Source organism: Procambarus clarkii, chromosome 11 (genome assembly GCF_040958095.1).
Source record: "Procambarus clarkii isolate CNS0578487 chromosome 11, FALCON_Pclarkii_2.0, whole genome shotgun sequence".
In the NCBI taxonomy this organism is placed as follows: domain Eukaryota; kingdom Metazoa; phylum Arthropoda; class Malacostraca; order Decapoda; family Cambaridae; genus Procambarus; species Procambarus clarkii.
Window position 1 is genome coordinate 36,319,736 of NC_091160.1, and position 118,219 is coordinate 36,437,954.

At 41.0% G+C, this 118,219-nt stretch overlaps 3 protein-coding genes across 5 annotated transcripts; 2 read left to right on the top strand and 1 right to left on the bottom strand.

Moving 5' to 3' along the window:
• Nucleotides 1-10,758: 10,758 nt before the first annotated feature.
• LOC123758300 (uncharacterized) lies at nucleotides 10,759-36,325 on the top strand. Its single transcript, XM_045742508.2, has 7 exons — nucleotides 10,759-10,783; nucleotides 23,343-23,436; nucleotides 27,758-27,968; nucleotides 28,367-28,538; nucleotides 29,103-29,224; nucleotides 33,740-33,845; nucleotides 34,053-36,325. Exons 3-7 carry the CDS (start codon nucleotides 27,780-27,782, stop codon nucleotides 34,214-34,216), a joined length of 753 nt encoding a protein of 250 aa, XP_045598464.2. The 5' UTR covers nucleotides 10,759-10,783; nucleotides 23,343-23,436; nucleotides 27,758-27,779; the 3' UTR covers nucleotides 34,217-36,325.
• A 13,196-nt stretch (nucleotides 36,326-49,521) lies between these two features.
• Nucleotides 49,522-89,665, top strand: LOC123758302 (frizzled-10). Its single transcript, XM_045742513.2, has 11 exons — nucleotides 49,522-49,936; nucleotides 72,243-72,377; nucleotides 73,452-73,649; nucleotides 75,336-75,458; nucleotides 75,884-76,038; nucleotides 76,972-77,083; nucleotides 80,167-80,340; nucleotides 81,195-81,387; nucleotides 82,316-82,579; nucleotides 84,158-84,267; nucleotides 86,842-89,665. Exons 1-11 carry the CDS (start codon nucleotides 49,742-49,744, stop codon nucleotides 87,088-87,090), a joined length of 1,908 nt encoding a protein of 635 aa, XP_045598469.1. The 5' UTR covers nucleotides 49,522-49,741; the 3' UTR covers nucleotides 87,091-89,665.
• Nucleotides 89,666-90,514: 849 nt separating this feature from the next.
• Pez (protein tyrosine phosphatase non-receptor pez) lies at nucleotides 90,515-117,516 on the bottom strand. Of its 3 annotated transcripts, none has more exons than XM_045742512.2 (21): nucleotides 117,342-117,516; nucleotides 112,312-112,492; nucleotides 111,653-111,832; nucleotides 110,584-110,759; nucleotides 109,604-109,701; nucleotides 108,794-108,864; nucleotides 108,239-108,394; nucleotides 107,932-108,020; nucleotides 107,208-107,343; nucleotides 106,482-106,616; nucleotides 104,832-104,942; nucleotides 103,721-103,855; nucleotides 103,070-103,212; nucleotides 101,077-101,237; nucleotides 100,177-100,318; nucleotides 98,957-99,125; nucleotides 97,024-98,793; nucleotides 96,076-96,294; nucleotides 95,324-95,524; nucleotides 93,418-93,577; nucleotides 90,515-91,554 (listed from the first exon to the last, which is right to left on the bottom strand). In XM_045742512.2, exons 2-21 carry the CDS (start codon nucleotides 112,315-112,317, stop codon nucleotides 91,259-91,261), a joined length of 4,554 nt encoding a protein of 1,517 aa, XP_045598468.1. In that variant the 5' UTR covers nucleotides 112,318-112,492; nucleotides 117,342-117,516; the 3' UTR covers nucleotides 90,515-91,258. The 3 variants fall into 3 exon arrangements, with proteins under 3 accessions (XP_045598468.1, XP_045598465.1, XP_045598467.1); XM_045742509.2 differs by having other exon boundaries at nucleotides 98,957-99,128; XM_045742511.2 differs by having other exon boundaries at nucleotides 98,957-99,128; nucleotides 117,223-117,346.
• Nucleotides 117,517-118,219: the final 703 nt, after the last annotated feature.

A 118,219-nucleotide genomic window follows, 5' to 3' on the forward strand; every position in this document is an offset into this window, starting at 1 on the left:
AAGTATAACTGCTTCATAGTGATACGCTATATTGAGGGGGCTGATCAGCAATGTGCTTTGGTTCCAATGTAGACAGCCTTACATTTAGCTATGTGGCTTCCATTAGCCTATCATGCTTCTCTCTGACAATTTATACCACTACAGTATACCAATGTATCTACATGACCTAATGTCCAAGTAGTTTTAATATGAAGGAAATATCTAACTTTTTCAGTTCATTTCTTAGCTACCTGGAGCAGTAACCAGTAAGTATTCACATATGGAAATGGAGCTGTTACCCAAAATGGCACCGTTCTTCATTTGTCACTGGATTTTTAAAGCATAATTGATTTTAATATTTAATCCAATTAAATTATTCTCCCACAGCAATTGGTTTCTGAAATTTGTTGTCAGTCAGCAAATGTGTGTGGTATGGAATGCTGGAAGCTGGAACACCAATACAGTAATATGGGTCTTTTTGGGGTGGAGCATGGAGCCCACACAGTATTATAATAGGGCAGTTTTTTCTGTGGGGAGCCCTGTCAGCTCCCTGAAGCTATGCTACTAATATAGTACTATCCTATTTGGGGTCATCAGTCACAGTTCTTGTTACCTACCGGGGACCAGAGCCAGAACCTGACCCCGTCAGAGGCGCTGGGAGCAATGGTCCATGAGCACTTTACATTTAAAGTATGTCATACTTGCCATCGACCAGGGAATGCACCCAGAAAGATCTGCAAAACAAAACAGACCACTGTCTAGTTGAAAATTGTGACCTATGTCTTCAAAAGAGAGAGAGAGAGAACTTTCCCAGAAAGAAAACAAATGAGTAACACTTCGCTGAACTAGGGACCTCCCCCCCCTTGTTAGTGCCCCCCTTCCCCTCCAGCAGGGAAAGCCGGGCTACCCACCTTTCAGTTCTTGACTGATGTGCTTGGCAGTCGAATGTTACCTCTAACCACGATTTCTTGTTGTGGGATTTTTGTCTTGTGAGGCTGTTCATACACTTGTGTGCGCTGGCCAGGAGTTCCTGGGTTCCAGAGCTGCATGGGTGCATTGGGGCTCCTGTCGCAGCCGTCTGTCTCTTCCTCGCATTGAGACCTTCGGTGCTGCCACCTCCCTGGTAAGTCACTGTTTTTCCTTCTCTGTGGGTAGTTAGCTTTCAGGGAGCCAACAGGGCTCCCCACAAAAAACCTGCGTTGAATGTAATGAAATGCATTTCTGGGTGAGCCCCGGAGGCTCCTTGAACCCCTCCCTTCTTCCGGGTGGAGGTTTTAATAATTCAAGAACTGGGGGGGTGGGTAGGCCGGCTCCCCCTGAGGGAGGGGGGGGGAAAGCAATAACAAGTGGGGGGCTAGTTGGACAAAGTGTTGCTTGTTTGTTTTCTTGCTGGGGAAGTTCCTTTGCTCCTAAGAGGATGTAGGTCGCAGTTTTCAACCAGACAGTGGTCTGTTTTGTTTCGCCTATCCTTCTGTGTGCCTTCCTTGGTCGATGGCAAGTATGACATACAGTACTTTAAATGTAAAGTGTTCGTAGGCCATTGTTCCCTGCGCCTCTGTGAGGGGGCCAGGTTCTGGTTCTGGTTCATAAAAACATAAGAATGAAGGTAACTGCAGAAGGCCTGTTGGCCCATATGAGACAGCTCCTATTTATATCTAACCAATCTCATTCATATATATATGTCTAACCTATGCTTGAAACAATCAAGGGATCCTACTTCTATTAGATTACACAGTAATTGGTTCCACAAATTTACCCAAGTCTTTCCTAAATCTAAACTTATCCAATTTATACCCATTGTTTCATGTTCTGTCTTGTGTTGATACTTTTAATATCCCCTTTGTTATGTCCATTCATCCACTTTTACATCTCTATCATGTCACCCCTAATTCTTCGCCTTTCTAGAGACTGTAATTTAAGCTTTGTTAATCTTTCTTCACATGACAGGGTTCTAATTTGTGGGATTTAATAATATTGCCGCTGCATTTTCCATCCCTGCAACATGTGTAGTGAATGCATGACTATTGTGTACTTATAGTGGTGAAAACAGTTTGCATACTTGTAACTTTCAGGTGCAAAAAGTAAGCATAAGATGATTTTTATAATTTTTAGAGCATCTAAATAGGAAAATATCATCTTGGCCATTATTTATTATTTCCATAATTGTTTGGCATTATTCTATATGTTAATAAGGTGTGTTTAGTCATATGAAAACTGCTAATTAGTGATTTAAAAACTGAATGCTTAGTTGCTCTACTACCATGTTGTTAAAGTGCAGTTATTCAGGCCTTGGTCACAAGAGCTTGAAATGCAATAAATTACACTTGGGGATATTAACAGTTACTACAAGGATTTGATTCATTCTTGAAACAAAAGTATGGTACTGTATCATCGTTGACTATGGTATTTGTAGCTGCTGCTGTTTACCAAGAGAGCCCAGCACCTTCTGGCATACAGATGTAAAAATAAAATTAAATGAAAGTGAAGGAAGCATTGGAAACTTGCTTTGAATTAGAAACCAACATGAAATAAGAATATTAAATTAGCCACAAAAATGCATTTTAATTATTTAAATTTAAAACAATATAATATATTAATGCATACCCCCAATGTTGTTCATAGACTGAGGCATTGGCAGTTTATAAAAGTTATCACTGAAGGTAAGTCGGCCATAATTTACGTGCTATTTCACAATGTGTCTTGTGCAATAATTGGATGTTGACAACAGCTAATGTTATTCCAGAAGTAAATTGTTAAAATTACTTAACAGTTCTTCACTGTAATTCAAGAAATGGCTTATCTCTTCAAGATGCCATTTAGAATGCTGAGTAAACTGTTTATGGAGGGGAAGGGAGTAATTGCAAGTCTTAAGACAATAAGTATTTGATAACTGTTCGTGAGCATTGCCTGTGCAGAAATGCAAGTATAATTTGTTGTTGGGCTAAAATGTATTGGGCTCGTTTAAGTGGAATAAATTTCCATAGTAGACTAGAGAGGGGAAGAAGGATCTGAAACAAGGATTTGTCCAATTATACATTACGTGGGGAATTGGGCTACATGTTGACCCACGGGCATCATCTCAGGACGTGCACGTGTGGACACTGACAATGGTAGATGGTGATGCAATAGTATTGTATGAGCATTGTTTTTTCATAAGCTGGTTTCATTTGCATCTCTTCTTATTACAACAAATACTAAATTTGAGGTGAGTAACACACTCCATTTTCCTTATTATACACATGTGCTTAAGCAAAGTTTTCTGTTGTAAACATTACAAAGGATATTTAGTAAAAACTATGCAGGTGGTAATAGTTAAACAGCTCTTATGTCTTTTACTGATTGAAATTGTATAAATCTAATTGTATTCATTCAAAAGATTTCTTTTTACTTAAGAGCATATCTGTGAATTCGGTATTGTTAAACATTAAATGCAGAAAGGAACATGGCAGAAATGTTTGATAAGTATTATTGTTGTTATTTGTATGATTAACTTGAACTATGAAAGTACAAATACAGTAGTAAAGCAATAGTGCTTTCACTGATTAAATGTGTGGAATTTGATTATGCCACTTTCAATAGATTGGAATGCTAATAAAGACATTAATGGGGGCAGTGTGAAATGATTAAGAAAGCTTTATGGGAAGGAGGGTGTTTGAGATGCTTAAGACAAAATAATGGAGGAAGCATGTGATGCTGGTGAAGACAATGGAGAAGACAGCATAATGAGGGCAGGTTAGGAAATGTTTGGAGCTTATTGACTGTACAGCTGTCTTTCATATTTAATTGCCTAATGCCAAAACAGGTAGAGCAAGTTATTGTGATGTCTGGTTTCACTGAGTGCATTTAAAATAATTCAAGCAAATAGTTATTTCTGCCTGATTTTGTCCTAGTATATGCTTCCCAGCTCTTAACTTAAACTCTTGTATTAAATAATACTTTTCAATAATCAGTTAAATGGGAGTGTGTCTTTTCATATGTACAGTACAGTACTTCCTTTGTGGTTGTTATACTGCATCTGCAGACAGCTCTTCTTGTTGGTTTCAAGAAGTCATGAGCAGAACTAAATTTTACTAACTGCCACTACCTCAGTGTTCATGAACATGTCATGGTACGTTTAACCATAAGTGCTTATAAATATTGCTAGCATCCAGAGGACTAGGCCTTTGTGCTCATCCTCCATGTCATTACTACCCACTTAACGAGAACATGCTGCATGTGGTGCAAGATATTTATTTGCATTTTCTTTAACTGAAGGATATCCCAAGTTAAAATCACTTTGTGGATTCTGGAAGGTTGCCTAAGGATCTTTTTCCTTTTTTCTGTACTGGCCTAGGTGCATTAATTCTGGTACCACAAAGACTACCATCTGCACTTTCATTGTAAGGCCTAGAGGATGTTTGAAAGTCTTTCTACAGGCTTTGAATGAAATGCCTGTCAGTCTGCCTCCTGTTGCGGGGCCTTCATTGGGCTTGGCTTGGGTTTGGACTTGGGCTTCCTTGCCAGGTGCCGCATATTCTGTCCCAGCAGTCTACTCTCCTCTGGACAGTCAGTCTCAACTTGGACAAGAGGGTCATTGCCATTACTTCATCCCTCAGGTGGTGTTCTAGCCATTTCCTATTAAAAAAAGAAGTACTCTGGTTGCAGGCGATGAGTCACAATAACGTGGCTAAAGTATGTTGACCAGACCACACACTGCAGAAGGGACAAAGGGAAGGTGAAGGGATGACGACGTTTCGGTCCGTCCTGGACCATTCTCAAGTCGATTGGGAGAATGATCCAGGACGGACCGAAACGTCGTCGTCCCTTCACCTTCTAGTGTGTGGTCTGGTCAAAGTACTCTGGTTCTTTTATTTATACTTTATTTGGATCTTGTCTAAAAACTCTCATTCCTTGCCTAACTTTCTGGGTTAACACTGTTTCCTAGGTATGCCAGGGTGCTTCAAGTCAGTTTTGGCTTGTTTTCCTGGGTTGGTGGTTGGCTCACTGGCATGTTCTGATATTTGCAGCTTAGGGATTGGCTGGAGTTTAAAGTGGCCCTCATCTGCCAAGTTTTCAAGCTCTTGCACATCATCTGTGAATGGTGAGCGAAGGTCCTTTAAGTTTTCCCTGTGCTATTTACATTTACTGTACAGTAATCAAAATAGCAAAACTTTTTTTGAGATGTTTTATTCTGTATTGTGTTATTTTACTGATGCTGAAGACTAGGTTTTGCATTGCTGATTCATCCTGACCCCTCCTTCCCATACTGCATTCATCATGTGCAGTTTTATGAAGCACTTACTGTAGTGTCTACCTGTATCACTCTACATGTCTTTCCCTCCATGGGGATTGTTCTCATCATCCTAGTCAGTTGATGTGATCAATATCACCAAGGATGAGTACTAGTAGTTTAGTTCTTGTCCTCCTTGTCATTGTTGCTGCCTTATATGACCTTCAGACAATTACTCTTGCCATTGCCATACTCTTTATTTGGCCGCCTCCTGTTTCTTGATAAGGAGTGTGGGCTAAGCATAAGAGCTAGGTCGAATACTAATCACTACTATAATGCTCAATTATATTTATTTTGTATAAATTTGTTAAAGTTATGAAACCTATAAACTGTACACATCTAATTTTGTTTATGATATGGAAGGGTTAGTTGAGTATATTTGTGCTCAGGTCTACAATAATCATGAGCATACATATACTGTAATTCACAGTTGAGATATATAAATGTTGTACAGTTGTTATAATGACCAAGTTGTGTGCAAGTTATATACTTCCATAGTTTTATAAGTGCCTTTTTTTTCCCCACCCGTATTCACGCACTTGGCCGTGTTGAAGGGAAGGACCCCTATGGCATGTTAAGGTAAGTTATTCTTATTACCATTTGTTTCTGCTTACTTTTATTAGATGCATAATTGTGCTGCATTGCCATTTCTACTGAAAAAAATAATATTGTTTATAGAAAAGTAATATTTATGCTTGTACAGTATATAATTTATTTACTTTAGTCAAATACGTGAAAAGAACTGTGGGTGCAAGATGAAAGACAATTTTTATTGTGCAGATAGACAATTTTACTTCACACAAATAACTAGGTATTTTTCAAAGGTATATGCAGTATTTTATACTGTAATTTTCATTAATGTTTTTATTTAAATATTAATATTTACATATGGTGGGGTACAGTGAATATCTACTGTTTATCATGAAGATTTTAACTGTGCAAGATACTTTCTCAGTGTCAGGATATGGTGGGTCTTGAGTCAGGCCACTAACATTATTTGTGAACATAGATTACTTTAGACATAATCCTGGTAAGACCATAAGTACAAATTATGTGTAAGTTTTTAACTCTGGGTTGTAAAAGTTATTACTGTTCAGTCTGGACAGCTTTTTAAAGCAGGAAGTGCTAAAGGTGTGTTAGTATTTCATTTACTTTTGAGTGGGTAGTAATACAGTATTTCATGCAGTATTTTCCCTTGGGAGGACACAGATCAAGAATGATGATTAGAACAGATAAAGGCGATGCCTCAAACACATTGCTTTTCATTTAAGCTACGTAATTAAGGAGAAATAAAGGATTATGTTAATAATCAGTGGTCTAAAGAATTTACATACAGCATGCATGTTATGTAAGGCCTCACTTAGCCACTAGCAATAATGCATTTCACTCGCTGTAATGCAGGGGGGGGGGGGAAAGGGGGTGCATGCATGCAACTACTTGCCTACGGGTGCCATCAATGAGATCAATATGGCATATAAAATACACTTGGCAACAGTGGGTTGCACACAGAAGTGGCAGCTCTTTCATCATCTGCAAAAAATGACGTGCGAGTGTGTGGGTTTAAAAAAAGTATTTTATGAAATGGTTTAATAATCTTTAATGTGATTCGTACTAGGAAACATATCCATCATCTACCCTTAACCCATTATGAAAGTAAACTTTTATATAAGGATGATTTTACATGACAGTTACCTGCAAACTTAAGTGTCCCACTTATTCATCAGGATTTTGGCACCTTAACTTATCGCCTTGACACTTATATTCTGGCTTTTGTCTATACTTGGCACTTCTTTGTAGAAATTTACAAGACCATCTCATTTTTTATTGCCTTTAGGACTTTGCATATACCCTTCAAAGTCCCTATTCATACTTGTAATCACACTTTGACCAATGCCCCTGTTTGATGTTTTTTGTGCATGCTTGCAGGAATGTCTGTGCATGTTGGAAATCTCTTCCCCTGTATTGTGCTAACCTTAACCCCAGGGGCAAGTCTCAATTTTGTGAAGCTCTAACCTCTAAAAGTGAAGGCGTGTAGCCTCTTCCTAAGCCCCACCCTCCCGACACCCCACCCCACTGTCGTGAAATGATTTCTCTCGAGAATATTTTCACTGCCATTCACATATTCCCTAAACCAGAACATATATTTAAAAACCCATGTTTCATTGTTATATTTCATTATTATAACCTCATTCACACTTGTACTGCACTTTGACCAATGCTCCTTTTGCTAACCCCTTTGTCTCTACCTTACAAATGTTTCCTTCATGGATGGTACTTGTAGGAGTGTCTGCATGGCTGCAAATACATGCCCATGTATTGTGCATGCATGGGGACGATTGTTACATTTTCTAATGGCCGAGCCTGTAGAGTGAATGTTTCTTCACCCCAAGAAGAATGTTAACCCCAATGTGCTGAAGCACCTTTACATTAAGTGTATTTCTATCAGCATTCATATTACTACCTGGCCTCGGGCCGGGCTTAGGGAGTAGAAGAACTCCCAGAACCCCATCAACCAGGTATCAACTGCTCTCTTTATGGACAAATAAAAATCTGGGAAGGGTGAGATTGGTAATGATTTATACTACTGTACCATTGTTTTGGCACTAGAGCTATTGAGCTAGAGGATGTGGATTTCTTACACCTCTTCTCTTGTCTTTGGTTGGAGCTTGCTCTCTCTCTCTTTGTCATTTCCCTCTGGAGAAATACTTCTTTGCCGTTCTTTGGGATAGTTGGTTAGTTATTTTAAATAAATAATGTATTATTATGGCCTTCCTTGTGCCAGTGAAACAAATTGGGGAAAAGTATTCTTGGTAGGCAAGGTATTGGCAACACGCGATTAACTCGTGTACACTTTATGGAACAGAGACGTGCACCTTATTATTTGAACTGCATTGTTCTGCTAACAGCCATGCAACTTCTCGTAGAATGTCAAGATTTTCATTATAATTTTTCCCAGCTGTTCTTAAATAGTCGTAATGGCTTGGCGCTTTCCCTGATAATTCCCTCCCTCGATTTATGCCTCTGTATAAAATCCTTGGTTAATGTGATTTCTCTGACATCACTCGTTTTATGTCTGATCCTGTATTGGCAATGTATGCTGAATGATAATGGAATATTCAATTACAAGTTGTTGTACAGCCTCCTGGGCTTGATGCTTTTTTGTGAGACTTATATTGCTAGTGACTGTGTGTGTGTGCTTGTTTATGTGCCATGAAGTGTGTTGGTGCTTGTTTATGTGCTATGAAGTGTGTTGGTGCTTGTTTATGTGCTATGAAGTGTGTTGGTGCTTGTTTATGTGCTATGAAGTGTGTTGGTGCTTGTTTATGTGCTATGAAGTGTGTTGGTGCTTGTTTATGTGCTATGAAGTGTACTCACCTAATTGTGCTTGCGGGGGTTGAGCTCTGGCTCTTTGGTCCCGCCTCTCAACTGTCAACTGATGTACAGATTCCTGAGCCTACTGGGCTCTATCATATCTGGTATCATATCATATATCTGTGTTGGTACTTATGTGCTACAAAGTGTGTGGTGCTTGTTTGTGTGCTATTCACTGGTCAGCCTGTCTTCTCAGTTGTCACAACAGCCAGAAAATGATGCACTAAATTGTCCGAACATGAGAAACGTGGTTGTTGGTGAGCAAAGAGGGAATTGATTACCAACTTGGACTGCCTTTGAGCAGCCTGAGGGCAGTAATATTCCGGAAACTTCAACTAAATTTCGGAGACTTAAGGCAAAGTGAAATTCACACCAATTCCTCCATCTATCATCATTCTATTATGCAGGAAGAACTGCACATCTATGGGTCATCCAATAAGGTTAGCAGACTTATAGATGTTACCACTGCTAGGCTTAGGCTCGGCTACAAGTACCTCTGGGAGTTTGTAAAATCTGCTGAGGTAGATTTGACTAAATGTAAACTCTGTCAGCGGAACTATTCGCATACTTTGCGTTACTATATAATGGAATGTGAAAAAATCGAGGAATTCAGAGATAACACCATCAATGGTGTCCAAGAAATGTGTTAAGTACTTCATTCATAATGATGTACTGCCCGAAATCTTAGCGAAGTATCCAAAATTTGCTTACTGTAGGTAATGCATGCACATGACTGTAAAGCTGCCGCCCAGTTGGGTGGGTGTGGAGCAAGACTAGTAACTGTGCGACTCACCATAGATGTAAAGTGCCTTGTATAGTGACTGTTGTGAGCCTCTTGTTGATCACTTGTGACACAAAACATTATTGATGTGTGTATTTGTGTGGGTGACTTGAATATGTATGTGTATGTATATATGAATACGTATATATATGTACATGTATGTATGAGTATGTGTACATGTATATATAACATTAATTATTGTGTAACTAGCGTCAAAAGTTGTTGTTTGCTTAGCTAAACGAACTAGAGGGTTCAGTTCCTGAACCGATTATGTGCCTCTGTGGTGAGCACTTATAATTTATAGTAGCACATCATATTTTGTCCGTTGGGGATTTTAACGTCAAAATCCGGTTTATTATTCGAAAGGACAGGTCGCACTGGCTCATCTGACCAGCGGGAAAGCCCCTGGTCTGAGCTGTGGGTAATTTGGAAAGAGACTTGAGGCAAAGTGAAATTTGCGTTCCGCGTTCCCATGACATAGTGTGTGTCATGTCACAATCAACTTGAGAATGGTTCAGGACGGACCGAAACGTCGTCATCCCTTCACCTTATAGTGTGCGGTCTGGTCAACTCAATTTGGGAAGATTCGGCTCCGACCCTTCATTTTGCCCTAGTACACCCTGCGGTAATTGGGGAACATGGATGTTAAACCTTTGGTGGTTCTTGGTAAAGGGAAAACACGATGTTGAATAATCTTAAGTGGTTTCAATACCTAACCTGAGATCTAAAACGCAACATAACATATAATTGACAAAACTAGTACACAATTCTGTGGCTTCCTGTTGTCCATTGGTCAGGTTCAACAATGCGCACGTTTTGCAGCATATTCAGTCATTTTAATTGACGTGAGACGTAAAACTGTGAAAATATTCTTTGCTTGACAATAAAACAACTAATGTAAGCCTATGCTGACCATTAAATGTGCGCTGCCTGTTTCTTTGCTATTTGTATTGCCCTCTTCCCCCCTCCCCCCCTCCAGACACACACACAGCATTTATTATATATTTTGACAATTTCGGTTAGTAAATAACAATTGGAGCGAGTCATCCCTGGGACCAGCCATCACTTGCTCGACCATTAGTGGGGGAAGATTTTCAACATGGTCTTGATCAGGTTTGAACATACGCACCTGCTATGAATGGTATTTGCTGGAAAGTGCAATTTTACTCAATACCAGGTAATTATGTAAACAAAATGTACATTGTTGTTTAAATGGCTCATTATACGTTTTCTTTGTGCGGAGGGACGGCTATTGTAGTGGTGTAATGAGCGGGAGAATATAAAGCAAGTCTGGAGCGGAGAGTGGCCAGTGTTTCCTTGATGGTGTAGAGGAGCTGGTTCACGCCTCACCTCTGGTCACCATCACTCCTCTCTCTCTCCTGGTAAGACTCCCTCGGGATCTATTTCATGCAGGTCATATTTACTTAAGGCGTAAATATTTTTAAAAAAGCTGTGTATGAAATTTACTCAAACTTCTAAGGGACTATTCCTGTTAAGAGCAATGAAACTGGTTTGCCATTTTTTTTTTTATAAAGTACGGGAACAAAATATTTGAGGGTCTCCACAAAAATTATTCCATGTATTTGGGATTTATAGATAAGTTTAAGTACAGTAACACTGGAATCGATGTTTACTCCGTATATATTTTGAAAAGTTATATAAATGTCAACAATGTTCCCTATACATGATACACAGAGCTGCTTCAGTCTTGAATGTTTTTTTTGGGGGTATTATCATTGTGAATGCGTATTTAATTGTACTGAAGGACGGTTGATAAAGTCCAAATAGTTTTTATTACCTTCGTTTCTAGTACACACGCTATGATTGACAAAATATTTTACGAAATTTGTGAATTTAAATTTTAATAGGTTATTGTTTTGCTGGTGAGAGACAATGGGTAGTTTTTGTGAGTTTGGATTAACATAATGTATGTAAAGTTGGCGCTCGTCTCATGCCAGTGGAAGGAGTGTATTCAAGGCGAAGTACAAGCACAGTTCTGGCGTTAAATGTGAAATACTAAATAGTTGACGTGATATGCGTTTGATAACCTAGTTAATACAGTTAGTTTTTATAATAATATGAGCTAAGCGGGAAACGGGGAATGAGCGGAAATACTGGGGCTGGACAAAGGGCTCTTTTTGATAACATCAAGAAATCTTTTTTTATCTTATTTTCAACTGTTATTGTTGGTTTTATGTTGAAACGTCAAATAGTGAAAATGCCACGTGATAGATATTGTACATCTAGCTATACAAGCGAGGTCTTGGAGAAACGGTATTAGTTGTGGGAGTGAGTGTGAGTGTGTGTGTGTGTACTCACCTAGTTGTGTCTGCAGGATCGAGCATTGACTCTTGTATCCCGCCTTTCGAGCATCGGTTGTTTACAGCAATGACTCCTGTCCCATTTCCCTATCATACCTGGTTTTAAAATTATGAATAGTATTTGCTTCCACAACCTGTTCCTGAAGTGCATTCCATTTTCTCACTACTCTCACGCTAAAAGAAAACTTCCTAACATCTCTGTGACTCGTCTGAGTTTCATGCTTCCATCCATGTCCCCTCGTTCTGTTACTATTCCGTGTGAACATTTCGTCTATGTCCACTCTGTCAATCCCTCTGAGTATTTTATACGTTCCTATCATGTCTCCCCTCTCCCTTCTTCTTCTAGTGTCGTAAGGCACAGGTCCCTCAGGCGCTCCTCATACCCCATCCCTCGTAGCTCTGGGACGAGTCTCGTTGCAAACCTCTGAACCTTTTCCAGTTTCATTATATGCTTCTTCAGATGGGGACTCCATGATGAGGCGGCATACTCTAAGACTGGCCTCACGTAGGCAGTGTAAAGCGCCCTAAATGCCTCCTTACTTAGGTTTCTGAATGATGTTCTAACTTTTGCCAGTGTAGAGTACGCTGCTGTCGTTATCCTATTTATATGTGCCTCAGGAGATAGATTAGGTGTTACGTCCACACCCAGGTCTCGTTCGCGCGTCGTCACAGGTAGGCTGTGTGTGTGTGTGTGTGTGTGTGTGTGTGTGTGTGTGTGTGTGTGTGTGTGTGTGTGTGTGTGTGTGTGTGTGGTCGCCAGTGGTCGGTGTTCAAGGCTGGCCTCCCTCGCACCCTCTTATTATATAAGGTTCCGGTCCCCCGTCCACCAGTTTCCGGGAACATTGCTGCGTTACTTGTTCATTAGTTGCCTCCCTCTCTCCCACCCCCGGAATATCCCCCACTTTAGAGTCTTTACTCCCACCCCCAGGGCTTACTTCCACCCCCAGGGATTACCCCCACCCCCAGGGCTTACTCCCATCCCCAGGGATTACCTCCACCCCCAAGGATTATTCCCATCCCCAGGGATTACCCCCACCCCCAGGGCTTACTCCCATCCCCAGGGATTACCTCCACCCCCAGGGATTATTCCCATCCCCAGGGATTACCCCCATCCCCAGGGATTACCCCCACCCCCCAGTGATTATTCCCATCCCCAGGGATTACCCCACCCCCAGGGATTATTCCCATCCCCAGGGATTACCCCCACCCCCAGGGATTATTCCCATCCCCAGGGATTATTCCCATCCCCAGGGATTACCCCCACCCCCAGGGATTATTCCCATCCCCAGGGATTATTCCCACCCCCAGGGTTTACTTCCCACCTCCGTGACTTACTCCCACCCTCACTTCCGTGGCTCTCTCCCACCTCGTAATATAACGATCCCCCCCCCCCCGGTATAATCTCCCGCCCCTCCCCCGAGCGCCATCTCCCTCCCGGGGGGGGGGGCTGGTTCCCCCCCCCCCTTTCGGACAAAGTTGCGTTACTGGGGTAAAATCCAGTACTGACCGTTTCTTATTCTTAACGAATTTTAGTGTATGTTGGGTGACCATATTAGTGTTACCTGTGGTGGACCTGCCAGTGTTGCTGCTGAGGCGGCCATCTGTACCTCTCCCACCTGTGTAAAGGAGAATGTAAGTGTTTACTATTTGTATCTGCAGAATTGAGCTATTAGCTCTTGGACCAATTTATTTTTCCTCTATTATGTCTATACACACGCGAGCACACATCCCCGGGAAGCAGCCTGTAGCAGCTAACTCTCAGGTACCTATTTACTGATAGGTGAACAGGAGCACTAGCGTGAAAGAAACCCTGAATTTGCTGGGGGATCAAATTCAGGCCCTTAATTAGGACTACAACAGGAGCGCTGTCCACTAACCGCGAGGCCCCTGTGGCTCCGAGGGTAGAGGTCAGACGCATGGGGCCTCGCCAAACTTTCACACGTGTGGGGTTCAGGTTCAAGTATGTTTATTGAGGCAAAAAAATACATCTCAAAGGGATAGAGTAGCTTAGGCTATTTCTACCCCCCCCCCCCTCTACTTCAAGTCCCTCAAGGGGCGCACAAAAGTCAGTGAGTACAAATCCATAAATCACAATACAGTAATCCCACTTAACATTGCAGGTTAATATAGTAAGCACAGCATATAAGTGTTACACTCTTGGGGCAAAATTCTTGTAGCTCCTAAGTATACTGTCTATCATAACATTATCACACATCCAAACTGTTTGATGTAGTACACTACTTATTTCTTTATTTCTGTAGTTATCAATAAGGTGTGGTGTATGGGGTGTCTTAGGCCGGTCGAGATGTGTTCATCTGTTACACTTTTACACGTATTGATATTTAACCCCCCCCCCCCTCCCCCCAACATGAAATTATCATCTATCTTGAGATGATTTCGGGGCTTGGTGTCCCCGTGGCCCGGTCCTCGACCAGGCCTCCTTTTTGTTAAATACCCTGCAGGAAGCAGCCTGTAGCAATTGTCTTAATTCCCACGTACGTATTTACTGCTAGGTGAATAGGGGCATCAGAGTGAAAGAAACTCTGCCCCCCACTTTCCGCCTTCACCGGGGATCGAACCCAGAATCTCAGGACTACGAATCCGAAGCGCTGTCCACGCAGCTGTCAGGCCACCCAAGGTCATAATAATGAGGTCAGAGGCCAGATTCACGAAGCAGTTACGCAAGTACTTACGAACCTGTACATCTCCCCTCAATTTTTGATGGCTTTGGTTATATTTATTAAACAGTTTACAAGCATGAAAACTTGCCAATCAACTGTTGTTATTGTTATAAACAGCCTCCTGGTACTTCGAAGCTCCTTAACTGTTTAATAATTGTAAAAAAAGCAGTCAAAGATTGAGAAAAGATGTACAGGTTCGTAAGTGTTTGCGTAACTTCTACGTGAATCTAGTAATATTTGTGTTGTTCTGTCAGTTTCAATGATCCTTTATAAACAAAATCTGAGAGATGGGGGGGGGGGAGATAGGTGGAGAGGGTTGATATGGAGAGATGGAGAAGAGTGGGAGAGACGGAGAGAGGAAAACAAGGGAATATGGAAAGAGATGAGGAGGAGAGAGACCCGAGTCCGCCCTCTATTCTCACATGAGGGAATTCTTTATTCATAGTTCTACCCGGTCATTCATATCTCAATCCTCCACTTCGTTCCTGTCCTCATTGTCCCTAATTCATCTTCTAACCCCCCCCCCCCCCCTCCTCATAAAACACTTCTCAAAAACATTAAAAAAAAAACTGAAAAACTCTATGGGAACAATGCGGATGCTGCCGCTAAGGAAGCTGTCCGCTCTTGTCCCATCTCTCGTAAAGGCATTCCGTTTTCCGACTTTTACCCGGTTATCCATTCCTCAGTCCTTACCCGTTGGCAGGCTTCTTGGTTGTCTGTTACTGGTAACAAGCTACGTACTCTTAAATGTTGTGTTTCCTCGTGGCCGTCCTCCTTCCACCGTAACCGGCGGTGGGAAACAGCTCTGGCGAGGTTGCGTATTGGCCATACTCGCTTAACCCATGGTCACTTGATGGAGCGCCGCCCTGCTCCTTATTGTCCTAGTTGCATTGTCCCTCTTACGGTCGTGCATGTCCTTCTTGAATGTCCTGACTTCCAGGACGAGCGTGTGTCTTGCTTTCCGACCGCCCCTCGCGGTCACCTGTCCCTCGATAGAATTCTTGGTGACTCGGATACTTTTGATATCGTTCGCCTTATGCGTTTTTGTTCTCGTATTGGCATCCTTGGTGATATTTAGCGCCCTCTGATTATTTTGCGTATTTGATGGTGCTACATAGCCTTCCCGGTTTGCTGCCTTCTTTTGATAATTACTTACTTACTCTATGGGAACAAACTAAATATTTTACTTGACTATGAAAATCGCATCAGAGGTGCTCTATAAATGCTAATATTCCTTAAACTATTTAACTTTGGTTGACCCCAAACCAGCATACGTCTGTCCCATACCAGAGCCCATACCTGTCCCATGCAAGCCTCGCCCCCTGCAAAATTGGGCGAGGCTTGCCCCAAGCATCTGGCCCCTAATCTTGGACAGACAGACAGTCTGCCATATATACACACTAGGGTGGGGGGATACCCGTGCGCTTCTGGACTCAATGAATACCAACATTATCCTCACTTTAATAAGACTATCAAAATCCTCAGATTAGGCAAAATTGTAATTAATTTTGTCAATAGAGATGTTAATAATAATAATAACTTATCCTGCTGCCCCAATCTCATCTCTTTCCTCTCTCACTTCCCATTTACTCCCTCCGCTCTAACTTTCTTCCCTGTCGCCCCTCTCCCATTCTCTCACCTCTTCCCCCCCCCCCCCCTCCCCTCCTCTCCCTCTTCTCCATTCGTTCTCTATGTCTGTCATCCTTTGTCTTTTTCCTCTTGTTTTTCATTTCGCCAGATGTAAGTGGTGGGAATCAGTAATGTGCAAAAAACTGGACACTTTTCTGTAAGATGTGCCGGACCAACTGGACTGTGGTGGGCCTGCGGGCCGCTCCAAGCAACAGCCTGGTGGACCAAGCTCTCATAAGTCAAGCAACAGTGTGAGATGTGTTCTGAGAGTTGTTCTTGACCGTTTGTTAATGGTTATATATGCAAGCATATAGAAAACACGTGTAATCTATTATATACGAGAAAATGAATCTGATTTCAACGCAATAGTTACAAATGTGTTGCTTACTGGTGTTGATGGTTGGGGTGAGGTGGAGATGTGGAGGCCAGCAGCCAGCCGCTGCTCGGGGTGTTACTGATAAGACAGCGTTTGTCAGGTAGTTACTGGCGCCTCAAGGAAACACATGATTGCATCCCTGCACGCTCTCCTTCTATTCCAGGAGTGTAGACTGTTGATCACATTATGTTGTAGGAACAACTGTGTGTGGTTGTGTGCACGTTGAGGCTTGGTTGCATGTGGTATGTTAGATTGTGTAGCTTTGTGGAAATAACATGTATGTGATAAGTGTGTGTAGCTGCTTGTCATGGTTGTATTTGACATATGTGGCCTATGTGTATATGACGCTTTGTACATGGTTGTATATGGCATATGTGACACGTCTATAGTTGTATGTGACCTGTGTACATGTCATGTGTGAATATATCATTCGTGTTTGCGTAGCTGTGACTGTGTATGACATGTATAGCTGCGTGTCACGTATACATTTACATGACGTGTGTTTGTATCTGAGTGGATTTGACATACATGATTTTACCTTTAATTAATCTCGAGGGTTCTCCAATTTCGTCAAGGGGTGGTTGGGGGGGGGGATTATACCTTTCCTGACGGTAACTTGAGCTACCAGACTGTTGCTTATAGCAATCCTTTGTTGGGTATAGTTGTATATTTGTGCACTTAGCTGTATATGTATATATGATACATGTTGTGGTATATAGTCGGCGAGTTTATATGTTGTGCGGTTGTGAAGAGAGGCAAGTGGGAGCCCGTACTTGATCTTTAATTAGTATAGCTGTCCTTTGACAAGCCACCGGCTTCCTGTCCTCATCGAGGCCACTAGTGTGTTAATCTGAAAATGTGTAACAATGCCCGGTTGTTGCAGTGTACCAGACGTTCCCAGTGGTTGTTGCAGTGTACCAAACGTTCCCTGTGGTTGTTGCAGTGTACCAAACGTTCCCAGTGGTTGTTGCAGTGTACCAAACGTTCCCAGTGGTTGTTGCAGTGTACCAAACGTTCCCATTGGTTGCTGCAGTGTACCAAACGTTCCCAGTGGTTGTTGCAGTGTACCAAACGTTCCCAGTGGTTGTTGCAGTGTACCAAACGTTCCCAGTGGTTGTTGCAGTGTACCAAACGTTCCCAGTGGTTGTTGCAGTGTACCAAACGTTCCCAGTGGTTGTTGCAGTGTACCAAACGTTCCCAGTGGTTGTTGCAGTGTACCAAACGTTCCCAATGGTTGTTGCAGTGTACCAACGTTCCCAGTAGTTGTTGCAGTGTACCAAACGTTCCCAATGGATGCTGCAGTGTACCAAACGTTCCCAGTAGTTGTTGCAGTGTACCAAACGTTCCCAATGGTTGCTGCAGTGTACCAGACGTTCCCAATGGTTGCTCCAGTGTACCAGACGTTCCCAATGGTTGCTGCAGTGTACCAGACGTTCCCAATGGTTGCTCCAGTGTACCAGACGTTCCCAATGGTTGCTGCAGTGTACCAGACGTTCCCAATGGTTGCTGCAGTGTACCAAACGTTCCCAGTAGTTGTTGCAGTGTACCAAACGTTCCCAATGGTTGCTGCAGTGTACCAGACGTTCCCAATGGTTGCTCCAGTGTACCAGACGTTCCCAATGGTTGCTGCAGTGTACCAGACGTTCCCAATGGTTGCTGCAGTGTACCAAACGTTCCCAATGGTTGCTGCAGTGTACCAGACGTTCCCAATGGTTGCTCCAGTGTACCAGACGTTCCCAATGGTTGCTGCAGTGTACCAGACGTTCCCAATGGTTGCTCCGGTGTACCAGACGTTCCCAATGGTTGCTGCAGTGTACCAGACGTTCCCAGTAGTTGTTGCAGTATACCAAACGTTCCCAATGGTTGCTCCAATGTACCAGACGTTCCCTGCGGTTGCTCCAGTGTACCAAACGTTTGCAAAGCCAGCTGCAATGTACCAAACTGTGTCCCGTGTTGCAATGCACCAAATTCAGTCCACCTTGAAACTAATATGATAAATTAATCACAAAAAATTATTAGTTGATTGAAGTAAAGTTGCCGCCAAGTTAAAAAGAGTGTGAATGTATTTTAATATATAAATCAAGAAATTTCTGTTCTTGCATTTGGACAAGGGAGGGCAGCACACCAGGGAAAAACGTCGTTGACTTTTTATTGAAATTATTGTGTTGTTTGAATTTGAATTTTGTGATGCGTGACTCCTTGGTGGTAGCGTGTGAGGGGCGCTGTTCCTGATTAATAAGTACCAACAAGGACTCCTTCGAGGAAATTTACAGAGGCCAATACTAGAATACGCGGCACCGGCATGGGACCCACCCTCGTGAATTACAAAACAAATCTCAAAGTGCAAAGGTTTTAAACAGGACTTAGTGTGTAAATTAAACGGATTATCTCTTGAGCCTTAGGCAATAATCTAAACTCCAGAGACGAAATAGAATATGATCACTAGGTAAAAGATACTCGCCCTACCACCACTCCCTTCACTCCTCGCACCCAACCGCTACTCCCTTCACCCCCCCCCCCCCTCTCCCCCTCTCTCTAATATTAGATCAGTTTCATCTAGAGGTTTAACCCTCAGAGTGCGGGTGTCGTCATGTGTGTAAGAATCCTCCGCCGTCAATACTCCCGCTGTCATACGACATTTTTTTCATTATAATAATATTACGAGAATTGAAGTCTATAAATTTATGTAATTACGAAGATTTTTGGTAATCTAAATATCTGAAGATATTTTTACATAATGAAATTATGAACTTGTTAATACTCACAAAAAGTAATTAACTGGAAGAATTTTAGAGCACGTGATACCATTGTGGTCAAAAACTGACATAGTTCATATAGGTAATAGTTGCCGCCTGAACGTGGAGAACTAACGTTGTAGAACATAAGAAGACCTTCCAGCCAGGCACGACCTGATTTCAATACAAAATGAATCAGAAGTATAATATGGAATTGTCCGTATGAGTGAATGAGCAGGTGCTGGTTAACCTGTTGAGTATGTGATGCCAGTAATTACCAGGTCTGGAGCACAATTTGTGGAAGTTCATGAAGAGGAACTTCATAACAAAACATGTAACAGAGACGCGAGGAAAGTGTGGGAGATGCACATAGTCTACTGGATCTGTTAACCGTTATTCATGCCTCAGTGCGTGCCCTTTAGTAGGGTCGTTGGTTTTCTGTTGCTGTTAACAAACTGTGCTCTTGAGGGTAGTGTGTCCCCATGGCCTGCCTCCTACCACCGTAACCGGCGGTGGGGAAACGGCTCTGGCGAGGTTACGTATTGGTCATACACGTTTAATTCATAGGGCACTTAATGAAGCGCTGCTCTGCTCCTTATTGTCCAAACTGCATTGTCCCTCTTACTGCTGCTGCATATCCTTGATGAATGTCCTGGACTTCCAGGACGTGCGTGTGTCTTGCTTCCCGACCGTCCCTCGCGGTCACTTGTCCCTCGATAGAATTCTTGGTGAATCTGATACCTTTGATAATTACTTATGCACTTTTGTTCTCGTATTGACATCCTTGGTGATATTTAGCGCCTTTTGAACACCTGTAACCTTGATGGTGCTACATTGTTCCCCTAGCTTGGCGCCTTTTGATAATTACGTATTGGATCTACTCTTCACCCAAAATGAGTAAGATATAAACAGTAACATACCACTGTGAGCCAGCTGACCATTTTGCCTTGATCTTTGACTATAGGGCTGAATTAAAAATAATGGATATAAGTCAAGAGATCAAAGAAAGGATAATAGACTCCTGGAAAAGAAACACACATTAGGGTAAGAGAACACCTGGGAAATGTGCAATGGAAGATGGAACTTGGAAGGAAGATAGTCCAGGGAATGATGGATCAAATCAGAGCTGCAAAGAGGTTAAAAAAAAGTTATACCAACAATGAGGGTAAAAAGTGTGGGAATACAGCAGCCCATGATTGAATGGACAATGACAAGAAGCTAAAATGAAAAGCAGGAAGGAAGTGGACATAATACGCAGAAGAAAACCCGGTATGAAAAGCAATGAAAGCTCCCGCACAAGCAACAGCTGGGAACGAATACATTAACATAAGAGAATCGGAAAAAAGTTATGAAAATTACATTGCCTACAGGACAAAGAAGCAAGTTGCTACGTAGTCGTATGCAAAAATGAAACTTAAAAAACGGTAAATGACCAAGTGACTAGATTATACAAGAGGGGAAGAAGAGAGAAAATGAGATGTGTGATGTCTGCTAGTGTGCGCGGTGCTTACACTACCCAGCCACAACAGGTTGCCGCTGCCTAGTACTAGGAGGAGGCAACCCTGGACGAGAGACCAACTGATATAACCAAAACGATTTGGCAGGTTGTATGCCAGGGAAAATTAGGATTAATTCCCTACCTGAAACGATGTGCTTGCTAGTGGCATTACACAGCCCGTCCTCCAACAACCCGTCCTCGACTTAGACCGTTTGTCTAAGTTTGTTTTTGTTTGGACCGTCCTCCAAACAAAAACCCAAAGTCAGTTCCATGCACCCGCCAAACCCCATATTTGTGAATGAAAAACGGTTTACACATGACTCAACTGATGACGTCCGAACACTTCCAAGTGCTTTGCTGACTACTATTGTTCAAGCTACAATGCTGTAAATGCTTCACCCAGGTACTATAAATACAAATAATCGCCAACAAAACCTAAATACTTAACCAGTGCCTAAATATTCACAATATGCTAATATATAATAATATTAATTTATTTTTGAGGAAAGTTCAGTTTTGAATGAACAGAAAGTTAAAATTAATGAATGCGTTATGGGGTCGACCGCTGGATAGAATGGACTTGGTCCGAGGACAGGTTGCTTTACAACAATGTAAGAACTCTTGTAAGAACAAAAAAAGACGAAGAATGCAATATACTCCAAGACGGCCTAGACAAATTAGAGTTAGTTCGATAAATGTTTATGAAGAGTTCAAGACAAGTAAGTGTAAGGAAATGGGAACAGGTGCCAGGAACCTAAATATGGAGGCATTTAGATCACCGTACACCGACTATGTGAGACCAGTGTTGACCAGTCGAGGCAGCATACCTCGAGTACGCCGCCTCGTCGTAGGGCTCTCATCTTAAACAAAAAATTACATAAAACTACCAAAGAAATTTAAGAGATTTTCAACAAGGCTCATCCTGGAATTGCGAAGGATGGGGATATGAAGAAAGACTGAAAGAATTAGACTTGATATCGCTAGAGAAAAGGAATAAGACAATGATACACTTATAAAATACTTAAGGGATTGCCAAAGTGGACAAAGCTATTCAGAGTGAATACCAATAACACAAGAGGGAATGGAAGGAAGCTTGAGGATCAGGCGAGTCATAGAGATAAGAAAATTATATTTAAGCGTAAAAGTAGTGAAAAAATTGAAAGAACTAAATGCTCACCTTTATACTCGAGCAGGTTGTTAGCTATACTCGAGCAGGTTGTTAGCTATACTCGAGCAGGTTGTTAGCTATACTCGAGCAGGTTGTTAGCGATCTCCATTCATAATGTCAAAAGTATATTTGATAGAAGAATAAAGCAGAGGTCATTGCAATATACAACCAACAGTTAAAAAGGCAGTGTCCAAGAGCTAAAAGCTTAATCCTACCTGCAATGATTGAGTATAGAGGGGGTACCCCGATGGTTCCTGGGCCTCGCTACACCCTCTCCCCTTTTCACTTCCCTCTCCATTCCTCTCTTCTCATATCTTCCTCTCCCATCTCTCTTCCACTCCCCCAACATCCCCCCCCCCCTTTCGCCTTCCCCGCTCTCCCCTCCTTCCTGCTTTCGCCCCCCCCCCCCCCACTCTATCCCTCATCTCTCTCCCTTTTCCGCTCTTTATCTGTCTCAGAAAAGTAATGAAAAGGTGACAAGTTTAAGGTGACATTCTAAGTTTACCTTTACGAAAAGATGTAAAGGTGTTAAAAACTGCAGGAAACAAGTCCTCGATTCCAGACTTCATCAAAATCGCAGGGAAGTAGGAACCGATATTTTGAAAAGTAGGTAATGGCCACCCCATTACCCTATGAGGCCTCGTAGCCTGGTGGATAGCGCGCAGGACTCATAATTCTGTGGCGCGGGTTCGATTCCCGCACGAGGCAGAAACAAATGGGCAAAGTTTCTTTCACCCTGAATGCCCCTGTTACCTAGCAGTAAATAGGTACCTGGGTGTTAGTCAGCTGTCACGGGCTGCTTCCTGGGGGTGGAGGCCTGGTCGAGGACCGGGCCGCGGGGACACTAAAGCCCCGAAATCATCTCAAGATAACCAAGATAACCCCTGACCAGCCCATGACACTCGCATATCCCCAATGTGTTATCTTGAAAAGTTGGGTGAAGCTAGCCCTAGGCATCTTGTTGTTATAGATTCAGCTACTCGGAACAAGTTCCAAGTAGCACGGGCTATGGTGAGCCCGTAACTTACCTGGCACAGGAGCGGGACAATTAGCACGGGCTAAGGTGAGCCCGTAGTGGACTTACCTGGCACAGGAGCGGTGCCCTCGGGGAACCCTAGGCATCTGGCCTCCAACCTTGATTAATTGATTGAATTAAGATTAAGCCACCCAAGAGGTGGCACGGGCATGAATAGCCCGTAAGTCGTCCAACCTTGGGCAGACATTCTCGCATATCTGTCAAGAATGTATAGAACGATTGTACAGTATATATACAAAACAAGTATGAGTGTATAAAAGTGGGGTACCCGGCGTTGGCCGGGCCTGTCTGCCTTCCCTCTCTTTATAAATCTCTACATTGTATCTTTTTGCTATCTATTTCTATTTATTTCTATAGTTGTTCTCTAGAGTGAACGTTTTAACAGCAATGTAGAGTTATAACCCCAACAATAACTGAGAAACCATAAAATAAAATATGTAAATATGTAATATATGTAGTGAGTAAATGTTGTAATTTGTAATGTTATTTTTTGGCAGAAAAATCAGTGAGCCGTGAAAACGTGACACTTGTGGAGGGTTGGTGCGGGCCCTGACCTCCATGATGCTGCCCCTGCCACCTCCTGCTGCTACAGTAAGTGGCACTCTTAAACAATAATAATAATAATAATATTTTATTCAGGAAAACATGCATAGATGCAGAGTTATAAACATAATGTTGGATTAATAGATAGAGCTAGTACATACAATACCTAAAGTCACTAATACGCATAGCGTTTCGGGCAAGATGTGGGGGAAAAAACACTTTAGACGAAAACTTAATAGTAATTGGGAGTAGTGTAAAAAATTGTGTTAGAAAAAAGGAATAGAAAAAGAAAAGTGGAAAACATGGTAAAAATCAGCAATTGTACAAGTTGGTCAACAAACAACATTATTTAGAAGCAAGACATGGGTTGACATTTAGGAGGTAAGGTAGGTTACATGGAGTTAATTAGGTAGTACTTAGTTCTACTCTTAAACTGGTTGAGAGAGGTACAGCCTTTGACATAATTAGGGAGGTCATTCCACATTCTGGGTACAGTACCTTGATTTGTAGAGCATTTCTAGTTTGGTTAAGTCGCACTCTTGGAATATCAAATGGGTATTTGTTTCTGGTGTGGTGCTCATTGGTTTTGTTACAAGCCTTCTAGGAAACTTTTAAGGTCAGGATTGACGTTGCAGTTCTGAGTTTTAAATATATAGAGTACACATGAGAGGATGTGCAGTGGCTTAATATCTAACATATTCAAAGATTTGAGTAAGGGTACCGAGTGATGTCTGGGGCCAGAGTTAGATATTGTCCTAATAGCAGCTTTGTGTTGAATAATTAGAGGACGTAAATGATTTTGGGTGGTAGAACCCCAAGCACAAATACTATAGTTGAGATAAGGATAGATGAGAGAGTAATAGAGCGTCACCAGGGCAGGGCTAAGGTACATAATATCTGATCTTAGAAAGAATGGCAACAGTTTTAGAAACTTTGTTTGATATATTTAGAATGTGTCCCTGGAAATTCAGCTTGTTATCGATGAGAGTGCCATCCACTTTATTACTAATTTGGATATTGTTTATTTTTAGATTAATTTGATTTGAGGATTTATTACCAAACAAAATATAGAAAGTTTTGTCAATGTTAAGGGTGAGTTTGTTAGCAGTTAGCCAAAGATGGACTTTATTTAGTTCAGCATTCACTGTGACATTTAGAGCAAGAGGGTCAGGACAGGAGAAAATGAAGGTTGTGTCATCAGCAAATAGAATTGGTTTGAGGTGTTGAGAGGCATTTGGAAGGTCATCAATGTAGATGAGAAAGAGGAGAGGGCCACGTATGCTGCCCTGTGGAACACCAATGTTGATGGGTAAGGTGGGAGAAATGGAATTATTCACAGAAACATACTGAAGCCTGTCAGTAAGGTAGGACTGAAGATATTGGAGGGAGTGACCTCTGACTCCATAATGATGTAATTTAAGAAGGTTTTGGTGGTTAATAGTGTCAAAAGCCTTACGTAGGTCAACAAATAACCCAACAGGGAACTAATTTTTATAAAGAGCTGCATGTATCAAGTTAATCATACTAACAAGTGCATCGTTAGTGCTTTTTGGGGGTCTGAAGCCATATTGACAAGAGCTAAGTATATTGTGTATGGCTAGATAAGAGTAAAGCTGCTTGTAGATTAGTTTGTCAAAATGTTTTGACAAGTTTGACTGATATAGGTCTGAAGTTGTTGACATTCAAGTTCAAGATGTTTATTGAGACAAGAAAAAATGCATCTCAAAGGGATAGAGTAGCTTAGGCATAGTTGTTGACATCAGTGAGATCACCACATTTATGGACTGGGGTTACTCTCGCTTTTGTTTAGAATACCTGGAAAGGTATGGAGTTCAAGTGACTTGTTGTAGAACAATGCAATGGCAAGAGCTAAAAATCTGGAGGCTTTTTTGTAAATTAGTGTTGGTATCTCAGTAAGGGCACTAGACTTCGTTTTAAGGGAAAGGATTTTCTCATTAACATCAGGAATTAGCAGGCGTTAGGTACAAAGACTCTGGATAGTTACCTGTAAGGTGGTCCTTTGACATTAATATGGGAGGATGGAATATCATTAGCAAGGGAAGTCCCAATGGATGAGAAGAACCTATTGAATTCAGGAGCAGTATCAGAGGCTGAAAGCAAACCGTCGTTATTGGATAGGAGTATTGGTTTTTTATTTAAAATCTTTTTTAATCCCAATATTTGGGAAATAGTGTTCCATGTTTTGTTGCCCTTAATTTGGGTGAATTTATTTTCGTAGTATTTTATTTTGGCTCTCCTAATTATTTTAGATAGCACTGATGAGTAAATCTTTGAAAATTCTTTGGAGACGACTCCTAACCTATCCTTCTTCTCAAGGTCATGTTATTTTATTAATAGACTACCTTGAAAACTATCAACTCTCTCTACCTTGGTATTCCTCAGCATCCAACAGTGTTATCTGACACTACTAAGTATTGTTTGCTTGTAGGAGACTCCTGCCTTGTAGACTGTTATTTTGGACCAAAGGATGACACTGGCTGTGCATGACACTCCAATGAGCGTGTCACACTGTGGTCCAAGATATCACTGCCCGTCTCCCACGAGCGTGTCACACTGTGGTCCAAGATATCACTGCCCGTCTCCCACGAGCGTGTCACACTGTGGTCCAAGATATCACTGCCCGTCTCCCACGAGCGTGTCACACTGGTCCAAGATAACACTGCCTGTCTCCCACGAGCGTGTCACACTGTGGTCCAAGATATCACTGCCCGTCTCCCACGAGCGTGTCACACTGGTCCAAGATAACACTGCCCGTCTCCCACGAGCGTGTCACACTGTGGTCCAAGATATCACTGCCCGTCTCCCACGAGCGTGTCACACTGTGGTCCAAGATATCACTGCCCGTCTCCCACGAGCGTGTCACACTGTGGTCCAAGATATCACTGCCCGTCTCCCACGAGCGTGTCACACTGTGGTCCAAGATATCACTGCCCGTCTCCCACGAGCGTGTCACACTGGTCCAAGATAACACTGCCTGTCTCCCACGAGCGTGTCACACTGGTCCAAGATATCATTGCCCGTCTCCCACGAGCGTGTCACACTTTGTGGTCCAAGATAACACTGCCCGTCTCCCACAAGCGTGTCACACTGGTCCAAGATAACACTGCCCGTCTCCCACGAGCGTGCCACACTGTGGTCCAAGATATCACTGCCCGTCTCCCACGAGCGTGTCACACTGGTCCAAGATAACACTGCCCGTCTCCCACGAGCGTGTCACACTGTGGTCCAAGATATCACTGCCCGTCTTCTAAGAGCGTCACACTGGTCCAAGATATCACTGCCCGTCTTCTAAGAGCGTGTCACACAGGTCCAAGATATCAATGCCCGTCTTCTATGAGCGTGTCACACAGGTCCAAGATATCAATGCCCGTCTTCTATGAGCGTGTCACACTGTGGTCCAAGATATCACTGCCCGTCTCCTAAGAGCGTGTCAAAACAGACACTTTTTTACCCATGTGGTTATAATCCCATGGAACTGCTTATACAGTATTCGCCAAAGCCTTAAATGCCAAAATCCAGATAGAAAATAATCCTCGGGCCCCAAATGGTGACTTTCGAAAAGCCTCCAGCGGGGTCCAATTCCATGGTGGCCTTCAGGAATTTAGGTTAATACTGTATACAAAAAAAATGTCAAACATCATTTGAATAACCAAAATTCATAGAATATAAGCAGGAGAGCTTCCGAGCCTGGCAGAGACCAAGCCACGTGGTACAGTAACTCCCTGAACCAGCAAAAGGTAGGCTGTAATCTTAAATTTTAGTCCATATTTGCACTGAAAGCATGTTTACCATTTATGATAGGTTCAAGTTGACCCAAGTTGTTGATGTGTCTGTTAAGCCATGAGCATGTACTTTTTTTCAATAGTAAATATTTGTAACTATCCACTATTAATATTATCATATTTTATGTTTACACCAAAGTTGTAACTAAGTATCATGTATTCTTTGAAGAAAAGATTGATATTAAGTACAATTATGAAAACATGCAAAATAAAAAATCCTGTACTGTAGGGGGTACTATACTGTAGGATAACTAAAATCAATATAATATGACTATAGAAGATGGTGATAGGTTTTCTTATGTAAATAAAAGTGCTGTTTACTGTTTGGCCTTCTGTGTTGATATTGTGCACTATTTTGACATGTAATTATAAGCCATGTTGACAAAATTGGAAGCTGTATTACTTAATACAATACAATACAGTTACTGGTGTATTCTTTTCAGATTCATCTTTTGTTTCATATGTAGAGCAGATACTGTCATATAACAGCTAGGTTTTGGTAATAGCTAGGTTTACTCTTAAGCCAGATAAAATGTCAGTACATGAGGACAATGGTCTTGTTCTAGAGTGCTAAGAGTGGTGGTAGTGATGGTGTCAGGTGGGGTAGTGGGAAGCAAGGCAAGTCCCACCTCCACCTTCTTGATGGTGGCACAGGATGTGGAGGTGCCCAACCTGCACACCACCATCATGACACCTACAGCCTGTGCCCTCGCCTGTTATGCTGCTGGCACCCACCACTGTCTAGGGTTTCTCTGGCGGCCATTCCTCGCCTCCACGGTCAGTAGTGCTCTTATGCTAGATATCTCCCACTAAATGTCTGTCATTTGGTGTAAGCTTGTATAAGTAATTTATTTGTAAGTCTACACATTACATTGCATATGTTTTGGTAGTAATAGAAAATAATTCAAAATGATGGAAAATAATTTGAGTTCGTGATATCAAGGACTTGTTGAATTGTTGTAATTTTTGTGCAGTATTAAAATTTTAATTGTCATCATTAATTGTCTAGGTGCTTGGAAATTTACTGTGATTCAATATTAATATTTTAGTTTGTTAATAGACTGAAAATATGAATATCAAATAAATGGTAGTGATAAAGTGCTGGTTAATTGTTTATAAGTTTTGCTAGTCCATACTCCATCAGTGATAGTCCTGATATATTTTATTTCACACAGGGGACCCATAAGGATGAGTGTGACAAAGAAAGGGAGTCATGTGGTAGGTCCATGGACGGTCGGTGTGGTCTTCTGCAGTGCATCCCTAACCCCTCTAGCCTCAGGTTCTTTCCTGGAGCCCAGATCTTTCTTCTAAGAGGACAAAACTCCCCTGCCTTTGGCTCCATCAAAGGTTTGTATTGTACGGCACTTGTTCTTGCTAAAAAGTGTAGTCTTACTGGAAAACGTTGCTTGCTTGGTCTTGCTGAAAAGTGTAGTCTTGCTAGAAAAAGTTACTTGCTTGGTCTTGCTCAATGTTAGTGCATTGTAGATCAACAATATTGAGTACTTGGGCCCTCAGAATTAATTTAGACTGCAACAAATGCATTTGTTCAAAAACACTGCTTCTCCCCAACTTACCACTTGCCCCATCACTAACACAATTGGCAGCAACATGTGAGTCGGTCCCCCACAACCAACTCGCAGCATCCAACTCCTGTAGCCTTATTACAAGGCAATTTTGCAGTTTGTGCACCTATCTTTTCTCCCATCCTCGTCACTGGTAAGGCCACTATCCTTACCAACAGTCTCATCCCCTCTTTCTCATTGCTAGTGTATGACTTGTCCTCATTATTCACTGTTCTCTGATTGTTATTCCTTTTTGCTGTATTTACCACTCTCTTAATTTGCATAATTTTCAGGTTGACTTCTATCATCATTACGTGCACTACTAAATGCTTTGCTGCCCTGTTTTCAGCTCCTGGTAGTTATACAATGGCATGCACTTTTGCATATAGAGTGTACAGCAAGATTCTACTTGGCTATGATGAAGCAGAGCGTCGCTGTGCTCAGGACGGTGCACAACTCATTGCTATCAAGGTATGTACGGGCAACCCGTCTTCTCACCTAATATGTTACATATTTAACAGACTCTACCAATCTGCTGAAAATGCAATTTATTAGTAAAAATTCAAGCATTTATTGATATTTTTTTACACATTGGCTTCGATAGGTTAGGTAGTTTGCTTGGGTTCATTAATTTCTGGTTGGCAAAACAGTTGCATTTTTATGAGTAGCAAATTGAGAGAATGGACTTGTGTATGGCCTCTTACCTATTCATGTTTATTTATTTTCTAAAATCAGATATTATGTATGTCACTCTGCCCTGGTAATGCTTTATTACTCTCTCATCTCTTCTTATCTCACATATGGTATTTGTGCCTGAGGTTCTACTATCCAAAATTATCGATGATATCTAATTACTCAACACAAATCAGCAATTAGAACAATAACGAACTCAAGTCCCAGACAGCACTTGGCCCTTACTTAAATCTTTGAATATGTTAGATATTAAGTTGCTACACATCCTCTCAAGTGTACTAACTATATATATACACTGTGTATACAGTATATATATATAGATAGAGTAGTCTGATACATCAACCAGCCTTTTAATGACTTGTCATCTATTTTTAGAATTGTGTATGGAATTTACCTTCAACATTCCCCACTATTGTTCATCCTTCTTGTTTAGTACTTCTACAGTAAATATAACATTCCTTATATTCCTCTAGCTAATCTTCATTTGTAATTTCCACCTTTGTCTTCTCAGTAGCAACAAAAAGTCTTTGTCCAGTCCGTCTAATTACCCGAAGCTACCCAAATCTACTCAAAGCTACCCAACGCTTCCTAGCATTATGTAAATAATGAAGAACTATGTTATATTTACTCACTATAATGTTGGTGCTGAATGAAGAACATGAAAAAAGCATATTTTTACTCTGAAAAATATAATTTTATAACGAAATTAGAAGCAACTAAGTGGCAGGTGACGCCACAGGAAGTCAACGATACAGGCAATAATGTTGTGGCTTTGAGTAATTAGATGGATGCAATTTCGTTATAAAATTATATTATTTCAGAGTAAAATTATGTTTTTTCATGTTCTACATCCAGCACCAACATTATACTGAGTAAATATATCATACCTCTTCATTACTTACGTAATGCAAGGAAGCTTTGGGGTAGCTTTGAGTTGATTTTTGGTAATTAGATGGACCCTCTTTGTTTATGCTTCATAAAATGTCTCTTGTCTATGCCTACCTCTTCAAGTAGGTAGGTTAAATCTTGTCAGCCTATATTGTAATCATGTATCCTTTAGTTCTTCCTCTTCCAACGATATTAGTCTCAACTTTCACGGATTGCCCTCTTATCAAAATTTTCTAGGTCCTGTTTATCATCCTTGTGGCAAATATTTTTATCTCCTCAAATTTCTTTTTATGTTGTAAAAATAGTGGGTTCCATGCAGAAACTGCATTATCTATGGCTGGTCTCACAAAGGCTGTGTACATTTTTTTGAATGATTCATTATCTAGGTTCCCAAATGTCATTGTTAAGTACAGTATAGCAATCTAGGAATTATTTCCCTATCCCCCTCTCTATCCTTTCTCTCCATCTCCTCCTCTTCCCCCCTCAATCATTTTCCATTTTCTCTCTTCTTCTCACTCCTTATTCTTCCTTCTCCAACTCCTTTCACCTTTAAAGCCAATATAGTACTGTAAAAGCAAATAATATTAAGAAAACTATTAAGTTAAAAGAAAAATCATTCAGATAAATTATGTAATTAAAATATAAACTGCAGGGAATTAACTTTCAAAAGAACTTACAAAATTAAATACAGTATTAATTCAAAAATCTAAATATAGGGGATAAATAAAATTGGGTAAATTAAATAACTGTAAATTCTAACAATATCATTACTGTACAGTACAGTTATTTAACATAATAGAAATCCTCAATATTACCTGAGCCTGCTCCTATACACTCCTTGCAGTTATTGGCTACTGTATCTCTGTAAGAATGCTTTATTATTTTCAATGAATTACAGTTCTGTATTATTATCATTATTGATTTTTTCACATAATTTGTACTATCCATGGAGATAGTACAAATAGGCCTGGAGAACAGTTTAACACATTGACTTTAAGCTCTCAAGACTTATGTATGGTGCTACAATGAAATCCCAATTTGTATTAGGTTATGCAGTATAACCCTTTGTTGGCATGTTTTAGAGTAGTTTTAATAATCATTACTTAAGAGACCTTGAGTGATATCTTGAAAACAAATAAGCACACAATAGCACCAAAAAAAATTCTCGCATTCTTAGATTCCAGGCGTGGGAAATTTCTAACCACAAGACCCAGTGGGCAAAAATATATTAGCTCAAAATTACCCTTATTGGTTGCATGCCTTATTCAAAGCCAGTAATTGCATAAATATGAAATCCACATCATGGAGAAGCTATGGCAATGAAATTAGTTAATTTAAAGTATCAAGGAGGCAAGATGTAACAAGAAAGAATAAATTTCTTAAATGAATTTGAACATTTGCATTTCTTGTCATTTTACATATACACCAAGTTAAACTAGATGTTTGTTTAGACCAGAGGTTTCCAAATTGTGCTCCATAGAACCATATAGGGTTTCACAGAAGTTTGAGTTCTATAATGTGTTTTTTGTAAGAGATTGAGAGTGCAAGAAAGGTGGGATAAAAGAATCTGAAATAGATATATTTAAATATCTGATTCTGCATGTTTTTCTCCATAAAAACTGTCCCAAAATTCAAAGACCCCAACAATTTTCTGACACACACTAAAGTTAAGAAATATTTTATGCCTGCAACAGAAATATTAGATTGGATTGTGTTCAAAATCCTCTTGTTACATCTGGAATAAACATTGAAAGAGAAGGACCAACATGCTAACATTAAAAACTAAGTTTCTTAAATATTAAATTGAAATAATACATTTCTGGTTTACTTTTCCAAAGAATAGCAGGCAGTTGCAAATTGTGCTTTAATACAGCATGTGTTTTACAAAGATATCTCTATGAAGTTCATTCTTTCAATACAGCAGCAATCTGCTCTTCCAGTAAAGAGCAATTGCTCTACATATTTTATATGGAAGGAAAACCAATTTTACCCAACCCAATTAACTTTTTTAATACATTATATATATATATATATATATATATATATATATATATATATATATATATATATATATATATACACAGTATATACACAGTATATACTATATATACTTTATTTTTTAAGTTTTGCCTATTGCAAATATTTTCAACAATTCTTATAACTTTACAATTATTTTAACAAAAATTATTTATTTAATTTTTGTTATTTTTGAGACTTTCCAATAACAATACTGGAAAAAGTATTTATAATTTATAACAATTTATAAAAATTATTAATAATTTTATAAACTTTATAATTTAGAAATTTTATTTTATTTTATAAACTGTGTAAATAAAGCATACAAAATTTATAACTGTGTAAATAAAGCATACAATTAGCATACTGTATACAGTATAATGTTTTATTACCACCTTTCTGACATCCTTATGATGCTGCGGCTTTGATTTCTGGATATTATTGTTTATATAATGGAATCTGTGGTTCACATTGAGAGCCCCTGGTCTAGGCAAACGTGAAACTAAATATGAACCGTTTCAATACCAGATACTAAAATTTGAGTTAATTGAATCATGCTAGATGTTTCAATAATTTTTTATGTGAATCTTATAATGATCGAGGATGAAGGACCAAGTGATATTGCCGAGTTGTTCCGATCAGCTTTTTGAACATACAGTATTCATTCATAATAAACCATCACACATTAGCAGTGTGATAAATACATTCATGATAAATTCTTTAGGATTATGGCAGCCTATATTGCATTAAATAATCTGATAAGGTGATGGTAAGACAATTTGACCACTACTGTTTAGTGCAGGAATGATATCTGCCTGCCTGGGGCATCATTGGAGCTTAGTCACTGTGATATACATGTGCTAAAAGGACATTAAAATATCACTCAGTATAGTTTTGGCTTTCCAAGCACCTACAACATCTTTCATTACTGTACTTAACAATGTCTCAGTGTTTACTACAATTTTAAAGTAAGAGTTAGGTTACATTTCATTTTAACTGTTAAGTGGTTTTATTCCTGATTGTTAGAAAATGGAACACTTCCAGGATGATGTTTATTCATCAGGTTTAACTAAAGAGAGTTTTAAACTCTCTTTAGTTTCAGCTACATAACACCTTACGTAGTATGCTTTTGCAATCTTTGTAACTTGTTATTGGGTGTTTGCATTAAAAAATCATAAGATATTGGCAGACATCATGATGAGTATCAGTACCAAATCAAGAAGAATTTAAGTGAAAGCTCATTTTGGTAACTAGCATATTTATACTCAAATAGTAATCAAATAGTACTTGCATATAAGGTGCAGAAGAGACCTTTTGGTACAAATCTATATGTACTTTCATTCAGCAACCACCACCCATGTCCCACTATTAACACTGGTACGGTCACAGAGTGTGGAGCAGCAAGAGGTGGTGCAGAGGAGCATACAGCAGAGGGAGGCTCACTGGATTGGCCTGAGTGACCGACACAAGGAGGGTGATTGGCTACTTTCAGATGGTGAGTCCCATTTTCCTCCCTGCCTTCCTATTTTCCTTCTGTCTCTTATATTTTTCAAGTGCTGCTTATACTGTACATGTAATTTTTTTGTGATCCAAAATTCCTTGTGAGAGTGTCCCAAAAACTGTGTGGGAATATGAGAATATCTTGGAATGTTTGAGGGTGTAAGAGTACATGTATAAATAAAGCACATGATGGTATTCTCAGGAAGCAAGCCTACCTACATGAACTGGGACTTGGGGCAGCCTAACAACTACGAGAAGTATGGCCAGGACCAGGATTGTGTTATGCTCTTCCAAGGTGCTTGGAATGACAACCAATGTGACCAGAAACTTCGCTTCATATGTCAGATTACCTTCCTTGAGCTCTGAAGCTATTGCAGTATATTACTAGTTAATGTTACAATGACAGGTTAAAGGAACCCCTAGCTAAGATCCCTAGAGTAGAGAGAACAAAAGGAAATGTAATCATTACATTCAAAGTATTGGGGTGAATAGACAAAGTGGACAAGGACAGCCTTTTCAGATTGAGGATAAATAGAGGATATAGATGGAACTGGAAATGCAAATGGGCTAGAAAGAAGTGGGAAAACGCTTGACACGGTCAAGGTGTTCAACAAGTGGAATGCTTTGAAAGAAGTGAAAATCGCCTCCATCTACAGATTCAAGAACATATATGATACGAATATAATGACAAGATATTTAAACACACCAGTTCCAAATAACTAGATGGGGCCCAGAGAATACTAGGTTTCTCTTTTGGTAGGCACTATAGGGCAGCGTATACATATGTGCAAAAACACGCACACACATAACACACATTTCTTTTGCAAACATATTGGTAGACAGTTGGAACAAGTTAAGTGAGAAGGTGGTGGAGGCCAAAACCGTCAGTAGTTTCAAAGCATTGTATGACTAGAGTGCTGGGATGACAGGACACCACTAGCATAGCTCTCATCCTATAACTACACATGGGTAATTATTCACAAACACTAACCTCCTCTATTATCCAAAGCAACCACCATACATGAACATAATGGTCAGATAAGTGGCTACTAGAATTCAGTTCAACAAATGCAAGACAATGAAAATAAAAGAACCATTTAACAGTACATCCTAAGATGAGAGGCAGCTTGTAAATTTAGAAAGATAAAATAATTAAAAATAATAATAGGAATAATTCATTGTATCGGGGACAGGCAGCCAGTGTGTATATACATGTTAGGCTTTTATTGCAGATCTTTTCCCAGGTGGAACTACTGATCACCCAAACGATGCAACCACAACAAGCTAACTCCTGGGTACCTATTTACTGCTAGGTGAATGGGGGTATTAGGTGACAGGAAACACACCAAACTATTTCTGCTCCACCCAGGATTCGAACCCGGAATTCTCGATTGTGAGTCGAAAACGAACCCGACTGCACTACCGTGACCCATATATGTGGCCATGACAGTATGTCACCACACATGCACACAAATATGATAACAGCAGCAGCATATGAGAGCTTATTTATTATTATTAACATCTTTATTGGCAAAATTAATTACAATTTTGCCTAATCTGAAGATTTTGATAAAGTCTTATTAAAGTGAGGATAATGGTGGTATTCACTGTCACGCAGGACAGAGGGTCATACACAAGACAATAGGTCTAAACTGTAGGCGGAAGTATATATATATATCATGGTTACAATCAATGTTTTAATGTATGGATATGTAAAAACAACTTTCTATTGTGCACTGCCACACAAGGGCAGGGATGGGTTCATAAGTGATATATGAGAGCTAACATATGTGTGGCTTTCACGAAAAAAAAGGATTCAGCTTTCAGGACATAATACACCACTTAAGTGATGTCACCATCATAATACCTGTACTAATAACCCGTGAAGCACAACACTCAACCACTTGGGCTGGACGGTAGAGCAACGGTCTCGCTTCATGCAGGTCGGCGTTCAATACCCGACCGTCCAAGTGGTTGGGCACCATTCCTTCCTCCCCGTCCCATCCCAAATCCTTATCCTGACCCCTTTCAAGTGCTATATAGTCGGAATGGCCTGGCGCTTTCCCCATGATAGTTCCTTTCCCTTCATGAAGCACAAAAAAAAATCCAAAGATTCACCACAAAGTTACTACCAGAACTACAAGAATTGGGACATCATAAGCTGAAAGAACACTAGAGAAAATCAAAGATCTAATTGCATTATATAAAATATTTCTCGCTAATGTACAAGTAAATTTGTTCAAAACAAATTTAAGGTTATATAGAAATATATTATTAATAATTAGTATTATATTACACTATCAAAGTACATTTTTTATTTTTTTTTATTCTACTAAATAGAACAAAATCCGTATCTATGGGATTTTCAGTTGTTTTTAATGTCACCTTTCCTCGGGACATTGTAAATTTCCACTAAACTATTTTCGCGATTGTAAGAAGTTGATTTTACTAAAATAAATGTTGTTTTATACTCGACTAGTACTTTACTGGTAATTCAATCTTTAACACACTCACTCTCTTAGATACAAAAATCCAATATTATCTGTTCCTTATTTTGTTAAGAACACAGACAAGAGGAGTTGTGCTGCCACCAAGTCAAATTGGTACAGTATTTCCTTCAATGAACTGTCTGATAAAACTGCAAAATCTTCAATTTGGATGTGTAGCCTGATGTCCTTTCACAGATTACTACTCGGTAATTTACTCGACAGTTTTTACAAAATGAAACCATAAGTGCTTTGTTCACTAGCAAACTGTGCATCATAACATTTGATAGTCCCCATTATCCTTCACGTTAGTGGAGCAGGAAATGTGAAGCTTCCTCATCCTGCTTGTGTATTGGTCTCACTAAGTTAATGGGTGATCTTTTGATAGAAAATAAAGCTTAAATAAAATGTTCCATCGCTCCCCTTGAAACAGTTGCCCTTAGGAATGTGTGGGATGCACAAACTGCCGTTCACAGGATAAGTATTGGGTGCACAAACTACCGCTCACAGGATAAGTATTGGGTGCACAAACTACCGTTCACAGGATAAGTATTGGGTGCACAAACTACCGTTCACAGGATAAGTATTGGGTGCACAAACTACCGCTCACAGGATAAGTATTGGGTGCACAAACTACCGCTCACAGGATAAGTATTGGGTGCACAAACTACCGTTCACAGCTAGGCAACAGCCCATCCATGTGTTCTGGAAGTACTTATAGTAACGATGAGTACCATTATACGTAAATGGTCACAGGATTGACGTAAAAGCCAATTAGAAAGTAGACATTGGTACTATTGAATTTGGAGAAACTGGAAAAGGTTATATATTTATAATGCAAAGACAGCCTAAACTAACCTAACCTTCCTAGGTCTAATACTCGCTATCTGGCCTAATATAGTACATATATGCTATACTAGGCCTATCTTGAGATGATTTCGGGGCTTTTTAGTGTCCCCGCGGCCCGGTCCTCGACCAGGCCTCCACCCCCAGGAAGCAGGATGTGACAGCTGACTAACACCCAGGTACCTACTTGACTGCTAGGTAACAGGGGCATAGGGTGAAAGAAACTCTGCCCATTGTTTCTCGCCGGCGCCCGGGATCGAACCTGGGACCACAGGATCACAAGTCCAGCGTGCTGTCCGCTCTGCCGACCGGCTCCCTGGGAATGTTTAAGTTTTTTTTTTTTTAGCACACTTAAGTTGATTTTGGGAGACTAAAATTAACAGTACTAAATTCCATCTAATTGCCTGTTATGTCATTATATGTACGACGGTCCACATAGTTACAAAAAGTACTATCTAAACAGGAGGATAGGCAGGATTATTGGATGGAAAAACTTCCCTTCACAGGACAAGTATTGGGTGCACAAACTCTATCTAATCTGTGACTGTTGGTAGGGTCGTTTGGTCGTTACTGGTAACAACCTCAGTGCTCTTAAGGACAGCCTGTGCCCTTGGCCTTCCTCCGGGCGGAAACGGCTCTGGCGAGGTCCGACCTCATATGTCAGGCAGCGAGCAGCCGCGTCCAACAGCCTGGTTGATCAGTCCAGCAACCAGGAGGCCTTGGTCGACGACCAGGCCGCTGGGACGCTGAGCCCCGGAAGCACCTCAAGGTAACCTCAAGGAGGTTACATATTGGCCGAGCAATAATCGAACGCCACCCTGCAGCTCTTTATTGTCCGAACTGCATTGGTGAGTACAGTTCGAACAATCTTATAGTCGTTACTTCCTTGTGGAAAGTTGCATCTTGCCGACCGTCCCTCGCGGTCACTTGTCCAGTGATAGAATTCTTGGTGAATCCGATATCTTTGATATCGTTCGCTTTATGCGCTGTTCTTGTATTGTCATCCTTAGTGATATTTAGCGCATTTGAATATTCTGTGTCGCTGGTGGTGCTGCACTGTCTCCCCGGCTTGATGCCTTCTTTTGTGTAATTACTTATAGACTCACAGGACGAGTATGGGGTGCACAATATACTTCTCACAGGACGAGTATGGGGTGCACAATATACTTCTCACAGGACGAGTATGGGGTGCACAATATACTTCTCACAGGACGAGTATGGGGTGCACAATATACTTCTCACAGGACGAGTATGGGGTGCACAATATACTTCTCACAGGACGAGTATGGGGTGCACAATATACTTCTCACAGGACGAGTATGGGGTGCACAATATACTTCTCACAGGACGAGTATGAAGCACAAAATATAAATAAGGTTAATAATGCCTTGGTTAACACTAATACGGGCAAGAGTAGAGTATTGTAGGCTGTTACAGACCGTAAACAAAGTGCAAGAGTGGACGGAGAAATGGTTGCTAAATTTAGACCCAGCAAGTGTAAGATAATGAAGATAGGGAGAGGGGGAGGCTATGAAGACACTACCGAGAAGCTGGCAAGTATAACTACTTTTGTAAACTTACTTTTATGAAGGTCCGTGGATCAAAGTTCTCGCGGCCCGGTCTCTGACGTGCTCACCGTGGGGGATGGCAGTTCGAGTTTCCTAGTGCCTAAGTGAATGAAATGTTTAGTTCCACGATAGTGTGGTTGAAAATTTACACGACAGGCGTGGATCACTAATTCCTAAATATATATATATATATATATATATATATATATATATATATATATATATATATATATATATATATATATATATATATATATATATATATATATATTTGTTAAAATCCTGAACCTAGAACATAAACCACAATACCTCCAATAAAATTATATTACAAAGCACCAATGCACAGTGAACATAAAAAAAGCAGAAAGAATAATGAAAGACATAATCCGTAAAGGAGTAAAAAGCACTACTCCTAACCAAAACACAGACCTGATCATATTCTACAAAACCAAGAAGACTTCCGACCTCCTTATCAAAAACAGCCCGAAGCCGACGGAGAACCCTCTACAGCAGTCAAGCGTTGTATACATGTACACTTGCCCCCACGAAGGATGTAACCTTCAATCTAAGTTCATAGGTATGACGTCGACCAAGCTGACGAGGCGTTTGACCTGTCATCTTCAATCCAGTGCCTCCAGAAATCACAAATGGGCGGCTAAAATCTCTACCATTGTCATGAACAAATCCATTTGCAAATGTCATTGCAAATCCATAAACAAAGCCATTGCGTACCATTGTCATGTTAGCACAAATCTCTCAACACTTCTATCCACCCTACTCCGCGCCCCCCACCAACCCACTCTCCCTACCCACAAATTTATCCAAACTCCCATTGCCTATCCTCCCACTCATGTCTCTCCCTCACTACCTGCCCCTCTCCCTCCCCCTGGCCGGAGCCTCCCACCGCCACTTCAGAAGCTGTGTGTGTGACCCTCACCACAGTGGTCGCTCAAGGACTGTTACACACCTGCTGCTACCCTCCAGACGAGGCCCGGCTCATCATCATCATGATGAATCAACGTGGCTGCAACACCTGCAACACTACCAGCACGCACTCTTCACAACTCGAGGTCAACCAACATCACAAAAAAGGAGAACAAAACACTGACAAACGAACACTTTCCTACACATTCAACACACAAACATACACTTTGTTACAAATAATATCACACACAAGGTGATTTATAACCAGCGCTTGTAGGCACTTTGGGTGCAGGAACACGACTCCCACAAAGGCGGGCTGGAACTTAGAATTCTAATGTGGGCTGCGGACAAGTACATTTTGCGTGTATAATTCGGCGGCGTCAAAGGCGGGTTAGGAAGCAGTCTCGAATTCTCCGGGGTTTAAAAGACGCGCCGCTGAGGGTCTTGTGGCGCCGTCTCCAGCGTCCACCTCCCGCCTCTCTCACCACCAGCCCCAGCCAGTCCTCCGCCCTAACCTATACTCTCACCAAAATTTAACTACTTATGCAATTTACGCAAATTCGTGAAATTATATACCAGCGGGCGTGCCTACATGGAATTAAAATGTGTGTGCGGCATTGTACAAGCGGGATGGGCATGAAAGTGAGCGAAGATGAGCGAAACGCTGTAGGAGTGCCTCGCCTGACAGGCCCAGGACAAAGGTGACGCCGACAGCTGTCATTGGCAACTCTTTCGTAATGCTTCGCTCGGCCTCGTCTCCAGTATCTCTAACACGCTCAACCCTGTCGTATCTTCCGTATTACTGGCTATATACTCCATTAAACTAAACAACATATATACAACTAATAAACCATTGAATATATATCACCCCCAGAAACAAAATTTGTGTTAACAAATAGCCGAGAACTATGACGAAAGTATAATAAAACCGAGCGATGGCGGCCGACACGTCGTTTTAACTTCCAGTCCCGCCATGACCGTCAGCCGACACCTGCCAGGTCAAGAGGGACATAAGTCAGTAATCCATTTTAGCCCTTATTCTCTAATAAAAGAGTAGCGAGGACTAGCTGTTGGATGTCTCGCCCTGGCGATTTGTGACTATTTGCCATAGGAGAGCACAAGAGAGAGGATACAAGGAGGAACGGAAAGAAAACAGACACTGGAAGAATGTTGACGTCTGTCGAGAAAATAAAAGTAACAGTGTTACTCGGGTCTTTTGGTAACATCTGTGACATAATGTTTATAATGCAGCTGTGGGCAATAATCGTCATAATGAACTACAGTTCTGAGTAATGATGGCAATATTGCAGCTCTGGATAATGTTAATGATATTGTAGTGTGGTGTTTTGTGTTATGTTGGCACCTTTGTATTTCTGGCTACTGTTGGTATCCTTGCACTTAAGGTTAATGTTTGCACCCTTGCACCTCTCGGTAACGTTACCTACCCTGCGCACATCTGGGTAATGTTGATATCTCTGCTAATTACATTATTGTTAGCAACACTGCACCTCTTAGTAATATTGCAATCCTGCGCCTCTGGGAAATATTGGCAACCCTGCACCTCTGGGTAATATTGGCAACCCTGCACCTCTGGGTAATATTGGCAACCCTGCACCTCTGGATAATGTTGGCAATCCTGCACCTCTAGGTTATGTTGGTAACCCTGCACCTCTAGGTTATGTTGGCAACCCTGCACCCCTGGGTAATGTTGGCAACCCTGCATCTCTAGGTTATGTTGGCAACCCTGCTCCCCTAGGTAATGTTGGTAACCCTGCACCTCTAGGTTATGTTGGCAACCCTGCACCCCTGGGTAATGTTGGCAACCCTGCACCTCTGGGTTATGTTGGCAACCCTGCACCTCTGGGTTATGTTGGCAACCCTGCACCCCTGGGTAATATTGGCAACCCTGCACCTCTAGGTTATGTTGGCAACCCTGCACCTCAGCCTAATGTTGGCAAGCTTGCACCTCTGGGTAATGCTGGCATCCCTGCACCTCTAGGTAACGTTAGCAACTTTACACCTCTGGCTAAAGCTGGCAATACTACATCTTTGGGTAATGTTGCAGATTTTCCAATATTACTATATCTGCTGTAATGCCACTCTAAACAAAGTTGGTAATTACACATGTCTGGGCGGTGTTGGTAATATCGCATCCCTGGATAATGTTGGTATTGTTTGAAATTTGTAAAAAATTTGGAAATAATGAAGATCTGTAAACTGTTGGTAATACTTTACCAACTACCTTTTTGAAAAATGTTGCAGGTCGGAACTGCAACGCTGACTAATGTTGGTAATGCTTAATATTTGTGCATTGTTGGTAGTAGTGAAACGTCCTGCAGTGTAATTGTACATGTATAAATTTAAAGGTGGAGGAGACAGGGACTCTATATGTAAATGTGGACTGTGTCTCTCCTTTGCACTATATAGGTAACGGTTTTAAAAATTTAATGTTGATAAGAGTGTTTGAAAGATGGTAACACTTGTGGGATTGTCAGCAATAATTCTAATCGTACAGGTTAGGATTAATTCTGGCAACACTGCGTGAGGCAACATTTCACGCGCTGTTAGTTACATGGAACACCAAGTATTGGTATAACAGATTTAAAGAAACGAATTCCTGTTACACTTGAAGAACACTAATTGTTTAGTGGGTAACTTTTCAGTAGGTTTGTTTGATCGTGTTGTTGAAGCAGCCACCACAAAACAACCTCACTGTAAACACTGGCAACACTAATCTGCCATGAAAGATTATGCGTAATTCTGACCGACATACATTTGCATATGACAACAAGTGTAGTTACCATATTAGGAAAAACTTTATTGCTTCTAAGGACATAATGATGATACACAACACCCACACGCTCTCAGACCCTTCCTGATCCCCCCTCCCCACAGCACACACACACACACACACACACACACACACACACACACACACACACACACACACACACACACACACACACACACACACACACACACACACACACACACGCACGCACACGCGCACACGCACACACGCACACACACACACACACACACACACACACACACACACACACACGCACGCTCGCACACCCAACCTGAAAGACAAGAAAAAGAGGCAATATGATAGCTATAAGCATGTTTGTAAAGGGTTAAGAAGATTGTCGGGGAAGAGTTTTTGAAACTCGAGATAAACAGAACGAGAGGTTACAGTTGCTAACTCCAGAAACAAACGAAGAAACACTAACACGAAATAGGATTTTCAGATTAAGTTTAAACTTATTATTAATAAACATACATTAAGCTGGAACACTAAATCCTGTAAACTAAAGATAGGTAAACACACCAATTTAGTGTACCTTGTGGCTTAGTGAATCTTGTGGCTTAGTGTACCTTGTGGCTTAGTGGACCTTGTGGTTTAGTGTACTTCGTGGCTTAGTGGACCATGTGACTTAGTGGACCTTGCGACTTAGTGGACCTCGTGGCTTAGTGGACCTTGTGGCTTATTGAACCTTGTGGACCTTGTGACTTAGTGGTCCTTGTAGCTTAGTGGACCTTGTAGCTTAGTGGACCCTGTGGCTTAGTTGACCTCGTGGCTTAGTGGACCTCGTGGCTTAGTGGACCGCGTGGCTTAGTGGACCTCGTGGCTTAGTGTACCTTGTGACTTAGTGGACCGTGTGGCTTAGTGGACCTTGTGGCTTATTGTACCTTCTAGCTTAGTGGACCTTGTGGCTTAGTGTACCTCGTGGCTTAGTGAACCTCGTGGCTTAGTGTACCTTGTGGCTTAGTGGACCTCAGCTTAGTGTACCTCGTGGCTTAGTAGACCTTGTGGCTTAGTGTACCTTGTGGCTTTGTGGACCTCGGCTTAGTGTACCTCGTGGCTTAGTAGACCTTGTGGCTTAGTGTACCTTGTGGCTTAGTGTACCTTGTGGCTTAGTGGACTTCGGCTTAGTGTACCTCGTGGCTTAGCGTACCCTGTGGCTTAGTGTACCTTGTGACTTAGTGGGCCTTGTGGCTTAGTGTACCTCGTGGCTTAGTGCACATTGTGGCTTAGTGTACTTTGTGGCTTAGTGCACATTGTGGCTTAGTGTACCTTGTGGCTTAGTGGACCTCGTGGCTTAGTGTACCTCGTGGCTAACTGGGTCTCGTGGCTTAGTGTACCTTGTGGCTTAGTGGACCTTGTGGCTTAGTGGACCTCGTGGCTTAGTGGACCTCGTGGCTTAGTGCACATTGTGGCTTAGTGGACCTCGTGGCTTAGTGGACCTCGTGGCTTAGTGGACCTCGTGGCTTAGTGGACCTTGTGGCTTAGTGGACCTAGTGGCTTAGTGTACCTCGTAGCTTAGTGGGCCTCGTGGCTTAGTGAACCTTGTGGCTTAGTGTACCTTGTGGCTTAGTGGACCTCGTGGCTTAGTGTACCTTGTGGCTTAGTGGACCTTGTGGCTTGGTGGACCTTGTGGCTTAGCGTACTTTGTAGCTTAGTGTACCTTGTGGCTTAGTGGACCTTGTGGCTGAGTGGACCTCGTGGCTGAGTGGACCTTGTGGCTTAGTGGACCTCGTGGCTTAGTGGACCTTGTGACTGAGTGGACCTCGTGGCTGAGTGGACCTTGTGGCTTAGTGCACCTTGCGGCTTAGTGGACCTCGTGGCTTAGTGGACCTTGTGGCTTAGTGGACCTTGTGGCTTAGCGTACTTTGTGGCTTAGTGGACCTCAAGATAACCTAACCTCGTGGCTTAGTGGACCTTGTGGCTTAGTGTACCTTGTGGCTTAGTGGACCTTGTGGCTTAGTGGACCTCGTGGCTTAGTGTACCTTGTGGCTTAGTGGACCTTGTGGCTTAGTGGACCTCGTGGCTTAGTGGACCTTGTGGCTTAGTGTACCTTGTGGCTTAGTGGACCTTGTGGCTTAGTGGACCTCGTGGCTTAGTGGACCTTGTGGCTTAGTGGACCTCGTGGCTTAGTGGACCTTGTGGCTTAGCGTACTTTGTAGCTTAGCGGACCTCGTGGCTTAGTGGACCTTGTGGCTTAGTGGACCTCGTGGCTTAGCGTACTTTGTGGCTTAGTGGACCTCGTGGCTTAGTGGACCTTGTGGCTTAGTGGACCTCGTGGCTTAGTGTACCTCTCACTCACTGTAGGTGCCAGGAGCCAGTAAACTCGTTGCACACCTTACTCCATCTTCTACTTTATTTACTGCACCTGCTTCCATATTTACCACAGACGGCGGCTAACCTACACCACATTCTGAGCCAGTGTCTCCCTGTTGCCGAGGGGGAGCAGTTTGGCTCACCCAGGCCGGGGCTTATTTACCAAACACCGATGCCAGAACCCCGCTTGATGACCCCTACCAAGAAAAGGGTCGGACTTGTGGCCACATTAACAGCCAGTAAACTCCCCCATCACTCTCCTTCACGTATTCCCTCTCCACTCTCCCTTATACCTCCCCCTTCTCCCTTCCTTCATTCTTCTTCATTCCTTCATTCTCTCTCTCTCTCTCTCTCTCTCTCTCTCTCTCTCTCTCTCTCTCTCTCTCTCTCTCTCTCTCTCTCTCTCTCTCTCTCTCTCTCTCTCTCTCTCTCTAGTTGTGTCGTCTCTCACCTTTCCTCCGTGCCCCTGGTCCCTCGCCAGCTGGGTGTCAATGCGGGTCTGGGTAAGTCTGACAAGTGTCATAAACACACATAGAAGTATTTGCGCCTTATGGCTGGCCGGACCCTGACGCCTGCAGTGGACAACGGTTGGTAGTTGTGGGTGGTGGTGGTGGGTGACGGTTGGTAGTTGTGGGTGGTGGTGGTGGGTGACGGTTGGTAGTTGTGGGTGACGGTTGGTAGTTGTGGGTGGTGGTGGTGGGTGGCGGTTGGTAGTTGTGGGTGGTGGTGGTGGTGGTGGGTGACGGTTGGTAGTTGTGGGTGGTGGTGGTGGTGGTGGGTGACGGTCGGTAGTGGGTGGTGGTAGTTTATCTGTTAGAAAGTACAGTTATGAACCACTTATAATGTTGAAAAGTATTGTAAGATCAAAAGAACAGAGGTACACATGCACACAGCACTAGGCTCAGGCACCACCAGGTGCGTGCTAAACAGGCTTATAGACTCCAATACAAAGAGAGCAAACGTCAGCAGTTTAGATAAATACTTTACAGACCACTACAACATTAACATAATACATCTACGAATCAGAACACACACGCAACGATTAATTATCAAAAGAAGACACTAATCCTGGAAGACTAAGTAGCACCAAATGCGATTTAACAACCCAGAAGAAGTTGTAAAACAGGCTGGATATAATCTTACGGTCTCTTAGAGTGTGATGTAAGAATCAAACTCATCCACCACCTCAATAAAGTCCACAGGAGTAAGAGAGCGGGTTGTTATTGTTATAGATTCAGCTACTCGGAACGAAGTGTCCATGTACAACCCGTTCTCGCAAATTTAATAAGTCAATATTGACTTATTAAATATGTGCATAGGTGACATACTTAACATAATAGTTTCCCTTTAAAAGCTTCATAGAAAACACCGACCTTACCTAACCTACTTAGTATGTTAAGATAACCATCTTATTGCTTCGTAATTACAATTATTACCTAACCTATACCTATAATAGGTTAAGTAACAATTGTAGTTATGAAGCTATAAGATGCTTATTTTAACATACTAAGTAGGTTAGGTAAGGTCGGTGTTTTCTATGAAGCTTTTCAAGGGAAACTATTATGTTTAGTATGTCACCTATGCACGCAACTAATAAGTCAATATTGACTTATTAAATTTGCGAGAACGGGTTGCCATGTAGCACGGGCTATGGTAAGCCCGTAAAAGAGAGCGGGCCGGCCCCAGGCTTATATAGGGCTCGCGCAGGAAAAGCCCTAGAGGGAGGGAGGGAGGAAGGGAATTATCAGGGAGGAAAGCGCCAAGGCATTACGACTATATAGCACTTGGAAGGAGTCAGGATAAGGATTTGGGATGGGTCGGGGGAAAAGAATGGTGCCCAACCACTTGGACGGTCGGGGATTGAACGCCGACCTGCATGACTTTTTTCCTAGAGGGGAAAAAATGTAAACTCCTCTGTGAATTGGATAATAGTAGTAGCAATCATATTTTACAAATTTACTCTGGTTCTTTTCAATCATATTTTAAGCAGGTAAGATTATCGTATAATATAGTCATATCAGTAAGGCTTTTGATATGGTGCGACACGAGTGATAAGGAGAGTAGAGGCGCACGGTACTGGAGGAGGACTCTTCAACTGGCGCAGGTCAGGGTTATCACAGGGAAGATGGGCTTACCCTATATATATATATATATATATATATATATATATATATATATATATATATATATATATATATATATATATATATATATATATATATATATATATATATATAATGTCATTATGAGGAACAGTCGCAAGTGAAGTGCCCCGGGGCTAGCTTGGGAAGGGAAGATATTATTATTATTAACATCTTTATTGACAAAATTAATTACAATTTTGCCTAATCTGCGGATTTCGATTAAGTCTTATTAAAGTGAGGATAATGTTGGTATTCACTGTCACGCAAGACAGAGGGTCATACACAAGACAATAGGTCTAAACTGTAGGCAGAAGCACATATATATCATGGTTACAATCAATGTTTTAATGTATGGGTATGTGAAAACAACTTTCTGTTGTACACTGCCACACAAGGACAGGGATGTGTTGTACACTGCCACACAAGGACAGGGATGTGTTGTACACTGCCACACAAGGACAGGGATGTGTTGTACACTGCCACACAAGGACAGGGATGTGTTGTACACTGCCACACAAGGACAGGGATGTGTTGTACACTGCCACACAAGGACAGGGATGTGTTGTACACTGCCACACAAGGACAGGGATGGGTTGATAACTGATGCAGCTTAGAAGTATTATAAATAAAAATTGTTCTTCATTCTTTAAAATGGACAAGGAAATTTTGGATAAATTGTTAGGATGTCGTCCAGAACACCTGAGTCAATAAAATAGTTACACAGTTGGTGGTACAAGAGGCCAGGAGATCTAAAGTCCTTTACGGTTTCACATTCAACAATATAGTGTTCTAATGAATACATTAAAGGTTTATCACAGAGTTTACAATCTGAGTATTCTGGTAGTGACTCAGCCTCACTAACCCTGTTTTACCTAGGGAAGAGATGAAAGAGACTGGAGGAGGAAGAGAAGAGAAGAGAGAGAGAGAGAGACAGCGGGAGAAGAATAAAGGGCGCGAGCTCTGGAGGAGGCGAGAGGTAGAGGGAGGGAGATGAAGAGGATAGGAGATCGAGTAAAGGAGAGGAGGTGGAAGATAAGGAGAGGCGTGAGAGGAAGGGACTCATGGCACCAGAAGAGGTCCGCTATAACAAGATGAGGGGAAGAGTGAGGGGACTTGTAAGATTTCTGGCCCCAATGTGTGGCTTCAACTCAGAGGTGTTAGCCTCTATGGTGAGGGGAAACCGTTGTATAGTGAGGGTAGTGGAAGGGGTTATATGGTAAGGGGAAGGGTATGATGATGGGAGAGGGGAGGTTGTATGATGTGGAGAGGTAGTATGAAAGGGGATGGGCTGTATGGTTAGGGGGAGGGATTTAATGATCAGGGGAGGGGTTGTATGATTGGACGGGATGTAGTTTGAGAGGAGAGGGTTGTGTGATATGAGGGAGTGTGAGGGGGAGAGAGGTCTGTTTGGTGAGGGGAGAGAGGTGGAGGTGTATACTGAAGGGGCAGCTAGAGAGGTCTGCTTGGTGATAGGAGTGGGTGTATTTATGGTGTGGGAAAGGCCACCGTGGGAAAGGTGATACAATATACCGCGGCCGGCCTGGAATAGGGTTTTGTCACTCGAGAGGTGGAAAGGATCAACTCGCAAACACCTGTGTCACTCTGAACTCCTCCGAGTGTACGTGTGTGCACGCAGGTATTCACGGACGTGTCCTTCCTCGTGTGTGTATACACGCGCGTGTGCTTGTTGACAGTGTTTAACTCACTCAGACGTAGTTTTATTTTGTGTTCGTATGTGAGCTTAAAAACATTTTATATACACATTCACATATTTTAGCATGTTTATCCTCGTCTAGAAATCAAATTATGTAATTATCCTAATACAAATATGCATTCAATATAAATATTTACCCAGTCAAGTGACCAAAGATTGCGTAGAAAGCTGTTCAAGGACCCATAATAAAAAAAAATTGATTTAGGCTGTTAATATTCTCCAGAGATCCCTCTTAACAAAATATTCACAGAAACGTAATGGAGTGTTATTATAGCAGCAGTCGCTTAATTTTGTTACATTGTAAACCAGTCTGCCACTTTCCTGCCATGTTTAACTTAACCATTACTCCGTGATGACCAACACTGCAAGCAGCGCCGCCCCATCACTATCTCTTACTATTTCATTTACACAGCTACACCTACACATATCACTTATGAAGTGATGTGGTGGAGGCTGACTCCATATGTAGATATGATAGAGCCTAATAGGCTCAGGAATCTATAATTGATTGTGTCAACTTGGGCCGAAGCTCAAGCCCTGCAAGCCCAACTAGGCGAGCACACCTACCACAACACAACACAACAACACCCACAACTAGATTGACTATATATCCTCCAAGAACTCTAGAGGATATATAGAACTTATACCCGAAAAAAAGAGTTACTGAATGTGAACGATCAACGTAGGTTATACAGCCAAGAGCTTGAAGAGCCGGCCAGTATAGTTATCAGGTGGAAGCCTGAAGATGCAGAGATGCATGGAAACCTTGGTGTGGTAATGGCCAGTATGAGCCAGGAACTGGCAATGGTGGCTCTGGTGGGCCTGAATGAGGGAGGGAGGGAGAGGGCTGGCGGCAGGGTGGGAGAGGTAGGTGAGGGCAGGAGAGGAAGACAAGCTCCAGTTGAAGTCTAACCTGAGGAGTGAGAGCTCGCGCACCTCCTCTCTCCTTCCTCGTCCATGCTAGTCTCCTTCCTCTGGAAACCAGCACTTCCCTAAGTGCCGTGTGCCGATGGCGTGCCCTTGACACACCCGCGAGCACCCATCTGGCCTCTGTCCGCATCAGGACCTGGAATTTAAATAAAGAATAATGCTGAAAATGAGGGTGAATTTGGTGATTTTGAGTGTGGTGGGCGGCTGGGCACTGGACCTGGAGCCCGGGCTGGGCACAGCGCCTCGCAAGTGTGAAAGGATTACTATACCCATGTGTAAAGAGATGCTCTACAACACCACCAGGATGCCCAACCTCTTGGGACACTTCAGTCAAGCAGAGGCCGCTATTCAGGTGAGTGCGTATCAGTCTGGTGTGGGTACCTTCCTGCGGGCAGCCCAAATGGGTATGTGAGGGTCAGTGGTGTGTAGGAAACCCTGGCTGGTATGTGTGTGTGTGGGGGGGGGGGGGGGGAGGGGCAGGCTGGTGTGGATATCTTCATGTGGGCACCCGGGTCCATGGGGTATATGTGGGCACCCAGGTCCATGGGGTATATGTGGGCACCCAGGTCCATGGGTATATGTGGGCACCCGGGTCCATGGGGTATATGTGGGCACCCAGGTCCATGGGGTATATGTGGGCACCCGGGTCCATGGGTATATGTGGGCACCTGAGTCCATGGGGTATATGTGGGCACCCGGGTCCATGGGTATATGTGGGCACCTGGGTCCATGGGGTATATGTGGGCACCCGGGTCCATGGGTATATGGGGGCACCCAGGTCCATGGGTATATGTGGGCACCCGGGTCCATGGGGGTATATGTAGGCACCCAGGTCCATGGGGTATATGGGGGCACCCGGGTCCATGGGTATATGTGGGCACCCGGGTCCATGGGGTATATGTGTGGGTATATGTGGGCACCCGGGTCCATGGGGTATATGTGGGCACCCGGGTCCATGGGGTATATGTGGGCACCCGGGTCCATGGGGTATATGTGGGCACCCGAGTCCATGGGTATATGTGGGCACCCGAGTCCATGGTTATATGTGTGGGCACCCGGGTCCATGGTTATATGTGTGGGCACCCGGGTCCATGGGGTATATGGGGGCACCCGGGTCCATGGGTATATGTGGGCACCCGAGTCCATGGGTATATGTGGGCACCCGAGTCCATGGGTATATGTGGGCACCCGAGTCCATGGGTATATGTGGGCACCCGAGTCCATGGGTATATGTGGGCACCCGAGTCCATGGGTATATGTGGGCACCCGAGTCCATGGGTATATGTGGGCACCCGAGTCCATGGTTATGTGTGGGCACCCGGGTCCATGGGGGTATATGGGGGCACCCGGGTCCATGGGGGTATATGGGGGCACCCGGGTCCATGGGTATATGTGGGCACCCGAGTCCATGGGTATATGTGGGCACCCGGGTCCATGGGTATATGTGGGCACCCGAGTCCATGGGTATATGTTGGCACCCGGAGGGGGAGCCGGTCGGCCGAGCGGACAGCACGCTGGACTTGTGATCCTGTGGTCCCGGGTTCGATCCCAGGCGCCGGCGAGAAACAATGGGCAGAAGTTTCTTTCACCCTATGCCCCTGTTACCTAGCAGTAAAATTAGGTACCTGGGTGTTAGCTGTCACGGGCTGCTTCCTGGGGGTGGAGGCCTGGTCGAGGACCGGGCCGCGGGGACACTAAAAAGCCCCGAAATCATCTCAAGATAACCTCAAGATAACCCGAGTCCATGGGTATATGTGGGCACCCGAGTCCATGGGATATATGGGGGCACCCGGGTCCATGGGTATATGTGTGGGCACCCGGGTCCATGGGTATATGTGTGGGCACCCGGGTCCATGGGTATATGTGGGACAGTCTTGTGTAGGTGAGGGTATATTCCTGTTAGAATTAATCGAGTATATGTGTCTGTGGGTCAGTCTTGTGTGAATACCTCCCTATAGGAAAACCTTGGCTGGTATATATGTGTGGGTACCAACCTTTCGTCGGTTCCGGGAATCAATGTCCCCGCGGCCCGGTCTCTGGCAATGCCTCCAGGTGGGTGTTCTGGTCAAAACAAGGCTGTTACACACCACTGCTTGCAGTCTGACGTATGAATAATACTTCAGAGGTGTTTATCATGCTCTATTTTCAACATTGTAAGAGGTCCTCTTCATGTTTAGAGGAAGTGTTGAAAAGTCTTGGTCCGTTAATGTTGAGAGAATTGTCTCTCATTGCAACTATTAAACCTATTGCACATCTGCTTTTCAATGGGGCTATTTTGCACTTCCTGTCATGCATCCTAGTTTCTCGAATTATTTCCACGTGCACATTTGGAACCAGGTACTTTAATATTTTCCGAGTGTAAATCATTATCTCTCGCTTTTGTCGTGAAGAATATGGATTTATACATTTTTAACATTCCCAATCATTTAGATGCTTTATTGAATGGATTCGGACAATAAACTATCTTTTGCACGTTCCCGGTCGGCAACTTCTCCGGCTTTGTCATTGCTTTGACATCTCTTGTTTGAAAGGTTTGTTATCCTGCCTGTCATTTTTCTTGTGGCAGCAACTTTATTGTGTTATTAAAAGTAATCTTCTTGTGGGAACCTCAGGCTGGGTGAGCATACGTATCAGTTAGGATAGGGATTGTTTAGCTGGCATATTTGACTGGTAAGCGTCTGAGGTAGCCTAGCTAGTGTTTTTTTTTATAGAAATTATCACGGGATAGCGCCAAAACTTTACGACTATATAGCATTTTGAAGGGGTCAGGATAAGCATTTGGGATGGGACGAGGGGGGGGGGGTAAGGATAGTCTATCGTTACCGAGACAAGAACAGGTCCACGTGGATACCCATCATTATATATACCGTAGTAGTCTCTCTAATGTAAGTTGTGTGAATATAATAATAATTCTTTGTGTCGTGTGACAGGCAGCCAGTGTATAATTTATAAATTTATATATTTATATATATTATATATATACACACACACTTGCTTAGACCACAAGTGAGAGAGGTAAACATATCTTAGACGCCCACCCTGCAAGGTGACTCGAACTCAGAAAGCACAGGTGTTTGCGCACCTGGCATAACTGCTACGGTAAGTTACACCACCCAGACCCTTCAAAGGGAATGGAGACTTCAGAGTATATCTGCAACATTTCCATCCCCCGAGGGCACCAGGGTAGTACACGATGACATTACGTTTTTCATTAAGCACTTGCATTATCAGGGAGAAATACGTGATTTTTTTCATCACGTATTAAATTTCGTGATTTACACGCATACATTATATACATATATATTATATATATTATATAACGAATATATATATTATATATTATATTTATTATACCGTTAGGCTTAAGTCGAGGTTCCCCCTCCCAGGGGAGGGGGGTGGTTACTGACCCTCCCCGGGATGCAACACCTCAACAAGCTGACAACTGAGTACCTACTAACTGTGAACAGTGGCACTAGGTGAAAGGAAATGTGCCCAACCATTTCTGTCCCGCCCGGGATTCGAACTCGCAATTCTCGATTGTGCGATGAGAACGAAGCCAACTGTGCTACCTGGACCCTATGATAGACTTCTCTCTCCTCCCAACCTCTTCTATCAAATAATACATTATAATTTGACGCAAAGTCCACAGCGGACAATCTACGGCTTATTTTGGATTCATAAACTCTAGCTTTTCCTATGCGTGATCGGTTAGTTTAGGCTTGAGGGTTTTATTCGACTACTTTTGTCCTTAATTGAAGAGAACGGAGCCGCTCCTCCAGCTGTTCTAGTTATTTTTGACTAAGAAGTGTTTTATAGTACAATCGTACAACTGCTGTGAAAAGGCACAGAAGTTGTCTACTACCACCGATTTTGGTACTTTTGTCTACTCCACCGAACTACTGGAGTTCGTACTCCAGTACGAACTAATAATTTCATTATTACTCCATCTGTATTAGTGGGTGGTATATACTCTCAGAGATACAACCGAACGGTTATAATACGAATACGTTGGTTCACTAGTTTAAATTTTAAACCTTAGATATGGGGGGGGGGATCTTGCACGATAGCGAGTGATATTAGGTTACCAAAGCATGCCTGGCTAAGGTACAGGCTGGCAATGTAAGTTTCGTTATTTTGTGTCTTCGTAGTTTACCTGAAGCTCTCAACGAATCAATGCCCTCAGCTAGTAGGTCATTGCTAAGTATTATCATCAGTAATATTTGTATTATAATTATGGAGTGAGGCGTCAATAACGAGCAGACATTGATGTTCGGTATAAATTTGGGGGAATTTCTAAATGTTTATTCTAGTTCCCTTAAACAAGTTGCTTAACTGGGTAAAAATAGCAGGCAACAATAACAAACGCAAATCGCTAAATGTCTCCGTGTATGTTATGATAACTCTTAGAAGGCGCACTCTAAAATATACTCTTTAATCCTCCTTCGTGCATGTTGATAAACAAGAGGCAACAGCTGGGCACGCTTCTATGGACATTAATACACTGCCCGCCACCATACACCGTGTCCCAGTGGCTGCACTCGTGCCATTACAACCGGAAACAGGAAACGTCATGTGGTCACTTACGTACTGCCCACCAAGCTGACTCCAGGGGCCAGATTCACGAAGCAGTTACGCAAGCACTTACGAACCTGTACGTCTTTCCTCAGTCTTTGACGGCTTTGGTTACATTTATTAAACAATTTACAAGCATGAAAACTTGCCAATCAACTGTTGTTATTGTTATAAGCAGCCTCCTGGTGCTTCGGAGCTGATTATCTGTTTAATAATTGTAAACAAAGCCGCCAAAGATTGAGAAAAGATGTACAGGTTTTTAAGTGCTTGCGTAACTGCTTCGTGAATCTGCTTCGTGAATCTGGCCCTGGTCATTTTGATGGAATGGAAGCATGTCCCCTTATTAAATAAACAAATCCACAAGGGCCGTGGATTTGTTCATTTGATGGATCACGTTATTGTGATTTGTGTGTGTGTGTAATGTCCCTTATTGCTCAAACTGTGCAGTTCTCCTGGTTCCACTCGCAGTAACACACACCTCAATGTCCACACTTCTATGTCCATTATTTATTGCTTTCCTCTGATTCCCTTAAATCACATGTCGCTGGGTACACTCCTTAATAAATCAGACTCGAGAACGATAAGCTTATATACTTTTCACTTCTTGTATTGGCATCTTTAATATTATACAAGTATCTGCCTTCACCAAGAATTTTATATAAGTGTTATATTTACCCAAACTGGCTTAGAAATTATTAGAAGAAAGCGTTATATTCATTAACGGTTAGACAAACACACGAGTTTGTATGGTTATAAATAGTTGTTTCATATGGATCAATGCACCTACAGTTTCCCTAATATCATTTTTGTCATTTGTTTTTACCTGAATTCCGAAGCTGCGATAATTGAAAACCACATTTGCACCATTCACGTAATTAGTATAATTGTGTAAAACAAAATATACGAACCAGGGATTTTAGAGAACGTTAATAGCAAACTTTGAACTCTTTAGTTGTTAACTATAGGAGGCATGATGTCATGAACCTTTCATTTAAGGGAAAATAAAGTGGGCATTCAGCTTATAAATCCCTCGTGTGCCCCTATCTGAACACCAGACACACGCACAGACAAAGTGACCAGTGTTCCGCAAGGGTCATAATAAGAGCAGTGAAACGCTGGTAGCCTCAGTGAAGTGCAGGCAACCTCGGTGATGCTGGCAGCCTTGGTGAAGTGATGGCAGCCGCGGTGAAGTGATGGCAGCCGCGGTGAAGTGATGGCAGCCTCGGTGAAGTGATGGCAGCCTCGGTGAAGTGCTGGCAGCCTCGGTGAAGTGATGGCAGCCTCGGTGAAGTGCTGGCAGCCTCGGTGAAGTGATGGCAGCCTCGGTGAAGTGCTGGCAGCCTCGGTGAAGTGCTGGCAGCCTCGGTGAAGTGATGGCAGCCTCGGTGAAGTGCTGGCAGCCTCGGTGAAGTGCTGGCAGCCTCGGTGAAGTGATGGCAGCCTCGGTGAAGTGCTGGCAGCCTCGGTGAAGTGATGGCAGCCTCGGTGAAGTGCTGGCAGCCTCGGTGAAGTGATGGCAAGTTCAATGAAACGCAGGCAGCATCAGTGAAGCGCAGGCTTAATGCCAAAAATGAAGCGTCATGCATTGTGAGTGGATGAAATGTGTCGTTCTTCAAGAGCCGAGGTTGCTCTAGTAACAAAAGGTGATCAGTTTCCTTAGCCAGCATGTGGCCCCAGAGGTGGACATCACCAGCTTCACCACAAAGGATATTGAGCAGTGGAAAACCGTCAAAAATAACAGCCTGGCGTTTGCCGTGAAGAAATCTGTTACTTCTTGTTAGGATTTCAAATGCCTACAGCACGCCAATTCTCCAAGGAGGCCAACGTGACGATTAGGCTGCAAGCCTCGTCTTAATCTAGCTAATTTCTAGTGATTATTGTTGCTAATTCTTTCAATAGGATTAGATATGCTAGTTTTATCTCGAGTATGTTTAGTTGTGGTTGTAATTCCATAAGCATAGCGAGATGTATGCAAATTGTTCAGTAGGTGGTAATTAGTGACTAAAGGGGAAGATAGCGACTAGTTACTCTGATTTATTTACTTGTACTTTGAATAACATACGCAAGTCAGATTAAAAGCGTATTTATTGATGTATTAAGAAGTTGGGCTATGATTTAATTTATATACCTCCTTTTGCAAGTGTATTTTTCTTTTGATTACCATAACTATTCGTAAGAGTACTGTAAGCAACCTGTACACACAATCGGCCAGCTTTAAACTATTTGGACCAATTTGTCCTAATTTGGCACTTTGGCCAAGTGGACCCGCGCTAGGATAACCAACACTGAGTATGGGGTGCACAATAAACTAGCCGCCTTCGGCGGCAACAATCAATCAAGTCAAGCAAGACTACCTTCTAACAGTCATAAACCACCACTAGGGGCCAGGGGGCCTGGTAGCCTGGTGGATAGCGCTCAGGGCTCATAATTCTGTGGCGCGGGTTCGATTCCCGCACCAGGCAGAAACAAATGGGCAAAGTTTCTTTCACCCTACTGCTGTTACTTAGCAATAAATAGATACCTGGGAGTTGACGCAACCTGTCCTCTTAAAATTAACGTCGCTTTTGGCCGTTTGCCCGTATGGCCGAAATTGGACGTAATTTGAAAATGAAAAAAAAAAATAAAATATATTTGGGATTTTTTTTCAACATCAGTAAGTTAAGGGTCCTCTCATAGGTTAGGTGGGCAGGAAATTCTCAAAGTTTCAAAACGGTATGAAAAACGTGAATTGAAAGTTTCTTCTCCTAGCGTGTCCGAGTAGGCCGGAGGACTCAAACAGAAAACGGGACAGTACGTCACTTTTGTGAGTCGATTTTATTTCAAATTACGTCCAAATTTGGCCATAGCGCGCATACCAGCCCAAAGTGTCGTTATTTTTAAGAGGACGGGTTGTTAGTCAGCTGTCACGGGCCGCTTCCTGGTGTGTGTGTGTGTTTACTAGTTGTGTTTTTACGGGGATTGAGCTTTGCTCTTTCGGCCCGCCTCTCAACTGTCAATCAACTGTTTACTAACTACTTTTTTTTTCCCACACACACACACACACACACACACACACACACACACACACACACACACACACACCAGGAAGCAGCCCGTGACAGCTGACTAACTCCCAGGTACCTATTTACTGCTAGGTAACAGGGGCATTCAGGGTGAAAGAAACTTTGCCCATTTGTTTCTACCTCGTGCGGGAATCGAACCCGCGCCACAGTAATTACGAATCCTGCGCGCTATCCACCAGGCTACGAGGCCCCCTACCAGGCTACGAGGCCCCCTACCAGGCTACGAGGCCCCCTTGTGTGTGTGTGAAAAAAAGTTAATAAACAGTTGATTGACAGTTGAGAGGTGGGCCGAAAGAGCAAAGCTCAACCCCCGCAAACACAACTAGGTGAATACTAGTCAAGCAAGACTGCCTTCTAACAGTCATAAACCAACAAACTAACAGCCTAATACTCACAGTGAAGTGCAGTACCAAACTAATGTTTATGTGTGTTGATTTCTTTATGGCAGAGTGCAGATACTAGTCAAACATTAAGTAGTGATGAATGCCACTTTTAATGTTTATTTTTGTCAAGATCTGAGATATGAGGAAGAAAGACTTAATGGACAATGGGAGAAAATATTTCAGCGCAAAATTATCAGGCGTTTAAACTTTGACAAAACTAAAAGACTTTGCAGAGAAAGAAGACTTCACAATTATTGTCAATTTTTATAATTAACAAAAATCATTTGTTTCCAAAAATGTTGTTCATTTGTACACTTTGAGGAACTTGTCCTAGAAAACAATGAAGTCACGAACAATATCAACATGTATAACACAACATGTATAACACAACATGTATAACACAACATGTATAACACAACATGTATAACACAACATGTATAACACAACATGTATAACACAACATGTATAACACAACATGTATAACACAACATGTATAACACAACATGTATAACACAACATGTATAACACCCTGAAACCAGAAAACTAAAGTATCATCATAAACAACTCCCCAGCAAGCAAACACAAACCAAGACAATAATACCATCAGGACAACAAGAAGACAATAATACCATCAGGACAACAACAAGACAATAATACCATCAGGACAACAAGAAGACAATAATACCATCAGGACAACAACAAGACAATAATACCATCAGGACAACAAGAAGACAATAATACCATCAGGACAACAACAAGACAATAATACCATCAGGACAACAACAAGACAATAATACCATCAGGACAACAACAAGACAATAATACCATCAGGACAACAAGAAGACAATAATACCATCAGGACAACAACAAGACAATAATACCATCAGGACAACAACAAGACAATAATACCATCAGGACAACAACAAGACAATAATACCATCAGGACAACAACAAGACAATAATACCATCAGGACAACAACAAGACAATAATACCATCAGGACAACAACAAGACAATAATACCATCAGGACAACAACAAGACAATAATACCATCAGGACAACAACAAGACAATAATACCATCAGGACAACAACAAGACAATAATAATCATAATCCAACGCGTGTGTCAGATGTAGCCAAAATTAACCCGTTAGAATATGAGCAAAGATGCAATTTCATGGCCAATTTCAAGAACCCGGAAATTGAATTGTAAGGTGATAGAAACAAAGAGGCCTGAAATACTAAACACTTTAGGTCATTTGAAGAATCTTTCAGATACAACACGTCAGAGAGACAACTAGATTCGAAGGAGATAATATCTGCTTAAGGTTAGACCTCATCTTTAGCCAAAATTAAGAAGATACAGATATTAGACTACGAAATATCAGTTGAAGTCGGTGACAACCGCATGCTAACATCAGATTATAATGTAGAGCTAACAAGCAATATGAAAAAAAACAGACCAGGATAACAAGCTGCTTTATCAAAAAACGGAGTCAGAAAATAAGGGGGAACTTAGGTAGAATCCATCGAGTATAATAACCGAGGGACAAATCTGTGCAAGAGAAATGTTTAGAGGCAGGAGGGAGGTACTACATTCCCTAACAAAAAGTTAGGGTACCATGGTACCCTAACTTTAGTAGGGCAATTCTATTGTTTAATAAACAATAGAAATACCACAACCTTAAGCATGGAAAAGTGGACTTAAGGCACTTCATAAACCAGAAAATAGAGAGAGGAGCAGAATAACTAAAGTCCACTACAGACTCACTACGGCCTGTGCTGCTTGCCACTTTTGTTGCCACTTGTTGAATATAAACACAACAAAAGAACAAGTATACACGCAAGAGAAACGATAGCAGTCTCCGTGGTGTAGTGGTAAGACACTCGCCTGGCGTTCCGCGAGCGCTATGTCATGGGTTCGTATCCTGGCCGGGGAGGATTTACTGGGCGCAATTCCTTAACTGTAGCCTCTGTTTAACGCAACAGTAAAATGTGTACTTGGATGAAAAAACGATTCTTCGCGGCAGGGGATCGTATTCCAGGGACCATAGGATTAAGGACTTGCCCGAAACGCTACGCGTACTAGTGGCTGTACAAGAATGTAACAACTCTTGTATATATCTCAAAAAAAAAAAAATAAGAACGCCAACCTCCAAAGTTAAGTACCAACCGAAAGTGTTGTACAGCTATACAAGGAGGTGAGAAGGTGAGAGTTAACGTCAAATGTCAGGGAAATGGGAAGTGTTACTTGAACCTTTCCAAGTGGATCTGGAGCAACTGCCTGACACGAGAGAGAGAGAGCTTCTCCAGAGACTGAAACGAGTTCCAATATTAGTGACAGAAGGAAAGATAAGGAACCAATTTCAAGGACTTGAACCAAAGACTGTGGGATCTGAGAGAGTGTTGGAGTGGGCCGCTCCAAGCAACAACCTGTTGGACCAAACTCTCAAGTCAATTGGGGACTTGAGGAGTAGAAGAACTCCCTCAACCCCATCAAGCAGGTATCAAGCGGGGTCTCGCCATCGATCCTAAAAGACACCGATAAAATCATGTGCAAGCAAAATCATGTGCAGATCATGTGCAAAATCATGTGCAAGTTAGACGCGGCTGCGAGCAGCCGCGTCTAACAGACTGGTTGATCAGTCCAGCAACCAGGAGGCCTGGTCGACGACCGGGCCGCGGGGACACTAAGCCCCGGAAGCACCTCAAGGTAACCTCAAGGTAATCCACTCTTAAGGATCTTTAATGCAACACTGAAGACAAAGGTGGTGCTACTTGAGAGAGGCACATGCCATGCCAATATACCAATGGAGTGGACAGTAACCACTCAACTTGAGACACTTGTACATAAATGTACCATGCAAAGGGCTAGAGAGTATAATAAGGGTGATGATAATGGAACATAGAGAAGTAATGTCACTATGAAGCAGCAACACGAAGCCAAAGAAGGAAAGTTATGTAGCAAATCTATTTGGGATCAAATACAAGTCTAGATTCCAGAATGACACTAGGTAGTTCATCCACCCTTTAATCTATTAAGAGAGTGTCAGGAATGAGTGTAGCGTTGCCAAACAAATGGTCATTGAACTTCATCCTAAATAAGTAGAATGTTATGGGAATGAGAACAGGAGTAAGATGGCTAGAGGAACAACACAATGGTCGGGAGGAACTTATAATTAGTGAGAAGAGGATCCGAGTTGTCATAACATGAACACTTCTTCAGTGTAAGGATAATGGACTATGGAGGATTGGAATCAGGATTGTATTAGACGACCGACTGTTGGAAGGGCTGGGGCCCAGGCGCTACAGCTCGGTACTGCAAACTCAAGGTAAAAGCTGTCGAGTAAAAAACAGCCCTTATCTTCCCTCCCTTTTATTCTTATCTGGGTATCACTTCAACACTCATTTGTTCTAAAGTTTTGCTTTATTGTCATTTCGGCAAGATAAGGCGGTGGCAGTGTGACAGGAACCAGAGGTGAGTGTGTAGAGGGCATTGTGCAGATAACACCACTCCACCAAAGAGCAAATATAGCAGAGGCAAAAAATTTTAGACAGCATTAACAATACATGATAAAAATGTGTTCGTGTACATAACCCTGGACAACATAGGTTCAACCTGTCTCATGCAATTGCTCGTTCACCATGACACGACCGTAGCTGCCACGGAAGACAAGCAACAAGCTGATGTAATTAATACACAGATTTTATAAAAGCTTTCAACAAGGGTGACCACAAAAGGCACCCAAAAGGTATTACTGGCAAAGTAGGGAGATGGATATTTAATGTCCTAACGAAAAGGACATTAATAGTCAACAAAAATAAAATCATGATCATCCAGCATGAAAAGCTCAGTCCCCGAGGGTACTGTGCTTGCTCCAGTACTGTCTCGTCCTCATATCAGACATACAAGGACAAAGTAATGCAATTTTAGATCTTTTTTTTCCAAATATGGGTGAGAGAAGTGTCAATAGGCATACGAGTGCCAATTCTTGCAGCATTCTCCTTCCAAAACCGAATAAAAGTAATACATTTGCCGGCGCCCACCTTATCAAACCTCCACTAGAAAAAAAGGGGAGTTAAAAAACTGACAATAGTATGGGGAAAGGATCACCTATGGAGTAAAGGCCCCTGCCATGTTGAGTCTGTATGTGGAGGGAAGAGAAGCAGAGAGATATCAATACTACAACGTTTTCTTAGCCGAATTCAGGATAGCGAGGATAAAAGGCTTCAACAGTCAGCGACAGGTATTAGCAAGAACATTGCATCTCATAGCATGTCTACAGTTAAGAATCATCCAGATTCAGCATAGGCACAATCAGAGTACAGAATGAGCAAGAGGCCGACGGTCCTAGCACGTAAAAGAAATTCCAAGTATCAATGTCCGGAACAAAAGTGGCAGTTTTCAAGGAAAAAAGTTTTCTGCAACCGGGCTGTAGTGGATATGTGGGTCTGCGAGCCGCTCCTAGCAACAACCTATTGGGCCAGGCTCTCAAGTCAAGCTTAGTCCCGGCTTGGGGAGCAGAATTCCCTAAATCCAGGAACAATTAACTGAAATTGGCACAAAATCCACACATGTTCTATTGAAGGATAGTCATTGTAAAGAACAATTACAACAAAATATATAGGCACAATACCAGGGGAGATGAGGATGCAGAGCAGAAAAAACCAGGGTTAGGGTGCGGAAGGAAAGGCAGCAGAGGTGGTATGGGAAGAGTAGCGGTGGGGAGCAGAGGTGACCCGATAAGGTTCGTCGAGGAAGGGGAGGTGTTGTTGAAGTGGCCAAGTGAAGGGGCCCCGAGTAAGGACAATCTGCGACGTCTTCTGTATCCTTTCCAGACGACATTAGGACATTTTACGCGAGTAGACAATATAGAGCTCCATATATAATATATTAGAGTCCAATCTGATAATAATCAAGTCTTTCAATAAGTCACAACACATGTTGAGTGAGGATAAGTTACAGTTACTGCGCTATGTACAAAAACAACATACCACACAGTCAAACTACACTACGGAAAGAGCAATGTAAAAGACTTGGGCTTAATGTTGGAAGACCTTACTTTTAAAGAACAGAACTTGTCACAAGAAATTGACATGTTGGATAACAAGAACCTCTCGAACAAGATAAGTCACACTAATAACACTGGTGCTCTCTAGAGTGGTTTATAGTTGCACATTAACAACCCATTCAAAGCTAGAGAAATTGTTGACCTGGAGAGAAAGCAAAGATTTTACTGCTAGAAGCTAATCAATAAAACTTTAAATTGGGACCGTTTAAAATATTGAAAGAAATTTCCTGGCGTGAAGGCAGGAGATGCATTAATTTATACTTATATAATACCATGGGGACTGGTTCCAAATCTGCACACACAAATACCACCATACGAGGCATGACAGGATGTCCAAAATAGCCCCCTTGAAAAGGAGAAGTGTAATAGGAATGTCGAGAGAACTGTAGATACCAAAGTTCTGATGTGGACTTCAAATAATAAGACAACTCTACAGGCAAATAATAAGACAAAGACTACAAATAAGGTGAATAACTGGCCGATCTCTTTTAGTTCAAAAAGATAACTTGATAAACTCCTTCAAATGATACTGGATCAACCAGGCTGTGTGCTAGGGCATACTTTTAGTGCAAGTGTTTCCAAGAGCTGTGGGAAGGGAAAACTCTGCGGACTAACCTGTCTTCTAAATTAAAGTAATTTTATTGAGACAATAAAATACATGTTAAAGGGATAGAGTAGCTTAGTCCATTTATACCCTGTATAAATGTTTTATTTTATACCAAAGGATACCTGATCAACCAGGCTGTGACTCATACGTCAGGCTGCAAGCAGCCTGGTTGACCAGTCCAGCAACGAGGAGGCCTGGTCGACGACCGGGCCGCGGGGTCGCTGAGCCTCGAAATCACTTCAAGGTAACCTCAAGGTAAGGTAGGAACTACATTCATGAGCTGCATAAACAATTACTTTTCAGTAACAGTGCGTGTAAGGGGGGGGCGGTGTATGCGTGTTGATAAGAGATTCAGTTCAGGGTCTCTGCTTGGAATGCATTCAGGAACAATAGCAGTGTATGTGTGCGTGAACAGCCTATCCTCCTACAATTAAAGAAGGGTAGAAATAGCCTAAACTACTCTATCCCTTTGAGATGTATGCTTTTCGTCTCAATAAACATACTTAAACTTGAACTAGAATTAAAGCACAGTACTTAGAGTAACGATGTGGACTAAAGTACTAATATGTCGTGATGGACCACTAGAAAGTCGACTTTGTAGTATTAAATATGGACAAACCGGCAAAGTTTTTATATTTATGTTGCCAATAAAACCTAACCTAATCTAATAAACCTAGGCCTTATACACGCTATCTGAGGCCTAATATAATAATAATTATAATAATTCATTATGTCGGGGGACATGAAGCCAGAGTGTATTCATACCAACCCGTCCTCGACTCAAGTCCATTACATCCAGCGGTCGACCCCACAGACGCATTCATAAATTTTAACATGCTGTTCATTCAAACCGGGAATTTTCTCAAGTATAAATTAATATTATAATATATTGGCATATTGTGTATATATAGGCATAGGATAGGTTAGGTTAGGTGTTTAGGTTCTGTTGGCGATTATTTGTATTTGTAGTACGTGGGTGAAGCATTTATAGCGTTGTGATTCGAACAGAATTCGTCAGTGAAGCACTTGTTCCGGATATGTTCGAACGTCAGCAGTTGTGAGTCGTGTGTAAACCGCTTTTCATTCATAAACAGGGGGTTTGGCTGGTGGATGGAATCACTTTTGGATCTTTGTTTGGAAGACGGGCTGCAGTGAAACACTTGTTCCGGATATGTTTGAACGTCAGCAGTTGTGAGTCGTGTGTAAACCGCTTTTCATTCATAAACAGGGGGTTTGGCGGGTGCATGGAATCACTTTTGGATCTTTGTTTGGAGGACGGGCTGGGGGTCGACCGCTGGATGTAATGGACTTGAGTCGCAGACGGGTTGTATACAAATATTCGCGAACTGAACCTCAACACCTAACCTACAGCCCATCCTCCAAACAAAGATCCAAAAGTGATTCCATGCACCCGCTAAACCCCCTGTTTATGAATGAAAAGCGGTTTACACACGACTCACAACTGCTGACGTTCGAACATATCCGGAACAAGTGCTTCACTGACTAATTTTGTTCGAATCACAACGCTATAAATGCTTCACCTACGTACTACAATTACAAATAATCGCCAACAGAACCTAAACACCTGACCTAACCTATGCCTATATATGCACAATATGCTAATATATTATAATATTAATTTATACTTGAGAAAATTCCCGTTTTGAATGAACAGCATGTTAAAATATATGAATGCGTCTGTGGGGTTGACCGCTGAATGTAATGGACTTGAGTCGAGGACGGGTTGTAACGTAACCTCCGCCTAACTATACATAGAATTTTTATGTATAATAATATTCATTTATATATGAGAACAAACCAAATTTTAATACACAATATTTTAAAATTTATGAATGCGTCTGGGGAAGAGGGCCGCTGCTTTAAACAGCCTAGTGTGAGGACGGGTTGGACTGTACTACCCAGGACCCTTAATATAGTACATATATGTGCTATACTAGTCCTAGCAATATTTAAGTTTGGTTTTTACCTTTATCTAAAAATGTGGCGGGAGAGGGGGGGGGGAATGATGGGTGGTTGGGGCGGGTCGTTTACAGTACAGTATCTCCACTTATCTTTATGGTAGTGCTAAGAGACCTGGTGATAGAGGTGGTGATAGTCACGGTGGGTTGGTGTTTGGCGATGGTGTTAGTGGTGGTGTTAAGCGCTCTCATATGTTCACTTGAAGCCCTGTATGGAATCTTCCACCACCGCTGAACTTTTTAGTGCATGTCATTTGTTTATTATTGTTACACTGAAAAAAATGATTTAGAATGGCTCATTTGCAGTACCACCTGTCCCCACTTTTGTGTTCTTCCGGTATCAAATAATCAGTCCTAGTCTGCTATATCAATTCCCCTAAAAACGGTGTGTTGAAATCTTATCACCCAAATTCTTCCGTCTCCCAGTGACGTAACTTTTGTTTATTTGGTGCAAGTTTAGTGATGTACTTCTGGTTGACTTCCTCTAGCTTCGTTTTGTGCTTAAACATATATACTCCAAGCTGATGTTGCATATTCCAAAACTGGTTTGACATATGTGGTCTACGGAGCCTTAGATGACTCCGTATTCAGGTCTCTAAACACAGTTCTTATGTTGGCTAAAATTGCATGTGGCGTAATGATACCCGTTCGTTGTGGGCCTCGGGAGACCAGCTCCCTGTGAAAAAACCCTCAGATGTGTTCCGCCATCTGATGCCAGGAAGGTCTCACCGATGAGTCCTGCTTCTTGTTGCCAGCGCCATTACCTACCACTTGCTTGAGGTCAACTCTGGTAGGTGAGTCCCTAGTTGGACAATTGTTGACCAAGCCACACATTAGAAAATGAAGGGATGACGACGTTTCGGTTCGTCCTGGACCATTCTCAAGTCGATTGTGGTCCAGGGCGGACCGAAACGTCGTCGTCCCTTCATTTTCTAGTGTGTGGATTGGTCAACATACCTCAGCCACGTTATTGTGACTCATCGCCTGCGTTTGACAGTTCTCTAAGGTTGTCCAGGCCATCGGGAAGTTTCTTGCAGTCTTCCAGGGTATATATCCTACTGACAGTTATCTCGTCATCAGTAGACATTGAGAGTCCGGAGTCTCCATTCTGCGCGGTCATTCACAGTCGTACAAAGACCACATGCAATTAATTTCTAGTTAGTGTATTTCAACATGTTGACCAGAATGATAATTGTTGGGTGTTGAAATTTATTGAACGATTCATTTATTATGACTGAGCGATCGCCGGCCTGTCCCTCTCATCTAATAGGTCACATTTTATACGTTTTGGTAACCAAAGTTATAAATACAACCCGCTATTAAAAGTAACGTCACGCAAATATCTACGTTTTCTATGCATCGGACTCGATAGATTAGGCGGGTCGCTTGGGTTTGTACGTTTCTTGTTAGGCTAGAAGGTTGGATATTTGATATTTGAGTGGCAAATGAAGAGAACGGGCTGGTGTTACAGAGGGGTATAGCCACCACCCAGCCTGTCGGTGGTGGCTGTGGGCATGGCTTACCAAGATGATAGTGGTTGTTGACCAGGCCACACACTAGAAGGTGAAGGGACGACGACGTTTCGGCCCGTCCTGAAAGTGGTTGGCAATACAAGATGATAGTGGTTGGTTATAAGAGTACCCAAGTTAGACTTAGGAATAGAGTAATTATTAAAGCCAGAGTAGCCCAGCGCGTAGTTGATAAGGAGTTGGGGTGGGAGTTTTAAGGAGAGTAGTGAGAGCAGGCATGCTAATTTAGCGGCGCCTTGTTAAACCAGACACCCGAATTATGAGCTAAACTGCCGCGATACACACTAATTGGCATCTGTGGACAGTTGCCATGAGCCCCTTGTCAAGTTTTTTTTTTTAGAGGCTGTCACGTGGTGGTTAGTGTGTAAAGTATTGATCGTTAATGTCATGAGGTAATGGTAGTTAAGTCCGCATACCTGATAAATATCATTTAATATATTGGAAATAACAAGGGATAAGTACTTGCTTCCCAATTGCCTTAATATATGGACTATTGTTTCATCCGCTGTAAGTCTGGACGTTTTTTACGGGGCGCTTATATTCGCGTTATGGCGCTAACTGGAGTAGCGCGGTTACGCTGTCGCCTGATAAGTCTAGCCGACGTATTTGTCAGTGAGGCGAGATAAGCTGAGAGGTACAAGCATCGATAATTCCAGCTGAAAGCGTTATCGCACACATCAAAGCGATGCGCGGGAAACGACTCACTTTTGATGGGTAATTAGGAAGTGTCCGATGTCCTGCACCACTAGTCTCTTCTCTCCTAACATTTGCCTTAACATTGCATTGTAATCAAAACATACTAATTTCTGTCTTCGCCGTAAATGTATACGGAAATTTTGCTGCAGATAGCGAAGGTTTTCTAGCTACATCGATGGAAGTTTGGTCGAATTGAGTGAAGTCTAAGCCAGGGTGAGTTCGGGTGAGGGTGGGCTGGTGGGGGTGGTTGCTGGCATGGGTCTGGCTGGGGGCCTTTACTCTTATAAAACTCTCGCCACACACATTGATCTCTCTTGACTGTAGCGTCTAAGTAACTCTTACACTCAGGCCAGGTGTCTGCTTCTAATAATGCTTGTATTTTGAGTTGTTATATACACGTGTGTCTGCCCTCTAATAACCAATTAAATACAGCCTACGGAACGTTAAAACCAAGTTTGCTTCTCAGATTATAATTAGAAGATATTTTATGATCAGTGGTTGACAAAGTTACTTAATAGACCTTGGGGCCTGAGTTGAAATGAGATAACTTATTAACTCATAGGCTTGCTGTACGGAATGTAAATTTAAGTGAAAAAATATGACATTTAATGAAATTTAATTGGGGTCTCTGGGAAGTATTGTCCATGGAATTATTTCTTTTTTTGTGTGTAAAAAAGATAAGAGAGGTGTAGGTGAAAGAAAACGTTTTGGAAATGTGGAATAAAGAGTGACTTACGATAGGAAGCTGGCTGTCCGCCTCGCTGACATGACGTGACGTGTGTCGACTTACTTACCTAATTGTGCTTGCGGGGGTTGAGCTCTAGCTCTTTAGTCCCGCCTCTCAACTGTGTGTGTGATTACCCAAGTGTAGTTACAGGTTGAGAGGTACGCTCGTGGTGTCCCGTCTTCCCAGTACTCTTTGAAACTATTGACGGTTTTGGCCTCACCATCTTCTCACTTAACTTGCTCCAACCGTCCCACTGCACAAGAAAACTTTCGAATATGTTTTCGGCACCTTTGTTTCCTTAGCTTGAATCTGTGTCCTCTTGTTCTTGAAGTTGCTGGTTTCAGGAATTCCTCTTTGTCATTTTGGTACATTTGTTATTATTTTGTAAGTGATGATAATATCGCCTCTTTTTTCTTCTATTTTCTTATTTTCTACGTTGGCATATTTAACGCCTCTAGCTTCACCTCGTAACTCTTGTTTTGTAGTGTTTGTTTACCTAACTGTAGTTACAGGATGAGAGCTACGCTCGTGGTGTCCCGTCTTCCCAGCACTCTTTGTCATATAACGCTTTGAAACTACTGACGGTCTTGGCCTCCACCACCTTCTCACCTAACTTGTTCCAACCGTCTACCACGCTGTTTGCGAAAGTGAATTTTCTTATATTTCTCCGGCAGCTTTGTTTCGTTAGTTTAAATCTATGACCTCTTGTTCTTGAAGTTCCAGGTCTCAGGAATTCTTCCCTGTCGATTTTATCAATCCCTGTTACTATTTTGTACGTAGTGATCATATCACCTCTGTTTCTTCTGTCTTCTAGTTTTGGCATATTTAATGCCTCTAAACTCTCCTCGTAGCTCTTGCCCTTCAGTTCTGGGAGCCACTTAGTGGCATGTCGTTGCACCTTTTCCAGTTTGTTGATGTGCTTCTTAAGATATGGGCACCATACAACCGCTGCATATTCTAGCTTTGGCCTAACAAAAGTCGTAAACAATTTCTTGAGGTTATCTTGAGATGATTTCGGGGCTTTTTAGTGTCCCCGCGGCCCGGTCCTCGACCACGCCTCCACCCTCAGGAAGCAGCCCGTGACAGCTGACTAACACTCAGGTACCTATTTTACTGCTAGGTAACAGGGGCATAGGGTGAAACAAACTCTGCCCATTGTTTCTCGCCGGCGCCTGGGATCGAACCCAGGACTACAGAATCACAAGTACAGCGTGCTGTCTGCTCGGCCGACCGGCTCCCTTTCTCCATCCATGTATTTAAAAGCAATTCTAAAGTTAGAAAGCGTGGCATAGGTTCCTCGCACAACGTTTGTAATGTGGTTCTCAAGTGACAGTTTTCTATCTAGAACCACCCCTAGATCTCTTTCTTTATCAGAATTCTTTAAAGATTTCTCACATAATTTATAGGTTGTGTGGGGGGTCTATGTTCTCCTATTCCACATTCCATAACATGGCATTTATTAACATTAAATTCCATTTGCCAAGTGTTGCTCCATATACTTATTTTGTCCAGGTCTTCTTGAAGAGCATGACAATCATCTAGGTTTCTTATCTTCTCTATTATCTTAGCATCATCAGCAAACATGTTCATATAATTCTATATTCCCACTGGTAGATCGTTTATGAAGACAATGAACATCACTGGTGCAAGAACTGAACCCTGTGGTACTCCACTTGTGACATTTCTCCAGTCCGATACCTTGCCTCTGATCACTGCCCTCATTTTTCTGTCAGTTAGGAAATTTTTCATCCATGTTAGAAGCTTACCTGTCACCCCTCCAATATGTTCCAGTTTCCAGAACAACCTCTTAGGGGAACTCTGTCGAAAGCCTTTTTTAGGTCCAGATAGATGCAGTCAACCCAACCATCTCTTTCCTGTAAAATCTATGTGTCTCGATCATAAAAACTGAGTAAGTTCGTTACACAGGATCTTCCAGATCGAAAACCATACTGTCTGTCTGATATTATATCGTTTTTCTCCAGGTGTTCTACCCATATAGTTTTAATTATTTTTTCCAATATTTTGACTATTACACTTGTCAATGATACAGGTCTATAATTAAGGAGGTCTTCCCTGCTTCCACTGTTGTAGATTGGAACTATGTTAGCCTTTTTCCACACATCAGCTACAACTCCTGTAAACAGGGATGCCTGAAAAATCAGTTGAAATGGAATGCCGAGCTCAGGTGCACATTCTCTCAGAACCCATGGTGAAACTCCATCTGGACCAACGGCTTTGTTCTTACTTAGCTCCTTGCATTTTTTCCACTTCGTCTCTAGACACCTCTATGTGCTTCATGTTGTTGTATGTAACAAAAAGGAGGCCCTGGTCGAGGACCGGGCCGCGGGGATGCTAAGCCCCGAAATAATCTCAAGATAACCTCAAGATAACCACCGTAAGGAGAGTAGACCCTGAATGACATATTGGCAACAATTTGGGACCATGTTAGTGGGTGGATTATAGCTCCATTTTTTTGTTTCTTTACACATTTTTAATAATACAGTGAGCACGTTTTATGTGCAAGATGAGTACGTATCGCTGACAGCTGCGGTAACATCAAATTTAATTTAACTTTTCCTGTGCATAGGATTGTTGTAGTGTTGAACTTGTGAAAAGATTACATATGGTAAAAGGCCCGGTAACTTGCTTGTCAGGTGACCCAGCCACTTGGGCTGGACGGTAGAACGACGGCCTCCTTTTGTGCAGGTGTGCGTTCAATCCCCGACCGTCCAAGTGGTTGGGCACGATCCCCCAAACTCTCACAAGTCAAGCCTGGCCTCGGGCCGGGCTTGGGGAGTAGAACAACTCCCAGAACCCCATCAACCAGGTAACCCCCCCCCCCCCCCCCGCTGTCCCATCCCAAAATCCTTATCTAAACCCCTTCCAAGCGCTATATAGTCTAATTGGTGCTTTCCCCTGATAGTTCTCTCTCTTTGTTTGTGAGGTATGTTAAAGGTGGCTATGACTGGAAGGTGTCCGGTTAGGTTGTACCAACATTTGTCACTTAAAGTCTTGTATTTTTTTTTTTTTTTTTTTTTTTTTTTTTTTTGAGATATATACAAGAGTTGTTACATTCTTGTACAGCCACTAGTACGCGTAGCGTTTCGGGCAAGTCCTTGATCCTATGGTCCCTGGAATACGATCCCCTGCCGCGAAGAATCGTTTTTTCATCCAAGTACACATTTTACTGTTGCGTTAAACAGAGGCTACAGTTAAGGAATTGCGCCCAGTAAATCCTCCCCGGCCAGGATACGAACCCATAACATAGCGCTCGCGGAACGCCAGGCGAGTGTCTTACCACTACACCACGGAGACTACAAATCATCTAACATGTCCAGGTATATAGCCTAATGTGTGAGTGAATCTTAAGAGAATATCCCTTCCCATTCCACGATAGGCAGCTTGTTCCATTATTATCAACAATGATGGCAAGATTATCAAAGTTTCGCACAATGAACGCATTCCGTGAATTCCACTATGAATCCTGAGGTGGAAACTCCATACATCTGTGTACAGATGCTGCCGGTAATGCCACAAGGTAGAGTAATCCTTAGCACCGTTTGAACTGTCCGTTCTCATGATTTGCCACAACGTAGAAAATAAAGAGGTACCAAAACGCACGAACCCAAGCCACCCACCAACCCAAACCAACCTTCGCATAGAAAACGTGGATATTCAACCCCGCCCATCTAACAGAACGTCGCATTTTAATAACGTATACTTTACCCAAGGCCAAAAACTGTCGTACTAGAAAAATGGCAGCGGCTCGCGAAATTGACATAATATCCCGTTTTCTGCCCGTGGGTCCTCTGGCAGGGTAAGTAAGCAATTATCAAAAGAAGATACCAAACTGCCTCTGGTAGGGTAGGATAAGGCACTTTAGTACCACAGGTCACAACTGTCTCATAATACGTCTAGTAGTCCAATTCCTGAACCGATTATGTTCCTCTGTAACCCTTTACACCACCGCCCACCCACCGGGATGGGAATGGGGTGCATAATACAGAAACTGAATTGAATTGTTGCATTTCAGGTCCACGAGTACATGCCACTGGTGGACATCGGGTGTAGTCGACACCTGCGGTTCTTCCTGTGTTCGCTGTACGCCCCCATGTGTTCCCCTGTGGTGGGCACCCCCGTCCCCTCCTGCAGGTCCATCTGTCTCCAGGTGGGTCCACACGCACGCCCGCCTAAAATTGAAATTGAAATAAGTTTATTGAGGTAAAATACACACAAAGGGATGAGGTAGCTCAAGCTATTCTCACCCCGTTTTACATAGACACACATCACAAGCAATAAACATATTACCGAACATTCTGAAATAAGTTTATTGAGGTAAAATACACACAAAGGGATGAGGTAGCGCAAGCTATTCTCACCCCGTTCAGTACATCGTGTTAATACATACATAGACACACATCACAAACAATAAACGTATTACCAAACATTCTGAGATACCACGCCGGCCTGCTCCACTATTGGTCCAGTGTGTACACAGGGCAGGCTAATGTCCTTGTAAGTTATTTATGTGGTAGAATAATGACATTTCCTTGTAAGTTATTTATGTGGCAGAATAATGTCATTGTACATGGATTATATGACAAGGGTAATATTATACTTAAGATTGCAAGAGAGGGTAATGGTATTGTGCATAGGATTATGTGAGAGGGTAATGGTATTGTGCATAGGATTATAAGAGAGGGTATTGGTATTCTGCACAGGATTATGTGAGAGGGTAATGGTATTGTGCATAGGATTATAAGAGAGGGTAATGGTATTCTGCACAGGATTATGTGAGAGGGTAATGGTATTGTGCACAAGATTATGTGAGAGGGTAATGATATTGTATGAAACTAGGATTAAATGGAAGATGATGCCATTATACATAGATTACACATCAGGGTAATGCCATTATTCATAGATTACATGGAAGTTGATGCCATTATACATAGACTACATGTTTCTGCTCATATGTATGAGCTGTGTGAGCAGGCACACACAGCTCTTGACAATAATACATTAACCCTTAATGTGCTACTTGCCTACAGCACTATGTCAACGCATTAAGTTAGTAATATTTGTAATTTGCGATGGCCATGAGTCATACAAACTGTTGTACCATATTCTGCAGCTCTGTGAATATTCACTTAATACAGCTGATATTGATTTTCTACTTTAAAGGATTGCATGGGTTTAGAGTAAGGAAAAAAGAACCTCATTATCTTCACTGTTTACCATACAGGTAAAGCAGAACTGTCTACCAGTGCTGCAAAAATTCAATTTTTCATGGCCAGCTGTTCTGGACTGCTCTCGACTACCCACTCCTGAAGATAATGGCCTCTGTATGGAACCACCTAACGTAACAGCTTCCTCCCTACCTCGGGACCATATGGGACCCTCCCGAACACTCCCCACTATGAGCATGCCTCCTACACCACATGTAAGTTTTGTTTCTCAAGTTCTTCTTGGTTGACAATTTACATTTTGTTTTTATATTGATTTTAAATACTTTTGAAAACTTTAAATACACACAAAAAACTAAAAACTTTATAATGTACTTAATATTTGTTATATGCGTAATTGCATTTGTATTCTTATTGATAAGCAAAGAGGTCACCTTAAATTTGGAACACTAATAAGATATTATCAGCTACATCTTTCATTATTTGCCAGTACAGTATTAATTCAGTACTTGTTGGGAAGTCAGCCACTAACCAACAAGAAGACATAATTGAGGGGGAATTTTATCTACCAGGGTAATGGTATTGTGCACAGGATTATGTGAGAAAGTAATGGTATTGTGTATAAGATTATGCGAGATAGTAATGGTATTGTGCACAGGATTATGCAAGAGGGTAATGGTATTGTATGTAGCTAGGATTATGTGGAAGATGATGCCATTATACACAGTTTAGTAGTTTAGGCATCCATCAGTCTCAGGAGACTATGGAGTTGTGCTCTGGTTGTCAGTCTGGAGTGACCTCTCCAGGGTGCAAAGCCAGGGTAGGTTGATATGGAGAAGCTGTTACCCATGCAGCAGGTCCCCCCCCTCTCCACAGTGCCAAAAGTCTCCAATGGAAAGGCAAACGCCAATACGATTGGTTCCAGCGCCGTCGCAGGAACTGAGAGCTCTGGGGTTGATCTCGAAGTTGGTGAAGAAAGGCACAGGGACTCCAAACTCAGAGACCACCGTGTTCGGGGCCAGAGAAGAACCACCCCAGAAAGGCAGAGCCTGGGTCTCACGAGCCCCACGAGGTGGACGTCCCAGTTCCGCACCTACGAGTTCCAGACAGAGATCGTCACAGTCCCCTTTCACCCGAGGCCGGCCTCCTTCAAGACCAAGCAGAAGGCAGAGTGATAATTATTAAATATAACAATTATTGTTATACCAATTATTATAATAATAATATAATTAATTATCACAGATTACACATCAGGGAAATAATATTATTCATAGGTTACATGAAAGCTAATGCCATTATACATGGACTACATCCACCTTTCAGAAAGGACAGAATGAAGATTCTGGTTGACCTAGGCTGTGCCCAGGTCAACCATAAAACTCAAATCATCTCGGGTGCCTCATCTAGTATCATTATGATGATGATGATTATAATAATTTTATTCATAAGAATGTGCATACAAAGAACAGAAAATGATGGGACAACTGTAGGTACAGGGGTTACACACAAAAAAATGAAGCCACAACTATGCAAAGCATTTTGGGAAAAACTTAAAAATTTTGTATCTAAATTATTATTATATAAGTATAATGGGGTAAACACTTAATGTTAGCTTACTTCTCATTTAGTATATGTGACAATGTTTAAGGATTACAACAAATATACAATATATAAGTGATGCTTAATGATGGGCAAAGACTATTTAATCACTTTAATATTCACCATTAGTTTACCACTTGATGTTATAGATCACCACACATTGTCTGAATCCTTTGCAGCTTATTTTGTCATTCATTGATACAAAAGCACCTATTATACCTCATTGTAGTCACACCTTTGAATTAAATGTATTTTCTGGGGGAGCCCCAATAGCTTTAGGAAGCCGCTGGAAGTCTCCCAGGAATCGGTATTTCATTACATTCAATGCAGTTTTTTTGTTGCAGGACCCTCCTAAGGTGGCTTGTCCCCCTCGGCAGATTTGGGTGGATAGCAAGGGCGGTGGAATGTGTGCACCCAAATGTGGCCAAGATGTTCTCTTCCGCAGAGCTGATAAACATTTTGCAGAGGTATGTACTCGCCTAGTTGTGCTTTATGTATTGTACAGTATATGCACATAGTGTACACACCAACACATACTCTCACTCCAGGGTTCAGCAGAACCTGGATGAAAATTCAAGCACTAGAAACCTTAAACAAAGTACAGAAGTTTGAGAACTTAAGATACAGTAGTAAGTAAATTATCAAGATTGCAAGGACTAAGTACAGTAGTGTATATTCAAATTATGAGAAGTAAAGGAACAATTTAAAAATGTCATACTGTACCTGTAAAATCAGCTACTGGGATTCTCTTCACAATCTATTGCAATTGCAGTACTGTATAGTTATATACATGTTGGTGGTGCCATTTAGCGGCAACAAAAGTTTTTATGTACAGTACTATTTATAATTATTTCTGTTACTATATCTACTACTGTAACTACCACTTCTGCAGGTGTGGATGCTGGTGTGGGCAGGACTGTGCTTTGTCTCGACACTCTTTACTGTCTTGACCTTTTGGCTGGAACCGGCCAGGTTTCGCTACCCAGAGAGACCCATCATATGCTTGTCACTCTGCTATCTCCTGTACTGCCTTGCCTACCTATCCAGGTGAGTCTTCACATTGTCTAGCCTTTTTCACTTGAATTCCATCAAATGGACCCTATCCTGCTCAGCAGATGATTAAATTGTTTTTTATATTCCCAGAACTTAGGTGAATAATAGTGAAGGTATCAGTTTATATACCAAGTTGACATAACTCATTATAATAAACAAAATTTATTCTATATTAAAAAAAAAATATGTTTATTCAGGTAAAAATGTATACATTCAAGATGAGTTACAAACAGAATGTTGGATTTCTAGAAAGAGCTAGTACATACTATGCCCAAAGCCACTAATACACACAGTGTTTTGGGCAAGATGTGGGAAAAACACTTAGACTAAAGCTTAAAGCTTAAAACTAATTGTGATTATGTTCTTTCAAATGCATATTTTAAAGGAAGTTGGGTAACTGGTGCTGTGAATTTCCAGCTGAAATTCCAAATTTTTTTGCCAATCCTACACAAGGGTATTCACTATTAGCTTCATTTAGCCGTCAGTAAGTTGTAAACTGTGGCATGGCATAGGATTTGTGCAAATTAATTTTTAATAGGTCTAAATTTCCAGTGGCAAATTTAGATTGGCAAGTAATTTTTATTGGCAAGTTATAAAATATTGTACAGTACGTCTCTCGTGAAGTTCATTTCATTAGTGTTGTTTAACCACTGCACTGCGCAAAGCGCCTTTAGGCGCTCAGAGAGTTGTGCTTTTTGTTTTTTAATTTGGCTATATTTTAATGTTTTTTAATGTTTTGATTACTATTTGTGTTTTGAAATGGAAATAGTTGACTTTGGAAACATTTTGACATTAAATTTACCTGAACATTTGTAAAAATAACAAAAATATGTCCTTGACAATTGCACCAAGACGTTTTTGCCGAAAATAGGTGAGCAGTGCAAGGGTTAAATGATCAACGAACCTTTAAGACTTTCCATGCCTCAGGTTGGTGGTGCCAGTTGAGGTGCTTTCGTGCGAGGTGTCACAGAATGGGGTGTCGCACCTCGCTGTGGAGGGTCTACAGTCATCAGGATGCATCATCACCTTTATTCTGCAGGTCAGCTCCTAATAGCTTGTGCATTACTTTACGAATTGTTCCAAGGTAAAAGTGGCTCCCTACTGATGATGCATAGTCACAAACACATGGATTTCTGCAATATCTAGGCTTAGCTTCTTATGTAATGAACAAATCCACAAGGGCCGTGACGAGAATTCGTGACGTTCGTGACGAGGATTCGAACCTGCGTCTGTGTAATGAAGTAAGGGCGAAGAGGGAGAACGGCCTATTGACATAGCTCGAGTGCATGGGGGGGAGTTGTGTAAAACCATGGTTTGTGCCTCGGAGAGGCTGCAGGATCCAGTAAGTTCAGTAGAACTTCGTTTCAACTCCTTTTGACCATGTCGTAGCTCAGTCGATTAAGGCAGTGTCTGGGATGCTCTCGGACGCAGATTTGAATCCTCGTCACGGCCCTTGTGGATTTGTTCATTTGATGCATTACGCAATTGTGATTTCTGTGTGTAGTGTAGTGTTCTTATGTAATCTCTCATTTCCTGATGTAAATCTTGTACATGTGCTAATTTCTTTATATATTATTGATGTACATTGATGTACAGAAAGAGAAAGAGAAAGATAGTAAACTTTATTTATAGACATCACCTGCGAGAGTTTTGACTCTACTAAATACTGTACAAATAATAATTCATTTAGCAATCATCAAAATAAAGAGGTAGGTCACTATAAATGAATAGTGCTAACATATTCCATGTATATGGTTCTGAAGAACTCCTTTGTTAGGTTCATGAAAACCATCGTTATTTACTAGTCTTGCACAAGTAGCTGATGTTATTTTGTTAATGTGTGTGCTAACCATATGTTAACTGCAGAATTAAACTAGCCATTGACTAAAACTAGAGATAAAAATCATGGAGTATTAAAATGTATTGTATGGACATTGAAGTATGATAAACATACCCTATAGTGATAACAAATTAAACTACTGTAGGTACAAATGTAGTCTCTTTGTTCCGAGTCCTGCAACTGCTCGGTAAGCATCTGTTAGGCTTTTACCTGCTTGTCAAAACTCTTATCTAAAGATTTAGCTCTTCCTTCTATCCCCATCTTACTCATCTTACTGTCATTTGAAGAAGAGCCACACATCTGTGGATCATCCAAAAAAAAAAAAATCACTAGACTCCTAGATTTTACTACTGCTTGGTTTAGACACAGTTATAAGTATCTTTAAGAATTTGCATTACCTGTTGGTATTGTCCTTTTCCAAATATAAACTGTCAACAAAACTATTCACACACCCTCTGCCAGTATATGATGGGGTGTGAAAAGATACACAAATTTAGAGACAGCTTTATAACAAATGTTCAAGAAATATGTAAATATTTTATCCAAAATTATCGACTACCAGAAATTTGAGCCAAATATGCCCAGTTTGCTAACTGTAGGTAGCAAATGCGGGTGACTGTAACCTACCTACCACCACCCACTGGTTGATGGTAGCGGGTGGTGTGCACGATAAGTAAGCCAAATTATAAATGAAACTAGCTCACCTCATACACAAGTTGCAAAGTTCAGAGACTGTTCTTATGCTTGTTCTCAAACCCATTGTTGATATAATAATTCTTTAAACTGTTTAACTCCTTTATCAAGACTGTAACTTGCTTAGGTAAATGAATTTTGGGATCGAGTTTCTGAGTCCATTATGTGCCTCTAATCATTTCCACTACTGCCAGTAAGATAGGTATGGGGGTAGATAATAAATGAACTAAACTAACTAACCTTCTGTCAGCTGTGGACATCGATCTCTGTGAGTTTATACACAGGTAGGTGGTGATCACCAATTTACAGCTGCAGCATGGGAAGTTTAGTAAAGAGATAAATCGTATACAACATTCAGGTTTGGAATCACTTTTAAGAGTCAAGAATAAACCACTTCACCTGACAGCTGATGGGTCATTGTGGGTGCCTCTGGATGTAATATGACAGCTGAGTTATTGTCACAGGGATGTCCAGTAAGAGAGTAAAGAGTATATGTATATGAAAACTCTTATGTGCTCTGAATAAATTAGCTGCTTTATAATGAGAATAAGTTTTTTTAATGAACTATACAATTCTCATTTGGTTCTCGTATTGGGTGGTGTTCGGGCACAATTTGATGGTGTTCTTCGTTAATACATCTGGGAAAGATGAAAGGCTGAAAATTTAACAGCTTTAATTTGCAAGTGGTCCAAAGCTTTAGTAACACTAAATGTTCATTGTTCAATTGTATTGGCCAAAACAGGACGAGAGTTCAAAATTTGGTTGGAAAAAATCCTCAGGAGTAATGGTGGGGGAGAGGGGGGGGGGGGCAACCTTTGACAAGCTGCATCTGGCTACTTATTCCCATCAAGGCCACAAAAACATGGTGGCTCCTCAGGTAAATTCATGTAAATTTCTTTCCATTTACTAGTTCCATATGCATCCCATAAATACAATTAGATAGTTAATCTTAATAACCAGAAATTTGTATTTAGTTTCATTTTGTGGTTGCTTGACTGCCAGAGATGGTTAGGAAGGGGTATCTATCTGCTGGTGAGTCTGTCGCAGCGGTAGCTGCAGCTTGGTCTCTTTACACACGCTACTCGTCCATGGTAAACATTTTCCCTTTCATAGTCATTCCAAGGAGCCAGTCACCGTTTACATTCTATTATTAATTTTTTTTTTCTTCTTTCATTGTTTACACAGCTACCAGATCTGTTTGTTTACCTCTTCTAATACTTATTTCTGCTTATTCTACAAGGCAAGGGAAGCATCACCACTGTATTCTTTTACCTCTCGAATCATCAAGTTTCACTTGCCACCCATTACCTCATCCCTTTGTTTTTATTGTACAGTAATTCCCTCGTTCTTCCATTAACAGTGAAGCATTTGGTTAAGGGTTAGTTAAAAAGAACTTCAGCTTAGCTTTCACAGCTTGAAACTTCAGCGTGGCTTCCACTCATTTCTCTAACTGCTACATTAGTACTAATGAGTCCACCATGAGGTCTAGCATTAGATCATTTAATCACATCCTCCTATATTAATTACTCATTAATAGAAGTGCATTTTCACTATGATTATTTATATTTTAATTAAATTTTTCCTTTCAGTATTATTTTGGGATGGCATCGGGTATCTGGTGGATGGTACTGACATTGACCTGGTTCCTGTCAGCAGGAAAGAAGTGGTCATCTGAGGCACTACAAGCTTATGCTTCATATTTCCACACTGCTGCTTGGGGCCTGCCTGCTGTGTTCACAATTCTCATCCTTGCCTTTAAACAGGTGAGTGATGAACATTAAGCAATCTCTTTAACAAGTGTGTGTGACTTCTTGCCTGAGAGTTTGTAGAGCTAAAGCCGCTAGGCCTGGCCTTTCCAACTGTCGTTCATGTAATTCACCGACCTCTGACCTCTTTGTTTCTTGTCATATTTGGTTTTAAAATTTAGGTGACGTTAGTTTCTACTATTACCCTTTCTAGTTCATTCCACTTGTTTACTGTCATCATCATCACTGTGGCTCATCTGCATATCTAGCTTCATCATGTTCCATCTATTTTCTTAATGTCAATTAGGTTCTGGAAATTTGTCATATTTTGGCTGTTTATTACCAAATATTCTTTTATTTTCATGTAAACCTCAAAATTAACCATATAATTTAGTTTTAAATATGCTCTAGGACTTTCCCAGGTACCAACTGTTCCTCCCAGTGTTGCATTTATCTATGATAAATGTTAAAAACATGTGTGTGTCTTTAATAAAATATATTGTAATACAGCATGTTGTATAGTAAAATATTAAATGAAGCATAGTTACTAGAGGCAGTTTGGTTATGGTCACAGCCATTGATAATATCCAGGGGACTGAAGCATTAGTGATAAAGATACCATACACTGGTTTATCTGTTCAGTAGATTATGAGGATATTCACTAATTTATGTTGAGTTATTTATGTTATTAGAATACTTGTGGGAGTATCAGTGGCATAATATGTACACCTTCAACATGTACAGCACAAAGAATAGGAGGAAGTAAATAAAATTGAGAGCTGAAATCTTACAAAAATAGTTTGCCATTATAAATGAAATTTATATGTTTAAAACAAGTGTTAAGTAAATGTTCAATAGCTAATTATTTCCAGGTGGATGGAAATGAGCTAGTGGGTTTGTGTTATGTTGGCAATGTACACCAGTGGGCCCACATGAGCTTTGTATTGGCTCCATTGTCTTCCCTTCTGGCCATCGGTACTCTTTTCATTGCATTTGGCTTTGTGGCACTCTTTCGCATCCGCCGTGCAATCAAGAACGAGGTGGATAATACACAAATTAGTGGAGGTAATTAAGCATGTCTAAAGTTTTTTGGCAGTAAACATTCATATCTCCAACTGATTCATTACAAATGCAGTCACACAGGGTAGTAGTTTTAATTTACCCTGCTAGTTCTTATAACATAATAAATTAGCAGCATTATCATGATTCACTACCTTAATGTTTATCCATATTGTACAATCATAGTAGAATACCATTCTCTTGCCCAAGAGAATGTTATTACTTTAGTGATAATACTCACAATTTTCACAATTTGTTTATTTGCAACTTCAGTTCATTATTTTTCCTACATCCTCCACTTCATGTACAGGTGCTATATTCAGGTCCTTTGTTGGATGAAGATGTTTGCCCTTCAGACCTACACATGTATCAAATGTTCTCTCACTAATATTATCTCCATGCTTTCTTGCCTCTCAGTTCTAACTTATCATCCATCATAATCACTCACATTTGGCTCTTATATTATAAACCCCAAAATATGTCTTCCATCTCTTCATCCTTTTGCTCTGTGGAACATGCATGTCCATTACTGACATCTTTATTCAATCTTGTTTGAAATAAATCCGTTACTTTAGAACTCGCACAAATTTACCCAGTTCATTCATCTTGGGTACTGCATCTTTGGTATACCCAACTATACTCTCTGGTTGACCACATCTCTTGCCATTGCACATATGCCAGTAACTCAAGTCAATCATTCAAATTAAAAGCATATGTCATTTCTGCAAAGATTATGTCTGTATGTTTTATTTACATTAATTTTCACATTGTATACAAGACTCAATATTTTAATTTCTTACCAGTGCTGTAGGACATGCTATGCTTTTTTTCATAATCGTCTCTTTTCCTTTTCAACAAAAGTATTTTATCTTTTTAATACTGTACTGTGTAATATTGTATCCACCTCAAACGTTAACTAATAATTTCTCCGCAGGAACTAGTTTACCGTTAGCTGCCAACTCCTACCACGTAGCAACTAACGTAAATAAGTTAGAGAAACTCATGATACGCATTGGAGTCTTCTCTGTCCTCTACACTGTCCCTGCTGTGTGCGTTATTGCCTGTAATGTATATGAATACCTCTGCCATCAGCAGTGGCACGCAATGGCATCAGCTGCAGCTTTGCAGTGTGGTGTGGGAATGCACAGAAGTGGATTCTCTCACAAGCAATATCACCGTGGTATAGGTGGAAGTGCAGGTATGTGATCCTCTTGACTTTTCCCAGGAATCTGTCTATGAAGAACCAGTTAAAATAAGGACTAGGGTATTTTGCTGTAAATGTTTATTTGTGAACATTTGTTCACGTCTTATTTGTAGTAGGAAACCAGGTAATAGTGTTATAAAGATAAATGTTCATATTCTCACTGCATAGACTTGGTTACCACTGACACTTGACTAAAAGCTAAAACTGTTAATTACAGAATCTTCCATGCTACAGTTTAGTGACAAACCTCAGGCAAGGAGGATCAGTTAGCCTGAGACCCTAAACATTGTAACATAACCAATATAATTGCAATGATGCTGTGTTCTTGTGCTTGCTGAGCTCCATGGTTATTTTCATGTTACATTAAATGCAAATTGAGAAATGCAGGATATTGTTTGAATGAATGAGTCTTGTCACCTCAGCATGTACTAACTATTTATTAGGTCTTGGATAATTTATTACCATTACTCATATTCCCCATTTTCATCAGGTTTGGGTCTGTGAACATTTGTATGATCTAGTACATGGCAGGTGAAGGCATAAGGAAGAGTGGCATGGGGGAAGGATAGGTTCTTTCATTGTTAGTCTAGCTACAACCAGCCTGCTTGGTACACTAGTTAGCCAGCCAGTTTGTTTGTTAGGTATCCAACCAGCCAGCATATCTGGTAGTTAGCAAGCCTGCCTGCCTGCCCACAAGGTAGCAAGCTTGCCTGCCTGCCCACAAGTTAGCAAGCTTGCCTGCCTGCCCACAAGTTAGCAAGCTTGCCTGCCTGCCCACAAGTTAGCAAGCTTGCCTGCCTGCCCACAAGTTAGCAAGCTTGCCTGCCTGCCCACAAGTTAGCAAGCTTGCCTGCCTGCCCACAAGTTAGCAAGCTTGCCTGCCTGCCCACAAGTTAGCAAGCTTGCCTGCCTGCCCACAAGTTAGCAAGCTTGCCTGCCTGCCCACAAGTTAGCAAGCTTGCCTGCCTGCCCACAAGTTAGCAAGCTTGCCTGCCTGCCCACAAGTTAGCAAGCTTGCCTGCCTGCCCACAAGTTAGCAAGCTTGCTTGCCTGCCCACAAGTTAGCAAGCTTGCCTGCCTGCCCACAAGTTAGCAAGCCTGCCTGCCTGCCTGCCCACAAGTTAGCAAGCTTGCCTGCCTGCCCACAAGTTAGCAAGCTTGCCTGCCTGCCCACAAGTTAGCAAGCTTGCCTGCCTGATTGCCTGGGAGTTAGCCAATGTTAAAGATACTTTCTCATTTTCATAAGATATGTAGGATGCAGTATCTACAATCGAATTACAAAAAAAAAAAAATTAACACAAATAAAACAAAGCAGTATTTTAACTACAGTAATAGAAACACTTACATTAATAACAACAGCAGCTAAACTTTATATACCAGTCATTACAGCAGTGTGAATGTTGTTCGGACCCTATGGACTATAACTATGAGTAGTTATAGTAAAGTAGAGCAAAGTAATTGCTCGAAAAAGTGTTTCATATACTCATCTTTGTTTTGTGGTAAATACAATAGTGTTATTTTAAATCTCTCATCACTTCATGAATAATTTTTTGGGGTTTCTTCTTTTGGCAGAGTGTACATTGGAGCAGAGCATACCATCTGTGGAGATCTTCATGTTAAAAATCTTCATGTCATTAGTCGTAGGCATCACATCAGGCATGTGGATTTGGTCATCAAAAACGGTAATATATATATACAGTATATATATATATATATATATATATATTTGCTTCTTTTTTGGCTTTAAATTTTTATCAAGATTTTTTTTTACTATGGAGAGCCCCTCTGGCTCCCTGGAGCTATACTGGTCTAATATGTATCTATTAGATAATGGCATCAGTCAATTCAAAAAGAGTTCTTAGCCTACCAGGGACCACAAGCCAAAACCTGGCTCCCTCAGAGAGGCACGAGGAGCAATGGGGTATATAAACCTCCATGTGGTTGGAAGCATTCTATGTCTGCCATCTACCGAGTTAGGCACCCAGAAAAGTAGGCGTCCCAAAACAGACCCCAACTGGTAAGACAATAATATCTAAAGCCAAACTGCTAAGGAAAATTCCCTAAACTGAAAACAAGCAAACAAGCATGACATCACCATTGCCATTGTGCCGCTCTCTGCGCAGCTCTTCCCTGCCCGGGAGAGGAAGGGGGAGCTCCAGAGTGTTGAGTGGCAGTCATTCGACTCTGGCTCCAATTTTTGAGCAGTGCTGTACCTTGTGGTGGTGTGCTGCAGTGTGGTGGTGTGCGAGCCAGGTGTAATTCAAGACGTACTGGGGCTGCATGCACCTAGGGTCACATTCTCTAGGTGCCCTGTTAGTACTGCCCTTGCAGTTTGGGGTTACCTTCCACAAACTGTTCGGGAACTACCTCCACAGGGTTCTTTTGTTGCTCGGTTATTGCCCACCCTTGGGGTCAGCCGAGGGCTTTTTTGCCATTGTTTGACCTTGGATAGGAGGTAGTATTATCGCTGGCAGGGGGCATGAGGTACTGTGCAGCTGTCGTATAATATGCATGGCAGCCGGTTTTGTTCCTCCTGAAGATGTACTTTTGCAGGGTTTTTCTTTTTCTTTTGGTTTGTTTGCCTGGTGAAGGTTTTTCTTGATGTGGCTACAAGACCACTTGTATTATTTTGGTAGCCCTCTGCTAGGCACCCGTGATTGTACACATGGCAGGGATTCAGCTTTTGTTTGTTTGTAACCAGTTAGCAGTACCTTGCCTGGGCTTCCCTCAGGAGTCAGCCTAAGGGCCCTGGAAAAAACCCCATAGGGGCTCATTGGTCCAATGGATGCGTCCTCCGAGTCCCATCTCGCTTCGAACGAGTTTGAAGGTTGCTCTGTCCCCTTGTCTCGGGATGACACTCATCGTTTTCTGTGAGTGGTGTGATAACCAAGCTGTCCTGCTTGGGTTATAGGGACACGGACATGGGGGCGTTAGTCGCCTCTTCTTTGGTTTTGTCTGCGCCCCCTTGTTCCCTTCTGTTGTACGTCCCCTTCCCCCCTGTTCCCGGCTCCCAAACGTCTGAGGGTTTCAGAGTTGAAGTTCTAGTTCAACAATACTTGTACCATTTTCATGTTTACGAATGATCTCTTGTTTTTTCCTCCATGGTCATTCTTACATGTGTTTTCTTGCCTTGAACCTTACCACTGGCTTTCTTGGGACCCATGGCGAGATATATAATAACAACTTTTATGCTCAAATAGCCAAAAATCCCCCCCTCCCCAAAAAACTGTAAATCCTTGCAAAGAATTTAGACAGGATAGTGCCTCTTGGCGGGAGGCACTGGTAAACTGAGGCGCGATCGCCGTGCCACCATGCACTAGGTCAGCCATACGCGTATCAACAAACTCGTATCCCGAGGTAAAGTTCATAACCCGATTCATATTTTCCGAAGAAATCTAGCTCGTAACCCGAAAAGTTTGTAAAGAGGGGCATTCGTAAACCGAGGTACCACTGTACGTCATTACCAGTTACTGTATGTGATTACATATTTATTATATTTTTTGGCAGTTGGCTTCAAACATACCAATCTTGTTGGACTTCATTATGTGTTGAATTTGTGTCTGGAGAGTGGAGGGGGGCATTAAATATTAATTATAAAGAAAGTGTTTTAGTTCAAGAGGGAGAGGGAAGGGGGGGAAATAGAGTAGGTTTATAGAAAAATAAGGGACATAATGATTTATTATAAATTGTCATCCACACTTATGTGGAAATAAACATTCCATTCACCTGGGGTCTAGGAGACTCGAACCGTGGACCCCCAACATGTGTGAGACAGGAGCTCTATCGACCGAGCTATTGAGTAGTCTTAATAAGGAAAGTTTCCAGAAGCTGCATCCTGCTGCCAAACTGGAATTTTTTACTTTTCCCCCCTGACTACTACAGAAGAATTAGTGCTCCACACCCACGTCATATAAATTGTCATCCACAGCCACAAATTGTCATGACATGAATTGTCATGGAGTCTCTTAGAGCCCAGATGAGTAGAATGATTTATTATATTTTCAGTGTTCTAGTTGGCATAAATAACATGTATAAAAATTTCCATAACAAAAAATCAGATAAACCAGTGCTAGAGGGAAAAAGCTTCATTAATTTTCTATGATGTATGCATCATAAGAGTAGATGAATAATGGAATGACTGAATGTTGAATGTTGTAATAAGATGGGTCTGTTTATACCAAAAAAATAACACTGGCAAATACTGTATAGATAAATTATAAACAAGTGCTTACAATAAAGTATTGACATGACTTCAGGTGATGTTGTGGCAGAAGTTCTTCCAGGGTCTGTGTGGACAGCGTAAAGTCTTGAGGAAGAAAGATGGTCACATTTACCATCCTCCCAACCAGATGAAGAGTGTAAAAGCCACCAATGGTCAGCACCAAGGTGCTAAAGGTATGCAACATCCAGTACAACACCATCCATCATCCCAGCAGTCTGCAGATTTAGCTCAGTTTCCTCACAGGTTACACAGTTCAACAACTATGCATTTATCTCAAGTGTGAAGTTACACTGAAGAAATTAGCTAATAATTTTGTTTAGTCTATTTTATATTATAAAAGTACAATAGCTTTAATGATGAATAAGTATGCATTTTGAGGATGTTTGCAATTATTACATATACATACAATATTTCTTAAACAAAAGTGAATGTGTGTGCAATTATGTTCATAAGGATATGCTGTGTTTGAAGCACATCCATTGGGCATGTAGTGTGTATTTGGCCCTGCACCACGCCTGTAGGTCTACAGTATGTGAGTGAGCAAAGACCTGCAGTATAGATGGAGGGTGTGAGCATAAAGAGGGCTGCATTGTGGATTAGAGGGGAGGTGAGTTTAGTCCTGCAGTGTGAATTGTGGGAGAATATAAATATGCAGTGTAGATTTGATGAGGGAGGGGTTAAGCATAGTCCTGCAGTGCAGATTATGGGTGGATGAGCATAGGCCTGCAGTGTGGATTGAAGGGGGGGTATACATAGGCATGCCAATAGGCCTACAATGTGTGTTTATAGGCTTGTAGTATTCTACAATTGGCCTGCAGATCATACGTGTAGCCTTGCGGTGTCCTTTTATACTTGTACTTGATGAGTATTCCTGCTGTGTAACCTTCAGTCAACTCTCACTTCTCTTAGTGCATTACATTATAAAAAATGTTTGTCTTATTTAGTTTAAACTCATGTTTGTGTTCATGTACCACTTGGGACTGAAAATAAATTATCTTACATATGGCTCCTCCAAATTATTTTGCATGTATCAGTCGCATCTTGTCAGATTTTTGAGTGATCTAGGACTAGTTTGGTGAAATACCTCTGTACTTTCTCTAGCTTCATGTGCATTTAACAAGATATGAACTTCATGCTGGTAGTACATATTCTAAAATTGGCTTCACATATTTGCTATAAAAATCCTGAATAACACGTTGGTCAGATTTAGTGCTTGAATTTATATTTCTTATAACTCCTTACATATGTTCAGATTGGATTTCTATGTTTAACACATATTTTGATGTTTTACAATTGCAAAAGGTTCTTGGACTAATTATATATGCACTAGGATCATTGTTTACCTATAGAGGAGCAATTCTATTTACCTATTGTTTACCTATAGAGGAGCAATTCACCCATCGTAAATTTACCACTTCGCCTGTGCTGCTGCCTTCATGAAAGCTTAAAACATCCACATTTCAATGTCCCTTCCTCACATCCTCACCTATCCTTAGTTTATCACCTGTTTCTGTACCCAAACTGTTCCACAGCTATACCAGGAGTAAAATCTAAGTAGAGCCTTTATCGGCCAAGTCATATTTAAATTCTGCTCCTCTTATTCTGAGGTACAGTACTTCTTCCTGGCCCACTGATACCTTTCTCTACTCTTATCACTTTATTGTTAATGTTGTTTTTATATTCCTGTGAGCATGCAAATTTTACAGCCCATCCTCCTGTTTTGGTAGTACTTAAAGGAAGGATGAGAATCATAGTACAGTACATATATCGACGTACAGTACAACGCAGCTAGAAAGTAGAAATTGGTACTAGTGAATTTATACAAACCGGAAAACAATTTTCTACTTATGTTGCAAAGACAAACTAAACCTAACCTAACCTTCCTAGGCCTAATACACACTATCTGAGGCCTAATATATTACATGTGGTATACTAGGCCTAGGAATATTTAAGTGTTTTTAGCTTAATTTTTTCTGACTCTTATAAAGAGAACAGTACAAAGTACTATCTAATTGCTTAGTACATCAATGTTTGCGCTATTATGTACGTAGGTACAAAAAGTACTATCTAAACAGAAGAATGGGTTGAATTTTTATAATATCTGTACAGGTATTTTTATTTTTTAATTTAATAAACTACCGTACTGTACATTAAACTGCGAGACGACTTGTGCCGTCAACCTGGTCTGGCAAGGGAACGTGTCGTGGGCAGTGCTGCCCAAGCCCACCATAAGTTTGTACCTACACAGTGGTCCCCCCCCCCTTCCCCATTGTATTTTCTTAATTGTAATGCCTCATTGTTTATTCGTGTTCTTGACTGCAGTATAGGCCTGTGTTAAGGCCATTTAAAGAATTCCCCAACTTGCTCATGACTGTCAGAATGCAAAAAGTTACCAAGACTATACCAAGTACATTTGTTTCCTGCCTCATAATATTAGTCACCATATGAAGTAGTTTTCTAAAAGCAAGTTTTGTTTTAAACATTTGCATTAGTGCATTTGTTTATACAGAATATTTTTTGTATACAGCTCACCTTTTGAAGTTGTGGCTGTCTAGATCATAGAATGAAGAAATTATACAAAATAATTATTTTGATTTAGTAAGACTTAAGATTATGCATGTACTGCACATCAATCAATTCCTCAGCATGACTACTTTTAATGGCCGAGTAATTATGTACTGTATTCACATATTATATATATATATATATATATATATATATATATATATATATATATATATATATATATAATTATAAAATGTACACCTTGTTTATCATCTAGTGTTAGCTATACAGTTAATCACAATCTTTGTATTTATGTATATATTTTTGTAAATATGTAATGTAAACAATATATATTTATTTTTATGTCCATACCTCTAGCATTATGTATCTAACTCCTGTGGACTGTTTGAAGAAACTATATATTTATTTACTGTCTAATTATGCCTTGGTGAAAATATGCTTCCATTATTTTGTTACAAATAGTTTAAAACCAATTAAAAACAATGTCAATGTCTGTCCAGTGTTGGAGCCCGGACACTTGGGGCTGTGTTTATTAACATTGGCAGGGCAACTGGTTGGAATTAGGGGGCATACAGTATACACATGCACATACAGCATATTAGGTCTACAATATACAGTAAAATTATATATTTTTTCCATACTGCAGTATACTGTATAAAATAATACAGTATACTGCAGTATGGAAAAAATATATAATTATACAAATAGCACACAGTATGTGGCATACAGCATGCTATATACTGTATGCTCCATTCAGCACAGTAGGCAGCATACTATATACTGCATGAAGAATTATAACAAATTATATTAAAAAAGCATGTAGTATGCAGCATGCTGTATGTAGCATGCATCATGCTATACGTAGCATGTTTTATGCAACAGTATGCATCACGCTATACACAGCATGCTATATACTAATATATATATATATATATATATATATATATTATATATTATATATTACACACACACAGCATGCATATATATGCTGTATACAGTGTGCTATATATAGCGTGCTGCATGCTAAATACAACATAAATAATAAAATATATATTTTATTATATATGTATATAAAAACTATGCTGCATACTTTACACTATATGCTACATATAGGATACCATTTCCATAGCCACTGTTCCATTTAACAAAAATAATGTGAATAGAGGAGGAAGTAAAATGCATTTTTAGTTTTAGCTCAACAGTAATCTCTTTATTTTACCAAAATATACTTTGGCAACAAATGTAAGTGTTTAGCATACATCTAGATTGCTGTAAAAGGGAGAATAATGTGGCCTGAAAGGCTAAGCAGCCAAGTTTGGTTAATCCATATCACGAGCATTTTCAACCACATTTCAAAGGATATTTGTACTTCACAATCACAATAAAAATTACATATAAAAAACTATTACATTTATTGAACACTGTCAATAATAAAAATGTTATACAACTATTTGGCATAATTTCACAATTTGTTTTCTATAATTTAAAAAATATTTCACTTTCCACTAATACACACCCAACTGGGGCAACTTCTCACACACAGAAGCACACATCACTAGTCTTTTACTAAATATTTTTAGAAACAAGACTTGTGTCAAAAAAATTTTGTGGCTTATTAGTTCCTTGATACTTACCAAATTTTGAGTATTGAATACTTTAAGTTACATAGATTCATATAATAACCAACATGGTCATGTATTTGCCCTTTTTATGACATTTTCATTAACTGGGATTAAAATATCTGACTTTAAAAGGACCAGTAGAGGTGTCTATATATTAATAACAAAAGTGTCTTCAGATTAATACACAGTCATATGGCTTACACAACACTCAGGCATATGGGTCTCTGAAACAAAAGCAGCTTTAGCAATATGAAACAAGGTTCATAACAATCACTGAAATGCAACTTCAATAGTCTGTCGTAACTAAATAAGTCTGGCTCGATTCAGATAAGCTAGGAGGACCTGATACACGAACTTGTATTGGGCAATGGTCTGAACGAGCACCATCCTCTGCTGCCTCAGGTGAAGGAGGACCTTTGGGGGATCCAAAGGTAGATTGTGATCTGTGGCCTCTAAAAGAAGGTCACACAATATGGTGACACCAGAGCGACCCACACCTGCTGAACAGTGAACCAGAACAGGGGTATTGCGATTACGTCCAACACCTCTAACCTCTTGATAAGTATACCTTCGCAGGGTGGATAGCTCTTCCAGAAAACCTGTGGAACAAATAGAACTAGTATTCTTCCATGTATCATCATTAAACCATTTTCCACTTTCATGAAGGGGAGGCAACAATCCCAAGAAAATAGGGTACTGCAGTATTATAGGAAAAAATTTAGTATTTAAAAATTTACACCCATTATTTCACCATACCTTACACCGCAGGGCAGCACAGAACCAGCACCTGCAGCACTAACAATTCACAAGACTAAATCTACCCTTCCTCTCCCCCTCAAATTCATTAATACTCACTATTCACCAGTCTTATCAGCTATTTGTTCACGATAAAATCATCTTCATACGCTTTTCATGTTAGTTTACTTGCAATTGCACAACAAATATTCCCATGACATTTTCATTCATTCCTCAATCAATATATCTAGCACCACAAAAATTCTTTTTTTTTTTTTGCTGTTGTAATTCTGTAAACCAGCACCTTGTAGCTAAACATGAAAATAGACAATACTACTTCTTCAAAGCAGCCCTCTGGTCACATGCGCTGCACCAGACACTTTCCTCATCTTTGCTCTCATAACTTTATCTTTCACCAATCACAAATCCTAGACATTAAATTGATCAACAGTTTCTAGCACTTTACCATTTGCACTAATTTCTCTCACACAGTTCCCTTCTCACTCCACCACCATAACTATGTTTGGCAACATTTACTTTCAACAGTCTTCGTCTCGAGAAGATCATGAAACAACAATCTCCATTTTCTAATAGAAAAGAACTGTATCTATATGCATCAAAATGTACATGATCCATTTATTCCCATTACTTATCAAATTCACACCCTTATGGTATTTTAACAGCAATGAAAATATTTGAATACTTGGGCTTAGAGATGCAAACAGACTTTTATAGTCATGCCCTAAGGGGTAATTTTTTCAACTAGTTTAATAATTTGTCCATTAAATAAAGCAGCCTGCTAAACATCCCACATTACAGCTGATCTCCATAAAGGCACATGCCTAGTCTACTAGAATTCTGGCATTTTATCTTCCATTATTGCACCAGCAATATTATTACAACTGTCCATGTACTTTAGTTGCCACATCACCAGTTAAGTTCCCCAATGCTTTAATTTTCCCACCTGTTTTTTATTTAAGAAACTTTTTACTTCCAAGTTTGTATGTACTCGATACGTTTAACGTTTCTGATCAAATAAATCTTTCATATGCCTTTTTACTCATTTTACTACCGTTCACTTTCTCATTTCATTAATTTTAATGTACAGTAACCTACATTAAAAAATAATTTAAGTGCATAATATAATGAATAAACTACTGTAGATAGTGCAAGCACTTGACTATTTTCCACAGCTGCCACCCCAATGGATGGGTGTAGAGCATTATTAGCAACTGACTGCTAACCATAGATATAAATTGATCTGTACAGACTAGTGGGCCACTTCTTGAACTGCTTGTGATATATAAAATACTATCAACCTATATATTAAATTGTAACTAGCTTCACAAGATTGTTACATGCTTAACTAAATGAACTTCACGGTTCAGTTCTCGAGCCCCTTATGTGCTTCAACTTTTTCCACTACTGCCCAAGGGATGGGTATGGGGTGCATAATTGAAAATCAGTATAACCGTTGAGAAGGCAAAATACCAATATGATTTTAAAATTAAGCTCTTCAAACTGTTCTTAAATGACTAGATCAAAGGCATTAGGGAAAACTGTGGAAAGACCATTCCACATTCCACCAAGAACTTTTTGTTCCTTTACCTTATGTTACCTTCAGCAGTGAACTATTTAACAACCATTCACTCACTTTTTTTTTTTTTTACGACTATAAAGTTTTGGGTCACATGGTATTTATTTTACAAAGTGTAGTTATTACTCACTGATGTATCCCAAAATATCTTCTGGACATCCATGATCAGCCCAATCTGTAAACTGCAAGTGCCAAATAGTGCGCGTCTTACGTGCAGGGACGTGAACTACCTGCAGCCGACTGGTAACGTGGGATCCACTCACCGTGCTATGCTTCCTCATCACTCGATACTACAAGTAAACCAACAATTTGACTAGAAAGCCTGACAATATAAATAATACACTGGGATACAGAGTTATTGTGCACTAAGCTCTTTATATAATAATATTCATGTACTTGTGAAAACATGGGCTAAAAAAAAATGAACATTTACATTCATAAGACAGCCTAGCTTGCACAAAACAACATGCCAATAAAATAATAATATAGTAATTCACAGTATCCATCCTTCCTTAATTCACACAGAGAAAATAGCTAATACAAAGTGTTAAACACTTCCTGAATGCTTTATGTCTATTGGTCACACTAAGGTCTCATCAGGTGAACTTCCACATCCTGTCACTTATTACTCCTGGTCACGGACATAGTCATTTTCTTGAATATTCAACCCCTCTTATGTGGTCTTCCTTCCTTTTGCTACCTTTCATTGTAATACTGCAAGCTTTCATGCACACACATACTCAAATAAAAAATCTAATCCTTTCAAAAGCATTCTCCATTAATAATTTCACTTTAATCTTTTAAATTGTCCATTTAAATTAAAATTACTGTAATACTTAAAATGTGTTTATATATAGTAGATTGGATCTAGAGTAATATGCCTTGGAGGAAATAAGTAAGTAAGTAATTATCAAAAGAAGGCACCAAACCGGGAAGGCTATCTTGGAGGAAATAAGAATTAAACCAAAACTATCTAAAATTGGAACTCTGTTAGCTCCTTGACATTGATATAAACTTGAACAAGAGATGATGGCCAAGACCAGTTCACCGATTGATGAAGGATGTGATATTCCCATCCCACGAGCTGGCAGAGGATTCCTACACTAAGCACATGCTAGAGAAACCCTTGGTGGAGCCTAAACTCCAAAGATATCTAGAACTATTGAACTAATTAGGAGTTGATTCCAGCCAACATTCCTGAAGAACCATTGGAAGAGCGCACTGTAAAGTGATAACTCTTGAAATTTACTATCCACCCAAAACTCTTGTAACTCAAGAAGTTAGGGTGAATATGAAGATGCAAGTAGACATTGAAATAATAAGAAAAAGTTGTTGTGTTGTTGTTAGAGATTCGCTACCTGGAACAAAGTTCCAAGTAGCACGGGCTATGGTGAGCCCGTAGTGCCATTAAGAAAAAGTTAATGTGACAGTGTCTATTTTAACACAGAACTGCCTTTGTCTTTTCTGTCAGCTCTTGCCCTTTTTCCGACCCCTCAGAGTGGGAGTTGTGAGGCCTTTTTAAACTAATATGCAGAAGCTCCTTTACTTGATTACTAGCTGTACCCGACCACGCATTGCTGATAGTGTCTACCTATAAAGACAGCCTATCCTCCTCAAATGATAGTACTAATAGCAACTATTTGGTCAAACATACCAGTATGTACTGTTGAACCTCCCAAAAAATCACATTTTGTATTACTGAATTAGTCCAAATGGCATTCTAGAAAATTTGAAATATAACTAAAGAACCTAACCTATCCAAGTAATCCCAGGCCTAATAAATGCTATCTTAGGCTTAATACATATGTGCACTATATAAGGCCTATGAATATTTTAGTTTTCCGCTTTTTATCTTGGACTACAGTATTCCATTAATAGTACAAAATACAAACTTTTGGGGGGACCAACAGTACATATTGGTACATTCTGCCAAATAGTTGCTATAAGCACTATCATTTTAGAAGGATAGGTTAAAATTATACCTACTAATACACATTCAAGTTGCTGGTACAAATTTCACCCTCAACCAGACCTACCTGTCCACATTCAACACTTGTGTTATCTGTTTGTGGCCAATAAGGAAAACTCTTGCTGGTAGCTGTGTCACCAGTAACGGAAGTCAACATAACCACCAGATATACATCTGCCTCCCACACACATTGCCAGAAGTGTGCAACTGTGTTGGCAAGAGGGCCTTGGCAGCAGATGTAGAACCGCTGGCTCTCTCCAACACTTGCCTACAAATTGAAGACCAAAGTTATCTCACGAGCATATATTGATGCCATCTCATGAAGCATTATAAATTTTAACAACAATTTTGGGAATGTACAGTATTTTAGAAAACAAATTTGAGAGCAGTGATCTAATTTATTCATTTTGCCACCAGAATATCAGGGGAAAAAATAGAAGTTACAGCAAATCAATTGAGGTTCTTGTTAGGCATTTAGTGATTTTTTCCACCTCTAATTGTTTACATTCTCTGGTGTGTTTTGGAGATGGAGAATATGTATGATTTTATTCAAGCTTATTCTTATACACATTCATGTGTGTGTATATGCAAATCATCTTGCTTTGGAATAGGATAAAATTGATAAAAGTTGATCATTTATATTATTAAAAAAAATTCAACAAATAAATTGCAATAACTGACTCCCGATTGACAAATAAAATACATTTTTCTTAAAATATTTTCAAATACACTTATGGTATTATGAATTTCCCCAGATTATATATACTGTACTTGTACTATTGGAACATGGTGTATAATCAGGTGGTCAATTGCACTTACAGTGATATGGGAGGCATTAATGTAGCCATATTTGTTGTCCTTGGTGGGAGTAATCTTTACTCGGTTCTCTTCATATGGAACAATATCCTTGTAGCGGTTACGTGGAATATTGTCTGGTTTAGTGGCCGTGGTGAAGTCTGCATTTGGTTTCATACGTGGAATAAGCTCAAACTCCTGTAGAATATCACCACTCAGTAATTTTGCCTCCAGCTGAAGAGACTGCAATAAAAAAAAACATTTCTGTATACAGTATATACTGTACTACCAAAAATTACAATCTATAGGTTTAGGTATGAATACTTTTGAAAATCTTAACAGGTAATTCATAATAGAAAGTACATATTTAATTTACAGGAAGGTATTACTGTACTTGTTTGAAAACACAAAGGCTTTTGTGAGGATCCAGGATCCAACCCCACAACAAGCTGAGTAACTCCTAGGTACCTATTTACTGCTAGGTGGACAGAGGCATTAGGTGGTAGGAAATACACCCAACCATTTCTGTCCCACTTAAAATTCAAACCTGCCATTCAAAATTGAGAGTCGAGAATGAACCCAACTACTACCGGGACCCTTTATGTATTCATAAATACCTGCCATGATAGGGGATTTTGATTCTGACTGGCAAGACAAAGAAATCAAATTCTAATACTGTACAGCAACACTTATTACTGTGCCTCGGTTTGTGTTTCAGAGAGGCGGCAGGATCCAAGCAATTTCAGTAGAACTTCTGGTTGCAATTCTTTTGCCCATGTCGTAGCTCGGTCGATTAAGGCAGCGTCTGGGATGCTCTCTGACGTAGATTCGAATCCTCATCACGGCACTTGTGGATTTGTTCCAATACAGTACAGTACTATACTGTATTACCATTTTAAAACCTACAATACTAAATGTTAAAAGTGCCTTATTATGCTGTTAAGAAAAAACTTATCAAAACCAGTGCCTTACCCTTGGATCTTTTGGTCCTGCTTTAGAAAGTGTTGCTCCTCTCAGCACATCCGGAGTTCCCCCGTTAGATGTCCCTGCTCCCTGTAGATTATCAATGCTTCCAATCACATCATCAGCAACCACAGCCTCTCTCATGGGAACTTGTCCCAGGTCACGCACAGTGTGAGAATCTGTTGACGTTTCTTGAGTCCTTAAATGTGTAGTGTCCCGAACTGTGAGGAAATCTGTAGATGCCTCTCGTGTTTTTGACTGGCTTGCGTCGTGTGCTGCTAGAGAATCTGCAGTTGCTTCTCGTGTCTTTGTCAAGCCTGCATTATGCACTGTAGGAGTGTCCTGGGCAGACACAGATGATGGAAGAACAGACTCAGACTGACCTGCTAACAACAATGAACCAGAAGGTGGTGCTCCCCATTTTTTTCTTGGAGAGTTTTTAATAGCACTGGTGTCCCCACCTGTTTCCCGCTGATGTGTAGATTGTTGCTTTACCTGCTGTGTTACTCCCACTGCTTGGGACTGTTGTCTTAACTGTTGCTGCTGTGCCAACTTTTGGGATGCCTGTTGTTGTTGTTGTTGTTGCATCTGCTGCTGCAGTTGCTTTTGATGTTGCTGCTGTCTCTGTTCCTGAATTTGCTGTTGTCTTTGTTCCTGTGCCTGTTGTCTTTGTTGTTCCTGTGCCTGTTGTTGCCTTTGCTGGTCTTGCTGTCTATGTTGTTCCTGAATTTGTTGACGTTGTTGTTCCTGTACCTGTTGCTGTCTTTGCTGATTCATTTGGTGTTGCATTTGTTGCTGTTGCAAGTGATGGTGACTGCTCTGACTAAGAATCTGAGCACTCTGTTGCTGCTGAGCTTGGAGCTGCTGAAGTTGTTGCTGTTCTTTCTTTTGTTGCATCTGCATCTGTTGCTGAAGTTGCTGTTCTTTCTGCTGCTGCAGCTGTAACTGTTGTTGTAATTGCTGTTGCTGCTGCAAGGATAAAGCTTGCATTTGTTGCTGTAACTGTAAATGGTGGTGATGGTTATGACGAAGTTCTTGTTGTGCACTGAATACAGGTATCTGCCCCATGGCAGTGTTAATTGCCTCAATAGGTCCTCGCTGTTGCTCTCCCAAACGGTTTTCAATATAAATTTGGGGGTCTATTGCAGACTGTCTAACTGGCTGCGAGAGTGCCCTGCTCCTTCCTCCTTGCACATCCTCACTTCCTAACTGACCAATTAAGTGATTTCCTTGTGCTGCTCCAACTACATTCATTGCGTTATTATCAATTTCTGGAGCTGAACGAGTGCGTTCACGAGATTCATCAGTTCTGAGGGCAGCAATATTTTGATAAATAGGCTCTTGTGAGCCTTGTACCGCTCCACTAGGGTACTGAGGATCTGTGTACTGTGCTGTAAATTGTGAATTATAATGTGGAGGAGCAGTATACTGAGGTGTAGCACCCTGTTGCTTTTGCTGAGACGGTTGGGAAGACTGGTCATTAGTAAACACTGGATTAAGATTAAGATTTGCTCCGACAGCAACTCGTCCATCACTAAGTTGATAAATTGCATCAAGGTCATTACAAGAGTAATTGTGACTAAATGAATGAAGAGACTGATAAATTGTGTTGCCCGTTTCTGTTGTTCTTGTTAAATCATTACGAAGACTCTCAACAGCTTCACTCAAGTCTGCTAAATTTTCATAGGTGCGTGAGAGATCAGGTGACCCAAGACATCCTAAGGAAGCTGTCAAGAGTGCTCGACGTCTGGAAGCCAAATCTGGGCTCATATTTCCACCCTAGAAATATAAATATAATTAGCTAAATAAAATAAAATATACTAAAAATAATTTTTTTGTTATATTTTCCTGAATTTCATGAAGGATATATAAAGGATTATAATAATACATATAAAGGATATATTTATTATGAATAAGTACGGAGCAAGATGAATGGCCATACCTGGTTGATTGTGGCCAGGTCTGGCGTGCTGTTACTGGACGGCTTATTGTAGGGGTATGGAGGTGGTGGCTTGTAGACGTGAAGAAGCTCGTGCTCTTGGTCTCTCCCTGCATCACCGCACAGTGACCCACCTTCTAACACCTCCCCAGCTCCTGTGGCTAACTCTGGACTACTACACAATACAATATTACTGTAAAAACTTATTTCTGAAAACAATTCATTGTGTTTTATGCCACCAATGATGCATCTCACTTGTCATGCAAGTCAATCGTTCTTTTTATAACTATGTGCTTATGGGGGTCTGGTGCAACACCACTTCATTCTATAAAACTGTACCACTGAATATTTAAATACCTGTATATCATCCCTATGTAACTACAAATATAAAAAAAAACACTTCTTGCCATAATTTTTGGCATGAGCGCAAACTTGTTCTCAGAATGCAATTATGCAGCTACAGTATTGTCCAGATGGGTCTGAGTGCGTGTATGAATGTTTTGACAATTCAACCATAAATAATTGTATATGGTATATATAAGTTATTTTCTATTTCATCACTACTATTTATTTACAATTACTGCAACACAAAAAATTAACACTGGTTAACATATTGCCAATATTCTAACAGTTTTAGTAAGTTATTCATTCCTTTATATTTGTGCCAAAGATAATAGAATTCTTTTTCCAGCACATGTGGCCAAATTTATTGGGTTACCATTTACCGTTTTCACAGACTTATGAAAAAAAACCATTTTCCAACATGAATAATAATAATAATAATAATAATAATAATAATAATGTTATACCACCCACTACAATTAACCCATTTAACAGAATTTTTTGCAAGTTTTCCTTCCTACCAAAGGGATTAAGAAATATTTCCCTCTTTCTCAGAGATCCAGCTCTTAAATATTTGTAGAATATTAAAGCAACTAATAAAAGTGTTGCCTTACAATTATATATGCATTTTTTTAAATACGGCTACATCACGTTCATTGCACTTTGCAAAATACCTGGTAATTTTGTCCTTGTGTAAAATGGCATCAGATCAAAAAATAGTCACTAATGCCCTTTGCACTCATTCCTCTCAGAGGCTTCCTTACTCTTCCCCCAGTTTTATTAAGGAAATGTTTCCACCTTCACTAGCAAATCTCCTTACACAAATGTCTTCCTTTCCCATAAAAGACAAGTGAAGACTTAAGTGTAGTGTGTGTTCTCACCTGTATGTATTGTGCAGAGGACCAGGCATGAGTATTCCAGCTGATCGGCTCAGCTGGGGTATGGCTGGGTCAGGATGTATGGACAAGTCCGTGTAGCCCTTATAGTGACTGTAGCTGCTAACTCCTCCGGCTGGCTGCGATACTGTTTAAACACTTATTTTACCACTACTTGCTAAAAAATAGTTTGACAATTTGTACTTTTTGCATAGGGGAAAAAGTAAACACTTTAATTTGAATATAAAATGTCACACTTTTTCCAATTCCATTTAGTGTATTTTGTTCTACAAATTTTAAAGCCCATTAATTCATGCAATTTATTTAAATTGCATCTATATATCTATACCAGCTTGGCAAACTCATGTCCACACTGGCAACTGCTGTTATTACATAATATTACATATTACAGTTTCCTTAACCCTGGTATTACAGGCTTGAAACAGAAAAGGAAACCATGAACAAAATCAAGTTTCACCATAAAAAAAAGGTAAGTACCACTTTGCCTTACACTCCATACCATGCTTTACTCTTGGTAATATCTTGACTGCAAGGGTTCTCACATTTTATTAAGCACTTACACACAAACCAGTTTCTTCAATAATGTCAACTTGGCACATATCTACATCTCAAACATACAGTATTATAATTTATACTAGTATATTTTGGTAGCAGTCTTTCTTGTAAACATTTGTTGTTGAATACATGTGTCTTTTTCGGTCATATTCAACAACATATTATAATTTACTGCATAACAATTCCTCACATCCCGTTACAATACTTTTATATTATGTCAATTTATTTTTTTATTTAAAAAAAAAAAAGAACAGTGCAGATTCTAATAGCTATAAAGGTGATAATCGCATTAACGATGATACTAACAAAAGTGCTTTACGTTCCACTTACATTCATGTGCATTTCCTTCCATGACATGACTGTTGGATATCTCTGGCTGAGAAGAATACAGCATAGTGGCTCTTACATTAGCAGGATTTACCCCTGGTCCATACTTCTGTATCAACGCAGTCTCGTAATCTGGTGCTGGCCGGTACTGAGGCAGAAGGCTCCTGTTGCAGGTAAACAATAATACATCTGGAAATTAGGTGGGTGTGCCTTTAGGTTACAAGTTACTAGAGCAGACAGTGTGTCTGCTAAATCTGCTTTGTCTTCAGATAAAGAGTGATTTGAACAAATGTAACGCTAGTTTGTTGCAGTTGGTCAAGAAGTAAAATCCCCAAAGTTCTTTTTTACCTATAAGCTGCATGGATAATCTTAAGTTAACTGCTACTATTCCTCCTTCAACCTCTTCCCTGTGATATTCAACTGACCCTCCAAGAATTCCTTTAATGCCACACCTCTCTAGGATAATCCTATTGATAAGCTTTTTGACAAAAATTAAGACAGGTTAGGTTATTCTGTACATCATAACACTACAAAATTTATACACATTCACAAACTAGTGTCAATTTATAAGCTTCGTAAATTTTTTGAGGGGGCCCAATAACGAAATATTAAATCAAACCAGGAAAAATTAAGCAATATCATTTTTGCTTGAATTTTGCAGCTAAAATACAAATTTGAATAAGTTTATCAAGTGTGTTTATGATGATATTCTATGGGAGTAGAGCATTTGTGGCCAAGTGCTGCAGAACTGGGCTACTTTTATATCAGAGAAGTGCTCAAAACTTTATTTTTTTTTTTTTGCCTTTTCATTATACTGTACTAACAAAACATGGATTTTAAACAGTTTTCATGGCATACTCTGCATGGAAAGACCACTTGACCTCGCTTGTGACAGCCACGGCCTCCTCGCGAGTCGAAAGATTTCCCCATTCCGGTTATTTTATCTCGGGTATTTGTTGTTGCGGGGTTTATAAACACTGCAATTTGACTTTCAGATGGATACTAATCAAGAACAGAGCCAATCCATGCAGTGAAAGAAACACGTTTGAAGGGAAAGTTATAGTATGTTCATCAAAAATATAGAAAAGTGAGATGCATGTTCTTATATGCAAATATCACTTTACAGCATTATATTGCAAACAATTTGATACCAAACTGAACGATGTAGCACAAAAATTGTGACAAACCTGAAAAAGAGTACAGTACAAATTTTTTAATCCGGGTATTGTGGGAGTGCGGATGGGTGCTCGCTCACAGGTATCGCTCTGACAATTTTCGGGTTTGCTGCGGGTGGCACATCAGGCATTTTGACCTTATATGCATAAAGTATATTCCTTTAGAGAATTCTATTTTGAACTATTTGATACTAAAATGAACAATGTAGCACAAAAGTGTAGGTGGAGAAAAATGAAAAGCATAAACATTTTAGTGCGGGTGCTCGCTCACGGGAAACGCTCGGCTGACCTTGGGGTGTGTGGCGTGTCACCGCCAACCCAGCAAAAGTGTTAACACTTTTAGCATTATATACAGCATTATATATATATGATATCCTATAGCCGAGAAACATTTAGTCCAAGTAACTTGGTATTGGGCTTTATGTATTATATTAAAGAACAGACTCGTAAATGTTTGGTTATTCTACTGCTGAATTCTTTCTTTTTTAAGGATTATCAATTACATAAACAGGCTTTCTTTTTCATAAATGAAATAACTTTTTCAAGCCCCAAGTTAACTGTTGCTGGCTAATATCTGAAATATTAAATTCCTGTATAGTTTTGAACTTTCACTGCAGCACCTTTCTAATGAATAATATTATACAGTGTTTTACTGTAATACTGCCCAGCTTTATGTTCTACATTTAATTCTCAAGTCAGTCCAACATCTCTAACACCAGCCCCTTTGCTAATGTCCTTTTACATGCTATTGCACCTAGCTATTTCTTAATTCTATCTGGGAATTTTTTGTTGGCAAGTTTGTCCTAACCCCAAATACTTACCGTCTAAAGCTCCCTCTAGCTGATGGAAGACTAAGATTGGAAGAATAGAGAGCCACTTGCTGACCTCCATCACGCTGCTGTTGTTGAGACTGCTGCTGCAAGGCGGAAGGCTGAGAAACTTGACTGTGAGATGCTATGACAACCTGTCAATGAAGGAGAAAAATCAGGAACTTTGTCTTCATAACTAAAGGAATTCAAATGTTAAAAAATCCAAATAATAAACACATTCCACATTCAATATCCCTAGACATTCATGATATCAATCTTTCTAATTTACTACCTGAATACTTCAGTAATGAAACCACTTCCAATATTTCAGCATGTTCCAGAAAAATGGCTGCACGTTACATTAAGTGTATATGTAACACACACACAGTAGTATACACCTTTCATTACTGAGGAGGCACGCTCATGCAGACTCTTCAACCAAGATTTCCTTATACACAGGTGCTTCCTTAATTAATCTTCTTAGATCTGTCATCCCTTATACTGGTGTTTATTCACATTCCTCCAATATGACTTTGTAACTTTTGTCCAATTCTATTTCCTTGCTTCAAGCATTTGTTACCATTACCACCAACTGACAAACTACTTCACATAATTCCATAGTCTTGCTTAATCATCTGGAATACACTAATCAAAATAACTGACCTGGTTCTGTTGAGGATGATGGGAGGCATTTAGGGAGAATGCTGACTGTGACAACAACCCATAAGACGGGTCATTCATTATCTGTGAACTGGAAGACTCTACTGCAGGACCCAAGTGACTGCTGGTCTCTCCTGGCTAAATAGCAAACACAAAAATGTTATGTAATTTAAGACCATGTAAAAAACAAATTAAACATTATATTATGTTTTCTCCGAAAGGAATTAAATATTTAAGCAAATTTATTCAATATTAAAAAAACACAAATACTGGGACATACTGTAATACACAATCAGAAAAAGCAGAAAACAAAAGCACCAGACAACTTTAGCAAGAGGAAAATTAATATTAAAAATGTGTATTTCCAAGTGATCTTTTTCACAAAGTGCCAATATATTAGAGCACCTTTAAACACTCACAAATGGGGTTCTCATCCCATTACTGCCAGTCTTTCCAGGAAAATATCTTTATATCAGTTCATCTTCAAAAATGCAACCATTTTCCTCTTGGAGAATATGGGCGTTACTTTAGCAAAACCATTTCACTTGAAATTGTTAGACTTTCAGTATACATTTTGGCAGAATGCTGCAGGAAATATTTAAATTTTCACTCAAAATACTTAAAATATGATGATACCCCATGTTTAACTATCTTGATAGGTTGTTGTACCATTTCTTCAGTATCACCCGAGTACTGTGCAACACAGATTACAGAAATGAAAATGTTAGAATGCAAAAAGCTTGGGTGCATTTCTTACATACTCTACAGTGCCTTTTTTACACAATTAAATTACTCTTGACCAGATTATAAAATAAATTATTGGCATTAAGCTATATCACTTTCGATCACTACAGCAACACAAGAAGAGAGAGAAAAAAGGCTGAATGCACAAAAAGCCAAAGTGGGAGTGCGTAAAATGGACAACGGTACACACTTGAATTACGGCAAGTTGAAAACATGATACATGTTCATGTTCATGTTTGAGATATATGAACATGAACATGAAACATGAGATACATGTTCAGACAAGTTTACCACTAATAAAATACAATTTCAAAGTGCTATCTTTTTCAAACAAGTTGATCACAGTATGAACCAAGGAAGAAGAACTAACCTGCTGTATGTAAGACATGTCAAACTGTGGTAGTGTGGTTGTGAAGGAAGCCAGAGCTGGATCACCAGAACTCCTTAGTGTCATCTCTCCCAGCCCACCACGACTGTCCACCTTCATAAAGGAAATTCAGTAGTTAATATATACAGTATAGAGTATAGGTTAAGATCACGTACCTCTTCCCTTTGTAATATAATAATTTCCATGCAAGTTGGGAAGCAATCAATCGTGTTTAACCCCTAAATCCACTCTTATACACTTGCAACTTTAAAATAAAGAGGAAATTCTTTGTATTGCTATATATTAAGTTGATTAATCAAGTAAGGCTAAGATCACCGCTAGCTTTCACATCCCCACTAAAAAAAAAAAAAAAAAAAAAAAAAAAAAAAACCTCAGGACAATCATCTTTTATTGGGTCCATTTCTTCACTCTGTACTCCCAAAAATAATTTTACTTCTCCAATATATGTTCTACCATAATGCAGCTGCTCTTGCAGCATTTCAAAAATGCGCTCATTCTCAGGAATGCAGCTATGTATGTAAACATAGATTCAGGTGCTCTATTGTATGGATGACCCCAAATACTTGGAGTCTTATGGTCATCCTATGCTGAATTTTCTCAAAGACATCTACGTCCATTCTAAACAACTAGAATTGGATGTTGTAGTCTAAGGAGTACTTCATATGGGCCAAATATGATGATATAATTAAAGGGCAAAATTTTTGCATTTATTGTTGACAATCCTGGCTATAAATTTAAATATTTTACTGTAATAACTTTGTTAAGTGAATTAAAATCCTGCTACCTAGGACTCTAGTCACTGCTAATCATGATCCTCAAAGCATCTTAATTAAGGAACAATTTGCCCAAATCTGTCATTCATCTGGTAGATGAAGTCAATCTTTCACTTCCCAGGTTTACAACTTTGCACTTACTGTATAAGTACTGAATTGCATGCCACTTTTCTGCCAATTCTGCAATGTGATATCGCCTTTCTGGAGTTCTGCCATGTCATTAGCATTTACTATTCACCCACTTTCATGGTATCAACAAACTTGCCAATATTACTCCACCCCAACATCTAGGGCATTTACATACTGTATCAAAAATCCTGCTGAATTATCACAAACAACAAAGGCCACAAAACAGACTCCTGGGACATATAACTAGTGACATTCCTCCACTCTTACTTAACCTGGCTAATATTTCCTATCTTCCAATAAGGATCTAATTCAGTTAAGAGTATTCCCTCCAATGCCATAGGATTGTATATAGTTTCTACATATGAAACTGTTTTTAGAGTTTGCCTCTACTGCTGAACATTTGTTCAGTACTTGGTACTTTTTTTGTTTTTCATGTCTGTAGCTCATTTAATACTTATTTTTCACTGAGGTTTCCTTGTTCGTGTACCCATTACAAATATTCTCTACTTGTCTTCCCAACCAATTTAACTGTGAATTTTGTATGTGGTAAAATACCATCCCTTAACTCTGAGTTCCAATGAAATGAGATATCTGTACTTCATTTTGCCTTTCCTCATAACTCATATTTCTTAGCTCTGGGACCACTTTAGTAGCATATCTCTGGATTATCAATGAAAGCTAGTGCAAGTAAGCCATGAATTATGGTACATAAAAAGATAGTGTTACCAACCATATCATGTGTAGCACCAAGATGATGAAGCTGCGCAGTCATGACGGAACTCTGCAAGTCAGGGATGGCCAAGCTGCGGGTGTCTGTGCTGTTGCTTCCCTCCAGCACCTCCTGGTTCCTTTTATAAAATGTGTGCTGCAGAACATTAGAATTAGTCAATGATGGTGAAACCAGCATCACTTTGTTAGGAGTACAATAGGAGCACTAAAAATATCTGGCATAATAAATAATCACTGAATATTAAGGTACTTAAAAAACTAGCTTCTATTGGCATCTTACAGATTTTATGGTATGTACAAGCATAGTCATGTCAGTAGCCGAGTGTCAGATTCACTACATCAAATACTAGTTTATACTGGCAGAAGGTTTTCATTCTGACATGTTTCATTGAATATAACTGCCTATTCCACAACTATTTTCTAGTTTGGGACTTCTATCCTTCTAACTAGGGCTCTTCCACCTTGGTTTAATTGGAAGATTTCTCCAAATCTCATTTATTTGAGGTTGACTAGAAGAACTAAAACTTTTGTAATGTATTATAATGTAATCCCCAAGACATCTGATCGACAACAGATGTTTTTCAATCAACCTAGAAACCTATTTATGTTAAGACATACTGAAATGATACTGTACAAGATAAAAATTAAATAAAATTATTGTATATAAACAAAATTTGATTTACTAACATCCTGAAAACTGTGCATTACTTGTAGTAATGGGGCTTACCTGTTTAACACACATCTTCCATACATATTTGGCTGCATCTGGCTCATCAAAGGTGAAGTGGACAGTTTCATCTGTTCGTTGACATTCAATACCAAAGTTGCGTTTATTGTTGACTAAATTTGTTATGTCATTCCATCTGCAATAAATAGTGATATGAAACCAGCAATGTAAATACAGTAACAATTTGAAGTATTACCAACTTGGGCATTAAGTTATTAACAACAGAGGTCTTTGTGGCTCACCTAGGTGAAAATTATCCCAAAAGAAATTTTTTCAAAATTAATAACACACTTCTAAGAAAAAATGCATATGATACTGTAGAACCCTATTTTTTATGATTACCTACAAATTTCCGATTATCCACTTCCAATAACCGGAAATAGATAAAGTGGGGAAAATACTGTAGATGATGGAGAGAGTAGTCCCAGATGGAGGACATAGTGAAAGCTAGTAACACAAATGAGTCAGGAAATTAAGAAAATACTGTACTTGTATTCAAGGAGGGAGCAAATAAAGAGGTTCGCAGTTCGAGTCTCTTGGAGCTCAAGTAAATGAAATGTTTATTTCTATGAACGGTGGATGACAATTTTTATGAAAGTTAATAATTTTTTTTGTTTTCAAAGACTGGTACATCAACCAAATTACATGAAACCAGAGATACTATATTTAAAAATAAATAGCACATCTACATCTACGTGTAGTAACAAAATGTAAGTGGCCTTACCTATAAAAAATGTGGGTGTGGCCAGCTGCAGGTCTAACATCAATGCCCATGAGAGATGTGCCAAGATAAACCTCGCTGCCTCGCTCATCCTACATACAATAACACCACATTTATCAAAATAACGATTAATGACATTTAAATGGTGAATGAAGGATTAAAGACATTTATTTGTTATAGCCAAGATTTATGATAACTATTTGCTAATCAGGCCATTCTACCGAATATCAATTCAATATTAAAAATAAAGAAAATATAACTGTAGACATGGTATGAAAATCACAACACCAAGATCTAGAGAGGAACCTACTCTGGCCATGAATGTTTCCTGTCCATACCCATCAAGGCGTTGAGCCTCTAGAATGTAGTAAGTCTCGGCCAAGGCCTGTGCCAGGCCCTGTAGGGAGGAATACTGCCACACCACAGCTTCCAGTAGAGCTGCCACCTCCCCATCATTTCCCACCTGCTGCTCCACAAGTACAACAAACAATTATTATCCATGCTAAGCTGAAATTGATATATTTAAGACTATTATATTCATTCCAGTACCTATGAATGATAAAAGACTAAGACAGCACAAGTGCTGTTAAAAAAAATTACATATTCAGAAAATTTAAAAAGTAAAAATTTAAAAAATTTAAAAAGTAAAATTTAATTATTTATTAAAAGAATAATGAAGTACTAATTCTAAAAGTGTGGGGGTCACATGATTGAGCAGTGTTATCTTGTATGGAAGAATACAAATTTTGAAATGATTATTTGGGTCTATAAAAAAAATTAGACAGTATACAGTACTATCATTTGCTCACAATACACTGTACATTATCCATACATTAACCATCACAAAAATTAAGAAAAGCCTTACCTTAGGAAAGAGCATAAAATCCTTGAGGTACTCTGCAGTATGGCGATCTGGCTGGTGGTCTCCAAACTCCGCTGTTTGAGATTGAAATTATGAATCAATTACCAGCTATGGGAAGCAGAGCTGGGCCAGCAGGAAGATGATACATGGGTACCAAGAAATGATATAGCTCAGGAAATTATGTAGTGGCCTTAATCTTGCATAAAAGCATCACTACGGGAGAAAATACAGCAATGATTTCATTGCCAACACAAAAATCTGCACATGTTGCTACAGTTTGTTTACTCTAAACCTGCCTTTTCTGCCAAAGTCGTTATTCCATCTGTTATTTTAGCCAATGTAAAATGTAAATCTTACTTTCTCGAGCTGTACTGTATATTGTGAAGTGAATTGCTAAGCTTAATTTCAGCCTTTCCAAGTATCCATGCTTATAAAAGTTTAAAGTTGTAACTGCTGAAAAAAAAAAAAAAATTTTTTTTTTTTTTAGAAAGTTTAAAGTGCTATTGTAGAGCAATTTAGTACATAAAAGTGAACTAAACAGCTTTTGCAAAGATTATACACCATACCAACTTCATAAGGTTCATATTCATGGATAAAAGTATCAGAAATAAACAAATATCCTGCACTCACTAAAATTTTACTACAAAAAACACACACACTGCATATCCCTCCACCCAAACATTCTCTATACCCTCAAACCAGTTTATTCAAAAATTTAAATATGAAGCCATCAGTAGGCAGAAAGTAAAAGAATAGATGAAAGTGATGGAAAAGGAGTCACTTAAGAAATCAAAACATGTGTGAATAACTAACCCTGAAGGCTGTACGAGGCGAGGAGGACAGCCTGCTCATGATTGCACCGAAGTTTGCCCTCCAACACATCTTGCTTAACTTGCAGAAAGTAGTGCGATCTGGAACAAGAAAAACAACAAAATCCTTGTATGCTTTAGGTCACTGGATGCTAATATTAATCATATTTCACACGGGCTTCTTCAATGAATAATTTGTCTTCTATTTTCAGTTTGATCAATGGTTTTGAAAAATAAAGTACTTTGCAAAAATATATACTGTACACTATTAGCAATTCAATTTCAAATATAATTTTTTTTGTTGCATATTTTCTATATAAATTCATAGTGCAAGGAAAACCAAGTAATAATTACAGTAAAAGCTTGCCCTCAATTATTTCACGTAACATAGCAATGACAACACAGTACAGTATATAGAATATGTAGATTCATGTATAATGAGGCTAATTACATATGTTAGCCAGAAGAATAGGCACAGTTAATTGTCGTATCAAGTGCATCCAGTGTCATCTAGCAACCATCTCCTGGCCACAGTTCAGTGCATATTCACCACACACACAAAAGGGCTTGAGCAATCTATGAAACATCACAAAATTATACGTTTTCCAAAGCTTGTCCAAAAACTGTCTTGATATAACACCTTATTTTGCTGAACATTACTGTCTGTGGGGAAGACTGACAAGTGAACATTCCCTGTGGAACTGAAACACCCAAGCAAATGAAATTGACTTGTCCTAGAGGGTAAAATTACTGCATACAAACACAATATCCTCATTTAATGAATATTATTCATACAACTACATTGAATACAAAATACTGTAGGTAATTTAGAAACACTAAAATGTTGCAAAAAAATGTTGTATTTAACCTAATTCAAGACATTTCCTAACGTGTTCTGGTTTGTCATGTTTCAAGCTACCGTCTTAAGACCTATACAGCAAAATATTCCAAAACTTTGTTGGAACACACACACACAAAACTCACCTGGTAACATCATCTTGCAACAGGGACACATCATGGATATAATACAGGACAGCAAGAGCCAGAGCTGGAGACTGAGCATACTTGTCTAGCTGCTTCTTTAAAGGTCGATCCAATTCTACCCATCGTACTTTTGGATATGGCTTTTTGCTCATGTAACGAAGGCCAAAAAATTCAGGCTGAAATGAAATACAAAATCAAATAGTGATAAAACATTACACAAAAAAAAAATATTTGAAATACATTAAAACAGAAATGAAAGGCAAGTGACAAAGTAAAAGTAAGTTAGGTATTAAATGATAAATTTAAGATACAGTATGTTGTGAATGATATAATGAATCAGTGACAAAGCAACATACAGCATCACTGATACATACAACACCACATTTGAGCAGTATTCCACAGCAGCACCCTAATGTTTCACATGACCAGGTGTACACTACGACCCCAAATTGTCATAAACATTAAATACAAATACATTTATGCCCTTCTTATGAAATGCTTCCAATCAGCCTTGTCCTTTACAATATCCGAAGAGTTGTCCACACTCACTCCAAATCCTAAAATTCATTTTAATACACACACTTTACAAATGTATCATCTTTCAATTAGCATGTCCAAACCATCTTTGGATAATAACCTCATTCTTACAGTTTATTGTCTTTTTGCATTCCATATCTCTGATATTTTCATTATTATGCTTCTCAGATTGTCCATTTCCTCTACTCTAACTGGAGTTTATTCACATTCTTACCTCAGCATTGCCTCACAACCATACATAAAAGATGGGACTACCACTCATTCAAGCAGACCTCTAGATGCACCTATTCCTATCTCACATTTCTAACTATAGTTTTTCATTGCACCAGCCACCTTCCTTCCCTAACAGAAGTTACTATCATCTTTGATTACAAAAATACAGTACCTCATTTTTGGCAATCCCAGGTATTTAAAATATATATACAGGTACAGTATTTATAACCAACATTAATTTACAACAACAGCATTTAGAGACTTTCTATACATGGGATTTTATTTGACAAGTGTGATGCTAGTTAGTAAGGACTAGTACCTGGTGAAGGGAGAGCCTCTGACAAACATTGTGAAGACAGTCCTGTCCTGTTGAGTCAGCTGAAAGCGTACATTCTAAGGTGGTCTTGTCCAATAACTCTACGCTGATGACAAGTACGTTGCGTGACAACACATTATATTGCCTCGTTTTCTTTAGCCGCAACTTGAAAGGCATTTTAACCTGGAAAGATGTACAAAAAAATTTCATATCAAACAACATTTATATATGGTATATCAAAAAGGATAATCAGTGATGTAGACATAATTAACAATGATAAAATAACAAAAATCAAAAGCCCTTTTCTGCAGCTCCCAGAAAGCTCACCGAGGTGAAAGGAGCTTGGGGTTTAGAGATAGATCGAAAATGTAGAAAATTACACACAAAAAAAGTGCTTGAAGGAAATTAGGCATCCCTATCTTTCTAGAAAATGTATTTATATAATAAATGTGAGGCATAATATATAATATTTGTTATACTGACAATCTAATTTTGTATAAAATTTATGACAGGCTTAATTAATTTTTGGAATTATGGTCGAGAACAAAATGAAACGATGGACATTAGAAGGAGCATTATGTCAATAAAAAGGATGGCCCTTCCCCCATAATCTAACCAAGTTCAATGGATCGACACATTAATATAATCACATTTCACTGTACCTTCATCAAGTAACACTAGTGCAGCGTCGGTGCATGGTGGAGATTCTCCAATGCATTCAGATGCTGCTCGCCTCCTTTATGTCATGTTGCCATCATAGATGACAAGACTTTGCTTACAACCAAGATTTAAGAATTCTGTGATGTCAAGGTCATGCCCAAAAGTCGTCTTCAAGGGTTACAGCTGAAACGGTGAACTCAAAGTTAAATAGATAAGCTGTGCAAAATCATAGCAAAATTAGTGCCTGGCATTTGTGCTGAGTTAACCCCAACCACTAAACAAGTTAAAAGTTAGTCAATGCATAAAAAACCTCTCTTATTATACTGTAAATACAACAAGCCACATTCCTACTACTGTACATAGATATTCCTGGTTCTTGAGAACACCGACACCTGAGAAATGGTGTCTGACCATAAAGTTCAACATAGGTATTGCAGATTAGTCACCAAGATATACTTCACTTTGAGCAATGTATCACATTTCCTCTCAAAGAATGATAGACTTACCAACAAAGACTGTTGGTAATTTCCCTTATATAAGAAGGGAGGGCATAAAAAACAAATCTTCAACTCATAATATTAAAGTTATTTGGTATGGTGTATAGTATACAGTACAGTGAGAGTGAGTGTCAATATAAAATTACATTACCTTGCTTACATCTGATGTACAGTAGAAAATAAGACAATTTATCTCATAGCATACAGGTACTGTACATGTTACTGTACACAAGCTCATCATGCATTACTCTACTGATCCTCAAAATGATATTGGCTGTAAAATTTTACATATATTTGCATATCACATACTTGTGTAATATATTACAGTACACATTTTTTAACAAAAATTTTAAGTTGTCAATATACAGCAGAACTTTATGTTAGGGCGAGTCAATGAGTACTAAAACTGCATTGCCTAACTCAACAAGCAGAATACCAATGTGCACCTGTGGCTGTTAATCCATAAAAAGAAGCATGTCATCGCTACACCAACTGAATTAATGAACAATGTTACACCTACTGAATTAATGAACTATGTTCAAAATACTCAATACAAAAAAGTTGATTTAAAGGTACAATGTACAGTAATTATAACACTGTACTTGCTCGTACTATATAAAGAAATGATAGGCCTACTTGTACTGTGTGTACAAAGAAAAATTAAATTGAAACTAAAGAATACCTGTAGTAACTATCAAACAGCATCAGTACTTCACAGAAGCATTAAAATGACAAAATGATTGAGACTAAGCACTTCCTGAACTTCCAAATTTTCTGGTTTTCAGATATTGTACCAGAATGCTAGCCTGGGCCTAACACACTGCGTATATATTGAATGATCTGATATTGGAAAGAATGCCTCCCATTTTAGAAACTTATTTTGTACATGGCAATGGAAATTCAACACACACTAGGGAGCGGGGAGGGGGAGCACAGTCACACCACAACTTTGGGGGGGGGGGGGGGGGAATACAGTCACACCACAACACTGGGGGGAGGGATACAGCCACACCACAACACTGGGGGGAGGGATACAGCCACACCACAACACTGGGGGGAGGGATACAGCCACACCACAACACTGGGGGGAGGGATACAGCCACACCACAACACTGGGGGGAGGGATACAGCCACACCACAACACTGGGGGGAGGGATACAGCCACACCACAACACTGGGGGGAGGGATACAGCCACACCACAACACTGGGGGGAGGGATACAGCCACACCACAACACTGGGGGGAGGGATACAGCCACACCACAACACTGGGGGGAGGGATACAGCCACACCACAACACTGGGGGGAGGGATACAGCCACACCACAACACTGGGGGGAGGGATACAGCCACACCACAACACTGGGGGGAGGGATACAGCCACACCACAACACTGGGGGGAGGGATACAGCCACACCACAACACTGGGGGGAGGGATACAGCCACACCACAACACTGGGGGGAGGGATACAGCCACACCACAACACTGGGGGGAGGGATACAGCCACACCACAACACTGGGGGGAGGGATACAGCCACACCACAACACTGGGGGGAGGGATACAGCCACACCACAACACTGGGGGGAGGGATACAGCCACACCACAACACTGGGGGGAGGGATACAGCCACACCACAACACTGGGGGGAGGGATACAGCCACACCACAACACTGGGGGGAGGGATACAGCCACACCACAACACTGGGGGGAGGGATACAGCCACACCACAACACTGGGGGGAGGGATACAGCCACACCACAACACTGGGGGGAGGGATACAGCCACACCACAACACTGGGGGGAGGGATACAGCCACACCACAACACTGGGGGGAGGGATACAGCCACACCACAACACTGGGGGGAGGGATACAGCCACACCACAACACTGGGGGGAGGGATACAGCCACACCACAACACTGGGGGGAGGGATACAGCCACACCACAACACTGGGGGGAGGGATACAGCCACACCACAACACTGGGGGGAGGGATACAGCCACACCACAACACTGGGGGGAGGGATACAGCCACACCACAACACTGGGGGGAGGGATACAGCCACACCACAACACTGGGGGGAGGGATACAGCCACACCACAACACTGGGGGGAGGGATACAGCCACACCACAACACTGGGGGGAGGGATACAGCCACACCACAACACTGGGGGGAGGGATACAGCCACACCACAACACTGGGGGGAGGGATACAGCCACACCACAACACTGGGGGGAGGGATACAGCCACACCACAACACTGGGGGGAGGGATACAGCCACACCACAACACTGGGGGGAGGGATACAGCCACACCACAACACTGGGGGGAGGGATACAGCCACACCACAACACTGGGGGGAGGGATACAGCCACACCACAACACTGGGGGGAGGGATACAGCCACACCACAACACTGGGGGGAGGGATACAGCCACACCACAACACTGGGGGGAGGGATACAGCCACACCACAACACTGGGGGGAGGGATACAGCCACACCACAACACTGGGGGGAGGGATACAGCCACACCACAACACTGGGGGGAGGGATACAGCCACACCACAACACTGGGGGGAGGGATACAGCCACACCACAACACTGGGGGGAGGGATACAGCCACACCACAACACTGGGGGGAGGGATACAGCCACACCACAACACTGGGGGGAGGGATACAGCCACACCACAACACTGGGGGGAGGGATACAGCCACACCACAACACTGGGGGGAGGGATACAGCCACACCACAACACTGGGGGGAGGGATACAGCCACACCACAACACTGGGGGGAGGGATACAGCCACACCACAACACTGGGGGGAGGGATACAGCCACACCACAACACTGGGGGGAGGGATACAGCCACACCACAACACTGGGGGGAGGGATACAGCCACACCACAACACTGGGGGGAGGGATACAGCCACACCACAACACTGGGGGGAGGGATACAGCCACACCACAACACTGGGGGGAGGGATACAGCCACACCACAACACTGGGGGGAGGGATACAGCCACACCACAACACTGGGGGGAGGGATACAGCCACACCACAACACTGGGGGGAGGGATACAGCCACACCACAACACTGGGGGGAGGGATACAGCCACACCACAACACTGGGGGGAGGGATACAGCCACACCACAACACTGGGGGGAGGGATACAGCCACACCACAACACTGGGGGGAGAGATACAGCCACACCACAACACTGGGGGGAGGGATACAGCCACACCACAACACTGGGGGGAGGGATACAGCCACACCACAACACTGGGGGGAGGGATACAGCCACACCACAACACTGGGGGGAGGGATACAGCCACACCACAACACTGGGGGGAGGGATACCGCCACAACACAAAAACCCGGGGGGGAGGGATACAGCCACACCACAACACTGGGGGGAGGGATACAGCCACACCACAACACTGGGGGGAGGGATACAGCCACACCACAACACTGGGGGGAGGGTACAGCCACACCACAACACTGGGGGGAGGGTACAGCCACACCACAACACTGGGGGGAGGGTACAGCCACACCACAACACTGGGGGGAGGGTACAGCCACACCACAACACTGGGGGGAGGGTACAGCCACACCACAACACTGGGGGGAGGGTACAGCCACACCACAACACTGGGGGGAGGGTACAGCCACACCACAACACTGGGGGGAGGGTACAGCCACACCACAACACTGGGGGGAGGGTACAGCCACACCACAACACTGGGGGGAGGGTACAGCCACACCACAACACTGGGGGGAGGGTACAGCCACACCACAACACTGGGGGGAGGGTACAGCCACACCACAACACTGGGGGGAGGGTACAGCCACACCACAACACTGGGGGGAGGATACAGCCACACCACAACACTGGGGGGAGGATACAGCCACACCACAACACTGGGGGGAGGATACAACCACACCACAACACTGGGGGGAGGATACAGCCACACCACAACACTGGGGGGAGGATACAGTCACACCACAACACTGGGGGGAGGATACAGTCACACCACAACACTGGGGGGAGGATACAGTCACACCACAACACTGGGGGGAGGGATACAGCCACACCACAACACTGGGGGGAGGGATACAGTCACACCACAACACTAGGGGGAGGATACAGTCACACCACAACACTAGGGGGAGGGACACAGTTACATCAACACACGAGCCACAGCACAACAGAGGTGTGTGTGGTGTCCCTCACTGCACCACCACAGAGGTGTGTGTGGTGCCCCTCACTGCACCACCACAGAGGTGTGTGTGGTGCCCCTCACTGCACCACCACAGAGGTGTGTGTGGTGCCCCTCACTGCACCACCATAGAGGTGTGTGGTGCCCCTCACTGCACCACCACAGCCACAGGAGACGCCCAAGGGGCAGGCCTCACCCGGCGGGATAACCAGCGGTACACCAGGAGGAGTTACGAGTGTGGGAGTGTAATCCTGCCGCCCCCCAAGCAGGTGTAAACACAGGTGAACCAGGTGTGTAACACACCCGCCGCCTCACCTTCACTCGCCAGGTGGCGCCCTCAACTTGTCACGCTCCTTCTCTAGGCTCTCTCACCGTTCAGTCAATCGTATTCTTAGGTTAATTTAGTAACTGTGAACAAGTGGGTGTAGCGAGAGACAGCGGTCAAGGGGCGACGTCCCTTCCTCACCGTGTCTGAGCCTCTACTGACATGCTCCGCCCCGCCGACGTCCCGAATCCTCAACCCACCTTGCTGTATATAGCTACATATTCATACATATACATACAGTATATATATATATGTATGTTCCCAATGCCGCTCTAATTATATTGCATGAGATTATCTAAAATTCCTGTGTAAGTATGACGCAGAGACTTACGAATTATTTTAGACAGTAGGCCTACAATTACATCAAATTAGATTTGTATATACAACGTGAAACTGTCCAGGCATACAATATTGCTTCCTGCCTGCCCCATTTATCGTTAATTATCATATTTGAAGTACAGAGAGAACAGGTGTATCATAGTACCTCTTGGTGAGTAAGCAACGAGCATGATGCCAGGTATATACATATGAATTATACATGTGGCATGGAAGCTCAACCCTAAAGTATTTCCTTCCCAATCAAGATGTTGGGACATTGTAATTGCAAGAATTAAACTGGGATATCGGTACTTATGGCAGGTGACTGCAGGTAATGAATCCACCAAAGGTGAGCATTCCAAATGTAAACTATGTGAGCAAGAACTAGCACACACTCTCCAGCATATATATATGTGATCTGTGATTACCCTATTATCAATGGTTTCAGACCATGTGGTATGAGGTACTTGAGTGGTATGTGGTATGAGCTCTGTAGCTACTTTATATACTCAAAAAATATTAGAAGATATTCTTGTGCTCTACCCAGTTT

What these genes read in the sequence shown, in the direction of transcription:
- LOC123758300 (XM_045742508.2), top strand. Translation starts at nt 27,780, where the DNA reads ATGGTGTCAGGTGGGGTAGTGGGAAGCAAGGCAAGTCCCACCTCCACC. An exon ending in TGCCTTTGGCTCCATCAAAG is followed by an intron (nt 28,539 to 29,102) that starts GTTTGTATTGTA and finishes CCCTGTTTTCAG; the next exon opens with CTCCTGGTAGTTATACAATG. An exon ending in TGATTGGCTACTTTCAGATG is followed by an intron (nt 33,846 to 34,052) that starts GTGAGTCCCATT and finishes TGGTATTCTCAG; the next exon opens with GAAGCAAGCCTACCTACATG.
- LOC123758302 (XM_045742513.2), top strand. Translation starts at nt 49,742, where the DNA reads ATGCTGAAAATGAGGGTGAATTTGGTGATTTTGAGTGTGGTGGGCGGC. An exon ending in CTGATAAACATTTTGCAGAG is followed by an intron (nt 75,459 to 75,883) that starts GTATGTACTCGC and finishes CCACTTCTGCAG; the next exon opens with GTGTGGATGCTGGTGTGGGC. An exon ending in TAATACACAAATTAGTGGAG is followed by an intron (nt 81,388 to 82,315) that starts GTAATTAAGCAT and finishes ATTTCTCCGCAG; the next exon opens with GAACTAGTTTACCGTTAGCT.
- Pez (XM_045742509.2), bottom strand. An exon ending in GGAAGATGTGTGTTAAACAG is followed by an intron (nt 106,617 to 107,207) that starts GTAAGCCCCATT and finishes AATGTTCTGCAG; the next exon opens with CACACATTTTATAAAAGGAA. An exon ending in GCTAGAGGGAGCTTTAGACG is followed by an intron (nt 101,238 to 103,069) that starts GTAAGTATTTGG and finishes TACCTGCAACAG; the next exon opens with GAGCCTTCTGCCTCAGTACC.